General features: G+C 44.6%; 3 protein-coding genes across 3 annotated transcripts; 2 read left to right on the plus strand and 1 right to left on the minus strand.

The window, feature by feature from the left end:
* The first annotated feature begins 7,523 nt into the window (after positions 1 to 7,523).
* Positions 7,524 to 30,187, plus strand: LOC311243371 (choline/ethanolaminephosphotransferase 1-like). Its single transcript, XM_084332575.1, has 9 exons — positions 7,524 to 7,898; positions 8,271 to 8,801; positions 13,366 to 13,513; positions 15,018 to 15,159; positions 19,348 to 19,432; positions 23,367 to 23,498; positions 23,868 to 24,026; positions 24,398 to 24,523; positions 28,028 to 30,187. The coding sequence occupies exons 2-9, from the start codon at positions 8,379 to 8,381 to the stop codon at positions 28,163 to 28,165; spliced, it is 1,353 nt and encodes a 450-aa protein (XP_084188701.1). The 5' UTR covers positions 7,524 to 7,898; positions 8,271 to 8,378; the 3' UTR covers positions 28,166 to 30,187.
* Positions 30,188 to 33,584: 3,397 nt separating this feature from the next.
* Positions 33,585 to 41,935, plus strand: dram2a (DNA-damage regulated autophagy modulator 2a). Its single transcript, XM_084332949.1, has 8 exons — positions 33,585 to 33,682; positions 33,939 to 34,101; positions 34,454 to 34,521; positions 36,594 to 36,736; positions 38,629 to 38,806; positions 39,016 to 39,095; positions 39,905 to 39,997; positions 41,513 to 41,935. The coding sequence occupies exons 2-8, from the start codon at positions 33,971 to 33,973 to the stop codon at positions 41,633 to 41,635; spliced, it is 816 nt and encodes a 271-aa protein (XP_084189075.1). The 5' UTR covers positions 33,585 to 33,682; positions 33,939 to 33,970; the 3' UTR covers positions 41,636 to 41,935.
* A 107-nt stretch (positions 41,936 to 42,042) lies between these two features.
* Positions 42,043 to 94,800, minus strand: LOC311243706 (DENN domain-containing protein 2D-like). Its single transcript, XM_084333035.1, is given in 15 exon segments — positions 42,043 to 42,566; positions 43,069 to 43,314; positions 43,441 to 43,522; positions 43,702 to 43,752; positions 44,376 to 44,547; positions 61,788 to 61,936; positions 70,344 to 70,484; positions 73,482 to 73,559; positions 73,891 to 73,913; positions 73,916 to 73,959; positions 74,665 to 74,777; positions 75,262 to 75,422; positions 84,215 to 84,310; positions 89,084 to 89,131; positions 94,556 to 94,800. Coding segments are annotated over 15 exon segments (1,545 nt in total). The 5' UTR covers positions 94,623 to 94,800; the 3' UTR covers positions 42,043 to 42,492.
* Positions 94,801 to 144,179: the final 49,379 nt, after the last annotated feature.

Here is a 144,179-nt window from a genome sequence, read left to right on the forward strand (position 1 = left end):
ATACAGGCATGTTATGCAGCCTCAGACCAGTTTCGCTCAGTGGAATTTCTGCAACCCCTCCATTACAATATCCAACTACTGCCAGAGGAGATCACAGTTGCAAAGTGTTTCTTGGCCAGGACAGGCAGAGATGCAGTCCCTACTATCCAAAGTGTCTTTTCCCTCCTGGATGATAATAATAATAATAATGCATTTGATTTATAATGCGCCTTTCAAGACACAAAAAAAAAGTCCACAAATCGGTGAATGAAAAAATTATATAGGATCAAATGAAAACTACTACTTGCTAAAAATCGATGTTTAAAAGTACTAAAAACCAAAGAAAAATACCAAACACTAACAAACATTCAGCACAGACAATGGGGATGCTTCCACCAAAAAAATAAAAAAAAAAAATAAAAAAATTTAAACAATTTTAATTTTTTTTTAGATTCAGGGCTAGGAGAAAAACATCCGGGGCTAAAGCCCCGGAAGCCCAGGGCTAACGACGCCACTGTTGGTTATATACATAACCTTACGTTCTATTTCATTCTGGCTTCGCTCAGCGTCAGTCTGCACAAGAGGAGCTGAGCGGAAGCCAGAAGCTCGACAAATGTACCCCGCTGAGGCCCCCCACAACCATCAGACCGGGGAGGACCGAGCCCCCCAACCCTCCCTAATGGAGGATACCCTCCCTATTGGAGGACGGGAGGGAGACGGATCCGACCGTGCGAAGAGGAACTCAAGCAACTCAACGCACAGGGTGAGCAGATCGTGGCTTGACCCCACGACTACGCACACGCACAACCCGCATGCCACCAGGGAACGAACGGAAGGAACAACCCTCGTTACTGCCCCCAAAATCACGGGGGGTAAGAGCAAACTCAACCCTGTGGCAAGGCCGTAGCAGCGGAGCGCGAAGGAAGACCCATACCCACTGAAGGGACTGGATCCCCTGGAAAAAGGGGGGCCCGGAGAGGTCAATGACGCCAAGCATCAAGACCCCACCAGGCGGTCACTTAGTGACACCGCCCCCCACATCGCCAGCGTATTCGGACAGGGCCCCTCCAATAGCGGGCCCTTTCCCCCCATTAGTACACCGCCTGGCACACTGACCCTGCAACACAGGCAGTCAGCATGGCCATAAAGCTTTCAAAAAGTTAACCAACGGAAGCAGGCAGCACACCGGGGAAACCAGGCAGCAGGCTGTAGACCCGAGCCTGGAGCACTGCGGACGAGACAGGCGCCAAAGGGGTCAACTGAAAACAGCCCCCCCGGCGGAAGGGGCGTATGCTGGCGTTGTTGCGCACCATGACAAAGCCTCCATCAAAAACCCCCACCCAGAGGGGTCGAGGCAGAGAAGGCTGACACGATTGGCAGACGTCATGAACGTGCAGGGGCACACTCAACCGGGTAACCCGGGAGTTGACTCTGCTCCAACACACCAGGGAATCACCCACCTTCTTGGTACCACATACGGTGGTTGTTCCTATAACCCCTCAAGAAAAAAGGGTTATCCCAGGCCTACGGTTTCAACGAAACATTACTTCGGACCGGGCCCGGTGGCTCGGGAAGCACACAGGGTTACCAGAGGAGGTCCAGAAGACCACCCCAACAGCCCCCTCTTCGCCATGCGTGAGAGAGGAGCGAAAGAAAGGAGAACCAGCCCCTTATAATAGTGCCAGGTACAACGTGTACCCAACAAAGGGTCTCCATAACGCCTAACCCCGTGACACCCGGGCCGACCCGGCATTTTCCCCCCCGAAAAAAGCACAAGTCCCTCAGGGTACCAGAACAGCAGATCCGCATCCCCGGCGGACAACGGGTTAACTGACCTGGACCAGCGCGACCAGAACCAGTCCCGTGCCCTAACCACGCCGACATGCCCACTCCAGGAGAGGGGGCAGGTATGCGTGTTGATCTAAAACATGAAAAGAGGGCACCACCCAGACGGTCCTATTTATACCGCGCTCAGTGGCCCACCCCAAGGGCATGAGACCCCTCTACCTATGTTCTGATCTATTCCGTTAACATCCCCCAGATATGAACGACAATCTGTCGAGACCCAGTAACAGGCTCTCGGAAGAGGAAAAAATCCCCCATCCCAGTTGCCCTATAAAAACGCTGTTTTAATAACAAGCAACCAAGGCGTACTAGCCACCCGCATGATTCTTAACAGAAACACCCCGAGCCAGCACTATGTATGCGTCGGGACCCAAAACATATCAATGGACAGTCTAACCAGACCCCACATTGATCCTTCAAGGCGCCTGGGAGAACGACAAGAAGGTTGTCGTGCTTCATATTCTCCACTCTTTTTTATTAAAAAAGAAAGAAACACCGACTGACATGAATCCCACGTGACGCAGCCAAGGGTAATTTTTTTTTTACATTTTTACATCCCGCCACCCTCACCACAGAGGAGAGACGGAACTCCTCAGAGAGACTTTCCACGTGAGCCATAGATTGAAAAGTCACGGTAACATTGAGTCCACAGTAACATGTGACCAACCGACTCAAGTTACACGTATATCGACCGTAGTAGAACAGTAAGTTCCTACGCTCTGCCCCGACAATTTGACAACAAGACCCTACATACGGGTCTAAACTCACGGAAGCCGTCGTCCAATAGAAACGTGCCTAGTGATGTTTGCTATGACGGGGGGAAACCCAAGACTCAATCACCTGTGATAGGTGCAGAGTCTGGGAAACCCTCCCCCCCCCGTGCCAAGCTGCCTAAAAGCTTGACCCTGACAGAATGAAAAGAGAGTCCCAGAAACCCCCTGACCAATCAGAAGAGGGAAGGAGGGGTTTATCCGGTACCCCCTCGCAAGCCCAACCCTCGCATATGACAACAACAACAGCCATATGATACCTTCAGTAGCAATGCCAATGAATAGCGCAAGCTAATCCAATGCACGCTAGCCACAGACACATCTGTGAACAGGGTTTATAACAAGGCCAAGTTGTGTGTGTGTGAACCCGACACCCGTATCTATGTTGTAAGACACAGAAAAATCTGATAGAGAGAGAGAGCGGCTGAGCCGCGGTACGTTTTCATACGAGCATTACTGCAAACCAACACAATAGTGTTGCAGCTCAATATCACTGTTTAAGCAACAGAGCACACAACTAACCTCTACCTTTATGTGGAGATTCAGGTCGAGGCAGAAAAAAAATCTTTTTCAACCGAGTGTAGGCTGCAGGCCTTGCTTTTTTTTTTTTTTTACTTTTTTTTTTTAGCGTTTAGCGCTTTTCTGGTCAAGCATGACCGACAGAAACAGGTTGAAATGGGGTGTAGAGCAGGGGAAGACATTCTGAGAAATGACGGCGGGTCCGGGAATCGAACTTGTGTCCCCCAGATCCGCGACGAGCACGGTTTTTCCCCGACGCAGAAATAGCGCCGAGATATGCGGTGAGCTACGGGAGCTCCCCTGCAGGCCTTGCTTAAGCTCTAACATGAAAGTAACGTCTAGCCCTCCTATCAAACCCATACTAGCGAAAGATTCACACGTTGCATCCCCATCATATGTTTGGTGAATAAACACACAGTTTGTTAACAAAAAATACAGTCCCTCCTTAGGAGGGACTCTTTATTTTTCAACAAAATCATAGTGGGGCCGGGAAGGGAACAGGGGGGGACCACAGAGGGAAAAAGTCAATGAATTTAGCGACGCCTGCCACGAGCCGCTCGGGGATTTCCACCCCGTGGAGCCCCGGAGGGACGGTAAACGATCGGCGGCTGGTCTCGACGATCCCTACTGTCACCTCCGGGCGTAGATGGGCCGGCTGCAGTGGCGGAGGCGCCCTCTCTCCTCCTGGCCTTCTTCGCCGAAAAAGCACAGTGCAGGACACACTCAAAGGTTATCGCACCTCAGAGATGGCAGTGGACATGTATGACAGGACAAAGGCCATATGTAATGGCCTTGGGATTGAGGAACATACTACCAGCCAAAGGAGGAAGCAGAAAAGGATGGACGAGTAGTTGAGTCATCTTGTGGCACAAGCTCAGACCTCATGGAGATCAGCTGAGACAGAGACTGTTCTATCCAGTCCTCGACAAAATGCTGCAAGAGCTTGAGAGCAGGTTCTCATGAGTTGGAGAACAACGTATGAGAGGCATACAGGCATGTTATGCAGCCTCAGACCAGTTTCGCTCAGTGGAATTTCTGCAACCCCTCCATTACAATATCCAACTACTGCCAGAGGAGATCACAGTTGCAAAGTGTTTCTTGGCCAGGACAGGCAGAGATGCAGTCCCTACTATCCAAAGTGTCTTTTCCCTCCTGGATGATAATAATAATAATAATGCATTTGATTTATAATGCGCCTTTCAAGACACAAAAAAAAAGTCCACAAATCGGTGAATGAAAAAATTATATAGGATCAAATGAAAACTACTACTTGCTAAAAATCGATGTTTAAAAGTACTAAAAACCAAAGAAAAATACCAAACACTAACAAACATTCAGCACAGACAATGGGGATGCTTCCACCAAAAAAAAAAAAAAAAAAAAAAAAAAATTAAACAATTTAATTTTTTTTTTAGATTCAGGGCTAGGAGATTATCTCTCCTCCTGGCCTTCTTCGCCGAAGGTCCAGCAGTGGCGGTGGTAGCAGCGGCGGCCACGGCGGAGGAACCTCGACGATGCGGCGGCCGTCTGACTCCACCGGCAACATCGGGCGGGGGGAAATGAGGCTGGAGCACGGAGCGCTCCTCCTGCATCTCCCTGCAGGTTGAGGTCATCAGCTGCAGTGCCGACCCGAATAGTCCAGCCTCGGAGAGGGGTGCCATCAGAAGTGGAGTCCTCTTCTTCTCCGGCACACGCGCCTGCTCCAGCCAAAGGTGGCGCTGGATCAGAGTGGCCAGGGCGCGCACTTTCCCAGCGGCTATAGCCTGCGGCTGAATCAGATGCAGGATGGCTCCTGCCGACTGGGCGAGCTGATCATGCTATAAATCAGTCAGCTCCGTGCCGCCCGCCAATATCCCGGACATGAATCTCGCCAGCTGCGCGATGTTGGAAGTGGCAGCTAGAGATTGTGTCCCGGAGATAAATGACTGGTCGCTCTAAAACGCCAACCGCCTCGCCGATTTCCCTTGGGGAACCGGCTTCCGTAACGGCTCCCACACCACCTCAGGACAAAGGAGCACCGCCATCGGCCTATCAAGCCGTGGCACCCCCTCCTTCATGCCGTCTACCAAACCCACCACCCGCGTGACTTGCACGTAGGCAGGAGTAAGGCCCATGATGTGGGAGACCACCTGGCCCTGACGGACGTAGGCCGCCATTGAAGGGAAAAATGGGTAGACAACGTCCACCCCTCTCACCGGGCGACGTTGCCATAGATGACCTATGAGATCGTCAGGGACTGATAGCAGGGCATCCCGCCGCCGAGTCGGAGGTTCTAACCCAACATCTGCGGACAAGGAACCCCAAGGAGACATCTCACCCCCCTCCAGTGTTACCTGGACGGGCGGGAGACATGTCTCCACCGGGCCTTCAAACAAGAACCCGTCCGCCTCTATCATGTAGTCCTCTGTTTCCATCGGCCATGTAGAGACAGATGCATCCTCATCCGGCTCCAGCAACTCACCAAAACCAGGCCGTTCGCGTCTGCAAGCCACCATCTTGCGACGGGAGCGAGCTGACGCAAAAAGTTTGCGTCTCAAATCCCCCGCAACCAAAGGCGCCGGCCGCCCAACAGCGGACGACTCCCCGGAAGCAGAGGAACCAGAGCCGGAACGAGGCCATCGCACAGGAGACGGCACTGGTGCACCAGCTCCTTGGAGAGGCAAACTACCCATCGGACGCCTACCGGGCGTGGCTGCCGACCACGAGAGAGGCCTCAACCCCGCTCCAAGACGCACGACAGAGGCGGCGATGGAGAACCGCTGGTGAAGAGTGGCGTTGCGAGCGCGACCCTCCGAAGTAGACATTATGACTTAGCTTTTTTCTTTCGAAATATATGAGAGAAGAAAAAAACAAGAAAAAATGTAAACACGTCTCAACTTTCTTCAGCTAACAACCTCGTCAAGTGTGGGATCTACCGAAGGCACTTCCTTGTGGTGAAAGTGAAGAAGGAGGCAAGTAGGTGACCACACACCTGCTTATGAAGGTAAGCGGATAGGGGTGTGGCCAGACGAATGTTGGGATGTAAAGGTACATTGTGGAATTTTTTATTCAGTGCAGACTGACGCTGAGCGGAGCCAGAATGAAATAGAACCGTCGAAAGAACTTGCCTAACCTTAACCAACTTCGAAGATTGCCTAAGCTTAACCAGTGTAGAAACTGGCGTCGGCCAATCAGAGAGCGTCTGCCAGAAATGCGGCTACCTTTGGTAGAAATGCGGTAAAAGCAATCAGGCGGCCCGGCCGCGTGAATGCCTTCTACAACGCTGTTCCAGTTCCGCGTTGCCGTTTTGCGCTCCTCAGCCAGGCTCCGCTTAAGGCAATTTATACAAATGGAAGTATTGATTACGCCGTAACGAATCATTAAAAAAATATACCCTTAACTGGAATATGTTGTGCCTTTACACATAACAAACCAATAAAAAATCGCGAATTAACCGGTGGCTACAACAACACACAGTAACTACATGCATCATTGTTTACAACTGGACACGGACGCGTTAAACTAACCTAAAGTTAGTTGTTCACCAACAATCTACAGACACAAACAAACACAGAACCGGACTGTTATATTAAAATAATTGATTGCTGTTTAACGCGTCCGTCCGCATAGCTGTCAACACTGCCGTTTTTCCCGGGATTGTACTGTATTTCAACCTTCTTCACGCCCTGTTCACGGTTCACGGAATTGGCAAGTTTTTTTTTTTTTTTTATATAATTTTTTTTAACTCATAAAATATATTGGGTCACACCTAAATCGGCAGGGTCGGTCGGCAACCGGAAACAAACCATTATTTTTTTTAGGCCTAAATGGTTGCCTAGTGGAGATTTAGGATTCACTGACTGTACACTGTAAGAAAAAAAGCTGCAAGAAATCTAAATGTCTGGCCACCTGCATTTCACTATGTATGTGACAAATAAACCTCTTGATTATTCTTGAGTTGTAGTATTAATATGTAGCCTACAGTGATGAAGGTATAAAGACACTATGGTAATACATTGATTGATTGCTAACTTTAACAGATTGCAGAATGGGTACAATACAGTATGGCGCAATACACAATTGTTAAGGGGTGCAGACCAGAGAAGGACTTCTTCCCCCATTTTTTATTCATCATAACATTTATGTATGAATTGTAAGATTTCAATAAATATGAACATGTTAATGCTAACGGAACTGGAACAGCGTTGTAGAAGGCAGAATACGTTGTAGTATACTTTGGCGCTAAACCAATCAGAGAGGGTCTTCGCTGTACGCGGCTAGCCAATCAGAGAGCGTCTTTGCAAACATAGGCTACGGAAAAAAAGCACACACGCTGCGCGTATGCTAGATCTGACGGCCCGGAAGAAAATGTTTACATAGATTTAAATGTTTTAGGTAGTCGGAGTGGTTACGGTGTTGGGGACGGTTTTATAAAACAACATTACAACATTACGGTTAAAATGATGACGACTTGTGGCTTTGCAGCTTGGCCAAAAACTGACCAACCGTCAACAAAACGCCGTTAAACCGTTAAACCTGCCTAGACCGTGCGGCGGAAGTGGGCAAACCCCTGCGCCTGTAAACTCCTCTTCTCTCGAGTCTCGCTGTCGTGTTTTCCACCTGCTCCCGTCCTGTCCAGCTGAGACATCAGTCCACATACCAAAACACCCCAGCGGGTTGGTCGTCTGGAAACCGGAGTCTTGTTCCCAGATAGATTTAGCGCTTGTTTACTTGCCGACAGTGATATTACGAGGTTGACACCACATCGCTTCCGTAAAGAACCAGCAAGTCAAGAAGCAAAGCAAGGTAAGGAGATGTCGAAGGACAATGTCAACGCAGGTCAGTGTTGCCAGCTTGCTAGGTAGCCAGCAGTAAGGTTTCTATATAGCCAAGTTATTAGTGATGACTAGCAATGCAGACCTTACATGACTATATTAGCTAGCTTTAGTCACAGGGTTGAATCTAATTGATAAATAACACAAGCTAACGTTACACTAAATGCAGCTATTTTAAGCAAATACCAATTTCTTGTAAACCTCATATCTCTTAACACATCAGTCAATTCTGACACCTGATAAACATGCTTCCTCGTCCGAGGCTGTCAGCCATATATCAACTGCCACACACAAACACAACACAATGTTGAATTAACTTGTGTTTCTTTTTCTAACGGTACAGGGTACAGACCTATTTTCTTGTCCCATTCTGGATTCCCTGGCGTGGACCTGTGCGGAGGCAGTGCAAGGTAGAGCGAGTGCCAGGGGCCCCCAGGTTCAGCTTCCTCCAATGAGTAGCAGCGCCGGCCAACGCGTCCTGCGGTCCAGAGTGGTGAAAACGGGCCCTGGGACCACTGGAGCAGCAGCGCCATGGCCCCCGCAGGACCCAAACACTGACTCTTCATGCAGGCCATCTACCACGATGAGCCAAACCACTACTTGCACCAGCGGGGGTGTGAGCTGTCTCCTGAGCAAGTTAATTCAGATGCCCTCCCCTCCGCTGTCCCGGCACCAGCTGAAAAAGCTGGAGGAGCACACGTACAGCAGCGCAGGGCGCTCCTTGCTGGAACCTTTCATGCAGCACTATTGGGAGTGGCTGGTGGCACGTGTACCCACTTGGATGGCCCCCAACCTCATCACCATCGTAGGGTTGACCATCAACATATTCACCACCTTGGTGCTGGTCTACTATTGCCCCACTGCCACTGAGCAGGTAGGTCCAGGTGCCATTGAACAAAAACGCGAGGTACCACAATTGCTGTAAGAAATGTTGTTCCTTGCCACATAGTCTGATCGAAAAATATAGATTTGGGTTAATCCACTCAGTGAAATTCAGATAGTGTAAACCTATATGTATGGTGCAACACGGTCAGAACCTTAAGATATGGTTGGTTGGCTCTACTCTGACACTGTTGATAAGAATCCAGCACTAGCACAACTTGCAATGGGCCTGGTCTACAAGATGCACTACACGACCAAGGTACCCATGTACATGTCAAAATACTTCCCAAAGGTCAGTGAATACCACGATCACAACACCAGAGGGAGCTCCACAAATCATGTTAAACCCAGATTCGGCTCAAACAAGGGACTAAACACATTTTGCAATTATGCCACATCAATGTGGAACGCCCTACCAAAAGCTGTAAAGGAATGTGAATCACTACCCACTTTCAAAAACACTCTCAAAAAACACCTACGGGAGACTGCAATTCGAAACTGGCCCCGGCCTGTAAATGTCCTAACACAACCCCCTCCAATGTACAGTAAATGACCAAGTATGGTCTTGTCAATATTCCAATGTACAGTTTTGCTTGTACAGTGCCCCCCCCCACCCACCCAATCTCCTCCAATGTACAGTTTCTACGTCAAATGTATATACTCTCTTTTCTGGACTCTTTTCGTATCACAAACAGTACTGTATTTGCAAATCTGGTATGTCATAAATGTATAGATGTAGCAGTACTGTCTATCTGTATGTCATGCATGTCATATATGTTATGATGAATTGAAAATGGGGGACCCTGATGTAAACAAGACGAAAGTCTTTCTCTGGTCTGCATCCCAATTGTATGTATTGAGCTGTACTGTACTGTACCCATTCTGCAATCTGTTAATAAAGTTTTCAATCAATCAATCAAACTGTTGTTTCCCAGAAAGAAGGGGATGTTCCCAGCTAGCTAGCTTAAAGTAACTGCACCCTAAATATAGTCAGTGTCAAAATGCTGTGGTCCGGCCATGTGGTATTAAGTCCCAACTTTCGCCCTGAATCTTAATGAGTGGTGGTGGGTGTTTACAAACTTTACACGGACCTCTACCATGTACTTCTGACCCTTACATATACTCAGGAGTCTGAGGTCACCGTGACCCAGATGTTTTCAGCTAACCCTTGTTGTGTAAGAGCCAGGTGTGAGGTGTTAGTGATATGTTTATGGAATCTCCCGTTCCTGCTCTGGACCCGAGCCACTGCACTGTACATTGGAATACTGACAAAGCCATACTTGGTCATTTACTGTACTGTACTGGCCCGGGTTAGGACATTTGTGGGGGCCAGTTTCGAATTGCAGTCTCCCTTAGGTGTTCTTTGAGTGTTTTTGAAAGTGGGTAGTGATTCACATTCCTTTACAGCTTTGGGTAGGGCGTTCCACATTGATGTGGCATAATTGCGAAACGTGTTTAGTCCCTTGTTTGAGCCGAATCTGGGTTTAACATGATTTGTGGAGCTCCCTCTGGTGTTGTGATCGTGGTATTCACTGACCTTTGGGAAGTATTTTGACATGTACATTGTACATGGGTACCTTAGTCGTATAGTGTATCTTGTAGACCAGGCCCATTGCAAGTTGCTGTACTCTGTCGTCTACTCTAAGCCATCCTAGGTTGTCAAAGTGGGCAGGGGTGAGGTGGGTTCTAGGAGTCAGGTCAAGCAGTAGTCTGACTAGTTTGTTTTGAGATGTTTGTAATTTGGTTTTTAGTGCCTTTTGAGGTGCTTTGGTACCATGAGGTGCAAGCATAGTCGTAGTACCCTTGAATGAGTCAGGTTTATACTGTAAGTTGTTTTGCGAGAGGTCCCCACTCTGCAGGGTCTTTTGGCGACAGGCACCTTAATGACCTTATGCCTCCTGTAGTATCAGTTTACACGTTGGCCTTGCCAGACACGTCCATCACCCTGGACTCCCAGCACATGCATGTCCAGTTATATGGGCACCATCTCCGTTTCATTCAACTGGACGTCTTTGAAATTAAGCCAGTTACCTTTGTCGTAAAAGTGGTATAAGTCATCGTTTTTGGTTTGGATGACGTAGGTCTAGTTAGGGGGGTAGGTAATTGTAGCGGAAAAATATCACTATATATGTTTTTTATGTTTTTTGAACTTTTTTCTAATTCCACTGATCTTTTTGATTGTGTTGATTTGTAACAAATTTTCAAAAACTGTTTCATTCGGTTTCATTCAAAACGGTCTACTCTCATCCAGTTCCCGTTGTAAGAGTTTTTATATATTTATTGGATAAAAGAAACCGTATCAACAGAAATGTAAAAAACCCATACCTTTCTGTGGAGTTTGTAGCATGTGCCTACCAACTGTGGTGGAACACGGACTCCTCAATTATGATGAATGAATGAATGAGAACTTTATTTAACAGATTGCAGAATGGGTACAATACAGTACGGCTCAATACACACAATTGTTAAGGGGATGCAGACCAAAGAAAGACGTTTGTCTTGTTTACATCAGGGTCCCCCATTTTCAATTCATGATCGTAGACGGATCTTCATGATCAATATAGGTTTAATAGAGAAACACAAAGTACAGTAGGTTACATGAGCTGGCTGAGAGGAGTGCTCCCACTGGCCACCTGGGAGAACACTCGCACGAAGGGGTCCAGCTCTCGTGGATAGAGAAGGGTGGGGGTTGGGGATATTGGCTCTCTAGGTGAGAGATTCAAGCTATTGTTAGGACAAACGAAGGGATTCCTCCACACAACTCCTGTGTCTTATGTAACTGGCATAGGCAACTGTCTGTTGATATTGTTCATGTTTCGGCTGTGTGTAGGTCCCCATTAGCTTTAAACTGCCTATTGCAGTTTCTAATCTCTGCATAATGTTCAGCCTAATTGGCAAGAAGTTATTTTATTAATCCCTTTGGGGAAATTTGTCCTCCGCATTTAGGAGCAGTGAGGCAGCCACACAGTGTGGCGCCCGGGGAACAACTCCAGTTGTAATGCCAGTACCTTGGTCAAGGACAACGGCAGCAGTGTAGCATGCTTTTTTATGTTGTGGGGGAAACCGGACTACCTGGAGGAAAGCCATGCAAACACGGAGAGAACATGCAAACTCCACACAGAAAGGCCCCCAGCTGGGATTTTAACCCAGGACCTTGTTTTGAGGCAACAGTGCCGACCACTGCATCATCCAGCACTTATTATCACCATGGAGTGGGTATTATGCCTGTATCTATATCACCAATAAATAATGCTCTCCACCACCATTAGCTGGTTGACTGTGAGATGATTTATATAGGTATATACTCTATATTAAAGAAAATAATAAGAATACTCCTTCAATCTGATTTTGTGTCTGGCTCTCAAGGTCATCATCACTGATGGTGTGCATGAATATAACACTGACACTATGAGCCAGCAGAGAGGTTGTTGCTAGCGTTATCTCATCAACATAACTCTTGGTAAATAGTGGTATGTTGCCAGTGGCGTCATTTCAGTTAAAGCCAAGGTATGGCAAGGGGGAAGGGTGGGGGGGTGAACGGGGGGTTTCCCCCCTTGGTGGATTTTTTTTGTCAAATCAGTTGTGCAATAGTCACTTTTGGTGAGTTGTTTCTATACAATTCACTTATATGACATTTAGGTATGACACAGGACTACAAAAGCATTTAGTATAGAAATGTGTCAACAGACTAAAGCAGGGAACCACAATATTTTGCATACAAATTATGCTGAGCAGAATGTAATATCATAACTGTCTATTATTTTTCTTGCAATTGAGCCAATTTTCCTTGGGTACGGTTTTCAGGTGTGTGTTCAACAGAATGTAGTATCAAAAACACGTTCACAAAAAGTATGGGTTACTGAATGCTGAACTGCACTGTTATAATCACCAAGCCATTGTAAGATCTTACCTGTGTGTCCCTGTATCACTTGTCTCTGCTGCCCTTTGACAAAAAAAAATCCGTAGGTCCATCTTCCTTTTTTCCCCTGGCAGCATATTTGAGTTAGTCACCTATAGTAAAAGTCATCTAGTTAAAGTGAGATAATTGATGCTAGGGCTGTACCGAATAGTTTGAAGCTTCGATCATAATGTTGACATTCAAATTCTAAATCAACATTAAAAATTTTCATATTAAAATTATTATCATTATTTCTTTTAAATATGAATTTGCCAAGGTATGGCGAGTGCCATACCTTGCCATACCAAAACGACGCTCCTGTATGTTGCCTCTCTTTTACAGTATCAGATAAGCTTCTGCAACTGAAACACATTATTTCTCATTGATGAAGGACATGTACTGTTCAAAATGTTGCTGTCATTTCTACAATGGTTCTTGACATTTGGTTACATTTCATCTTAATCTCAGTTCAATAAGGAGGCTAATAGTATCCCTCACAAATTATTTGACTACTTGTGTGCACATAACTTCTTGCTCTTCCATGTCAATTTACTTAGACTGTATTTATATTTTGTAGAATGACCATATCATGCTTACTGTGAAGGGAATACTGAGAATTGTGTTGGGGGATTGATGCATATCCACTCTATTCTCTCAGGCACCTCTGTGGGCGTATATGTCTTGTGCACTGGGCCTGTTCCTCTACCAATCCCTGGACGCCATAGACGGGAAGCAGGCCCGGCGAACCAATAGCAGCACTCCACTGGGGGAGCTCTTTGATCACGGATGTGACTCTGTTTCAACAGGTGTGAGAACACAATAATGAAATACTTAGATCAAAAGTGGGGTCTGGATGAAACACACTTAACACTTTGATTGCCCAAGCTTAATTCCTTTTTACCTCCTTGAATGCCCAGGGCCACTTCAATGTTAACGTTAATATCGCCTAATCTATGTTTTAAATTATGGCTATGTGTCTAATCTGCCCGTCGCTTATCAAAGACTCATTTTCCAGTCAACATTGTCGTAGCAGATTGTTTTTTTATCGCTTAATTTCCGTTTTCTAGCATTTTGAAAATCACTCGTTTTCACGGAAAAAATAAGACATTCTATGATAATCGCCTTTTACTGGAATATTCTAGAACGTTGTCATTGTTCGCCCTATTTATGAATCGTTTTCAAATAAACGCTAGATTATCGATAGTATATGTGTGCGCATGCACGCTCGTGCCGCGAGTTGAAAATCGATTCTCCTAGTTACTGACCGCTCGCACAGCCAAACAGCAATATCACATAATCACATAAAAGCTTATATCTCTGTGAAAACGAGTCTGATTATCCTAATACTGGTAACATAGATTCCTTACCTGAGATCAGATGGTATCCAAATGGATTATTCCAATTCCTGATCGCCATTCGAAAAAATCGATCTTTTTATTGATCCACCAAGTATAGTGTAAAAACACATAATCCCCGCTGCTCTGAAACTCCAGAGTGAAACTGGTCGACGGCGGTTGCATGAGTGAGAAGTAAAACGTGGATTCGTTTTTTTTTTTCTCATTCATTTTCATTGAGTTCAATCCAAAAGGGTGAATTACCATCTGGGAGACGATAAGGGGTGCTTTTTTTCACATCTGAGCGCCTGGAGTGGGTGATTTTCCAACGGTAGACTTGGTTGATGAAATATGATTTCAGATCGCTAAAAAAAAACGAGAAAATACGAGAATTCTCGTGAGTGGGCATTCAACCCGCGGGGGGTAAACCCGAGAAAACTCGGGTTCGGCAATCAAAGTTTTAAGAGGCAAACAAAACACACTCATTCTAGACACAACATACTTGGATCTGGTGTACTTGAAATTATATACCATTCATCAGATGAAAGTGTTTAATAGCGTTTCTCACCTGGAGGTAGTTATAATGGACAGTTTCATCATTAGTGCCCCGAATGTTGCTTTTAGCTTGTTTGGCTGGTGATAAAACACGAATAAACTCAAAGAAAGCTTAAAGCAACATGGCAACATTATGGGAAATGTGTTTACCGTCTACTCCGGCAGTTTTAAGCTAGGCTAGCCGGTCCATTACGCTTCCATTCATTTGTGCTAAGCTAGGCTAGCTTGCAGCCAGATAGCCTTCTACTGAACGCACAGAGAGGAAATTGGTATCTATCTTCTTGTCTTGACTATGGAGAAGATGTTGGCATGTTCCTTTAAAATGACCTGGCCTGGAAAAACAGCCATAGTTTTACACAGCATATAGTTGTAGAAACTATCAATGCCTCCATTAAACTTGTCTTCTTGTTTCTCCCTGTAGTGTTTGTGGTCCTGGGCACGTGTATAGCCGTGCAGCTTGGCACTAACCCAGACTGGATGTTCTTCTGCTGCTTCGCTGGCATGTTCATGTTCTACTGTGCCCACTGGCAGACCTACGTCTCTGGCACCCTGCGCTTTGGCATGTGAGTCGGTTTGTCTCTACACTGATCTTCATAATGCTGGGACTTTGAAGTAAATTGTCTAAAACTTAAAATGTTCCATGAAGATTTTAGACTTTTAAGTCTTTCCTGTTTATGCAAAAGGTGCACACAGTGTTGTATTTTCAGTCGGACAACCTGGCTGACTTCAAAATATTGGGCCATAAGATGATTGTCCTGAAATCTTTGCCTGAAAAATTACACTGGTCTTATTAATCATAGACTAATTAAATATCACTTGGAAAATTATGTGACACAACATTAGATGGTGTAATTTACCAGTATAGTAGTAGAGTAGAGGCCTATGTAGTAGACTCAGTATGGGGAAAGAACTGAAGAAACCTATCGATTGCCTCAAGAGAAGTGGTACAGGTCATGATGACAAATTCATTTGAAATGATGGTAACCGATGAAGTAGAGTCATCTTAACAGTTCCCATGCTGCCAAGAAACATGGTGTCCCTAAAGATGTGTGATGACGGCGAGGATGAAAAGACAAGGCAAGCAGTCGGAGATGAGCCTTGTGTGGAGGACCCAAAGGTGTCTGCTTGTAAGAGCTTGACAGGAGAATTTACAAATACGTCGTTGAGAAACAACATAAAAGCGTGGTCAGGTCATTACTCTTAAGTTGATGATAACATAGTTTAGAGTGGAAAGACAGTATTTGAAGAGGGAGGTCACCTTAGGTCTTAGATCAGGACCGCCCTTATATTCAGGTCAATACGGTGTCCGTGAGCACAGTGGCTTTAGAAGAGGAATAGCATTTGGAGCCCTATTTAAAGTAACATTGACTGGCATGATGTTGACTAGTACAGACCATCATTTCACTGATCGCTTTAGTATTGAAAAACATATATAACTTCAAACATATGAGTTTCATAGGCCTTGTGCTACAGTATCTAAGTTGCCCAATTACATGTGTAACTGACATGAAACGCATGATGTTTGATACCATGTATGGTTTGCAACCATTTCCTGAGTAGAACATGTGACGACGCAGCTGATTATACTGTGAGCTTCCTGTTTTGTAAAATGACTTGACTGTTTCTCTATACTAAAGCCATGAGTGAAATTATGGCCTGTACTAGTCAACATGATGACAGACAATGTTTCACTGGTCCTTTAACTAGTCTGTATCTGTAGTGTAGATTAGCAATAGGGATGTCTCAATCAAGTTATTTTCCCCCTGATCCGAGTCATTTTAATATTGAGTGTCTGCCGATACTTGATCCTGATCTGTATGATTTGTATTTTCCCTAGATAATATAGCTGCACAGTGCACACTTCAAGTATATGCTCTTTTAACTGGTCTCCATAAAAAAAATCTATAGAGAAACTACAGTTATTCCAAAACTCTGCTAGACTTTTAACAAAAACAAGAAAGAGAGGGCATATTACACCTGTTTTAGCTACATTGCATTGGCTTCCTGTATCCTTTAGAATTTATTTTTAAAGTTCTTTTACTTGTATACAAATCTATAAATGGTTTAGCACCTTCATACATTACTGACTTCCTGTCATTTTATGTGCCAACTCAAGCTCTTAGATTGACCACAGCCGACCTCCTTAATGTACCCATTGTAAAAAACAAAAAAACGTTGAGTGCTTTCAGCTATTACGCCCGGATTCTGCAGACGGGTGGCGGGTCGTGTGCTCCATGGCCTATGGCTTCGGCTGGGCCTATCCCAGACCTTTCCTGGAGTTGGGTGCTGGTCTCTTGTGTGTGCTTGATGGATTTTGGTTGGTTTTCATCGTTAGGCTTCCTCGGTTCGTTGGTGTTTTGGGGATTCCTTGCGTGGGGGGCTCGCTACGGCTTCTGCGGTGTTTCCCGGGGTCCTGTGTCGTCTCTGACAGTACGTGGTGCTGCAAGTCTTCTCATTTGACCGCTGTTGTGTCTGTCTGCTTGAGTGTTTGGAGTCATTGCCTTGCTGCGTGGCTCCTTTGGCGTGGCTGCAGGTCCTGGGGTGTGTGACGTGTCATTCCTCCGTGGAGTTTGTGGGTGGGAGCGTGGAGTTCGCTGGTTTCCTCGTGGTGGCAAGGTCGGCGGGACCGGGGGAGATGGGGCGGCCCGCGGGTGTGGCACTCCCGTTGCGTGCATGGCGTTGAGTGGCGTGCGGGCTGTTAGTGTTTTCCTTCGGTCATGGTGTGCTTTATCAGGGGGTGTTTCTACATTGCACTACTTTTATTGTCTTTTATACCTATTATGTATTTTATTCTGTCAACTGTATGCTAATTCTATGCCTATGTTCATTTCATGCTATTAGCTGTGTGTGAAGCACTTTGAGCTGCAATCCATGTATGAAAGGTGCTATATAAATAAAGTTATTATTATATTAAAGTTAGTAAAACCAATCTAATGTAGGTAACATATGCTTGATAATTGAATAGTTCTGCTTAAAGAAAATAATTAGACTACATCACAGCTTTCTCTTAATGGTTTTCATTTATTTTCATTTAACATTAGCTAATACCGATCAATACAGATGAATTAAAAAATAAAATATGCCTTGATTGGTTGCCTGATCCAATCGGAACATCCCTACTTAGCAATAACGTTACTTGTCTCCTCTCTAGCTGGTAGATGTGACAGAGTTACAGATCTGTCTAGCGCTCTTACAGATGTGCATGGCGGCATTTGGCCCTGGGTTCTGGAGCCTGATGGTAAAACGGTGCATAAGATGTGATATCCCTGATAAACTAACATAATAAGTGTGGTCTTAGCCAGTTAGAGTACTTGTAATTGTTCTTTTCTTGGTGTCATTGAAGCAATCAAAGTATTGTGGACTGTAACCAATTAATTTAATTATTTAACAACACATTCATGATTGGACTTGTTTCTTTTTCACCACTCTTTTTTTTTGTGCTATTTTTAGTCCTATTTTAGCTATTTTTATCCCTGTGTACTTGTCCATCTTGTTTTAACACATGTATGTTATGTATAAACTGTTTTTTAATTGCTGTTTTTAAATTGCTGTTACGCTGATTATGCTGTAAAGGACATCTTAATCTCCCCTCGGGGATAAATAAAGGTTTTCAATTCAATTCAATCAGCTGCATTTTACTATTAAAATGTAGATTTCGTTCCGGTGATGTGGAGTTGATAAATAGGGGAAGGGTTGCTATTGCTGGACACACATTAGGCTCTGCCAAGAGTTCTGGAGAAAGTTGCTGTATAATAGTTACTATGTATAGCTAATACTATACATACATATACCATATTATAACTGTATAGTAGTAACTTACTATACTGTGAGTTTCTACAGACAATCTCATGGCGGAACCTGAATAGCAACCCCTACACTATCCCCACTCTACTCCAACCCACACACACAAAAAGGTAAACAAAGTGCAATACAAAGTGCACTTTTACCTAGAGGTCGCTGTTTGACGGCATTACAGATTCTACCTTTAAAGGCCTCTGATAGCACATCTGTTTGACCGTGCTCTGTGAATACCGGTTCTGACGTTATGAGACCACATTTGACTTGAAGATGTCTGTTATGCCATCTCCCATTGCTGCATTTAGTAAAAATCTGTACCTTTTTAATAAATCTTTCTAGCTGCTCCTCCCAGTCTATTCACGCTCTGTGTGTGTGTCAAGAGTTTGTAGAAGTGTGTGAACCTGACCACACCTGTACAGGTTCTGGAACATGGCAGTGTGAGCAGCTTCTGGTCAGTCACTTATTATGACCTGGAGTGATCAGAGGATAAAAGTTGCACCCAAGTGTCCCAGAGGCTTGAAGCCTTTTTACAACGCATCCGCGTTTCCGGGTTCCCGTTTTGCGCTCTGATTAGCCAGGTCATGTGACATGAGCGCCAATCGTGGGACGGCAAGTTTCTACACTGGTTAAGCTTAGGCACTCTTTCGAAGTTGGTTAAGGTTAGAGTTTGTCTTAGAGCATGGCGATAGAAGGCCAGGTAGTTTGCAGGCTGTTCAACGCGGAAATGGGCAAACACGCTATTGGGCGCACATGTCACATGACCTGGCCAATCAGAGCGCCGGAAACGCGGATGCATTGTAAAAAGGCTACACGCGTCCCAGAGTCCTACATTAGAAAAACTATAAAGTGCAGTTCACACATGAACCAATAGGGGGTGCAGTGTGTGTTTTGCTCCGGATCCATAACGTTCTAACTGTTGCTCCTGGTTTCTTCTGCTCTCTCTGCCCATTCAGTATTGATGTGACTGAAGTGCAAATCTTCATAATAACCATGTATATGTTGGCTGCCATTGGAGGAACCGCTTTCTGGCAGTCCTCGGTAATGTATTTACTCAGTCATGATTCATCACCAGACATCATGGGCTGTTCAATGAAATCAGTCATTAATGCTCTATAGTAGTTAAAAGGGAATATCATCCATTTAAAGAAAGAACGTATGCTGTTTCATATTTGTTGTGAATATGCGCCACTTTAATAGAACTAGTGATTAATGCTCTATAGTAGTTAAAAGGGAATATCATCCATTTAAAGAAAGCACCTATGCTGTTTCATATTTGTTGTGAATATGCACCACTCATAGAGCTAGAAATCGGTGAAAGAACCTTCAATTTGTGATGTTACCTGGATGTAAACCCTTGGGATGCTCCATAAACATGGGGCGCCAACTTTGTGGCTCCATGAAATGTTTCTACTACACCCAAAGGAGGTTTCTATTTGGGTTCAGACCTTTCGGCAATACTAGAATATTAACCTCTTTTGGGTGTTAGAGCTCAACTTGCCATTCTATGGTTCAACAAAATTACTAGTCCTGATGATTTCACATCCTGGTGACTTGACACATTCAGTTCTCTCTCTTCTTACGAATATTGACTGAATTGTCAAAACACTAGGGTCCTCATTTATCAATAATGCGTAGAAAGTGTTCTATTTTCGTTCCTAAGCACGGAATTTAGAATGTCTCTACGCACAGAAAAATCGGGATTTATCAACCATGCGTGCATAGGTCGTACGCACACTCAGTGTTGATAAATACCATTATTCTTACCGTCTATGCTCATGCATGATTGTAAGCATTTGCATACAGAACCGCTCCTATTTACCCATATATGGTAATGAAACACCCCCATTGAATGTGAAATAATGGACTAAGCCGAGCGAACTATGAGAAACTTCACTGAGGGCGAGATTGATCACGGAGGTCTAACCAAAATATTGGACGTATACAGCATTTTTCGTTATGTTGGAAACATGACACACAGAATAATAGTATTTAGCCTTTTATTTTAAACAATATTTAATCGTATGATTATAGATCTTTTTAGAGAATAAATAAATCCAATGAAGTTGTCAATTTCACAGACAACTCCGCTGAGGAGGAGGGAGCGTGCGCCGGGAGCCAAGGGTGTTGACTGACCCAGTCCTACAGAACCAGCACATTGACAGAAATAAATTACGAGCTGACCCGACATTTTGCACTGTAATGCCTGAAATGAACGAGTCGCTGAAGCACATTGCTATACCTGTGCAACCCAATGGAGAATACAAACTCGTAACCACTATTTTGCGCTTGTGTTTGCCATCAATCAATCAATCGGATTTATTTATATAGCACATTTAACATGACACATGTCAACCAAAGTGCTGTACAGAGGGTAGATGCATATAGATACATCTAGACAACAATCGCATCTCCGTTTTACGGGAGGGCATTCAGGCAAACACACAGGAAAACAGGGCATGAGTCGGTGAACATCGGGAAAAGCTAATGGGTAGAAGTGGGTTTTGAGTCTAGATTTGAAGGCATCTATCATAACATATACTGCAAAATAAAAGCCTTTTTCGTTGAGTTAATTTTTTTTGTCCACTTTTTCTCCTTATTTTCATCTCCCATCCCAATTTCGTGTTTCCAATTCTCCCCTGTCTTGAACGTTGCTCGCATATGCCCCCCACTGGTCGGTTGTAGGGAGGATAGAAGCCTTGCATCACGTGTCCCCTCCGGTACACGAGGAGGCAGTCTGTCGCATCTTTTCACCTGCCAGCGCGGACTCTCATTGGCGAGGTGTAACGTGTGGGAGGCTCACACTACCCTTGCCATTTCCTGTCTCTGCTGTCCAGGCGTCCCCCAACCGACCTGTAGGAGTCGCTGTCCACAACGTCCAGATTACCGCCCATCGACTTCCACCCGCTGACTCTGCCAATTGAGCCAGTATGACGGCCGGCCCAAGCCGGAGGCAATGCTGACACCCGGATTCGAGACCGGAGTCTCTTGCATTGGTGACGAGCGCAATCTCCACTGCGCCACCCAGCCGCTCCCTTCGTTGAGTTTTTTTCAAGTTAGATTAAGACCTTGCAAGGGTAGACTTACTTAAAACTTAATTTTAAAACTTAGCGTTTATCGCTTTTTACTACTGGGCAGTCCAGTAGAGAGAGAGAGAGGAGGAACGGGAGACTGAGTGGGGGGAAGACATTCGGCAAATAACGACGGGTCCGGGAATCAAACCCGGGTCGGCCGTGCCGCGACTCATCGCGTTATGTGGTTCGCCACTGGGGCGCCCCTCTTTTTTTGTATCCACTTTTTCTCCTTATTTTTCTATTTTTCTCCATCCCAATTTCGCCTCGCCAATTCTCCCTTCAATTCTCCCCTCCCCTGTCTCGAACGTTGTTAGACTATGCCTCCCACTGGTCGGCTGCAGTGAGGACCAAACCTTGCATCACGTGTCCCCTCCGGTACACGAGGAGGCAGCTGAACAGCGCGATCTCTCAGTGGCGACGAGTAACGCGTGGGAGGCTCACGCTGCCCCCGATACTTCCTGATTCTGCTGTACAGGCACACCAACCGACCTGTAGGAGCCAATTGTGTTAGTATGAAAGACCAGCCAAGCCGGTAGCAACGCAGAGAGCTGGGCTCCATCCCAGCATCTCCTGCGTTAGTGGCGAGCGCCTTGCCCACTGCGCCACTTAGCCGCCCATGTATGATCCTCTTGACTGTGCGCTCTACAATGCCTATTGTGCACACGTGAGCCCGTTGGTTTTGGTCAGAGTAATTATGGCTTCAGTGGATAACCCAGATCACCTGCATTTAAGTGATATTTCTAATTACAGATACCCCAATAATAACATTACAATTTAATTAAATAAAATTAGGCCTGGGTCGTGCGTTCCTCCCGGCCGCCGGCAATGACTTATCAGCCAAATGCAACGATAAACCATGGTGCATTAATTCGGAAAGACCTATTCCAAATGCTATTTATAGGGTTTGACAATAATTACACTAATGTCGCTATTTTACAATTAACTATAATGAATTACAGGTCATACAGAATTAGTGTTGAAACTAATGCATGAAACTGAAGCTTATTCCGTCCGTCTGCAGTTTTCTTATTCTACCGCTTGGCGCCATGTACGCACGGTCTGAGCTGTGCGTAGATATACGCACAATCTCAAGCACACCTTCATTTTGATAAATCCCACACTTTGCTTAGAAATGATTGTACGCAGGCGGTCAGGTGGCGTAGCGGAGATTGCGTTCGTCACCAACACCGGAGACGCTGGATCTGCTTGTTCGAATCCAACTCACAGCTCCGGCGTTGTCACCAGCTTGGCTGGCCGTTCACACTAATACAATTGGCTGTATTAGAGGGTGGGAAAGCTGGCGGGGTGGGTCCGGGTCGTTGTAAACAGCGACTCCTACAGTTCGGTCGGGGCGCCTGCTCAGCGCGGATAGGATCTAAGTGGGGTAGTGTGATCCTTCCACACGTTACACCCTCTCAGTGAGAGTCCGCGCTGCCAGGTGAAAAGAAGCGGTTGATTGGCTAGACGTGTGTCGGAGGAAGCACGTGATAGCCTCCACTCTCCCAGACCGACTGTGGGGGGTAAGTGCGCAGCGACCAGGAAGGGGATTGTGAATTGGCATAACGACTAACATTGGGATGGGAGAAAATCGGAGGAAAAAGGAGGGGGAAAAAAAATCAAAAAAATGATTGTACGCACAATTTACTCGCATATCTGTGTGTACGCACCATTGATAAATGAGGACACAGGAATAATGTGTGCATTCCTTTTAAAATGCTTCAAAGGATCTTTGTTGTTTTGTTTTTTTGAATGCATTTTGCATTATTATGATACCAATATTGAATATAACATACTGTAAGAAACATAAGTTTGTTGTGGCAATGGTTGTAACTTCATGCATGTTGGTTGAAATATTTTAATGAACTTAATACATTAAATGATAAATGACTTTCCCCTTTTAGATTCCTCTGCTCAACATCCAGGTGAAAATCATTCCAGCTATCCTCACGGTGGCAGGAGCCATCTTCTCATGTTCAAACTACTTCCGGGTCATTTTCACAGGCGGAGTGGGAAAGAATGGATCAACCATAGCAGTAAGAGGACTTGCATCATTATCATTTAAAAGTCAATCCAGCCATTTTTTTTACAAGGACACTTAAGAGGTCATACATTTACGGTAGATATTTCACTACCAGTATAGTTGTGTATTATGGAAGCTGAACGATGGCAACATTGACATACTGTATATCTTTTCAATGTTTTCCACTACTTAATGGCTAATATTGACCTATTTCAAACCCTGCCCCTTTTTCTGGATCGTCCAACCACGCCGAGGGTGGCAACCGTTGTGATCAGAGGATCAAGAAAAGAGGGAAGGGTTTAAATGGATCAATTGATATTTTTATCAAATGGAATATGTTAAAATAGCACATGCTGAAGTGGACTGTGTCTTCTTCCCTTAGGGGACCAGTGTCCTGGGGCCATTCTTCCACATAGGAACTGTAATAACCCTGGCTGTCATGATCTACAAGAAGTCTTCTGTGGAGTTGTTTGAAAAACACCCCTGTCTCTACATCCTAGCCTTTGGCTTTGTGTCGGCCAAGATCACCAACAAACTTGTGGTGAGCAGGGGCTGCGAGGCCTCACTTGTAGTATGATCCTATGAGAAGAACCTCATCACAGTAATGGCCAGTATTTGGGGTTAAATCCCTTTCAGATCTGTCAATGGACCTATCTCAAGCCCTACCCTCTTTTCTTGATCCTCCAATCACTGATTGGCGGATCAAGAAAAGAGGGCAGGGCTTGGGGTAGGTTGAAATACAGTTAATTAGCTAATTGTACAGTGTTCATTCTCAATTGTTTTTAATAGGTTTGATATTACATTATCAAAACCTTTTCAGTATTTGAGTTCTAGGGAGAGGTGAGTAAATACAATGTGAGATTGCGCCAAGCATTCTGATATGCTTTTCAAAACCTGTGTATTTGTTTTCAGGTGGCTCATATGACGAAGAGTGAGATGCATGTCTATGACCTGGCCTTCCTGGGCCCAGGCCTCCTCTTCCTCAACCAGTACTTCAACAGCTTCATCGACGAGTACCTGGTTCTCTGGGTGGCACTAGTAAGTCCACATTGAGTTGTATTCACCGCTGTTAAAATCAATCAATCAATCAAACTTTATTTGTATATCACAGAATTATTGCAAAGAATAATTTATAAGTCAAGATAGACTGCGCTCACAAAATATAACACTGGGTGCTGTAATCCCGTGGAGTATAATATAAAAAGAAAGCAATACGCTTGGACCAGCACTCACAGATTTTGGTTATTTAATGGCAGCCTGAAACAAACATGTTTCGGAACAATTATGTTCCTTCCTCAGTGTTGATGGCTAGCAAATGTTCTCACCGACAATATTGTTTATATACCAAGCAAAGCAGGAAGTGACATCATCCACAGGTGTGTTGAGAGTTGCTATAAGGTCGAATTTGACCCAGGAAGTACTTTGATGCCAAGAGTCCATTCTTAAGTCGAAATTATTCAAAAGAATAATTTATAAAAATGCAAGAAACAAACGAATAATAATAATACAAAGATTATGCAAATCCATGCAAAAAAACCTAGGTAAAAAAACCTGTAGATCCTTTACAGCTATGTAAGGGATAATGTATAGCCTATACTCAGTCATTGTCGCAAAATAATTGACCGACACAGAGTTTAGAACGTCAGTGAAGGTAAATTATTTTGCGACAATGACTGAGTATAGGCTATACATTATCCCGCTTATTACATGGCTAACTTACTAAAAATATACCTAATTCATCGACAAGACGAGATCAAATGCAGACGCAATTGTTCTGTGGCTCTGTCAGCCCAAATAAAGTGATTATTATTATCGGCAGCCGGCAGGTCTGTGGTTTTTGATTGATTGATTGAAAAGTTTATTAACAGATTGCAGAATGGGTACAGTACAGTACAGCTCAATACATACAATTGTTAAGGGGATGCAGACCAGAGAAAGACTTTCGACTTGTTTACATCAGGGTCCCCCATTTTCAATTCATCATAACATATATGACATACATGACATACAGATAGACAGTACTGCTACATCTATACATTTATGACATATCAGATTTGCAAATACAGTACTGTTTGTGGCAAATACAGTCTGGTCTGATTGCATGACTGAGTGCAGCTGTGCATATGCTGAGCAGCACTGATACAGTGTGTGTAGTGGGCTTGATTGGTCCAGCTGTGCACAGCGGTCATTATTGTTCGGCAGAGGTCCGTTATCGAGTAATATCGGACCTCTGACGAGCGCTATTGACCAATCACAAGCAAGCATTTCGGCAAATGTGAAAACGCCATGTAATAAAGGACCATAATTGCAAAAATCTGCTTCTCCAGGCCTTGTTGTTCTAGCCTGTGTACATTTAGTAGAGATGATTTGATTATCTTCCAAAGTGCAACAGTAGATGGGGCTGAAGTAACAAAAGTCCTGAGCGGCAAATCAATAGTCCCCAGTAATTAACCTCAGAATAAGTAGCTAAAAAGACAATAGCCTACAAATGAAGTACTACTAAGGACAACCCACATCCCATATATCTTTCCATAATGAAAGTAAATTATTAGTATAATAAGTGTGTTAAAGGTATATTTCTACCCATATTTGGTAACATATGTGCTTTCATGTACTAATTCAAAGCACATGTTTAGTATAATTCGAAGCACATGTTTAGTATAATAGTCATTAGTCAGTATAATAGTCATTAGTCATTAATATGCTGTAAGTGTAATCTAAGTACACAAAAAACAGATGTTTACCAAACTTACATTGTAATTTAAATGTGTACTATTTTGGTAAGCAAAAGTAACCAAAAATACATCAAGTATAATTTCAATATATTTAAGCATATCTTAACTTTTAACACACCAAGTACAACTTATGTGGTTTCAATTAATACAACTTCTGAAGAATACCAAGTGTACTTTTTTTGTATTTTATTTTTTTATTATTTTTTAAACAAACATATAAACAAACATGACAACACACGATAAGATATACAAGCATTAATTGTCAGGGCACATCCAATGAGATCACATTTTAGTTAGTTGTCTTATATAAGATATACCCCTAATACCTGTTATCTAAAAAAAAACCTACACACATATGCTCAGCTCGAACCCCCCCCTCCCGGACCCCACCTTGAGAAGTACCTCCACTATCCCTCGCACCTAACCAGACACTACCATTATAAGCTAGCTTTTATTCTCTCCACCACTTCTAACCACATTGACATTTTGGATTCATTGAGACCCAGAATTCTTGCTGTAGATATTTCATGGTAAATTACATCGAGATATGCAAGAAACCAAACTTTACGGCAAATTTTTTCCGGTTGAAACCAGCGTGATGCGATCAGCTTCTTGGCTACTGTGATACCCGATAAAACCAATCTCTTTAGCTGTGGATTCACTGCAAACTCAAAAACATCATTCAATAATAATACCGAGGGGTGTACAGGTATATTCCAAGATACGAGTTTTGATATTTGTTGGGTCACATCTTTCCAGAATGCCTTAACTGGTGAGCAGTCCCAATACATGTGCATAAATGTCCCTTCGTCCCCATTTGCACATTGGGTGCATTTGGAATCTTGTTTAAGCCCCATTCGGCACAGTCTTATAGGAGTCAAGTATGTCCTGTGAATATAGTTAAGATTGATTTGTTGATGATCCGGGTTCCTTGATGTAAGTCGGACGTTTGCCCAGGCTCCTTGCCAATCAAAGTCATTTTCCAGGTCTGGTATATCCCTCCTCCAGACAGAGTCAAGTTGGAGGGTTTCATACGAGGACGTTAGTAATTGATGATAAAATTCTGAAACAAAACCTCTCGATGTCTCTCTTGCGTAGAAGAATTTGTGGTATCTGTGGTGTTCAATTGGTCTGTCTAATGGAACACCGTGAGACTTCAAACATAGCTCTAACTGTTTGTGAAAAAGCCATGTGGACTTGGTGAGATTACATTTTTTGCGTATTTCTTTATCACTACAAAAACCCTGTTTGTTAAAAACATCCCCTAATGAGTGTATGCCTTGCTCTTCCCATATAGGGAATCTTATAGGTCGTTTTCCAATTAAGAGTGCATTGTTATTGAATAAGGGAGTATGATTGTGCCATTTTTGTGTGTTAGGATTTTTTTTTTGTGATTCACGCCATATCCGGATCGCATGAGTAATTATGGGGCCAAATTTTCGTTCACAGTGCTTGATTGGTAGTTTAGTGTATGCTATGTCCTTCAGTCTTTGTGGGGCTACTATGTTTTCTTCTATTTTTCTCCAGGATGCTAATGCTTGGGAGTCAAACCATGTTGTCAATGGACTTAATGTGTACGCCTTAAAATATAGGAAAAAATCTGGAAATGCCATGCCACCATCTGCTTTATTTCTCTGTGCGGTGGATCTTTTTATACGTGGTGGTTTGTTATTCCAAATAAGTGTACTTTTTTTATGACTTTGGGAAAGAACAACCTAATTCCAAAATGAAGTCTTCCCTCAAGTCAAACACAAGTCTATTATCATTTAAGTGAACTCTCATGAAAGCTTTATTCTCCCTGGTCCAGGTCCTGTCCATCGTGGACCTGGTGCGCTACAGTGTCAGCGTCTGCAACCAGATCGCCGGCCACCTCCACATCTTCGTCTTTAAACTCAAACCTCCAGCCCTGCAGCCCGTCTCCCAGTCCATCAAACCCCACTGCTGACCCCAGTGCCCCCCCCCCTCCCGTCCAGGAGGTGCTCCACACCGCGGGGACATGAGAAGCGGTGGTGGTGGTGTACCTCAACCCCCTTGTCCCGACAGGCTTCCTGTTGGACGAGACCATAACAAGGCGGACTCTCGATGAATGTATTTAGCCAATGATATGGATACATTGAGGGCAGGAAAAAAAGGAGGTATGGAATGGGAACTAATTTATTTTGAGTCTCTGTGGTGTGTGCATCTGTGCAATAATGCTCCTTGTTCTCAGTCTCTTTTGGTGAATGCTTTGTAACCAAAGAGGAGAAAAGAGAAGGGTTTTGGCGTTTTCATGTTTTTTTGGTGTCATAAAATGTAACCACTCAGCAGCTAAATGTGAACGAGACTTCTAACCAAAATGACCGATTAGGGGTCAATGTTATTAATTATATAGCAAACAATAACCATACCACTAGTCGGGTGTATATTAGCTTCATTTTGGACTGGAAAGGCGCTAAACGCAACATTTCTGTTGGTAGGAAGGGTGAATTATTACCTAACCAAATAACTGTATAAGTGTGTAAGTTCTACGTGTCTAAGCAGTATGAATGTTAACTAACTGTGCATCTGTTCCGTCAGTGTTGATACATATTTAGGTTTTTAACTCTTTGACTGCCATGCTGTTTTTCCATCTTTACTCCCTGGAGCCAGCTTTTTTGACAATTTTCACGATGTTTGCAGAGCCATCGTATATTCTACATTATAGCTATGGAGACAATAGTATGGCTCATTTGACAGGCACTATTTATACTCCAACAGGGGAAAAAACCTTTATTTCTACATACCTTCGTTCGTGCGCTATCCCATGCAAAAAAGCATCCCGTTTCAAAAGAATCCAGTCTCGTTTTCTGGAACGCAAGATATGACGTGTTTTGTGCAGCATGCGCATTTTCGTGCGGGTTGCTCGCCTGAAACCTATATTATTTCCAGGTCAAAAGTAAACATGACCATATATGGAATGTTTCTATTCACAAAGCCACCAAGGGGGGGTGGGGTCGTTTTCCGACACTGGGATAATTACAAAGGCATGTTTTATGATTGGGTTCGGTAAAATAGACGTTACCTTTGTCAGCTCTTGTTCCAAGTGTCTTAGGTCAGAACAGGATAAAAAAATCTAACGTTAGTTGGCCCGTTAGCAGCGCCAGGGTAATATTACATCCAGGAACGTACATCCAAACAGCCTGTTTGAAAATACTAGAATCCAACATAGTCTGGTGAAAACGCACCTTATGTTATGGATGGATCGTCACCGTTTGTCCTCTTCATAATAATCTCCAATAGTTCGCTCTAGGCGATCGCCATTGCCGAACGTTAGTTGGCTGTAGTGCTCTCAACTCTGTGACAGATAATGTTACCTCCTCGGCCGGTTTGACTATAGTATTTTTATGATTTACCAGAAGTGCTGAGTCCAATGTAGTCTGGTGAAAACGCACGTTATCATCCATAAGTGTGATCGTTTTGTCCTCTTCATAATAATCTCAAAGTCGCGATCGCCATTGATACCTTTCTACTCACTGCTGATCTCTCTAGTGCTCTCAACTGCGGCGTGGGGGGGCCCCACACTAAACTAGCCCAGTTCAAAAGGTAGGCGATACTGCCACCTATCAGGATTCGATCGTAATTTCAATTCTAACTTACTCAGTGGTCCCAGGAACACACACCAAGGTCTGTGTGACTGTTTAGAATAATAATAATCAAAAAGAAAAAAAGAAAATAAATCTCTCACCCGCTGGCTTTGAAAATCGAGGAATCTCGTTTTTGGCGCTCAATGAGTTAAGACACAAACGGCCACCATTTTCACTCCAGTTGGATTATAACTGTAGGTCAAGGCAAGGTGTTAGTTGATATAAGGACGGTCGAAGACAGTGGGGTTATGTTCACAATACATGGTCAGTGAACCTAACTATGTCTGAAGACCGCCTCTTATTGACGTTGTCCCTCATACACATGATGACGGTGTGTATGGCGATGTGGATTAATTTGGATGATCTCGGAACAAAGCAAGGTTTTCTTGTGTTTTATGTTACAGGAAAATGGCTGCTTTTGTTTTTATTATTATATATATATATATATATATATATATATATATATATATATATTATAAAAAAAAATCAGTTTCCATTCAAAAATTTCAAATGCTTGTGTAAAACTGCTCCACTGGTTCCCCTATGATATTTTGTAGCCGTGGTGTGAAGTAATTTCGGCTGTGGGTCTTGTGTTTTGGGCCCTGTTTTGGTTCTAGTAAAGTTTGCAGCACAAAATGTGGATAATTTATTGTGAGAAAACCTGTAATTCCAAACATTGAGACTTTTTTTTATTTATTTTTTGAATGAGACTTATTAGTCTAAATTCTAATATATTTTCTTTATTTTCCATTTTCTCCAGCGGTGGTGGTCGTGTTGTTGCCATGGTGACACACCACTGTTGAATGAATACAGAGGAAACCCTTATTTTTGTGTCATTAGGGGTCATGTGAGAAAAGGACAAGTTCTTAAAGAACTGTTAATTTAAATGTTATAACTTATAAGCCCGACCAATTGTTTGTCTGACTGTTTCACTCACCATTTCTCCATTTTAGGAAGTGTTTTATTTTTCACGCTTTTTGCACTGGGTTGTATGAAAAAATGCTTCAGTGTTTGTTTTTCTTCACAGACAGACACTAGAAAGTCACTCCACGCTTGCACTTCTTACTGTTGATTCATTTGCTTTATAGCTGCGTTTAACGTTGGCCTACCTCTTCTCCAGTTAGTTTCTTTTTTTAAATAGGACCTTTCGACAGTGTAACATCCAAGCGATTGGTCCATGTCACACAGCACAGTATCCACACCTGTAGGTATCGTCAGCCAGTTTACATCTGTGAATGTTCACATTGAAGAGGCCAAGTGGTTTTCACTAGTATTTACCGTCCACAGTCGGAAACGACCAACTTTGTTATGGAATGTTTATTGCTATTTGGAGTTCAGTTCATAGGAGGCCGTTGGGATTTATCTTTTTTATACCGTGTCTGAAGCGTTACCCATGTCAAAAAAGTAGCAGTTTCTGCTGAGTAATACTTGACCTTTTTATCTTAAATGGATAGTTCACAATTCTAGAACCCTAGCCCTAGCTGTTCTTCATACTGGATATTGGAACTAGGGTTCCAAAATTGTGGTCTATCCCTTTTTTCTTTTTAATTATTATTATTATTTTTTAATAGGCCTAATCCATACTCTTTTTAGGTGTAAAGGTGACAGACTTCAATATGTAGATGGTGTAAATATACTACATACATACTATTTAACTATTCAAACCCCACTTTTTTTTTTTTTAAACAAACATAGTAAGAATTCTTTATTCCTCCTTGGCTTTCTAGTCACATGGAAAACTCCAGAGACGTTGTCGATGACTCGTCTAAAGGGAACCAAGGAGACAGGAAACGCCTCACTTTCCTCTTTCGGTTTTAATAATCAATTATTTTGGTGGTTTTTAATTTAATACCAGTTCAATGTTACTTTCCGTTAAAAAAAAACTAAAAAACAATGATGATGCATTCATTTAGGAACAAACAAGCTTATGTATAATAAAGATTGCTCTATTTATGGTAACAGGTGCGTTGTCTCTTTTTGTCTTTCACTCATGTCCTTTTCTATTGTGCAACGGCATACAGTCATGACCCTAGTATGACTGCTCAGCACGACCAGTAAGGAGCAGATTTCCTCGTGAAGTTTTCTTTTTCTTTTATTATTGTAGAGGGGCCAAAGCTATATATTTAGGTTATTGTATTCTATGAATGTTTATATGTTTATTTTTATAACCTTACATTGAAACGGCATTAGGAATATTGATTGGATTTAGATAAAGTCATTGAACCGTCTTATTTGTCATAATAGAACCTTCTAGAACATTTGTGATGTCACAGTATGATGTCATAATCAAACATTCTAGACCATTTGTGATGTCATAACCAAACATTCTAGAACATTTGTGATGTCATTATTTATATAAAGTAGATAATTATTACTACTTTATATTCTCATAAAAAGCTTATAATATATATTGGGAAATCTTAGTCTTGTATGATGTCATAACCAAACATTCTAGAACATTTGTCTATAAGAGAATTGTTGAATATATTATAATATTCAACAATTCTCTCAGAACAGTCAGTGTGCATCTTGAAACAGTGCTGAGCAGTACTGAACAGATAGACTAAACAAAATACCGTAATTCCTCTAATAGTAACCCCGGCTTGTATTTGTTTCAACTGTAGCGGGTACCAGGCTTGTATTAGGAGGAGGCCTGTATAAGAGGGAGGCCTATATTTCAAATTTTCAAACGGATCATAATGAATAAATCAACATTTTGTGTCAGTTTGAACCCAGTAAAATGTACTGGGTTAATTTATTGAAACCAAGTACTGTATGAAATAGTAAACAGTGCAATTACAGGTGGTCACTGGTCATTTCAACGTTTTCAAAGTGAAATCAAGTAACTAGCTCAGTATGCAGCTCAGTATATTAGTAACCCGGCTTGTATTAGGAGGCCGGCTTATAATTGCTTAGCTCAAGAGCGCACCCGGCCATTAATAGAGACCCGGCTTGTATTTGAGACCCGGTTACTATTAGAGGAATTACGGTAGATTGAAGCCTGCATTTCTAGACCAGGGTGCCTTGCCTACCGTTTTGCTGTGGAAAGCCGGCAAGTTGATTTATGGCTTTCCAGTGGAGGATTTTTCATGTGTGGGGTCGTTTGTGATTTTGGAGACTGGGAAAATACAGTTTTCTTACCTTGTAGTAGTGACGTGAATATTTCGTGGCAGTAAACAGCCAAAAAGTTTTAGTTTAGGAAAATAGCTTTAGGATCACTTCTGTAAAGAAAGACTTCGCTGTGGAAGAGAAATAAACCATTTGGATCTCTTTGTTTTACACCGGAGCGGCTGTGGACATTATTTTTCTTTATCAATGAACGTACTACTCACGAGTAAGCAACTTTAACCAGTAGAGTGGACCGTCGGCCCTCATAATTATTACTACTTTATATTCTCATAAAAAGCTTATAATATATATTGGGAAATCTTAGTCTTGTGTGTGCAGCGTGCCAATACTCAACTTGACAGGCTTCTTAAATGAAAGTGAAATCATGCTGAAGGGGAGTCAGCTGACTCCAGATCCAAGCTAAGCAGCAGACCAGAGTCACAAGGCCTTGGCTTAAGACGGAGGGAAACCCAAGTTCCTTCTCTCTTGAACTCATTCACAGTATTTACACACACACACACACACACACTGGCGGTCCTCAGATCTGCAACACTTCCTGCCATCACAGGGTTGTTTTCCAGCCCTTGCGGGAGACTCATTCTGAGCTGAGACACATTCACACTTTCAGGCTCCCAACTCCTGTACTTTTCTACCGTTTTGGAATTAACTTGATTTGGAGGAATGCTGTTCCTGTGGCTGAACTGAATGGAGACCTGACGCCCCCACCACCACCCCACCCTGGGCTTCTAACTGTGAGTTATTATATTATCCCTTTTCCTCTCAAGCGTGTGTGGCCTACAGACTAAAACTGAAGACTACTTTTTGAACTGGAGTGATTTATCTCTTTAATTTTTTGTAACTACAAGCAAGCATGATTTTGTTTCATGATCACCTGTGATACTACTTGCTCCATTGGAGGGTGAGTGTGTGGGATGTTGAGCTGTTAGAACGACAACAATCGTGATTGTGTGTTTGTTAATGACATGTGCCTGCCTGTCTACTTTATAGGGACCTCTTCCTCACCCTTTCCTAGGAGAAGAATGTGGTGGTTCCAGAGAGGGGTGTGTGCCCTCCCTACCACACTTGTTGTCTGGTCCTCCACCACCTTCATCGTCAACTATGTCATCGCTGTGGTGTTGGGCCACATCGACGCACTGGTACCCTATGTCAGGTACTTACCCTCACTCTTAAAATGGTGTCGTTTTCAATACATCTGTGTTTTTAGGTAACAACCACATAACTTGTCTTACAAAACACATTAATGTTGAAAATAACGTTTTCCAGAAGGTTTCCAGAACATTATCCCCACAGTGTATAGTAATCTCCTTAAGATTAGACCCTTGCAATGTTCCCCAGTCCAGAATGTGAATGTTCTGCACTTTCAAAACCGTCAACAGGGTTTGTCAACATTTCCTGTCAATTGAGAAAATATTACATGCCGGTGGTTTCAACAGATGTCCATTTACTCTGTGTGTGACTCAATTGCTCTTTTGTTGTGTGTGTGTGTGTGTGTGTGTTTACAGCGACATCAGCTCCGAGATTCCTGAGCGCTGTCTCTTTGGGCTTATGCTGACCGTATCTTCCATTTTAGGTAAATACATAAAAAAAAAAGTTTCCTACACCCTCTTTGACACAGGTTTCTGTGTTTCCGTCGCAGCTACCGCACATCAGTTGCTTCTGAAACAAAGGGCTTGAGCAGTAGCTGTTGTGAGCGAGTGTTGTGTGGGCCATATATGACACAGCAACTTTAATAAGTTCCCAGTTAAAACCCAGCTCACATTCTGATGGAGTATTCTGTGTGACCTAGCAAGTGACACAATCGTTGTATGCAGACTTGACTTTGTCACTAGTTCAATACTAACAGACATTTTAGTCATGGATGGAATAGTATAACATATTTAAATGCCTAAATGTCATTACTAAGGCTCATGAAAATGTACCTTCATGGGTGGTGTGTCTGCACTGAGCACAAGCATTTGGGCTTTAGGATGACACCATTGGATTCCTCAAACCTCTCCCCTGACTTTGATTTTCTATCCTAGGCTTGAAAAAACATTGGTCCATATTCACAAAGCCTCTCAAACTGTAAACTTACTTGTACTGATCTGGAGCGGCTTCCGTCTGTTAAGTTTGAATGAGGACACGAGGGCAAGTGTTCCCGGTCACTGATCCAGGAGCAGCACTCTTGCTTTGTGAATATGGGCCATTGTTCTCCTGTTTCTCTGTCCCTCGGCCTCCGTACATCAGTGATGGAATACGTTGTTTTAAGACTTCCTCACTCGTTTCTCTGTATGACATTTAATTTACGATTGACTTTTAGGTTTAACCCTTTCACTACCACACTTCAAATGGTTAACCCTTTCACTGCCACACTACGGTAGGTTAACCTTTCACTTCTGTAATGTGGCAGTGAAAGGGTTAACGTGCAAATGTAGACCTTTTCCAGAGAAATTCTCAAGATGCATCTTTGCTGTTTTTATGAGTCTGAGTTCTAAACTCTCAAATCAAGTAAAATGCAGACCCATACAAGACTGAATTGCATTGCCAGAGAAGAATGGCGGAGAGATTTGTGTCCAGTGATTTTTCCAAACCTTATATGAAATGTCTAGTGACATCTAGTCACATGAAAACATGACTGCCCATAAAGTTTTCCATCTAAGCCTTGAAGTCCATTTTAAAGGAACTTCCCTTTAATCCGAGAGCTCATACCTCGATTTCTGTTTCAAAATAAGACCAACACAGTCCTAACACTGAGCAGCCCTAGTGTGTTAGCCTGGCTCTGAACAGCCCTAGTGTGTTAGCCTGGCTCTGAACAGCCCTAGTGTGTTAGCCTGGCTCTGAACAGCCCTAGTATGTTAGCCTGGTCCTGAACAGCCCTAGTGTGTTAGCCTGGTCCTGAACAGCCCTAGTGTGTTAGCCTGGTCCTGAACAGCCCTAGTGTGTTAGCCTGGTCCTGAACAGCCCTAGTGTGTTAGCCTGGCTCTGAACAGCCCTAGTGTGTTAGCCTGGTCCTGAACAGCCCTAGTATGTTAGCCTGGTCCTGAACAGCCCTAGTATGTTAGCCTGGCTCTGAACAGCCCTAGTGTGTTAGCCTGGTCCTGAACAGCCCTAGTGTGTTAGCCTGGTCCTGAACAGCCCTAGTGTGTTAGCCTGGTCCTGAACACCAGCCCTGTAGACGTTCTCTGCTGAGTATGTCCCCCCCTATCCACTCAGCAAGTTGAGTGAAGTTTCCTCACTCGTTTCTCTGTGTGACATTTCATTACAATTGACTTTTAGGTTTAACCCTTTCACTACCATACTTCAAAGAGTTAACCCTTTCACCGCCACACTACAGAAGGTTAACCTTTCACTACCACTGTACGGAAGGTTAACCTTTCACTACAGCGTGGTAGGGAAAGGTTAACCTTCTGTAGTGTGGCAGTGAAAGGTTAACCTTCTGTAGTGTGGCAGTGAAAAGGTTAACCTTCTGTAGTGTGGCAGTGAAAGGTTAACCTTATGTAGTGTGGCAGTGAAAAGGTTAACGTCCATTTTATAGGAACTTCCCTTTAATCCGAGAGCTCATACCTCGAATTCTGTAATACATATTTTTTTTTAATTATTTTTCATCACTTTTTGTCATAATCTGAAGTCATAATTATGTACAGTATGTGGCTTGCCTTGCAGGTGTAGCGACTGTCTATGTGCGCTACAAGCAGGTGGAGGCCCTGACTGTGGAAGGCGAAAACAGACTACATCGTCTCAACTTAACGGGCCTGGTGCTGGGCATCCTCAGCTCACTGGGTCTGGCTGTCATCGCCAACTTCCAGGTAAAGAATGGACGCAACAAGGGAAGCAACAGTAGCGATTGGAGGATCAAGAAAAGAGGGTGGGGTTTGAGATGGGACAATTACATGACATGACCAAAAGTCACCTAATGGTCTGGGGCTGTTTTACATGGTTTTGGTCCGTTGGTTCCAGTGAAGGGAAATCTGAACACTACAGATCATACAATGGTTATAGATGATTCTGTGTTTCCAACTTTGTGGAAACAGTCTGGGTCTGGGACTCCTTCCCTGGTTTCAGCATGACAATACCCCCACGCACAAAGCCAGGCCTGTAAAGAAATGGTTCATCGACATCTGTGTGGAAGAACTGGCCTCTACACAGAACCCTGATCTCAACGGCAGACTAGGAGAGGGGCCTAATCACCCTACATCACTGCCTGACCTCACTAATGCTCTTGTGGCTGAATGGAAGCAAATCCCCACAGCAATGTTCCAACATCTAGCGGAAAGCCTCCCCAGAAGAGTGGAGGCTGTTATATAAAGGGGGGGGGGGGGACCAACTACATATTAACGTCCACGATTTTGGAACGAGATGTTAGATGAACAGGTGTCCACATACTTTTGGTCATGTAGTGTATTTATGTCATATAGCTTTTCCTTTGATGTTATTACTCAAGAATTTCAACAGTTTTCGAGTTGTATGTGTAACCATTGTACATTACGTTTACCAGGCTAAGCTCTAATCCTCATAATGAGCTGGGAATATGTCAGTATTCACTCACAGAGTAACACTTTACCCCGTTTACGGTCACTCCGTGTTAGCCTGGCCCTGAACAGCCCTAGTGTGTTAGCCTGGTCCTGAACAGCCCTAGTGTGTTAGCCTGGCCCTGAACAGCCCTAGTGTGTTAGCCTGGTCCTGAACAGCCCTAGTATGTTAGCCTGGCCCTGAACAGCCCTAGTGTGTTAGCCTGGTCCTGAACAGCCCTAGTGTGTTAGCCTGGCCCTGAACAGCCCTAGTGTGTTAGCCTGGTCCTGAACAGCCCTAGTGTGTTAGCCTGGCCCTGAACAGCCCTAGTGTGTTAGCCTGGCCCTGAACAGCCCTAGTGTGTTAGCCTGGTCCTGAACAGCCCTAGTGTGTTAGCCTGGCCCTGAACAGCCCTAGTGTGTTAGCCTGGCTCTGAACAGCCCTAGTGTGTTAGCCTGGTCCTGAACAGCCCTAGTGTGTTAGCTTGGTCCTGAACAGCCCTAGTGTGTTAGCCTGGTCCTGAACAGCCCTAGTGTGTTAGCCTGGTCCTGAACAGCCCAACAGAAAGGGTGGAGTCTTTTTTTCTTTTTGTAATTGAGCAAACCTGTAGACGTTCTCTGCTGAGTATGTCTCCCTCCCTATCCACTCGGCAAGCTGAGTGAAGTTTCTGCAAGTCAATCAATCACAACACTCAGATTTATGGTCTGTGCCAGTTCTGTTTCCCTGATAATACTCTGAATACCCTGTTGACTCTGTTGCTGTCACACACAGTATTTGTGTTAATTGTGATCTTGTGCCGCGTGAAGGTTAGACCATTCAGGGTCATTTGTGATGGAAATATCAAGTTGTATACACAGATTATCCAGAATAAGATTTGAATCAGGATATGAGCTCGTAATTGAAAGATTGTGTTTGTTTAATCTGACATTAACACACACACACACACGCACATTAACACACACGCACATTAACACACACGTTATTTATTTCAAAGGGCTCAATGCAGCGTTATTTTATCAGCTCATTAAAGGTGGAGTCTGCCTTTTATTATACATTTATACATGCATCATAAAAATGTTATATCTGCAGTTCTGCACATGTCCTTTAGTCTTTCTTAACCTGTAATCGTCGACAGTGGGTTTTGTTTAAGAACAAGTGTTGAGCGGTTCATACATTTGTCACTCCTTAGAAAACATCCATCATCTCTGTGCACCTGTTCGGGACGGTGTTGACCTTCGGTGCGGGGGCCTTCTACATCCTGGTCCAGAACGGCCTCTCCTTTCACATGCAACCCCGGTTTCACGGCAAGGACATCCTGTGGGCGCGCATCGGTGTGTTGATCTGGGCAGTGACCAGTATGATCATTGGTGAGCAGTGCACCACCGTCTGTCTGGATTTAGGGATACTGCATATAGTCAAGCTAAGGCTTTATCCAGTGCTTCCATGTAAAATGTGGTGAACAAAATGTTTCAAGTACAGTATGTCTGCTGTGTGAGTCACTGTGGATCTCTCTCCCTCCCTCCCTCCCTCCCTCCCTCCCTCCCTCCCTCCCTCCCTCTCTCTCTCACACACACAGTATTTGTGTCATCGGCGGTCTTGTATGATGACTTGGGTATAGGGATCGCCCCTAAACTACACTGGACACCTGGAGAACCGGTGAGCTATTGCAACAACATATCAGCTTTTGATCCTCCTTAAAGCAACACCCCAACATTATGGGAAATGAGCTTACCGTCTTCTCCAGAGTCAGACAGGAAGATGGTTACCAATGTCCTCTGTGAGTTGAGTAGAAAGTTATTCGGCTGCAAGCTAGCCTAGCTTAGCACAAATGAATGGAAGCTGAAACGGACCTCTAGCCTAGCATACAACTCCGGGAGAGGTGTTTTTGGCTAACAGCTAGGCTAACTGGTCCGTATCCGCTTCCATTCATTTGTGCTTTTGCTTGCAGCCAGATAGCTTTCTACTGAACGTACAGAGAAAATGGGTATATCTTCTTGTTTGACTCTGAAGAAGACGGTAAGTGCTTTTCCCATAATGTTGGTGTGTTGCTTTAAAGGGGCACAAAAAGCTGATTTATTTTGCTTCATAATCTCACACAAGGATTCAGTGGCCTCCAATGACGTCACTGGAGGACCTAATTCAAACTCATTAATCCTCACTAAACTCCTAAAATCATAAACTGTCAAACTAAATGAATGTGTGCAAAAGTTTACAGTTTTGGGATATGTGCGAGATTATGTGCAAAATAAATCTTTTTCTTTTTGGTGAAGTGATCATTCAACTATGCCTTATTCTCCTCTAGGGTTATCTCCTAGAACTTACATACACAACTACAAAAACAAGAAGTGTTGCTTGGATCTGTACTTCTCTGTAGGCAAAACGGGTGCTCATTATACAGCGGTTAACGTATAGCAGATGAACACTAGAGACCTTTCTTGTTTTTAAAGTGTTTCCATGTCTTCCAGGGTTACGCAGCCCATATAGTCAGTACAACATCGGAGTGGTCGCTAGCCTTCTCCTTCATCTTCTACTTCCTCACATACATCAGAGACTTTCAGGTGAGCGCTGCATCTCCACTAGCTTCAATCAATACACCAAGACTTAAGAAGTGTAGTAGTTGACAGGAGGAGCCTTCGTGAGTGACTTACACCCATGGTTTTAGGCTAGTGCCTCAGGGGTTCAGAAAAAAAGACTGGGTAGGTTTCTCTGTAAAAAATTCAGGTTTTGATTACTATTCAGTGGCCCTAGTGTGTTAGCCTGGCCCTCAACAGCCCTAGTGTGTTAGCCTGGCCCTGAACAGCCCTAGTGTGTTAGCCTGGCCCTGAACAGCCCTAGTGTGTTATCCTGGCCCTGAACAGCCCTAGTGTGTTAACCTGGCCCTGAACAGCCCTAGTGTGTTAGCCTGGCCCTGAACAGCCCTAGTGTGTTATCCTGGCCCTGAACAGCCCTAGTGTGTTAGCCTGGCCCTGAACAGCCCTAGTGTGTTAGCCTGGCTCTGAACAGCCCTAGTGTGTTAGCCTGGCCCTGAACAGCCCTAATGTGTTATCCTGGCCCTGAACAGCCCTAGTGTGTTAACCTGGCCCTGAACAGCCCTAGTGTGTTAGCCTGGCTCTGAACAGCCCTAGTGTGTTAGCCTGTCCCTCAACAGCCCTAGTGTGTTAGCCTGGCCCTGAACAGCCCTAGTGTGTTAGCCTGGCTCTGAACAGCCCTAGTGTGTTAGCCTGGCCCTGAACAGCCCTAATGTGTTATCCTGGCCCTGAACAGCCCTAGTGTGTTAACCTGGCCCTGAACAGCCCTAGTGTGTTAGCCTGGCCCTGAACAGCCCTAGTGTGTTAGCCTGGCTCTGAACAGCCCTAGTGTGTTAACCTGGCCCTGAACAGCCCTAGTGTGTTAACCTGGCCCTGAACAGCCCTAGTGTGTTAGCCTGGCTCTGAACAGCCCTAGTGTGTTAGCCTGGCCCTGAACAGCCCTAGTGTGTTAGCCTGGCTCTGAACAGCCCTATTGTGTTAGCCTGTCCCTCAACAGCCCTAGTGTGTTAGCCTGGCCCTGAACAGCCCTAGTGTGTTAGCCTGGCCCTGAACAGCCCTAGTGTGTTAGCCTGGCCCTGAACAGCCCTAGTGTGTTAGCCTGGCTCTGAACAGCCCTAGTGTGTTAGCCTGGCCCTGAACAGCCCTAGTGTGTTAGCCTGTCCCTGAACAGCCCTAGTGTGTTAGCCTGGCTCTGAACAGCCCTAGTGTGTTAGCCTGGCCCTGAACAGCCCTAGTGTGTTAGCCTGGCTCTGAACAGCCCTAGTGTGTTAGCCTGGCCCTGAACAGCCCTAGTGTGTTAGCCTGGCCCTGAACAGCCCTAGTGTGTTAGCCTGTCCCTCAACAGCCCTAGTGTGTTAGCCTGGCCCTGAACAGCCCTAGTGTGTTAGCCTGTCCCTCAACAGCCCTAGTGTGTTAGCCTGGCCCTGAACAGCCCTAGTATGTTAGCCTGTCTCTGGACAGATAAAAAATATATATATATCTATAGCACCTTTTAATAATAATAAATAAATAAATAAAATAAAAACACGTTCCATTGTTCCACAGAAAATCCGTTTTCAGGTGCAAACTGTGTTGCAGAGTAACCACCTGTATGACTACACCCACTATGACGTACGAGTCCACGTCCACCATGGAGAAAACTCCCCCCTGCTGTCTGGGAGCCTCTAGCGGCTTACTTTTCCCTTGGCATTGTCTTCAGGGCTGTGGTGCGAACACTGTGTAAAGTTTGTATATGTTTTTATGTCTTTTCAGGTCAAAAGCTTATGATAAAAGAACATGTGATACTGCTTTGTTCACAAACATTATGTTAAAGACTATTGTTGTTTTTGATTATAATTTTTTGATAATGATGCCATTTTCTGCGATACTGTTACTACAGTTACTATGTTGCTAATGTCGATTTATAGTATTTGGTCTCTTAGAGATTACATTTTATGTTTACTGTACAGTTTTCTTGCAAAATGCATTGTTTATATTACACTTTTTACAATTAAATTTTTTCAGTATTACTTGGTATAATATACTTTGTCACAAATATCTATTTCAATTTTAAACAGAAAAAAATAAAAACTGTATGTGGACATAGAAAAACGAGTCTTTATTTGAAATGTATTTTCTGCTCAATCATATTCAGTAGCACTTTCAGACTTTGGTCACAGGATGAGAACCAACATGTGAAATAAAAAGAAACAAAAAGCCTCTCGACTTTGGTTGCAAGAATTATCTTTCATACAGTAGCAGCCACATTCAAAATACCCACTAAACTTGTTCACCAAAGAAAAGAAAATGAAAACCCACTAAACATAATTCACACTTTCACAAACACAATTATTTAAAAGAAACAAACTATACATGAAATAATTAATGCAAACAAATACACTATTTACATCTAAGATCAGTAAAGTCTACACCTTAAATTGACATCTAAATCCCTTACGGTATATACAAACATGGCCTCTTGTACAGTGAATTTATTGACTGCATTCACACGGCTGCCGTTTGAATACGGTCAATGGACACGATTGTTAGTGTTTCTTTTTAGTCTTCTTCTCCCTCTTCCTCTTTTCCTGGTATTCCACAATCTTCTTGTGAAATATTCCTGGGAGAATGAGAAAGGACAGTGGGTTTAGTGAAGTCTACATAGTCACAGTCCAATAGTCCAATACATCATCTACATGACGAGTACTCTTAAGTAGGCCTATGTGTCTTTAGGTTATCTGGTTAAGAGCTCTAAGGTATATCTCACTCGTGTTTCACCTGGAAACCATATCAACTCCACTTTTGGTGAGTTTCATGGTTTAACTTGAAAGTTACTGAATAAATAAGGAAATGCACTCTAGCCTGATCAACTCGACCTTGAATGGTTCTGGTGTTTGAGCAAGTTCCCAGATGCTGAGGTCCATGACACCTATTCAACTCAATGTAAAGCGTCTGAAATTAATTGGGAGTCCATCAGAAAATAAGGCTTTTAATTTAATTTAACACCTGAAAGTTGGGTGACTTTTTGGGAGATGTGAGGTTTCCATGCATCACAGCAACAATATGTAACAACGGTATAGACTGGCTGAAGTGTTATGGAGGTTGTCCTGAGCGGTCCTCACCTTGCTGCGGTCCCGGCTGTTGCTGCTCCACCTCCTGTATGAACAGGTCGAACATCTGGGTCTGGATGAACTTCTTGACGAAGTGCCGCGTGGTCTTGGACTCAATGGCCTTGTAGAAGCTCCTGCTCTCGAACACCCCGCTCTCGCCGGTCTTGTTGTACGTCACGTACGAGGCGTAGTGGCCGACCGTCTTCACGAAGAAAGGCAGGAAGGCCTCCGAGACCACCTTGTTCAGCTCCTCCACGGCTGGAAGACATCACATGTGCTTGTGTTTACGCTCGTTTGTAGTTCAACAACACAGATATCTGTTCAAACTATTATGGGATGGTTTGGTGTGGACTGGTGTTTGGCCTGTGGTCTCGGTTTACTCACTTGCTTTCTCCTTTCTGTCTCTTAATGCCTGTAGTATCTCATCTTGGAGCTTAGGGGGCAGTATAGACTTCTCATCGCCAATCTTTAAACGGTGGGATAATTTCACATTAGGCTTGATAAAGGGTGTTGTCATTTAACTTCACTTTGAAATGACAGCAAATGCTTAATATTAGTATCCATACTACTACTATTTTTATTATTAAGAGCTGTATATGGTAATCCATAAAAAATCCAGACAACACAATATATCCATCCACTTACTGAAGCAAGGAATGTCTCCTTTTTGTCCTCTGACAAGTCCACCACCAACAACTGTGTTAAGAGAGAAAACAATGACCAGTGTAATTAGCCTCCTTTGTCATTAATACAACTGTCATTCTGCCCTGAATCCACGACACAAGCAGTCCGATAAAAGAGTATCCTGATGTTTTCATTTCCTCCTAAGCTCTATGGATGAACCACAGTTCTATCATGTTTTAGGAGCTCACTTGGTATAGTGGTTAATACTACAACAGTGGTCACCTCACAGCAAGAAGGCCCTGGGTTCAATTCCTGCTTGGGGACCGGGTTGCCAGGTACCCAGGTGGAGTATCTCCCAGGCCTTTCTGTGTGGAGTTTGCATGTTCTCCCCGTGCTCGCAAGGGTTTCCCCCCCAAAAAGAGATAAACCCAGTGGAAAAACATGCAGAACAGATCGCTAACAGTCACATTCCTGAAAAAGACAGACGGGAGCACTTGGATTGGTCCCCGGGCGCGGCCCACGGAGCTGTCTGCTCCCAGCTGCCCTTGGGGGGAAGGGCGACCGGGTGGGTCAATCGCAGAAAGGCATTTCATCTGTGACCCAATGCACGTGTGTGTGTGTGTGTGTTCCTGTGTGTCGCCCATCTTACATTTGTGTGTTGCTGCATGACAAATAAAGACTTCTTCTTCACTTACATCACTCTGATCTGTGACCAGATCCAGGAGGCGTTTCTGCACCCCCAGCAGATAGGGGGTGGGCGCCATGACGACATCGATGAGGATCTCCGGGACGATGGAGATGAAGGTGTGCTGCCAGGTGAACGGGTAGAGCAGTGCCGTCACGGCATGGATGACCTGGGAGAGGGTGCTGAGGAGGAAGACACAGCATGAATGACCTGGGAGAGGGTGCTGAGTCTGCAGTCTGCCTTCTATCAGTGAGCATTTTATTTACATTTATTTAACCAGGCAGGTCAATTAAGAACAAATTCTTATTTACAAGGACAAAGGGGAATAGGGAAAAGAGGACAGAAAAGAAAGAACTTATAGAACTTTTCTAACTCGACGGCATACTGTAAACATTTTAAATAGGCCCCATTGTATTTCCTGTTGCAATGTTTGTTGACAGCTGCTGACGGGAAATAAACAGGGGCCAAAGCTGGCCAAAGTTGTATTTTTATATAATAATATTTCTGAAAAGGTCTATAAACCGCTTGCAAATTCGCCCCATAGAGGGGGGAAAGAAATCATTAGCAGCTGAATAAGTGCCAACTATGTAATTTCCTTGGTCTTAGCGTATGAGACAGGATACCAATGGTAACATTAAGATGGACACCTGGAAAGAGAACACCTGGTGTAGAATAGTTGAAGGAGCTGAGAGAAATGAATCTAACATGAGGCAAGAAGACACAGAGGGTAGCTAAAGACCAGGCTGAATGGCGTCATGACGTCAAAGCCTTATTTCACAACCAGGAAGAAGTAACCAGGAAGAAGTAAATAAGTAGTGTTAAGGGTGAGAGTGTTATGGGTGACAGTGTATAGGTGACAGTGTTATTATATTAGATTAGATTATACTTTATTGTCATTATATTTGCATACAACGAGATTTGGGACTCAAACTTAGGCCATGTCCAGACGAAACCGATTTCGGTCATATCAGTCAAAGTATTCTATCGTATGCACCTTTGATCCACATGGAACTGCGTTCTGAGAGCCTGAAAACGTTATTTTCTGAGACCGGGTCCCAGAGTGGGAAAATCTGAAGATGCCCCCCTTGCGTCGCCGTCTTTACAAGCCTATATGCACATTTTCCTGAACCGATGACACGATGCCCACCTCTCCCTTAACCCGCGTGTGCAAACTCAGCCAACATCAGTAGTTGCGTTCGTGTTACAGAAGCTATTGAGCTTGATCTGGCTTTTACAGCTAAATGTACTGCGCCTACGACAACAGATTGACATCTCCCTTAATCCGCATGCGCAAACCCAGCCAACAAAAAATAAACATGATACATATATGTCTTATATGTCCAGATATGTCCTGGCTAGAAGTGTTTATTAAACACCGGGAGGCTACTGTGATGAAATACACGATACTAGCTAGAGATTAGCGTCACATAGCGGGCCTTTTTCTGAAAACCCAAGTAGTAGCCAAGCACATACTGTTCCATAGCATACGCCTTCAGTTGATCATGACAAATCCTCTCTTACCTTGATGATTAAAAAGCCTCCATAATTTAGTAAATAGTATTCCCATGGCTGGTGTTGAGCTGTAGCCAGCCAGCTAGCGTTGATGCTATTCAATGCTATCAACATTAGCTAAATAGCTAACCAACTAAATACAATAGACAGTGGTATCCTGAGGTAACATTAAATACAGACAACTTTTGCTACAATAAGACAGTGGTATCCTGAGGTAACGTTAAATACAGACAATGTTTGCTAGTCGAAAGGACTGGACACAGGGACAAGTTAAACATCAATCAATTAATTTAATACAACAGGTTGTTTGAGCTGCGCGCACCATATTATATATGGCTTTGACACGTTCTCTCTCCTGCCGATTAAAGTCCTCCTCATCATCGATTGCCTGTAGGCTGTAGCTGCATTTTGCGCATGTGAGCCGCGGTCTCTCTCTCTCATCTCCTTTGGAAACTAGCGTTACGTTAGCTCAAAAACACAGAACCGGTCAACACAAGTTATTCTGCTAGCAACGAACAGCGATAACACTTCCGGTCGGGGGGTTTCAAAATAAAAGAGCGACATCTAAAACAGGAAAGACATTTATTTTGTACATTTGTGGCATGCACTTATTTCTTGAGACGATTTGGTTTTTACGAAAAACTTTTAAAAAATTAAAACGAAATGAAAATGAAAAAGATCAAAATCGTTTTCGTCTGGAAATGGCCTTAAGGTGCAGTGTATGGGTGAGAGTGTTATGGGCGAGAGTGTTATGGGTGTCAGTGTTATGGGTGAGAGTGTTAGGGGTGAGAGTATTATGGGTAAGAGTGTTATGGGTGACAGTGTATGGGTGAGAGTGTTATATTTCTACTGGCTACACTTTCCGCTTCGCCTATGGGATATCCTCTGCGCACGCGTGCATCTACTTGAAACTTCTCACATGTACCTTCTCATCTGTCTGATCACACCCACCTCCGGCCAGCATATAGCCCAGGTGAGGTGATCAGCTCCCCCTTCCTCATAATTTCAAAACGAAACGTTGTGCTCACAGGCCTTCGGCAGTTCGGAAATATAGAGTTTAGTTAGTTAGCTAGGTAAGAGATGTAAGGATATTCCACCGAAGTCCTTTTTTCAGGACTCCCCCAGCGCGTTCGGAAAGGGAAGCGCTTGGGGTACCGCTGCTCGTTATGGAGTTTTCCTAGCAGAACGGCAATTCCTCGCCGGGGGACTGCTGGTATGCTATGGCGTGGTCGTGGAAGGCTTTCGAGCCAGGGGAAAGACTTGTTTATCTTTCCTGGCATGCTCCCCTCCGGTTAGATTGGGGACCCCAAATGTTTTTTACCCCCGCTCGGCGTGCTAGGGTTAATTGCAGGCTGGGTGTGGCGGAGCGTGTCTTCAAGAGAGATGCGTCAGAGGGAATCCCGGACAGTGGGGTTCCCTGAGCCCCCCCTCGCCAGGTATGGAGAGAGCATGCGACATAGAGACAGAAACGGAGGTGGCTGGGACCGGGTTGAAGAAAGGCACCTGTCCCCCACCCTGTCTCTTGGGAGAATGGACCGCCCCGTAATTTCCTGCTGTGTCTTCTTAGCCATTGCATAGAGAGAGAAAGGGCACATAATGTTGCTAGGTGCTCTGTTTTGGATGTGCGTGTCCTTTCTCTCTCCCGGGAGAGTGGACCGCCCCATCATTTCTACTGTCTTTGGTGCTCTGTTGTTTTTCCTTGTGACCGCTGACCGCACTTCTTAACACTTTCAGTGCCAGGCCGTGTTTTCCTTTTTACCCCGTTGATTCCACGGCCCATATAACGTTAATATCGCCTAATCTATGTTTTAAATTATGCTATGTGTCTAATCTGCCCATCGCTTATCAAATAATCATTTTCCAGTCAACATTGGCAAAGCAGATTGTGTTTTTATCGCTTCATTTCCTTTTTATAGCATTTTTAAAACCACTCTGTTTCGAAGAAAAAACAACACATTCCCTGATAAACGCCTTTTACTGGAATATTCCAGGATGTTATCATTTGTCTGTCTATTTATGAATCGTTTTCAAATAAACGCTAGATGGTTGATAGTATGTGTGCGCACGCACGCTCGTGCCGTGCGCTGATAATCGCTGCTATTATTTCCTCATGGCTTTTACAGTCAAATCAAAACCATATTCACATATAGTGCTTATATCTACATGAAAACGAGTCTGATTATCCTAACACTGATAACATAGATTCCTTACCTGACATCAGATGGTATCCAAATGGTATATTCCAATTCCTGATCACCATTTGAAAAAAATCGATAAGTATATTATCATTATTATTATTATTATCATTACCAACGTGTGTACAGTATAACCCATGCTCGCCGCGGCTCAGAGGCTCCAGAATTAACTCTGGTAACTCCGGCTGCATCAGTGGACTGGAAAATGTGGACTGGAATATTTTTTTTCCCCCATCCATTTTCATTGAGTCCATTCCAAAAGGGTGATTTACCATCTGGGAGACGATAGGGGGCGCTTTTTTCACATCTGATCGCCGGCGGCCCCTGGATCTCCAACGGTAGGCTCGCGTGATGCAATATGATTTCAGATCGCAAAAAAAATAAATAATAAAAAATCCCGAGAAAAGCCGTGACGTGGCTTTCAACGGGGGCTGAACGCACGACAACAGGGAATTATCTATTTAGACATATATATATATATTAAGGCTGTCAAAGTTAACACGGTATTAACGCGTTATCGCCCGATTCTATTAACGCCACTTGTTGTGAAGGGCCAGATTAAACCGAATATATATATTTATTTATATATATATATTTAATTGTATTTGTATATTCTCTAATATTCCCTGATATCCCTTGTATATTCCTTGTACAATATGCATTGAATATCTATTCTAGCCTACTGAACATCCCATAATAGTCTCCATTCTACTATTGGTCGAGACCTTGGTGCCAGGCTGCCATACCCCTCAGACCCAGTTCAAACGTACCGCTCCACATGTATGAACAAGTCCTAGTTCCGCGTAGGAATCTGGCTACCGCACCACTAATGGGACTATTTGTTCATAGTGCGTATATATACTGCGCTACTAAAGTAGGACTTTCTTTTCAGTCCAGTTTCTTACCCTCCAATAGAGTCACAGACGTAAAGCCTCCCCGCGACGCCACGTGTGGGAGTAAGGCCAAGTTCGCCTACCATCGGTATTGAGACATCGTGTATATTAATATTTGAATAGTCATATTTGGCACTATATCGTCGAGTTGGACGTAGTCTATTAAGCTAATAATAGTCTGTTAATATATAGTGCTTCGTGCGGTGAGAATACTACCGTAGTCAGTACCCCATCGTTTCGGGCAGAGAACTGGCTGCTTACCCAGGGTGGTTGACCCCATGTGAAGCTGCACCCGAGGAGCCCCAGAGCCGACGAGCGAGTGGACCTGTATACCGGATTATTCTACCGACGACAGCCCGCCTTCCCAGGCACGGATTATGCTTTGTATACTTTGATTATTCCATGGATAAAGACCCCCGACACTGCCGTGTGTTGGAACCCCCCCCCCTGGAGAGGACGCAAGGTGAGGAGACGCTCTGCAAGACGAGGTCGCTTCACGTCTCTCCCCCGTGGACCGGAGAGAGCCGGCCCACAAAGAGTCCACCTGCTTTCATCTGTGGTCCAAGGATCGCCGGCGCATTGAACGGCACTACAGTGGGTTCACCTGGGATACCCTTGGCCGGACGAGGCAGCCGGATTCTACCCCCCCCCCCTCCTACTCCTGTCGGCTTACAAGCGACCGGATTAACCCCCTCTAGTGTATCTAGTATATAATCATTAAAGTATCATTGCTGTTATTCCTTAACTATTCCAGGTCGTATATTTACCACCTGCGCCTTCAGAGATTGGACATTCTCTATTGATATACCGACGAATACTCTTTGCCATAAAAGTGCATACTATTTCAATTCATAAATGTAATTAAGTGATTAAGTGCTTGTTCTACACACCATCGCTGTGTAGAAATAAAGACCTGTTTCGACTTCGTACATTTGTGTTGGATCCGTTTCATCTACGTGAGAGTGTTTATGATAATATATTTATGCCGTGTACTGGGTGGCCGAATATTAAGTACAAAGGTAGTGGTAGTAAGTATCATATCTAGTAATACAGTCAGGGAATTGTACCCCTCAGTTACAATTGGTCCTTCGAGCCGGAGGGTAATTAGTGTAATATTAATATAGTGTTATTAATATTGAAATGGCCTATGATGAACACTCCACGAAACGATCCTCCTAACCAACGCCCGCAGCGCGAACGACGGCTCCCTCAGTACTTAGAGGCTTACGCTGTCAGTCAACAACCTAGTCTTCTACTAACAGTAAACGCGGTAAAACTAGAAAGTAAAAGTATGTCTAACCCCAACGCCCAGACTACCCCGACCATAGAGGCCCCTACGGGCTCTAATGTAACTGACCAAGTTCACGGTGGGGACCAGTGGGAACCAGACATGACTTCCCACCCCGCCAGTACTGAAGAAGTAGTCCCCGATGAGTCCCGGGAGGAATACAACGCTACCGAGAGAGAACTCGGCACGGAAGAAGACGGGGAGAGCACCGTGGAGATAGAGCTCCAAGGCTCCGCAAGGAGTACCCCGAGGGAAGGCTCCCCTATACAACCGCCTTCTCCCAGCGAGGCAGAGAGGACCCTACAGCAGGCCTTCCTCATCAGCCTGAACGCCGCTGCTGAACGCGACCGACTGCAGATCCAGCAGCGAAGCGAACACGAGCAGATACGTCTAGAAATAAGACGCATTCAGATGGAAGAGAATGTGGCCCGAGAACGAGCCGGTGCTCAACGGGACGCAGCGCGCGACAGACAGCAGTCGCAACTAATAGAACAGCTGATCAGACGGACAACACCCTCTCCCTCCGCCAGAGGCTCCAGGAACTCGTCTAGACACACCTCCAGGGCGGCATCCCCTAGCCGAGTAAACAACCCTGAACTTGACCAACAGACGAGGTCTATACCCCCCACAGACCACCTCCCCCCACCGGTCCAAGCGAGACCTAGCAACCGGGAAGGAGCAGCATATCCTGTGGAGAGGCTAAACCAGAGACTACAAGCACTGGATGACCTAACTGAAGACGAAGAGGAAGAGGAGGAGAACCACGCCCGAAGACAGCACAGTACTCTACCGGACCAGGAGGCCCGGTACAGCCCAGGCTATACTCCCGCGGAGCTGCGCTACAGACCCCCGACTCTATACCCGGGTGAGCACGACGCACGACCCGCACCGAGGAACAGCACCTGGACAAGCGGGCCATGGTACACTGCCGGTACCAGCCCATACCAAGGAGCGGGAGGAGACTCGCCTAGGAGGCCTCTCCCCCAACGCTCGCCGATGTATCCACAGTCAGCGTCATACATTGGCACGCCTATGGTACCCGACTTCACCCAAGAGAACCGGGCCCAGTATACAGAACTCCGCATGTGTCTGGAGACCATGTTGGTGGATGTATTGGATGAACGCCACAAATACGCCATCCTACTGAAGCACTTAAAGGTACCCCGCGCACATAATATAGCGCTCGCCTACGCGACTTCCACCACCCCATACACAGCAGCGCTGGTAGCATTGGACCAGAGGTATGGGCGCATATGGGATTACGTGATCCAGGAGATCCGACACATCGACCGCTTACCCCCAGCAATAGACAATCGAGCACTGGACGACCTGTCCATCAGAGTGCAGTCCCTGGTAGGGATGTTGGGAGCGCAAAGAGAGAAGGGGAGGCATGAACTTTACGCCAACTCAAATGTGGAAAGGATCCTGGAGAAGCTGCCGCCCGCTCGTCAGGAGCGCTTTAGGCGGCAGAGGGACCACAGAGACCCGAATGGCCCCGAACCAAACCTCCTCGATCTAGCAGACTTCCTGGCGAGAGAAGTCAGCAGCCTACGGCTAGATACATTCGGACGGAGCACCCCTGGCTCCAGAGAAGGAACCAGACGACTAAATGATGGAAGAAGATCGGTGACTGTGATGCACCAATCGGAGTCAGTACCGAGCAGCAGGAGCCACAGTACCCCCTCCAGAACGGAGAAGTGGAAGATAGTGTGCCCCTACTGTGAGAAAGAACACTGACTAGCGCAATGTGACTCCTTCCCCAAGCTGAACGCGGAGGAAGCAGGTCAATGGATAAAGTCCAACAAGCGCTGTTTTCGCTGTGCGCGCTCACACATGGCAGCCGAATGCCGCTTAAAGAAAAGGTGCACCAAGTGCGATGGAGCCCATCTGGACATACTTCACGACAGTAACAGACGGCGCCCTTCACCTGCACCATCCAGCCGCAAAGCGAGCGTCATGTACATTGATCCCGCCAGCAGCAGTGGAGCCCGAGTACTCCTAAAAGTAGTGCGTGTGACACTAAGCTACCAGAATAAAGTCCTGGACACTTACGCCGTCCTCGATGACGGGTCAGAGAAGACCCTGCTGCTCGCCTCCGCTGCGGCCCAGCTAGGGCTGCGGGGAAGCGAAACCCAAATGACAATTCGGACAATAAGACGAGATTTGAAGACGATAAAGGGCGAGAATGTCTCATTCTCTATCGCAGCAAGCGGCCAGCCTGAGCGACGGTACCAGATTGCAGACGCTTTCACCAGCCAAGAAATAGGACTGTCGCGGTACACATACCCCGTCGCCAAGCTGATGGAGAAATATGCACATCTGCGCAAGTTACCGATCCCGCTCATAGACAATGCTATGCCGACCCTGTTGATAGGCTCCGACCATGCAGACCTCATTGTCCCGATAGACCGGGTTCATACCGGACCCCGAGGCTGTCCTGCAGCAGTCGAGACCCGTTTGGGATGGACTCTCCAAGGCCCGCTCGCCAAATCTCTCAACCGAAGTACAGCCACTAGATGTCTCCACTCCCGAGTCACAGAGGGAGAAACCGCACTCCTGCAACACGTAGAGCGGCTATGGACCTTGGAACAAATGCCCTTTAAGAACGGAAAGAAAGACATTCGCTCTAAAGATGACATTTACGCAATTCACCTCCTCGAGACAGGGACCAAGAGAGTCCCGGTCAACGGCGTGTTGAGATACGCCACGCCACTCCTGCGGCGAGAAGGAATGCCTACTTTCCACGCCAAGACAGACGCCACAGAACGGTACCTGCTGAACACGGAGCGGCGCTTAGCCAAGAACCCCGCCCAAGAGAGTGTATACCGCGCTGAGATTGAGAAGCTCATCACAGCGGGACACGTCACAAAGATGGACATTAAAGAGGCTGACCAGACCACTGAATCGTGGTACGTGCCCCACCACAAGGTCCATCACAACGGTAAAGACCGCATAGTATTTAACTGCAGCTACCAGATCGGATCCCAAAATCTGAATAAAGAGTTACTGCCCGGTCCCACACTCAGCCCCTCCCTACTCGGCGTTCTACTCCGCTTCCGCCAGGAAAAGGTGGCCATCAGCGGGGACATTAAAGGAATGTTCCTGCAGGTGAGATTAGTAGAGGCGGACAAGCCCCTGTTACGGTTCCTATGGAGAGAGAAGCCAGGAGATGAGCACCCAGCCATCTACCAATGGGAAGTCCTCCCCTTCGGAACGACGTGCAGCCCCTGCTGTGCGACATTTGCACTACAGAAACATGTAGCAGAGGACCCAGCAGCGGACGAAGAGGTCCGACACAGCGTAAAGAACAGCTTCTACGTAGACAACTGTCTACAAAGCCTTTCAACCCAGGAAGAAGCCGAGGCTCTCCTGATTAAACTCCGCGCCTCATTGATCAAAGGCGGCTTTGATCTCAGGCAGTGGGCCAGCAGCGATCCGCAAGTACTGCGCAGCCTCTCCTCCGAGGACAAGGCAGCCAGCAGCGAGACCTGGATGGCTACAATCCCGGGAGAAGCCCAGGAGATGACCCTGGGATTGGTGTGGCGATTCAAAACAGATTCGCTTCACTACAGACACAAGCCCCTGACTACGGAGCAGGGAAGGCCGGCGGCGGCGCCGACCACCAGACGGAGTGTGTACACAACACTCGCCCGACAATATGACCCGCTAGGATGTATTCTACCGTACACCACCAGGGCAAAAATGATTGTACGAGCATTGTGGGACAAGGACCAGGGCTGGGACGACCCCATTCCCGCACACCTTGCATCCACCTGGAGAGAGTGGGAGATGGAGCTCCACTCACTCCCAGGCGTTAATATGCGCCGAAGCTACTTCCCACCCACGGTGAGGCCAGAGACATGTAAAATGGACTTACACGTCTTCAGTGACGCCTCAGAGGTCGCATACGGATCAGTAGCCTACTTGCGGGCCCAAGAGAAGGGGGGAGAGATCTACACAGCATTTGTCCTCGCCCGCTCGAGAATAGCCCCACGCAAGCAACAATCTATCCCACGTCTAGAGCTCTGCGCAGCCCTAGCCCGAGCGCACCTAGCCACGCTCATCCAACGTGAGCTCACCATACCGGTGTCTAGAACAATCCTGTGGTCAGATTCCACGACGGTACTCGCCTGGATCAAATCGGACTCATGCAAGTACAAAGTCTTCGTGGGAGTCAGAGTCACCGAGATTCAAGACTTAACCGAAGAGTTAACCGGAGAAACAGAGTGGCGCTACGTTGATACAAAACAGAACCCAGCTGACGTCATCACCCGGGGGATGCCCCTGGATGACCTCACCCGTCGCAATGTCTACAGTGACGGCCCCGCATTCCTAAGACTCCCGGAAGGACAGTGGCCCATGCCTATCCCGAGGGAAGCAAGTCCAGAGGAGGTGGAAAATAAGAAGTCTGTGTTCTGTGGATTGAGCACCGTAGCCTCCACCGACCCTAACATAGACGATTGCACGTCCATAGAGAGTGCACAACAAAGAACATTCCTGCGGTACCACCCGGAGTGCAAGTCCCCCGCTGATATGTCAGCAGCTAACTACGAGGAAGCAGAATTGCTTCTACTGCAGCGAGCCCAGAGAGACTCGTTCCCCGATGAATTGGCCTGTCTACAGGGAGGAAAGCCCGTCCCATCCGACAGCAGATTAATTCACCTGGCCCCCGAGAGCGACGCTCATACCCTCATCAGAGTGGGTGGTCGCCTACGCAGAGCCCCCAATCTACCGGATGACATTAAATACCCGATCGTATTGAACAGCCGACACAAGGTCACAGAGCTGATTATAAAGAAATACGATGAGGATGTACATCACGCAGGAGCAGAAACAGTCCTCACGGAGATTGAGGGAGTACTTAACTCGAAGCCCCTCGGATATGTCTCCAGTGATGTGGCGGATATCGACCCAGTTACCCCCAACACACTCCTGATGGGGCGGCTAGATCCTGCATTACCACAGACAATGTACCGGCCTGAAGAAGCGAACGGCCGACGAATATGGAGGTACAGCCAAGTATTAGCCGACAAGTTTTGGAACAATTTCCTACTGCACTACCTACCGTCTCTACAGACCCGCCAGAAGTGGGTAAAGGAGAGAGACAATTTGACAGAAGGAACAGTCGTCATGATTATCGATCAATCACTGCCCAGAGCTATGTGGCCGTCCGGCCGCGTAAGCAAAGTGATCACCGGTGCCGACGGCAAGGTCCGAGCAGCTGAAGTGCTCGTCCAGGGTCGCACTTACACCCGTCCCGTGGCAAGGCTCATAGAACTGCCTCGACTCCCAGACACAATCGATGATGACCATGACCCTACAACCCTATGACTTTGTGAAGTTGACTGACCCCTACAGCAAACCCTTATGTGTAAATAGACAACGCGATTAATCTGTCTCTGTTTAACTGATTAGGTCTGGGACCTATTCAGGGGGTGGCTGTTGTGAAGGGCCAGATTAAACCGAATATATATATTTATTTATATATATATATTTAATTGTATTTGTATATTCTCTAATATTCCCTGATATCCCTTGTATATTCCTTGTACAATATGCATTGAATATCTATTCTAGCCTACTGAACATCCCATAATAGTCTCCATTCTACTATTGGTCGAGACCTTGGTGCCAGGCTGCCATACCCCTCAGACCCAGTTCAAACGTACCGCTCCACATGTACGAACAAGTCCTAGTTCCGCGTAGGAATCTGGCTACCGCACCACTAATGGGACTATTTGTTCATAGTGCGTATATATACTGCGCTACTAAAGTAGGACTTTCTTTTCAGTCCAGTTTCTTACCCTCCAATAGAGTCACAGACGTAAAGCCTCCCCGCGACGCCACGTGTGGGAGTAAGGCCAAGTTCGCCTACCATCGGTATTGAGACATCGTGTATATTAATATTTGAATAGTCATATTTGGCACTATATCGTCGAGTTGGACGTAGTCTATTAAGCTAATAATAGTCTGTTAATATATAGTGCTTCGTGCGGTGAGAATACTACCGTAGTCAGTACCCCATCGTTTCGGGCAGAGAACTGGCTGCTTACCCAGGGTGGTTGACCCCATGTGAAGCTGCACCCGAGGAGCCCCAGAGCCGACGAGCGAGTGGACCTGTATACCGGATTATTCTACCGACGACAGCCCGCCTTCCCAGGCACGGATTATGCTTTGTATACTTTGATTATTCCATGGATAAAGACCCCCGACACTGCCGTGTGTTGGAACCCCCCCCCCTGGAGAGGACGCAAGGTGAGGAGACGCTCTGCAAGACGAGGTCGCTTCACGTCTCTCCCCCGTGGACCGGAGAGAGCCGGCCCACAAAGAGTCCACCTGCTTTCATCTGTGGTCCAAGGATCGCCGGCGCATTGAACGGCACTACAGTGGGTTCACCTGGGATACCCTTGGCCGGACGAGGCAGCCGGATTCTACCCCCCCCCCCCCTCCTACTCCTGTCGGCTTACAAGCGACCGGATTAACCCCCTCTAGTGTATCTAGTATATAATCATTAAAGTATCATTGCTGTTATTCCTTAACTATTCCAGGTCGTATATTTACCACCTGCGCCTTCAGAGATTGGACATTCTCTATTGATATACCGACGAATACTCTTTGCCATAAAAGTGCATACTATTTCAATTCATAAATGTAATTAAGTGATTAAGTGCTTGTTCTACACACCATCGCTGTGTAGAAATAAAGACCTGTTTCGACTTCGTACATTTGTGTTGGATCCGTTTCATCTACGTGAGAGTGTTTATGATAATATATTTATGCCGTGTACTGGGTGGCCGAATATTAAGTACAAAGGTAGTGGTAGTAAGTATCATATCTAGTAATACAGTCAGGGAATTGTACCCCTCAGTTACACCACTATTTTTTTTAACTCACGATTAACTTTTAAGATTTTTTTTTTTTTTTTTTACTAGACTTCACTCGGGTGTATTATTGATGCTCTCATTGATACTATGTTTGTTTCTGAAGTGTGTGTGTGTGTGTGTGTGTGTGTGTGTGTGTGTGTGTGTGTGTGTGTGTGTGTGTGTGTGTGTGTGTGTGTGTGTGTGTGTGTGTGTGTGTGTGTGTGTGTGTGTGTGTGTGTGTGTGTGTGTGTGAGATAGAGAGAGAGAGGGGTGAGAGAGATGAGGAAGGGGCAAGAGAGAAAGAGATCTGGGAGAGTGTGTGTGAGAGAGAGGGGGGGCGGGGGTGTCCTCAGCCCTTGTGTGGGTGAATGTAACAAGTTCCTACCGTTTTATTTCCCCTATTATTTCATGCACACTTTATTCATTGTTTTAAATTATTATTTTCTTTTAAGTTATTTTGTGCATCACTCTGTTTTGAATTGATGCAAATTTGCAATGCATGAGGGTCATCCTTTTGTGTTAAATCGCTGCATAAAGCAAGCATTTGTTGACTCGCATGTTGATAAGAGTATTAAAACTTGGAACTTGAATTTTTGCGATTAATCGCGAGTTAACTATGGACAATCATGCGATTAATCGAGTTAAATATTTTAATCGATTGACAGCACTAATATATATATATATATATGGTCAATTGAAAATGGGGTACCCTGATGTAAACAAGACGGAGGTCTTTCTCTGGTCTGCATCCCCCTAACAATTGTGTGTATTGAGCGGTACTGTATTTGACCCATTCTGCAATCTGTTACAAAATATACAATTTTCAATCAATGTGTCATACTGGCTCACGTCTTGCTTCGCCTGTTTTGAATAAGGTGAAGCGTTGCAGAGCCATGCAGTGGGTCCACACTCCCCACTCTGTTGAGGGCGAGGCTCAGTACACAGGAGGAGGTGAGTTTGTCGGAACCAAGCGTTACGCTTACGCTCCCCCTCGCCCCGTTATGTACATATTTGTTGTGTTGGTGTTGGTTGTTGGACCGCCATACGTTCCCCCCCTCGCCATTATGTACTGTTGTAAATTCCCCACTATTTTGCCATACTGTGTATTATTATTTCTATTCAGGCATTACTTTGGACAGCCCAGGGGGTATTCTTGTTCCTAGTCAGGCATCTCTCCAGACAGCCCAAGGGTCCTTAGTCTGGTAATTAAATACAGGTGGTGAATTGCCGGCACCTGTGTTTCCATTTGCAGACTGAGAGTGCGTCCTTGAGGAAGTAAGTTATCACCAGCCTCCAAAATGTAATGCATGTGGTTTATGCTAGGTAAATGTCATATGTAGCCTGCATTGTGTGTTGTTGGGGCGCTGTGATTTATGTGTATGATTATGGCTTGGGGTTTGCTGCTTTGTGTTGTGTTTGGTCTGTGCCGCTAATTGAGCTAATGCTAGCCAGCTGGCTATGCTATATGGCATATTTCCATTGGCATGTCAGCACTGGCACTGGCTCGGTTGGCCGCATGGGCCGGGCATGGCACAGGGTAGCGACTAGCCGTGGTCATGCATATGGGTCACCTAGCGGCCTAATGCAGGCAGTGGATAGTGCATGATGCATATGACCTTTACCTCTGCTAATTATGTATTATGTATTATAATTCCTTGTTTCTGCTTATGTGTTACAGAAACACTCTGAAACGCCACCATTTTGAGAGATCTCATTCAACAACAGAATCCTAAATAAAAATACAAAAGGACTGTTCTCTCGACTCTTGTGTCCGCTCTCTGACCGGAGTACGCTGTTGTGGATGAAGTGGCTTTAGCAAATAACATTACCACACGTTATATCATCAATATGTATGTAATTTTATGTTTGGAGTTGGGTGGTGTTGGAAAATGAAAAGTCTGCTCTGAAGCCAGACCGGCAGTTTTCTGTTCAACAAACGTGCCACTATGTAAGTAACTTTGTTACGCTGTATATATTGTTTGGCTGACGTTGATGTTGATGGTTCGAAATAAAAATGTCCGGCTAGAACCGGCAGTTGTCTGTTCAACAACCGTGTAATCATTTCCTCCATAAATATGTCTAGGATATGGTGCCTAACGGCGAGTACACCACGTTACCATTCCTGGTTTGGGAAGGTAGGTGGTAGACATTTTGTATATGTCTATCAGCAGGATTTTTAACTGACTGATGTGTTTTTTCTACTTTTTCTCCCATTTTCAATTTTTCTCCCTTCCCCAATTTCGTATTGTCCAATTCTACCCTCCCCTGTCTCGAACGCTGTTAGGCCATGCCTCCCACAAGTCGGCTGCAATGTGGACGAAGCCTTGCATCACGTGTCCCCTCCGGTACTCGAGGAGGCAGCCGTCGCATCTTTTCACCTGCACAGCGCGATCTCTCAGCGGCGGGGGTCTGCGTGGGAGGGACACGCCGCCCCCGTCGCTTCCTGATTCTCCTGCGCAGGCCCACCAACCGACCTGTAGGAGTCGCTGTCCACAACGTCCGATCACCACCCACCAGCTTCCCACCCCCTAATACTGCCAATTGTATTAGTATGAACAACCAGCCAAGCTGGTAGCAACGCCGAGAGCTGGGCTCGAACCCAGTTGCATTGTTCATTTCAATACCTGTAATAGTACAGTAGTCCACACACACACATGGAATATGACTGTAATACAAACAGTTCAGTTTGTCAGGTACATGCAACACAGATTAGTGTTTACATCTGTCTGCTTGAGAAAATACCATGTTCTGCAATAAAAATTATTGAAGTGAGATGAACAGATTGAACTTTATTTTAATAGATAAAACATGTTGACAAAGTTTTACTTTGCAGTTGAAAAAAGGTAATAAATTAAATTTGAGCAAAAAATAAATAAATAAATATCGCAATATTTTCAGCGTATCGCGATATATTTAGTATCGCGATACTATCGTATCGTATCGTGAGGTCTCTGGCGATTCCCACCCCTAGGGCCCACCCAGTGGGTGGGCCAGTGGGGTGCTGCTCTCGGGCAGTCAGTCCCTCTAGTGCCCCTGTGACTTACGACCAAACGTACGCCCCCTGTCTGGTGCTCCAGTTTTACGGAGGGGCAGCTACGTTGGGGGACACGGGTCTCGTCCTGGCCGCGCCGGGCGGGATCAGTCTTAGCCTAGTGTCCAGTCGTGCTCTGCTTTGCTAGTCACCTGAAGGCCCCCGGCATTCCTAGGAAGCTCGTTATGCGGCTGCCTCGTCAGACCTAGCCCGGAGCTTCCAGTATGGGAATGGGTGGGGCAGACCTTCCGTCACGGGGGGGCTCACCCAGCGGGTGGGCCACGGCGGAGCTGCTTCAAGCAGCTGGCCCCCATGGCACCCTCTGTGACTCACGGTCAAGCGTGTGCGCACTCCCTCTCTCGGCGCTCGGTAAGTAGCGCGGTGGCCCTGAGAGGGGTAGAGCACTGTCATAATCCGGCGGGAGGACCTTGGTCCTCATTGGAACCTTTTGGGGGTTCTATCTCGTGACCTTAGCCGGGGGCCCCACCTCTCGTGCGGCCCTTAGAGCTGGAACCCCTTCTGCATCCCGCTGCTAGGCAGTGATGTACCTGAACGCGTTCAATGAACGATCGTTCGTGAACGCGTTCGTATTTTGGGCGAACGTGAACTGAACGTACTGTATTTCCGCTAGATGAACGTAATTCTCAGCGCTGTATAACGGCGTTCAAAAGTGCGTTCATTCTCAGCACTGAGTTATAATAACGGCGTTCAAAAGTGTGCCAGATTTCATATGCCTTTCAGCCGAAAAACCAGTTAAAACACACCGTAAACAGGCTTCAAAATTATGCGGAAAGCCACCCAATCTGGCAACCGCTCTGGGCGGAGCTTCGGGGAGTCTGGTAGTAGAGCAGCAGCACTCGCACTTTCAGAAGGCTCTGCACTCGCTCAGAGTCAGCAAAGCGTTATGGAAATGCCAGTATTCTGTGGTTCTATGGGTTGTGGCAATAAATCTGACGAATAATAGCTCGCAGCAACGTATTGAAAAAAGAACTATAAACTATAAATTAGTTCATTTTTGAAACCATGAACTTTAGTTAAAAATTTTAAATGATGAACTATGAACTGAACTAGTTCATTTAAAAATGTGTGAACTGAACTAGTTCATGTAGAAAGTGAACTTTCCCAACACTGCTGCTAGGCAACTGGCGGGGTGCATGGTGGGGTGGACGGCGGTTTTCCGCTTGATCCACTCACCTTGTGCGTTTTTGGGGTAACTGCGCATGGTCGGAGTCCTACCCTCCGCTCCTCGTTAGGACGCTCCTGGTTGTCCCATAGGCGAAGCGGAAAGCATAGCCAGTAGAAATATAACGAAGGTTATCCGATAACCCTAGTTATATGATACTGGCTATGCTTTCCGCTTTTACCAGCCCTGAGAACCCCTGGCTGTGTTTTGTTTGAAATTCAGACTCGGAAGGGGGAGCTGATCACCTCACCTGGGCTATATGCTGGCCGGAGGTGGGCATGACCAGACGGATGAGAAGGTACATGTGAGAAGTTTCAAGTAGGTGCGCGCGTGCGCAGAGGATATCCCATAGGCGAAGCGGAAAGCTACGCCAGTATCATATAACTAGGGTTATCGGATAACCTTCATTATGGGTGAGAGTGTTAGGGGTGAGAGTGTATGGGTGACAGTGTAGTACCCCAATTCCTCGGCGATGAAGACGATTCGTCGTTCCATGACAGCAGCACCGAACACAACCAGCACCTCGTCATCCGTCAGGCAGTGGAAGAGTGTACCAAAGTCTATGTGCTCCAGGTAGGAGTCCAATGGCCGCGTCAGCCTGATGATCTATGGCAGAGAGTCACCACAGTCACCAATACAGTAAGCTCTTCACGTATTTGGATAGCGACATAAGATTGGTATGCTTTTTTCCCCTCATAGCTAATACACTGGAAAGGATTATCATGGCGGCACATCTGTGTGGCTCCTCTGTAATCCTGCCTTTATGCAACCGGCCTCATCCTTGGCCTCGCAACTAGACTAGACTTTGTTCTGGTTTAAACACACTTTTAAAGGCTGAATTGGCTGTATGACTCCGTCGTATATATTTCAACAAAGATAAACATTTGCAGACGCGTCTTGGTATCAGATTGATTAATGAATGTATCATTTAAGAAATACGGATCCAAAATGTATGTTGTTGTTTACATGTTGCGTGCATGCATCCCCTCCCTACTTCCCATTTCCCCACGTGGAAGTGGAACGCACCCGATTCGATAAATTACATGCTGGTGCTCTAGTGCAACATCTAGTGGCTGAATGTTATCTATAGCGCCTTTAACTTCCTAGTCACAGTGCCATTTGCATCCAAAGTAATAGAAGTATGGAGTCAAAATGTCAATCAATACATCTCTGTCCAAATAGTTATGGAGCAACAATGTACGTCAATGCTGTCACCAGCATGTCATGGCTATAACGGACATGTCACTGATGTATCAACGGTGAGTCACAACACGCTTACATCAGGTCAACATACTGTACCTAACATCCATCTCCTAGTTTCTCATCGCTGTGTGTGCCCGGTGTTTGCTCTCTATCGTAGCCGTTAAGAAGTATTTTGCTCGTCCTTTTGCCCGAGGCCTCGTCAATCAGCTTCTCCGACATAAAATAACGTGCAACATAACCGGGAATGTGCTCTAGTGTGCAGGTCGGTTGTGCAAGAGTGTGAAAAGATGGAATACTGAAGGATGTGAGAGGGATTTTAACCCCAGGGAAGGGTTGGGTAACACTAGGCAGGTTCAGACACAACGCCACACAAACACACCTGCATTGGAACACATCAGGTTTCAGTAGAACACAGTAGTAGTCGTATTGAGTCTTGACCCATTTCCTCCAACCAGTCATACAAGACTGTTCATTACTGCCAGAGCACCAGTCATACAAGACTGTTCATTACTGCCAGAGCACCAGTCATACAAGACTGTTCATTACTGCCAGAGCACCAGTCATACAAGACTGTTCATTACTGCCAGAGCACCAGGCATACAAGACTGTTCATTACTGCCAGAGCACCAGGCATACAAGACTGTTCATTACTGCCAGAGCACCAGTCATACAAGACTGTTCATTACTGCCAGAGCACCAGTCATACAAGACTGTTCATTACTGCCAGAGCACCAGTCATACAAGACTGTTCATTACTGCCAGAGCACCAGTCATACAAGACTGTTCATTACTGCCAGAGCACCAGTCATACAAGACTGTTCATTACTGCCAGAGCACCAGGCATACAAGACTGTTCATTACTGCCAGAGCACCAGGCATACAAGACTGTTCATTACTGCCAGAGCACCAGTCATACAAGACTGTTCATTACTGCCAGAGCACCAGTCATACAAGACTGTTCATTACTGCCAGAGCACCAGTCACACAAGACTGTTCATTACTGCCAGAGCACTTCCCCCCGAGGCAACTGTAAATCAATGAACATCCTGGTTCATGTCTTATTACAATATTGTCTCATCTCTTGAGTGGTTGTCAGGTTCAATTTACAGTTTACAATTTAGTCATTTAGCTGATGCTTTTATCCAAAGCGACTTACAGATTTTGAACATAGGAGGGGTAAATCTTTGGCAGCTAAGGGTCAGTGGCATTGTTCTCAAGATAGTATCGAGCTTGAGTGTTACACTCTGAGTGCATAGTAGTATAGACATATTAGCAAGATGGGTAGTAGTATAAGAATAGTAGCATAGTAATAGTAATAGGGTACATAATGGTAAAAAGACAGTACGTAAGTACGTTTTTTAAATTTTTTATTATTTCAGATATTGTTTGAAGGGTGTGTTTTTAGTCAACTTAGACTGTGGGGAACTCATTCCACCATTGTGGTTGATCTTTATGCAGATGACACTATTTGCAGGGGTTCCCAAACCTTTTCAGCTTGAGACCCAAAAGAGAGATTTAGTGTCTCCACCATGAAGGCATATTAGCAGACAGTACAATGATGTTTTAATGCTTATTTTGGAGTGTTTTAGGTCACCCCCTCTGAGCACAGCCAACTCTCAGTAGACTGAGGCGTGGCCTTCTGTTCACTAGACATACTCCTCCTCGGCTGCTGAGTGACTGCAGCTACATGTGACAGATGGGCCAATCAGAGCAGCTGGATGTGACTTATGGGCCAATCAGAGCAGCTGGATGTGACTTATGGGCCAATCAGAGCAGCTGGATGTGACTTATGGGCCCAATCAGAGCAGCTGGATGTGACTGATGGGCCAATCAGAGCAGCTAGATGTGACTGTTGGGCCAATCAGAGCAGCTAGTGGTAAATGGACAACTTATGCCACACATTCACACACCGATTTCAGAGGCAACCATGCAAGATGCTCATCAGGAGCTGTTAGGGGTTAAGTGTCTTGCTCAAGGACACTTCCGAGTGGAATTGAACCAGGAACCTTCCGAATATCAGACGAGCGCTCTACCTCTTGAGCTACTGTTGCCAGCTAGATGTGACTGGCAGAGACCTGATTTGCACTGGCATCTGTTTCTATATAAAGCCCTTGTTGGAGTCCTTCCCCCTTATATCACTTCATTATTAGACCAACCTCTGGACCTTATCATACTGAATATTATCTATAGCAACTTTAACTTCCTTGTCACACAGTACAGTTTATTTTGCATCTAAAGTAATAGAAGTATGGAACCTAGACTCCGTGGGCAATCTGCGCATGCAGAGTTCGGGAGTAGATGCGGAAAAGTGACTATAGCTTGGCTGAGAAAGTGCCGATAGACTTGGGATTGGTCGCTCCATGTTCAGGAGACTCAGGCGTATAAATATCTATTGGATCATGTCTCCAGCACCCCCACAGCCGTAGCCACAACCACTTAATGTCAAGGCTCTCATCCACATACATTCATTTTCTCCCCCCGCTCTCTCTCCCATGATTTCAGAATACCGGAAGTGTTGCATGGTAGTTCCCATAGCCAAGGGCCTAGTTGTTGCGTGATATTTTGTTTGTAGGAGAAGTTGAATAGTTTTGTATGTTTGTACTTATTTAATTATTGTAATTAGTTGTGCTGAAGCCTGTTTTTTCCACTGGGGAACAAAAGAAACGAGAAAATTAAAACAAACCACCGGGTGATGACAAACTGTCTCAGACAAAAAATGTCCTCCGCTTGGCCACATCCTAACACATAGCTTGATAAAAATACAATAAAGTAATTTGACTTTTGCTTAGAAGATAAGTATCCTACTATATCACACTTCCTATTGTATGTCTCTGGCTAAGATTTCTCAAGAATTCTACAAGATTGTTTACTTGTTGGAAAAAGCACAATCAGATGCAACAATGGCAACATCCTCTTTGCAACAGAAAGCAACAGATTTCAATTACCGGTATTATTATTATTATTAAAAAAATACGTTTTTTGCTCCTCTTTTTCTATTTTTCTCCCATCCCAATTCCATCATGCCAATTCTTCCCTCCCCTGTCTTGAATGTTGCTCGCATATGCCCCCCACTGGCCGGTTGTAGGGAGGATAGAAGCCTTGCATCACGTGTCCCCTCCGGTACACGAGGAGGCAGCCTGTCACATCTTTTCACCTGCCAGCGCGGACTCTCATTGGCGAGGTGTAACGTGTGGGAGGCTCACACTACCCCCGCCATTTCCTGTCTCTGCTGTGCAGGCGTCCCCAACCGACCTGTAGGAGTCGCTGTCCACAACGTCCAGATTACCACCCATCGACTTCCACCCTCTAACTCTGCCAATTGAGTTAGTATGACGGCTGGCCCAAGCCGGAGGCAACGCCGACAGCCGGAGTCGAACCCGGTGTCTCTTGCGTTGGTGACGAGCACAATGTCCGCTGCGCCACCCAGCCGCCCTTGAGTAATACAATTTATTAATGAATGGATGAGTGAGTTAGTGCCATTACCAGACATAAAGGTGCTTTGCATCTAAAAACATGACCACTTACAATAATGCAATCACTATTCATAGTATTCCATTACATACATCTTGGTCAGCAAACTACAGGTGATTGTAATCAACTAGCAGCAGGTGATTATCATTACAACCATGTAATACTATGAATACATTCTGTTATAGGGGTTAAGGAATCTAATATCGCAATTTGGTTGGCTGCAGTGGCAAAGTTAAAAGAACGCATATAAGTTTGGAAATTTTGTTTTGATTTTTGTTTTTGATTACTGAATAATGTATTGTGAGTGTGACTCACGTTGAGGTCCTTGGGTGAGCGGGGGGGGGGGGGGGGGGGGGCGGGGGAGAACGAGCGAGTGTCCATGTAGGATGATCACTGTACAGTCTGTCTCAGGCCCCGTTTAGACGGAAACGCTAGCAGGTGAATCCGCAAAAATATTTTTTCGGATGTGCCTTTCGTTTATACAGAGACAGCGTTTTTACGGGGTGAAACCGCAAAAAAGTGAGACTACCTTCCAGGGTGGAATTCCTAGAAACGATAAACCTTTGCGCTCTCATCTAAACTGTCAAACCGCATAAAACGATGACGAAAGGGTTGTCAAGGCTCTCGTCGCGTGTACTGCTTACATCACAGGCATGCGCCAGTAGCCTAGAAGCGTAAACAAAGCATGTCTGATTCTATCCATGGCGATCACCTGAAGGCTACATTGGCAGTACTTTTAAATACACAAGAATCTGTCCCGCGGCGTGACTGGACCCACTGTCTGTGAGTGACTCTGCTTTGGTCCAATCACATTCCCCACCCACAGTCTGCCAATCAGAGGCAGAGTAGGGCGGGTCTTCACAGCACGCCATGTGACATATGCGCCAATCGTGTGACAGCGGGGCTCAGTTGTCTCGAGTCGTTACAGCCTCGTCTGCACGGAGAATTCCATCCCAAAACGCTCGTCTAAACGCAAAATTAAAAGTGAAACCGCAAGACGACTTTTGCGGTTTCTGTTCAGACTCTCTCCGTCTAAACGTAGCCTCAGTTATTGTCTTGTCATGTGGTGTTAAGTTATTGTCCTGGGAAGTCTTTTTATGTATTATTATTATTATTGTATTGTGATATGTTTAGTTTCATGTGAAAAAAAAGAAGAAAAAAAATTTGATAAAAAAAAAAAAAAAACACATTCTGAACCATGTTTATACTGTAGCTACGTTAGCTAAGTATTTAACTTACTGACATTCTGAACCGTGTTTATACTGTAGCTACGTTAGCTAAGTATTTAACTTTTTTTACTATTTGCTATTGCCCATTTGATGATTCGGAGGAGAGGGAGAGAAAGGGCTTTGCCTCTCGCTCACCCCTGGGGAATGTTGTGTAACGTTAATCTATGTGAGACTGCTTTGCATCTATGGCACTGTCCTTGCTTTGCTTTGTTTATATTATCATTTTATAGCATTTCTAAGATATTTAAGAGAGTGGAAAACATGTAACAGAGGTCAAGAGCCAGAGGTCAGGAGCCAGACCCAAACTCACAACATTGTATCCAGACCACAATGTTCCTATGTGTAAACCCACACCCACACACACAAACATTTCGCACAGAACTTTTATCCTGGTTGTGTCCATCACCTCTGTGTTTTGTGTGTCTGGGAACCCTTCCCTCTAGCTCCACATGGTTCTTTTCTACCAAACAGAATGGCTGTGTTGTCTTTTCATCTTAACCTGCTGCCATTGTGTCCCCGTCTTTGTCAAGTCCTCTCTCTTGTTCCATGTAAGTCTAGCAGCTCTATGAATCTTTCCTGTCCTTTTCCTGCTCTCCCCTAGTGCGTCTCATTCTTTCACAGCTTGGCCCACGTCCCAACGAACACCCTGCTCCAACTCCCTCCTGCCTCCCAGAGGATGACACTTGATAGATGGAGGGAGCCTGCTTAGGATTTGGCTTCTCAGCGTACAGTAAATTCCTTTGGTGAACTGTCTCTCGTTGTTTTAGGTGCTGCACAAACCAATCTCGTTGTACTGTATTGTGCAATGACAATAAAGCTTTCAAATTCTACTTCTACAGCTCTCTCTCTCTCTCTCTCTCTCTCTCTCTCTCTCTCTCTCTCTCTCTCTCTCTCTCCACTCAGCTGGTGGAAAAGGAAACGCAACATAATAGAGTACACATGATATGACATACACGTAAACATATAATATATGACATAGACGTAAACATATAATATGATATGACATACACGTAAACATATAATATGATATGACATACACATAAACATATGATATGACATACACGTAAACATATAATATGATATGACATACACACATACATAGACGCCTGGCCATAAGAGCATTCGGAGCATCTGCTCTCCCACTATTGAACTTGGGGGAGCAAAGGTATGCTCTTGCTCCACCACTTTTTGATCATATGAAAAATATGATATACCCCCCCCCCCCCCAATATATAAATCTAACCATAACTACGTAATTTCAATCAAATTAATAATACGCAATGACACTTAATAGCGAGTTTTTAAGTTTCCAAAGATTCTCTACCCCCCTGCCCTCCACATTTGAATGGTTTGATCCAGTGCATACCACGGTCCCTCCCCCAGCAGTCAGTAGCGCGCATGCTGCTGTAGCCAGTACAGGCTGAGTGCGTGTGTGTGTCACAGAGTCTCTTATCGGTGGCAGGATTTTCCAGTAAGTTGTAAAAGATTATGTTAGACATGTCTTTACTATTGAGTGGTAGAACTTCTACCACGCAATACAATAAAAGTGTTTCACGTCCCGAAATGCCATCTGGTCATACCGTAAATCCTCTAATAATAATAATAATAAATAATAACAACGTTTCCCCCTGGTTGGCGTTAGCTTTAGTGCTAGCCGCTAGCTAACGTTGTCATATTATCTAGATATGTGGTGTCAGCTGGATGACATGACTTCGTTTGCAAAATACGTTCGCTATCTATATGGCAGACGAGCAGGGCCGGATTAACGACGGCCGCGGCCCGTGGGCCTCTAGTGACGAGGGGCCTCAAAAAAAATTTACTTTTTTTTTGGAGATCGATGTCATGACTGTGCATTGCAGACTCAGGGAGGAGGCAGAGAAGGAGAGAAAGAGACACAAGAGTTACAGGTATCACAGTAGCTAAAAAACTGATCGCATCACGTTGGTTTCAACCGGAAAAAATTTGCCGGAAAGTGTGGTTTCTTACATATCTCGATGTGATATATCAAGAAATATCTACAGCAAGAATTCTGGGGCTCAATGAATCCAAAATGTCAATGTGGTTAGAAGTGGTGGAGAGAATAAAAGCTAGCCTATAATGGTAGTGTCTGGTTAGGAGTGAGGGATAATGGAGGTACTATCCAAGAGGGGGTCCGGGAGGGGGGGGTTTGAGCTGGAGCATATGTGTGTAGGGTTTTAGAAAATAGGTATTAGGGGTATATTATATACTAACATTTATATAATTGTAACTTCGCTGGATATACACTGTATACGGTTAAAATGTTATTATTGACTATTTTTGTTTTATCCTGTTTCTGTACTTGCATATATTTTAACCACCTTTACTGAAAGTTTCATTATACATTGTGTGTTGAGTACTGACTTTTAATAAGTTTTGTTTTGCAATAATAAAAAAAATTAAAAAAAAAAAAAAAAGTTACAGGTAATGGAAATATATCTTTTTTCTCTTTCTTATTAAAAACTTGGCCTATTTGAAAGGAGATTGATTTAATAAAGATAAATGAGCGAAAAATCAATATACAGTATATATACAGTATATATATATATATTAATATATTATTATTATAGTAATTGGCTATCATACTGCAATATAAACTGAGTTTTATAGTGAAAAGAGCAGCTTTATTGGTCAAGATTGAAGGCTCTATATTGCAGGAAATTGCACGTACAGGTTCATTAAATTCAAAAGAAATCTGCCGTGGAGGGGGTCGTGCCTGACACCCTCCAAACCACCCCTTGCCTGTCCCAAAAAAAAAAAAAAAAATATATATATATATATATATATATATATATATATATATATATATATATATATATATATATATATATATATATAAAAATTAAAAAAAGATTGCACCCCCACTTTCAACTATAACTAGGCGGCCATGCACACATAAACATATATGATATGACATACACGTAAACATAATATGATATGACATACACATAAACATATAATATGATATGACATACACATGAACATATAATATGATATGAAATACTACAGATAAACATATAATATGACATACTACACGTAAACATATAATATGATATGACATACACGTAAACATATAATATGATATGACTCACCTCAGTACCAGACTCAGGGATGAAGCTCTTGATCTCCACAGTGTTTCCTGGGGCAGGAAACGGAGACTCCCTGAGCTTCTGCATGAACGGGTAGATCATCGCCATGGAGATCTGCCGCCGTTTCTCCACCTCGTCAAAGATCTGCATGGACCACGAATGGTAAATGGAGTGCATTTATATAATGCTTTTATTTAGTTGCACGTTGCAACTTATGCCTCACATTCACCCATTCACTCGCACACAGATGCCGTTTGTGTCAATATATGCTCCCGCAGTATTTTGATAAAAACTTCCCCCTGAACTTACCAAAGAATTATTGTCCCTGTCAGAATATGAGTTGATTATAGGAGGAGATATGAACACAGTATGCAACCTTAATATGGACAGATCCTCCCTGTCAGTGTCTTTTGCTCAACGATCAGCATCAGTTGCTCTGAACACCATAATAAGAAATCTAAACCTACTTGATGTGTGGTGCATTCAAATGGTAAATGGTGCATTTATATAGCACTTTTATCCAAAGCACTTTACAATATTTGTCCCTCACATTTTGCCCATTCACTGACACATTCACACACCGATGGCAGACCAGTGCCAATTTAGGGGTTCTTAACTTCGACATGCTGCCTTAGCAGGAATCTAACCGGGAACCTTCTGACTACCAGATGACCGCTCTACCTCCTGAGCCACTGTCGCCCCCATTCAGAACCCGGGCATTAAGGACTACACGTGTTTTTCAGTTTTTCATAATTCCCATTCCAGAATAGATTATCTGTTGATTTCTCGTAATCTGAAGGAATGCCCAGACCCCATTCAGACATTACCAGCAATACTATCCGATCATAACCTAAACCCATTGATAATGAACATTTATTTAAGTAAAACATTTTTACAAAACACCTAGACAGCATTTTAATTCAACACAATTTAAGGAAAAGGTCATTTAATTTATAGATAACAATAAAGACTCAGTGGAGGATGACATGTTTACATGGATGGCCACTAAAGGTTTTATTAGAGATTTTAACGATAATGCTGGTAATTATTAAGTGCCACCACCAGAACAAACTTTCCATAATCAAACAAGTGTGTCTTCTGACTCACTTTAATCGCAGAGTCACACAATGTATACCCAGAGACACGTCTCCTCGTGGACAACACATTTACCACGAGGCCGACAGTGGGGCAATGCACGCAACGACCAGGAAGGGAATTGGCATAACGACTAAATTGGGATGGGTGAAAATACAGAAAGCCCAAAAACACCCGGGTCTGTTGAGACTGGCAATATTGGCAACTCTTGTTTGTGTCATTTATCATGGTCAAATGTTGCTGGCTTTGCTTACTTCATATCACTGCCGGGCAAATTAACATAAACTGAAACAAACTTTAGATCTCCTGGGTGACAATATGTCATGTCATTTTATTTGACTTACTCATTAAAATGTTTAGGCATTTTATATGACCTAAACATAAAATCCGGTCCATTTATTTGTCAAGCACTTACCCAGAAGTTGTTGAAATGGTTTACTGGGTGCTGCCATGATGTGACTTGGAGTGAAAATAAAAAGATTAAGTTCTAATCAAGATGTCAAACTCTCCATTGAAATTTTGAGAAGATGGACCATCAACAACTTCAGGGTAAGTTTTTGACAAATAAGTTGGCTGGATTTTATGTTTAGGTAATATAAAATGCTTCTGAGCAATGCATTGTTGGTTGACATGTTCAAAAGATTGTGTCGATTTGATTGCATAGTCTATTTGAACAACATCTCCATAAGACTGTTTTCCATCCAAGGGAGCTCCCGTAGCTCACCGCATATCTCGGCGCTATTTCTGCGTCGGGGAAAACCGTGCTCGTCACGGATCTGGGGTACACGAGTTCGATTCCCGGACCCGCCGTATTTTCTCAGTGTCTTCCCCTGCTCTACATCCCATTTCAACCTGTCTCTGTCGGTCATGCTTGACCAGAAAAAGCGATAAACGCTAAAAAATTAAGTTAAAAAAAAAAAAGACTGTTTTCCATATATTGTTATACTTCTGCTAGTGATGGCAATAATGTACACATAATATCTCAGTCAACAACTACTAATCAATTAAAACAAAAAGGCTTAATCAACTAAGAGTCTAAGAAGAGATTAGTTGACTAATCAACTGACTGAGAGCAGGCAGCCCTGATGTACAGTATGTTATCTACATTTACTATAGTGCTGTTTGTTGTGTCTCAGCTTCTTAGTCCTTTCTACAGATTTACGCCAGAGTTGCACATCAGAAAGACAGCTAACCTTTACCCAATTGGAAAAGTACCAGGTCGGTCACTTAATCAAAAGAGTCAGCTTTGTGAAGGGGTTCCAACATAAATGGCCATTGGACTCTATAATGAATAGCTTTCAAAGCTTTACAATCCAGAATTAATTTGCGTATGTTCATCTATGTTTTTGAAAATAAGCTTTTTAGAGGCTCATAACTCATAATACAGGTATTTTGTTACTCCAGCGTTTACAATGATTACTAATGTATCACACCTTTTATAGCCTCATAAATCTTGTAGATTTGGAGTTTAAGCTGTCACATGCTTTAAATCCACGCATTAAAGACTCAGAAAATACCTTTCACGGTGAAAAAATATTTTTAATTCAATAAATTATTATGGAAAGAAAGCCAGTAATGGGGTGACAGTGGTGCGCCGTGCTGTAACCACGGAATGCGCTTTTAAATTTAAGGTTGGGGCTTTGTTTGAAATATTTGGGAGCAGACTGTAATTGTCAAGAGTGTAGACCATTACATAGACCATTAAAATGGATATATATATTTGTATACCAATCTAATTGCAGAATCGGTGTTATAAGTTCACCTATTCCAGTTATTTAGATTATTTTGCCAGCAGTAGAATTTATTTATTTGTATCGTAATCTTTGCCTCAATTCCATCCTCAATTATAGACGTTTCAAAGTGACAACAATAACATTGTAAAAAGGAAGTTAACTTCCTGTTGCAATAACTGACATTTGGGTCCAAATTGTTCCCTAGCAACAGAATTCCAATGAAAGCAGCTATATGTAAATTGGATTTGTCTTGAGGATCCTTGGAAGAACACCCTGACTAGAGCCTAAAACACATCCTAAACAAACGTCTCACCTTGGAGAACAGGCCAAAACAAGCCAGTGTACTGATGATGCAGTAAGCCTCCGGCGGACGTGCTCCGTTACCATGGGGCTGAGGGAGGGGGGGGGGGGGGAAGAGAGAGAGAGAGAGAGAGAGAGAGAGAGAGAGAGAGAGAGAGAGAGAGAGATGAGAGAGAAGAGAGAGAGAGAGAGAGAGATGAGAGAGAGAGAGAGAGAGAGAGAGAAGAGAGAGAGAGAGAGAGAGAGAGAGAGAGAGGAGAGAGAGAGAGAGAGAGAGAGAGAGAGAGAGAGAGAGGAGAGAGAGAGAGAGAGAGAGAGAGAGAGAGAGAGAGAGAGAGAGAGAGAGAGAGAGAGAGAGAGAGATTAATACTGAATCATAAATGATTGCCCAATTGTGATTGCCCGTTGTGAGTACAACTTACCAGTAACCTCCTGCAGTAACCATCCTTCTGCTGCCATCAATCTCAGTCAGAACAAATGAGAAGGTCTCACTGAAACAGATGACAAATACAGCGAAACAAACTAAAATTGAATCGATGATCATGGATGATGTACAGAATACAGTATGGTATACTATAGTAGAATCAACTTAATTTTAGTTACATGAAAAGTGGGTCTTTCGAGAAAATAAAACAAATAATATTGGTTGTTGTATGCCTTATTAGATTAGATTATATCTAAATGTATTGCCATCATACAGCACAACAGTACAGTACAACAAAAATAAGTTGGCATCTAACCAGAGTGCAAGGTGACAGTAAAGTGCATTAACAATATGCTGTGTACAAGTGGTTATATGGAATATATATATATAACGAAGCTACTGAGTAAATATGCTAATCTCTATAAATACACTACTGTCACCGTGGTGCAGAGTTCAGTGAGATGACAGCTGAGGGTAAGATGCTGTTCCTGAGCCTGCTTGACTCGGAGTAGAGATTTATATAGTGCCTCCCAGAGGGAAGGAGGGCAAACAGTCTGTGATTGGGGAGAGAGGTGTCCTTGACAATACTGCACGCCGTCCTCAGACACCGCCTGCGTTGAATAGTCTCCACAGCCGAAAGTGATGTACTAGTTTATTATCCTAATCAACTGGAGTAAAATGTGTAATAATTAAACACCTTCTATGGCGAACTGTTGTGTGCGAAGGACGAGGCTAAAAGCACAGTACAGTTTTTATCCTGGGCATGAGATACCTGTGGTATTCTGTCAAGGGAGCCCAGTTGATGCCCTCAGGAAAACAAAACAGAGTGATGGCCCTGAGAGTCTTCTCCTCCTCCTCTCTCTGAAACCTCACCATGCCATCCCTCTGAGACACACACACACACACACACACACACAGAGAGAGAGATATGGACCATTATTAAAAAGCTATACATCTTTTCTAAACAACCAGTAAGGCTTTGACATGTTTCAGAAGTAATTATAGCTCATAAGCCTCTGGTGTGTAATAAGGATTAGCCACAAGTATTTTACTGTGCAACACAGAAACCACACATTTTCCCAGATCATAAAGCTTTTGTATTATATTAACAGTTGTAAAGGTTTAAGCTTTTTTTTCTTTTTTTTTCACTGTTTGTAATGGTTGTTTCCAGGTTACAACAAGCACAGATAAATACCGTACGGTATATGGAACCCTTTTATACAATCTCGGAAAACCAGAGGCCTTTTTATTGCACTTGTGGACAGTCTTAATTCTGGCTAAATTATACGAGCAGGACACATTTGAGCTCTAGAAGAAAGAAAAACCTCACTTCACTCCATGTGTGGCTTTATCCCACGCTCATAACTAACCTTGGGAACTGGTAGGTGATTTGAGGTTCGTAGTTGCCCTCCTTTGATTTCTTGAGGCTGACCACCACCAGGTACTCAAAGAAATACTGGCCACTGACGTAGCGTGGCTCCCTCTCTGCCACTTGGCCCCGAGGCTCTGGAGGCGTGGCATCCTTCACTCCTACATAGATGGACAGTAATACATTGTTATATACAGTATACAGACTTGCAGGATGGGGAAAATGTTATACATATATGTCAAATCTAACTAAGACACAATTCAGATTTCTTGCAGATTATTAAAAGTAGTGATGTATGCACTAGCTAAAACGTAAAGACTATAGTACAATTTTAAAGCGAAAACGTATCCAGATATCCAGATAAAGTGTTGTGGAACTCACACTGTGAGCAATAGACAGGAAACATAAGAGTTTGTTTGCACTCACAAAAGAAGAAGTGACCCATATACTGACTATATGAGATATAAGATAATAAAGTGAAAAGTGCTAATGTAGGCTACAGTAGCTCAGGATAATACCCCAGAACAAATATAGAGCTAGCTCAGGATAATAGCCCAGCACAAATATAGAGCTAGCTCAGGATAATAGCACAAATATAGAGCTAGCTCAGGATAATAGCCCAGCACAAATATAGAGCTAGCTCAGGATAATAACCCAACACAAATATAGAGCTAGCTCAGGATAATAACCCAACACAAATATAGAGCTAGCTCAGGATAATACCCCAACACAAATATAGAACTAGCTCAGCATAATACCCCAACACAAATATAGAACTAGCTCAGGATAATAGCCCAACAAAAATATAGAGCAAGCTCAGGATAATAGCCTAGGGCTGGGCGATATGGCCTAAAAATAAAATCTCAGATTTTTTCACACCACATCCGATTACGATTTTAATCGATTTTTTTCTGTTAAAAACTAGAAACGCCAAGGAAATCATTCAAATAAGCTTTGTTTTTATTTGACACAAACATTTTCAAACCAAGATGAATTTCCCTAGTGCAAACCTAACTTTCACCAATTTTCACTTAAAAAAAAAATATATATATATAATATATATATATAAAAGGTTACTCTTGATCAAACAAGGATGAATGTCCCTATTGGGATTAATAGTGCAATAACTTGCTTTTTTACCAAACTTCACTTAAAACAAATAAAAAGTGGGCGAGCTCCCGTAGCTCACCGCGTATCTCGGCGCTATTTCGGCGTCGGGGACAATCGTGCTCGTCACGGATCTGGGGTACACGAGTTCGACTCCCGGACTCGCCGTATTTTCTCAGAGTGTCTTCCCCTGATATATATCCCATTCAACCTGTTTCTGTCGGTCATGCTTGACCAGAAAAAGCGATAAATGCTAAAAAATGAAGTTAAAAAAAAAAAAAAAATGCCTCTTGATCATCAAACAAGAATGAATTTCCATATTTGGATTAATAAAGTGCAAATCTAACTTTAACCAAACATCACTTTTTGTCAATATTTTTTTTTTGTATTTATTTATTTATTTATTTTTCGTCCTAAATCATGATAAAATCGATGAATCGCCCAGCCCTATAATAGCCCAACACAAATATAGAGCTAGCTCAGGATAATAGCACAAATATAGAGCTAGCTCAGGATAATAGTCCAGCACAAATATAGAGCTAGGAAGGAAAAGCTACCTGTTCTCATATCAGAGTTCTGTACCAAAGGCCTCATACAGAAACATTCTCTTAAATGTCTCTTATATTTCTCCTAACTGCTCTTAACCCCCCAAAATTGTTCTCACACATGTGGTATGAATGTACCACCAGTCTTTAAATTGAATGTGCGTGGCCAAATTGGCCATGCATGGCCAATTATCATAAAAGGCCTTGCACTGAATGTTTGTGTAGTTCTCTTTCTTCCAGTTGGTTACTTACCATTTGTAACCAATTTGTAACCAATCTGGCTTCAGAACATCCCACTCCACTGACACATGCCTTCTCTATTTGAACGACCACCCGTTTTACCTCCCCCGAGAATTCACCGCCATTATCATGACGGCAGTGTACATCCCACCACAAGCAGATACCACCAGGGCCCTGGCGGATCTACAGGGACATCTAAACAAGCAACAGATCAAGCACCCAGACGCAGCAATGATCATAGCCGGCGACTTCAATCAGGCGAATCTGAAGAAGGTGATGCCAAACTCTTTCAGCACATCGCTTGCACCACCAGGGGAGGAAATATGCTTGATCATTGTTACACCCCGTTTAGAACCGGTTACAAGGCAATAATACCAGCCCCCCCATTAGCTGGTTCAACAAGCACATCGGATCACGACGCCATCTTGCTTCTACTCCGGAGCTGTAGAGATCATCTTGACTGGAAACATCACTGCCTGGTATGGAAACAGCAAGGCACAGGACAAGAAGGCCCTACAGAGAGTGGTGCGCTCAGCTGAGCGTACTACAGGTATTGCACTACCACCCCTACAGGTCCTATACAACAAGAGGTGCAAATCCAGAGCCTGCAGAATAATGAAAGACCCGGGCCTCACCACCCCAACAACAGCCTGTTCAAGCTGTTGCGGTCAGGCAAACGCCTGCGCACACCAGCAACTAGGACAGAGAGACTTCAGCTCAGTTTCTTCCCCCAGACCATCAGAGTCTTGAACACTGAACTCTCCACACACAAGCACACATGAGCACACACAACACACATACTGTATACGCTCACACACTAACAGTCAATTTAGCATGAACACACACACACACACATGCTGCACACGCTCACACTCAACGGTCACTTTACACAATGAAAAGGTCACTTAAAAAAAATAATAAAGAACGGGAGTGGTTCTTGTATAGTAAATAGATGGATATAGCAAGATAGCATAAGGATATATAGTATAACTGTAGATTGTATAGTATTGTATAGTAGTGTACAATACATAAGACCCAGTGCCTCATCCGTAGCTAACATTGTATTGCACTATCGCAGGACCTTAGCATGTCTTTTACCATGCTTTTTGTAAACTTTATGTACATTATACCTGTTATGTCTTACTCTTATTACTTGTATTATTGCACAAATGTCTTATTCTTATTACTTGTATTATTGCACAATCGCTGCGGGCATGACCACCTGCATTTCACAGTATGCCGTGACAAATAAAACTCTTGACTCTTGACCACATCAAACAAGAGGTGGACGCGGGCAAATACTGCGGCATGGTCATGCTGGACCTACAAAAGGCATTCGACACTGTCAATCACTCCATTCTGATTGACAAGCTAAAAGCAATTGGTTTTGATAGTCTATCAGTGAGCTGGATGCAATCCTACCTGGAGGGGAGAGAACAGATGGTGGAGGTAAACGGTACTCTATCCCCCCCCCCCCCTCACAGTGAGCTGTGGTGTTCCACAAGGAAGCATACTAGGACCGTTACTGTTCCTAATTTATGCAAATGACATGTCGTCAGCTTGTGACTGCAACTTGTTCCTGTTCGCGGACGACTCAGCCCTGCTGGTCTCTGACAGGAACAAGTTACAGGTTGAAAAAACCCTCAGCTCGGAACTCGGCAGAATCTGCACCTGGCTCGCTGATAACAAACTATCATTACACCTGGGTAAAACAGAGTCCATTCTCTTCGGTTCAAAAAACAAACTCAGCAAGACCGACGGCTTCTCAGTTACAGTGGGTGACAATATTGTCACAAGGAAAGATGAAATTACATACCTGGGTTCCATCCTAGAGGCAAATCTTTCCTGTGACAAAATGGCATCCAATGTAAAAAGGTCAACCAGCGAACTAGATTCTTGTACCGGATCTCCTCTCTGGTAAACAAGAATACCCTGAAGACTCTAGCAGGAGCACTCATTCAAGGATACTACGACTATGCTTGCACCTCATGGTACCAAAGCACCAGGTGGCAGGCGCTAAAAACAAAATTACAAACATCACAAAACAAACTGGTCAGACTACTGCTTGACCTTACTACTAGAACCCACCTCACCCCTGCCCAATTTGACAACCTAGGATGGCTTAGAGTAGATGACAGAGTACAGCAACTTGCAATGGGCCTGGTCTACAAGATACACTACACCACTAAGGTACCCATGTACATGTCAAAATACTTCCCAAAGGTCAGTGAATACCACGACCACAACACCAGAGGGAGCTCCACAAATCATGTTAAACCCAGATTCGGCTCAAACAAGGGACTAAACACGTTTCGCAATTATGCAACAATGTGGAATGCCCTACCCACAGCTGTAAAGGAATGTAAATCACTACCCACCTTCAAAACCTCCCTAAAAGAGCAGCTATGGGAGACTGCAATTCGAAACTGGCCCCTGTAAATGTCCAAACCCAACCCCCTTCAATGTACAGTTCCCCAAGCACCCCACCCCGCCCCGCCTACCCGCATGCACATCCGTGCATGTGCATGCGCGTGCTTCTGCTCACATAGCTGCTTGCACGGCGTGCAACCCCGTCCCATGAGCAATATATGTTATAATATATATGTTATGTTATGATGTTATGATGTTATGATGAATGGAAAATGGGGGACCCTGATTTAAACAAGACGAAAGTCTTTCTCTGGTCTGCATCCCCTTAACAATTGTGTGTATTGAGCTGTACTGTATTGTACCCATTCTGCAATCTGTTAATAAAATGTTCAATCAATCAATCAATCAAACCACATTCAAAGGAAAATGGCAAATCATTTCTGTGTTGTGGTAGAGTAGGTAAAACACTGGAAAAGCACAATATTGCTGTCTGTTCTATTGTGACTTGTTTACAAGATCAAGTAATAAAACACTGAAATATTATGTTTTTGTTGATATATTTCTTAAATGTTTACAACTAGGGATGTCCCGATCGCCTTTTTTTGCCCCCGATCCGATCCCGATCATGTGATTTTAAATATCTACCGATTCCGATCGTTCCCGATCCGATCTTTCACATTAGTAATCAATTTTGACGCATTTGTGTCAGAAACTGGCGGAGCAAGAAGCCCCTCTGTTGCCTATAGTCCGGGGCGCGAGCGCGGCGGCTCTTGTTATTACATTCATATGTGCTTCATATGAGAAATATTAAAAGTTTCAATATATGTTTGCACATTATACATTCAGTGTTCGACTTACGTAATGATTAGCTCCATTCTGGTCTGAAACGCAGACGATAATCCTCAGTCACACAGCAAATAATTGCCGTTATCTGAAAAGTTAGTCTGAAAACTCCGCCTCCTGCTGCTTCATGAGTTTTTCCTCCACGCGAAATGTCCTCCTTGCAAACATTGCAATTGCTGTTGGACTGGCTTGACTTTCTATTTTAAAATGCTTAGTTACAAACCTCTAGCAGCTGCTCAAGTCAGTGGATAACATTTCGGGGAGCAACGTGTTGTTGTGATGTGAGCGTCTAAAATTAAAGGGAAAGTGTTTGTTGCAACGGTGTAAATTAAAGGGGATGTGTTTGTTGTGGACAATTATTCTGCTCCGTGTGACAATAAATACATTAATGATATATTATATGTAATTTAAAACCAAAACTAAGGCCTCCGTATGAGTTTGTTGAAAATAAATAAATAATAAAAAAAAAGATTTTACTGCCGATTTTTATTAAAAAAGATTCCCGATCCCGATCCTCTGAAAAGCACGTGATCGGCGCCGATCCCGATCACGTGATCGGATCGGGACATCCCTATTTACAACCATACCATCAGGCATCAGCAATACCAACTGAGTCAAGTTGCCCCCTATCTGCGTGACACACACACCATAGAGATGCAGTAGATTGTGCACTCCCTACACCATTCAGTGAAGTCTGACGCCACGTATATACATGTCCGGGGGTCAAACACTCCACTTCAGACAGCAGGAGATACTAGGAGCACAGCACTGAGGCGTGTTGAAAAGACGAGAGCCTCAGCCAACGCAGGAAGCTTGGCCACGGAAACTGTTTATCGGAAGGTCGATACGCCACGACTTAACAACCAAATACAACCAAAGTGTTCCCACTGCTACCATGCCATTAAAGGCAAATTCAGAAAACTCCCACCTATATTCTACCCAGAAGACGACACTGCATCTTCCTTCTTTGAGATGCAGTGGTGGTTGGAACACTTGACCTTTCCACAGTGATTGAGAACTGTAACCTCACTACAGAATAAATCAGAGCCTCTAGGTGGCGGTATACACGTGAGAACAGTCAATCGACCCCGTAGAAAAAGATCTGTCCCACATGACGTTGGGCCATGAGGAATGTGCACACTCTTTCTATGCCGTATTCATGTTCTCGCATGACGCCCACTCTTCTTGAGAAGTTGTCTAGAATGGGAACTCGGGTGCCACTTCTAGTCAGTTCAAGGGACTCTGCCAGAGATCTTTTAGTGTTGTTCCTCTGTTGACTAAGCCAGAAGGCATGTGTGCTAGTTCCCGGTCTGTCAGTGATCACTGGACCAGCATTTCAATGAATCATAATACTTGCTTCCCCTACATTTCCACTAAACAACAACACTGGAGAACGGGGATGGAAAGACCTATTTTCCACTGCATCTCTTATCTCTTTCATCAATTACAATAAAGAAAAAAAGAAAAAAGAAGATCGGTCATTCCCTCTCTGGGAACATCTAAAGAATCTTTCCAAAACAAGAGTACTTCCAAGTTTGCTGCGTGCAAGGAGTGCAGTGCTAAACTCTCGACTATTGATACACTGACAGTTTGAAGCTGAACACACCTAACGTGGAAACAAATCAAATGCTGTTACACCACTGTGGCCATATAAGGGTTTGTGAGTGTGAAGAGTCTGGCTATCATATAGTCCGCTGTCACCTCTACTCAAAACAACAGACTAAACATCATGACGCGTCTCAGTGCAAGTGAGTGGTCTGACTTGGGCTGTTTGAATAGAATCTCCTAATACAATGACATTTGGTCACTAACAAGTAACAACAGCCGTAGTTAGTGATTGCTGTGGCACTTTAAGACCTTCTGAACTGCAAACAACACCATAGACAAACACTGGGCTGTCTTTAGTTACAGGCTGCCCTGCGCTTGTCCTGAGGGGCTTTTGTGGAGGACGTTATGGCTCTCTCTCTCTCTCTCTCTCTCTCTCTCTCTCTCTCTCTCTCTCTCTCTCTCTCTCTCTCTCTCTCTCTCTCTCTCTCTCTCTCTTACACACAGACACACACACACGATCGCTCACAGACACGTGCACGGCACGCACGCACGCACACACACACGCTCACACAGACACATGGACGCACACGCACACACACACACACACACACACACACACACACACACACGTCTCTGCGATTCAGTCTTCTGTGACAGGTTTTAGTCCCAACTGTGGTGCCATGGTAACACTCCTTGTGTCGGGCAACGTGAAGAGGCCATTACAGTTAATGTTCACCACAGCTCTCTGCTGCACAGCTGCTGTTGTTCCAAAAACAGTCTTGATTATGTTCAGTGGCTTGAGAATAACCGTAGGAAAAACACATCCATTACTGGACGTATGCTAACTTAATTCACACGCTAACTGGCAAAATAAGTCGCTCTTAACCGCCCTTCAGCGCCAAATAAACTGTATTTATTTAAGTAAACAAAAGAAACACTAAAATAGAAGTAAACAGCTTATTGGCCCTTATTAAAGGAATACTTTGCCCGGGATTCCTGATTCCTTTTACTCGCCTGCTTGTCATAAATGCTATCTATCCAGACCCAGATCGTTTGATAGCTATGTTTGGTAGCAGGAGATAAGAATGATAAGTCTCTCTGGAATTAAACTGCAGTAACAGAATGTGTCACGTTGCTACAGTAACAAGGATATTCGTCCTTCTCCACTGGACTCTGGACTCGGCGGGTAGGAGAGGTGATGCAACATCTCACACTTAATGTTACAATGCGAGTACGTTTGAATATGTTTGAATACATTTGGACTACATTACAGTTCGATTGGACCCCCCCCCACGCACGCATACACACACAAATGTTCACACAGACACATGGACGCACACGCACACACCTTCCTGAATGTTATGCCAAAGGTACTGTAGTATTACATTTATTTAATGTCTTGTGTTTGTTTATGTATTAATAGCCTTGGGCCTTTAATCAAATGCACACAGCACACACACCCACACGCACACACTCACTTAAACAAACAACACACTGCAGCACCCACTCTCCACACTTTAGATCACCTAAACACACTTTACACTTTATATTTATTGGTAAAGGATTTGCACTACAACTCGTACACCTTACTGTAAATTGTACCTAAATTGTACCTCATCCCATTTCTGCTTTGCACTATATAGTATTGTATATTAGTACATTGCATAGTATATTGTATATTGTATGGTAACTCAGTTACTTCTATTCTGCATCGAACATTGAACATATTATGTCTATACTGAACACTGTGACCTCTATTTTTACTTCTATTTTACATGCTATACTATTTTATTTCATACTTATCTTGTCTAGCACAGTCTCTGGAGCGTAACAGTAAGAAGCATTTTGTATAAAAGTATTCTGTACTTCTGTATGACAACTATTAAAGAAACTTGAACTTGAAACTTACTTTTATTGTCCTTCTTTTTCAATGTTTTTGTTGTCTTTTTTTTATATTGTTATAAGGCTGTTCTGTAGGTAATAATTGAGAAAAGCTAGTAAGAAATGGTATCCATTTCTGATGCAGTAAAGTTAAATGGAGAGTCTTTTTAACAACAGCAAAGCAAGCCTGGGGAGTTATTGACAGAAAATGTATCATTTTTGGGTGAAGCTTTCTTTCAAAGGTTTCTCTTTGGGCTGCAGTGTGAAATGTGAGGTCAAGCGGAGAAAGAAACAGTTCAGGCTGATTGTCGACCGACGAGAGGAAACGAGAGCAAGGCGCTTCCTGTGAAGCAGGAAGTACTTGTAGAATAGGAAGTGATCCTGATGTAACAGAGGGTGTTGGAGACACTACTACTCACGGTCTCTCTTGCCGCGCCGGAAGGACGACCACATGGCACTGATCCTCTTGAGGGCTCCTCTACCTCCGTCTCCATCCTCGCTGGACTGGATGGTGCCTGGAGAAAGACGATGGCAGGCAGTTGTCAATGACTCAAGCCTTCGGTACAGAAAGCGCCACATTAACAGTTGGCTTTAGGTTTTGAGACGAGGAATGTTTTCTATTCTTAAGATGTTTTCTATTCTTCTTGTTTTCTATTCTTTGTTCCTCACATTTTTTACCCATTCACTCACACATTCACACACCGACGGCGGAGGCAACCATGCAAGATGCCAACCTGCTCATCGGGAGCAATTAGGGGTTAAGTGTCTTGCTCAAGAACACTTCGACATGCTTTTTTTTTATTTAATTTTTTTTTAATGCTGCTGTGACCCACTGTGTAGGCTATAGCATTCACAAATCCAAAAGTATATTTGGATTTATTATACAGCAGATTTTAGTAGAAGCGTATTGACTTTTAAAATAAGTTGAACATGGTCCTATATGCCATTTAATTTAATTTAATATACTTCATCAATCACTTCAGCAATTATCATAGGGAGTTGTATCACTTGAATCCAGCTATCTCTATACTTTCTACAATGTACCTAGACCACCATCCAAAAGGCCACCAAGAAGATTATATTACCAATGTCCAATTTCTGGAGAGGAAATTAGTATATGACTATAAATAAACTTTAATCCGTTCTGCATATCCTGAGCTCAAGACTTTATTCTTGGACGCTCTCCTTTGCAATATGACCTAAGCTCTAGACTCTACCTTGTCCAAAAAGCAAGCTTCCGATTAACTTCATAATCACTACTACCAATTTTGAACCCTTTATTTGGATAACCAACCAACGTTGTTCTTTGAGCCTTGTTTTGAGAAACAGTGAATTACACTATAAGCCTCCATGTTGAATCAGGTGCACCAATATGATGTTCCTAAGGCTGTTGATACCTAGGGAACATTTTGAGGCAGCAGAAAGGCAATATTGCAGATAAAATCATTGTGGATTACATAATGTGAACTATATAAGTAACAGAATTTTGGCATATTTCCCTCCCCTCCCTCTACATTGCCATACCACCATGCCATACTTAATACATGTCAGAGTATTAGTGTTAATGTAGTGTAGTGTGTAATGTAAAAGACGAAACACTGAAAATGCAAGAAGAATAACTAGTCTAAAATGTTTTGTAACATTTTTCAACTACAAAACTAGACTACTGAGAGACTAATTGACATTCAGTTTACTAAACCAAGTTGTCACTAATTTGTTGTTGAATGTCAAATTACGTTTGTTTCTTTTTTGTTTTCTTGCCTTTATAGAGATGTAAGCACACAGTGTAGCATCTGACTCCTCTCTCTCCAATGAAATGATGTAAGAGTTTGTATTGATCACAACTATATAAAAACTAAATTAGTTTGGCTAATTAGTTAGCCAAAATGAAGACTGGTATTAATATTATATTATAATAATATTATATCCCATATGAGGCGGTATATACTCATATCTCATATCCCGACTGTGAAAGAAAAAATATATAGAATCACTGGGATTTCACCTATTAGCTGGGACCAGGGCTTGACATTAACTTCTTGGCTCACCAGCCACTGTGGCTAGTGGTTTTCCAAAGTCACTAGCCACTCAGCATTTTCACCAGCCAAAAATCTCACACACACACACACACACACACACACACACACACACACACACACACACACACACACACACACACACACACACACACACACACACACACACACACACACACACACACACACACACACACACACACACACACACACACACTCACACACACATATTCACTCACTCACTCACTCACTCACTCACTCTCTATCCAAATATCCAGTTAATTGTTATAGTGTAAAGTTTGGCTACTTGAGACAGAGAGATATAGACTCGTTACTACGCACGACGCAAGTAAGCGCGCACTGCGTTCCGCGCCCGCGCGCGAGAGAGAGAGAGAGAGAGAGAGAGAGAGAGAGAGAGAGAGAGAGAGAGAGAGAGAGAGAGAGAGAGAGAGAGAGAGAGAGAGAGAGAGAGAGAGAGAGAGAGAGAGAGAGAGAGAGAGAGAGAGAGAGAGAGAGAGAGATTCATTAATACTGAATCATAAAATGATTGCCCAATTGTGATTGCCAGTAACCTCCTGCAGTAACCATTCCTTCTGAGAGAGAGACTCTAAAACGGTGACGCTGCACGGTCTGGCTGGGACACTGAGGCATGTAAACACCTCACATTTACTGTTGGGTTTTGTGTTATATGTGTGTTCTGTTTCATTTACTGTTGGGTTTTGTGGTCTTTATATGTTCTGTTTTCATGCTAAAGCATGCAGTATTCACTCAGTTTACTGGAAATATTGGTAATCTCAGGATATGAAAACACATATAGCCATCTTATCTTGTTTATGACTTTAACCAGGATGTAAGCTGGTATCCAGACTATTAAACGTGATATTTTCTTTTTTAGCTGTCTAGAGCTGACTTTGATCTGATTGTTTCTTTCATTTCATTTGTTGTTTTATTAATTTGTATTGTATTATCTTTATCTCCTTTCATGTAGCACTTTGAGATTTGTTACAAATATAAAGTGTGTTACAAATAAAATGTGTTATTATTATTATTATTATTATTATTAATAAACATGCATCTAAATACAACCAGGACGTTAGCTGGTATTCAGATTATTAAACATGCATGTAAATACACTCTAACCAGGACGTTAGCTGGTATTCAGATTATTAAACATGCATGTAAATACACTCTAACCAGGATGTTAGCTGGTATCCAGACTATTAAACATGCATGTACACTCTAACCAGGATGTTAGCTGGTATTCAGATTCATGTAAATACACTCTAACCAGGACGTTAGCTGGTATCCAGACTATTAAACATGCATGTACACTCTAACCAGGACATTAGCTGGTATCCAGACTATTAAACATGCATGTAAATACACTCTAACCAGGACATTAGCTGGTATCCACACTATTAACACATTGGGTGCCAACGACAAGAAATCTCGTTGTTGGCCGCCATGCGTTGAGTGCCAATGACGAGAAATCTCGTTATTTAATCGTTATTTCTTTTATTAGCGATATCCATACATTTTTCATCCATCCAGCCTCACATTATCATTGGGACTGGCTCTGAGCTCGAAAAGGACAAATACCGCCCCCTATCGTCTCCCGGATGGTATTGCACCCATTGGAATGGAGTCAATAAAAATGCATGAGAAAAGAAAACTCCAGGCTCCACATTTGACTTCTGAGGTATTTAACCTGAGACTATTGCATCCACTGAGGGAACTGGAAGAAGCGTCGACTATGTGTTTTGAGGTATAACGTTGGATCAATAAACGCGATCGATATTTGGAATGGCGATCAGGAATTGGATTAATATTTTTGCAGAACATCTGATCTGAGGTAAGGAATCTATTTTACCAGTTTTGGGGTAATCAGATGTTTTTCACAGATGTCACAACGTGTGTGTGTGTGTGTGTGTGTGTATTGTTGTTTATTGTTTAAAAGGATCCCCATTAGCTGTCACCTAAGTGGCGAGCTAGTCTTCCTGGGGTCCACATAGAAAGACAACAGAAAACACAAAACATAACAACATGAGATACATATGACAATCACAATTAACAATGATAATCTAAAAACAGTAAAACATTGTAGACATCATTATCAACATCAGAATATTTTGCTCACATATTTAAGTAGTGCATTCTCAGGTGGTATTTGAAAGACACTTTACTATTCAATTTACTTATGTTCAGTGGGCAGTTATTCCAATGATTGATGGCACGATAAACAACAGTCCTCTTTAAAGCATTTGATTTTGGACGTGGTAACATAATCTGTCCATCATCAGCTGACCTAGTAAAATAAGAATGAACCTGACTGCATCTGACAATTTGTTTGTATAAGAAAACAGGTTGAGACGAAAAGACAGTGTTCCTGAAAAATTTAACTGTGTTGAAAACCAGCCTATTCTCTACCGTTAACCATGAGAGTTGCCGGTGCATAGTGATGGTGTTTGTTCTCATGGAACAATGTAAAACTAACCTTGCAGCTCTGTTCTGGGCAGTTTGCAATTTATTTAGTTGACCTTTGGATGCAGAGGACCATACTGGTGCACAATAATCTAGGTGACATAAAATTTAAGATTTCGCCACCTGTCCCACAATATATGTAGGGACATAAGTGTATGTGTGTGCGTGTATGACGTTAGCGCTGACCAGGTCATGGATAATCGATTTTTCAGCCCGCTTCTCTAGCGTGCATAAGTATACATATACTATCGATAATCTAGCGTTTATTTGAAAACTATTCATAAATAGGCCGAAAAATGACAACATGTTTTGTGTATTCCACTAAAGAGCTATTTTTTCGCAGATTTTTCTGGAATCACTAGAAATCTTCAAAACTATACTCGTATTCAAAACGGTATAAAACAGAAATGTACTGATGAAAAAACAATCCGTTTCGTACATGTTGACTGCAAGCAAGTCATTGATAAGCGACGGGTGTATTAGACACATAGCCATAATTTAAGATATAGTTTATGCATTCGCAAATGTGTTCGTCCTCTCATTGACTAAAGCACTGGCACTCAAGCGATAAATCGTGCACCCTCTGGCCTCTGCTGGCAACCAATGTGTTAAACATGCATGTAAATACACTCTAACCAGAACATTAGCTGGTATCCACACTATTAAACGAATAAACGTGCATGTAAATACACTCTAACCAGGACGTTAGCTGGTATCCAGGCTATTAAACATGCATGTAAATACACTCCACAGTCTAGTACAGCTACTCACCCTCTTTTCCATTAACATCAGTGAGGACGTCCTTCTTGGGCTGCTCACCTTTACAGAAACCGAAACATTTAGGTAAATAAGCTTTAAACAGCAGATACTTAAGAAGAATGAGCCGCAACAGAGTCCTAACAGCTGGAACGCTGTTGTGGCTAAAGGAAGAATGAGACTCCTCAACATAAACTATGTTTCTTTCTATGCAGCCATTCATTAATAATAATTACATGTTAATATCAGGCTAAAGTGGATAGTAGATTTCAACTATAGAGGCCCATCTATTTTCTAGTGAATTCTGACTTTTAGTTTGGCTGTTCAGAATATGTTTAGCTGGAGAGAAAACAAAACCAGCCCATTGTTTCTCAATTATGAACTGATAAGCCTACAAACCAAACTAAGTGTACTGTATTAAGGCCTAATCTAAGCTATGACAATGAACACTGCTGTATAATAACCAACAATACATAGCAAACTGATAAAAGTAAACAAAGACCAAATAATTAATTATTCATATAATACAGACACATAATCAACACAAGAATCTGGAGTTGTACACATCCCTATATTCATAGTATTTGATCGCAGACTTCTTGGTTGGCGATTGTAATCAAATAACAGGTGATTATCATTAAATGACAACCATGAGCTGTGGCATGAAAAGTCACAAGGATACTATAAATACATTAACCATAATCCATCAAGCAAGTTCCATCAACTTTTCCCCTCAACTGTTAATGTGTTCTATTCCTTCATTAGCTGAGCAGTTAACTGCCTACAATGCAGGTGCCTAATTTATGCAACAACGGTATTTTCTATCAAAGGTCTGTGTTTCAGATTCTGGGTAAAAAATACAACAAACAAACAAAGAAAAAAACACTATGAGCAACTGACTGTCTGTGGATAACTTTCAGCTGGTGTTGACACAAGTTTCACTGACATCCAATCTTGCTCACTTTAGTGGTTCACTATAGCAGACATAATTACCCACTGCACTACACTTTGTACTGATTTACTGACTGTTGTGTGGCTGGGACTATTATCTGTTGTTACTGGGAAATACTAAAAAATACTTTTTGGGGATTGTTTCTTGTTGACTGTTGTTGCTCTGTGTCACTCACCCATACATATACACACACTACTGATTAACTAATTGTTTGAACAGTGTAGTTGTTGTGCATTTAAAAGACATGCATCCTTTGTAGGGTTTGACATTGACAACACTAAAAGTGTCAGGCCCCAATCCGACTGGGACCCCGGCAACTTTAAGTTAAACCATTACAGAGGGTGAGGTTGCACTACTGCAATTCTACAGGCAATAACCAGCGTTCTTGAAATTTTGCAGGCCAAAGTAACAACTCTCTCCTTGCAGTGTCACAGGACATGTTATTTTGTATACATTATTTGTCCATCTTGTTTGCCTTTACGCACCATGAAAATAACCCATAGCCACCCCACCTCCTCCACTGTACAGTTTCTTCCCCCTCAAATGTATACTCTCTTTTTAGACTCCTTTTGTACACATAAACAGTAGCCTACTGTATATTTGTAGATCTGGTATGTCATGAATGTCTAGATGCAACAGTACCGTCTACGGTCTACCTGTATCATGTCATGTATGTCATAATATGTTATGATGAATTGAAAATGGGGGACCCTGATGTAAACAAGACGAAAATCTTTCTCTGGTCTGCATCCCCTTAACAATTGTGTGTGTATTGATTGTACTGTATTGTACCCATTCTGCAATATGTTCATAACATTTTAAATCAACCAATCACACAACAGCAACAACACACTAACTCGGCCAACACTGCAATACATTTTGAGTTCCGCTCAGTTCAGTATCGCGTTCAGCATTCTCTAACCTCAGAACAGGAAATTTGCTTTTTTACCAGGCGTAAAGTTTTATAGCTTGTTAGGTTTGACTGAGACCACGAGATGTTGTTACTGTGCCTCAAAGCAAATGATCAGCAAAGGCCTACCTGCTGTTACTGTAGGCTAGTATCGCTGCACAGATTGATTGATTGATTGAAAAGTTTATTAACAGATTGCAGAATGGGTACAGTACAGTACATCTCAATACATACAATTGTTAAGGGGATGCAGACCAGAGAAAGACTTTCGTCTTGTTTCCACCAGGGTCCCCCATTTTCAATTCATCATAACATATATGACATACATGACATACAGATAGACAGTACTGCTACATCTATACATTTATGACATATCAGATTTGCAAATACAGTACTGTTTGTGATACAAAAGTGTCCAGAAAAGGAGTGTATATACATTTGGCGTAGAAACTGTACATTGGAGGAGGTTGGTGGGGTGGGGTTGGGTGGGTTGGGTGAGGGCTGTACATTGGAGGTGGGGGGGGGGGGGGGGTTGGGTAGGGGACACACACACATTTTACACTGTACATTGGAATATTGACAAAGCCTTACTTGGTCATTTACTGTACAACTAGGTTAGGACATTTGTAGGGGCCAGTTTCGAATTGCAGTCTCACGTAGGTGTTTTTTGAGAGTGTTTTTGAAGGTGGGTAGTGATTCACATTCCTTTACAGCTTTAGGCAGGGCGTTCCACATTGATGTGGCATAATTGCGAAACGTGTTTAGTCCCTTGTTTGAGCCGAATCTGGGTTTTACATGATTTGTGGAGCTCCCTCTGGTGTTGTGATCGTGGTATTCACTGACCTTTGGGAAGTATTTTGACATGTACATGGGTACCTTGGTCGCGTAGTGTATCTTGTAGACCAGGCCCATTGCAAGTTGCTGTACTCTGTCGTCTACTCTAAGCCATCCTAGGTTGTCAAAGTGGGCAGGGGTGAGGTGGGTTCTAGGAGTCAGGTCAAGTAGTAGTCTGACTAGCTTGTTTTGAGATGTTTGTAATTTGTTTTTTAGTGCCTTTGAGGTGCTTTGGTACCATGAGGTGCAAGCATAGTCGTAGTACCCTTGAATGAGTGCTCCTGCTAGAGTCTTCAGGGTATTCTTGTTTACCAGAGAGGAGATCCGGTACAAGAATCGCGTTCGTTGGTTGACTTTTTTTATTACATTGGATGCCATTTTGTCACAGGAAAGATTAGCCTCTAGGATGGAACCCAGGTAGGTAATTTCATCTTTCCTTGTGATAATATTGTCACCCACTGTAACCGAGAAGCCGTCGGTCTTGCTGAGTTTGTTATTTGAACCGAAGAGAATGGACTCTGTTTTGCCCATGTGTAATGATAGTTTGTTGTCGGCGAGCCATATGCAGATTTTGCCTAGTTCCGAGCTGAGGGCTTTTTCAACCTGTAACTTGTTCTTGTCAGAGACCAGCAGGGCTGAGTCGTCCGCAAACAGGAACAAGTTGCAGTCACAAGCTGACGACATGTCATTTGCATAAATTAGGAATAGTAGCGGTCCTAGTATGCTTCCTTGTGGAACACCACAGCTCACTGTGAGGGGGGGGGATAGGGTACCGTTTACTTCCACCATCTGTTCCCTCCCCTCCAGGTAGGATTGTATCCAGCTCACTGATAAACTATCAAAACCAATTGCTTTTAGCTTGTCAATCAGAATGGTGTGATTGACAGTGTCGAAGGCCTTTTGTAGGTCCAGCATGACCATGCCGCAGTATTTGCCCGCGTCCACCTCTTGTTTGATGTGGTCGTTCAAGTAGAGAAGGCATGTGTCAGTGGAGTGGGATGTTCTGAAGCCAGATTGGAATTCATAGATTAGATTTTTTTCCGCGAGGTACTTTTCGATCTGTTCGTATACTATTTTTTCCATGACTTTCGAGATGGATGTAAGGATAGAAACAGGGCGGTAGTTACCCGGGTCTAATTTGCTGCCCTTTTTGTGCAGGGGTGTTACTCTCGCAATTTTGAAGTCCTTGGGGACGTGTCCCTGTTTTATGGAGAGGTTTATTATGTGTGTGATGACTGGGGTGATGGCTGCTGCTGAGTCTCTGAGGAATTTGGAGGGGATGTTGTCATGGCCAGTGGCCTTGTTTGGTTGGAGGGCGCTCAGTTTTTTGAGTACCTCATCTGTAGTTACTATTTCCAGTTTGAAGTCGTCTTTGTGGACGCCTAGGTTCATGTAGTATGCTACTATGTGTTCTACCCCATACTGCCCTGAGTGGGAGGGTAGTTTGTTTACCAGTGTTGTGGCTATGTTTGTGAAGAAAGTGTTTAAGTAATTGGCTACATCCAGCTTGTCTGTGATGAGCGTGTTGTCCGTCTTTATGTTTATGTTTGAGAACCTGGTTTTGAGTTTTTTACTGCAGCCTAGTTGATTGTTGAGTAATTTCCAAAGTTCACGTGGTTTATTTTTGTTTTCCTCGGTTTTGTCATTGATGAAATTTTTTTTAGCAGTTTTGATCATGGAGTTTACGTCATTTCTTAGTCTGTTTCTTTCTAGTTTGAGTTCAGTCACGTGGTCTTGGAGTTCACTGCTCGTGCTTTTGGTAAGCTTTGACTGACTTTTACGAAACTCAGAGCATTTTTTGTCTCTGGCTTTCATAGCGGTCAGTATTTCAGTGTGCATCCATGGCTCAGCGCGATTTTTTTTTTTATTATGTGTAAGTAAGAGGGAGCGCTTGCACGGCATGCCCCTGAGGCTATTAACGTGTTACAACACCATCTCTGGCAGAACACTAGGCTATGAACTCCATCCAAATGGGCTTTTGAACTGAGTTCATATTAAACTCATTCCTCCTACTTTCTCCGTCTAAAATGAAATCCCCAATATAGCCATAATAACCCTCGCAACACAGTACTATTCTGGCTTCGAAGAGATAGTCACTTGATTTCTAACACAGACCGAGCAGTTTCAGCACAGTCCCTAATTCATTTCTATGTCAACAACAGCCGCATTCCAGCCCCTATTATGTGCAGTGAGTCGTTAAAGGCCAGCGGCAATTACACTGAAAGGTGCTGGACTTCAAAGGGGGAAGGGAGGCTTATATAGGTGCTATAGGTAAGGTAACCCTACACACAACAAATAATGACTGCGAACAAAAGAACGTTTCAAACTGAATACATTTTTAATAAATAGATTGATATCAACCAAAGCCAAATGTCACTCTAATCGGCCTTTACCACCCACAGTCCCACATATCATGGCTTAGTTAAAATGACCAAAAACTCTGGATAATAATGTCTGTCTGGATTACATAGTTATATGATGGGTTTCAGATTGACACATACAGGCTATTTGAGGCTACAACATGTCTCAGAGCAGCAGCACGGTGACACTGTATAGGCCCAGGCTCGGCAGACTAGAACACAAGTCAAGTCAACACACTGTGTGCACTTGTCGCAGGACGGGACTCGCAGCGGCACTGAGTCTGACCCTATGACTTTTTAAAGCGTTTGTCCGCGGAGGGGGATGTAGCCCGTTCATATGTCCGCGCGCAGACAGCAAAGTATCGGACTGTAATTAATCCGTATTGTGCCAAACGAGGCGAACAGAATGATTAAAACTGTCTAATACTCACTCCATCTGCTCTTGAGGTGAGTCAACCCGTGTCCTTTTCGAACCCTCCTCGTCACCCCTCCGCTCATTGTTCCAAAACTTTATAAACACTCGGCTGCTTTCCCTTTTTTGATTTTGTTTTCTTTTATCAACAAAAGCAGCGGTTTGTCGGCTCCATGCTTCGTGTTGGTCGCTCCAGAGGGGTCTCGGCGCAGCGCTGCATGCTGACTGTGGTTCCCCGTCACCCTGTCTGTCGGCGGCGGTTTGTTTCCCGAATCCCAACTCAGGGCTGGGAGCTCGTGCACTGTGCATGCGCGCGCGCGCCTATTCGGCCCCCGCTGTGAACTCCTCGCCTATTGCGCGCGAGAGAGGATGCGCTAAATCAAAGAATGTCCTACTTGGTTTGTCTGTCAAAGAGCTGGATCTCGATATCGTGGACAAGGGTTTTAAAGGAAAACAACAAGGTCCAGCGTTGCTTCATCCACAGTCACAGAAAAAGAACGTTTCGCATGTATACCCACAGCCGTAAAATAATGTGAATCCCTGCTATACCCTCCTTCAAAACCGCTCTCAAAGAGCACCTACGGAGGCTGCAATTCGAAACTTGCCCCTCCCCCCACCCACCCACCCAACCCCCTCCAATGTACAGTTTCTTCCCAAAGGTCACTGGTCAGTGAATACCACAACCACTACACCACAACATTCAAAACCGCTCTTAAAGAGCACCTACGGGAGGCTGCAATTCGAAACTGGCCACCGTAAATGCCCAAAACCCCCACCACCTCCTAATAGACAGTCTCCTCCCCACCTGTATATATTCCCTCCCCACCGTATGTATATCTCTCTCCCACCCACCCACCCACCCCCTCCTAATGTACAGTCCCCTCCCCATATACTCTGTCAGGATCTAGGGGTAACAGTACTGTATATTTGAATACCGTTTATGTCACAAATGTATCAGTACTAAATACCTATATGTCCCTATGCCATAAATGTCATGTATGTTGTGTATGTCATAAATGTCTATATGAGTTGAAAATGGGGGACCCTGATGGAAACAAGACAAACGTCTTTCTCAGGTCTGCATCCCCTTAACAATTGTGTGTATTGAGCCGTACTGTATTGTACCCATTCTGCAATCTGTTAAATAAAGTTTTCATTCATTCATTCATTCATTCATTCATTCATTCATTCATTCATTCATTCATTCATTCATTCATTCATTCATTCTTCCCCCTCAAATGTATATATTTTTTATGATCTCTTTCTCTTAAACAGTATTGTAAATTTGTATATCTTGTATGTCATAAATGTCAGGATGTAACAGGACTGTAGCTGTGGCATTATATGGTTTCATAATTTATGTTATTTAAGTTTGTAAGTCTAGTGTAATATTTGAGAATGTATTTATGTTGCTATTTAATTTGTTATTTAATTTGCTACAATTTATAGTATATTCATTTAGACGTCTGGTTATATATGGTGTCCCGTTGGGCTGCTCTCACGTTTTACTTTTGGGACTGATTACGGCACCTGCGAGCAAGCAGCAGGTATGGTCGGAGTTGTACAGGTTCTACCAAGACTGTTGACAAGAACAGAAGAATGAAAACCCCTTTTTTGTAGCATGCAGCCAACGAGTTTTCACGGTGGATTGGAGGACCAAGATTTCAATAAACCCGTAGAAAGAAACCACTTGTGTCTGCTGTGACATGCCCCATTGGTGCCCCTCCAATGGTTAAACTTGACCATGTGTCCCCACAGTTGAAAAACGTCAGCCTAAAGTGCCCTTTTGAGTGTCAAAAACGAGAGGACGTGCCGGGTCGTGCCCATTGGTGCCCTTTCAATGGTCTAAACTTGACCATGTGCCCCCACGGTTGAAAACATTGCGCTAAAGTGCCCTTTTGAGTGGTGAAAATGAGAGGATGTGCCCTTCCAATGGTATAAACTTGACCATGTGCCCCCACGGTTGAAAAACGTCATGTTAAAGTGCCCTATTGAGTGGCGAAAATGAGAGGACGTGGCCTATTGGCTGCCCTTCATATGGGAAAACATAGCAAGAAAATTAATTCATTAAGAAAACATGTCTTGGGCGGCCGGGTAGTGCAGCGGACTAAGCGTCTGTCTACCACCACAGAGACAGTGGGATCGAATCCTCCGGGTTGGCCAACCGTCCATACTAACACGATTGGCAGTGTTAGCGGGTGGGAAACCCGGCGACGGTGGGTCCTGGTCGTTGTAAACAGCGACTCCTACAGTTCGGTCGGGGCACCTGCACAGCAAGGGAAGGATCTAAGAGAGGTAGTGTGACCTTCCACACGTTACACTCTCCCAGTGAGAGTCCGCGCTGCCAGGTGAAAAAAGCGGTGGGCTCTGGGCTGGGTACACATGTATCTGAGGAAGCATGTGATAGTCTCCGCTCTCCCGGACCGACGGTAGGGGGTAGAGTGCGCAACGGCCAGGAAGGGGATTGGGAATTGGCATAACGACTAACATTGGGATGGGAGAAAATCGGAAAAAAAGGAGGATTTTTTTTTTTTTTTTTTTAAACGTGTCTTAACGTGTGAGTGCTCTGTTAGTGGATAAAATGTGATGCAGCTTACTAGGGCAGGCTTTCCCAAAGTGGGTGCCATGATGGCGACAGTCTAGGGGTGTTGCCAAATAGTTAAACCCTGTTTATTTTCAAAACACATTATATGGCCATTAGCAGTTTTTGCAAGAGACCGATGAGCTAATATATAGCTAACGTTTCTCGATCTGCACTGTCCCTATTTTTTTTAGTGCAGTTAGTTTAACTGTATTTGAAAGTAAAAGACAAAATAAATTGTTGCCAATGATGAAACAATAATGTTTAAAATACTCATTCCCAATCCCATTGTTGAAAACATACTGTGGCGATCGGTGAAGAAGAGGCAGTTCGACTTCTCTTCAAGCACTTTATTGACCGCCTGGACTTATTCTCAACAGAAAGTTACCACTGGGTTTTCATTGATTGGAATACATTCGAATACTGACATACATTTGACATAGAAACTGTACATTGGAGGAGGTTGGGTAGGTGGGGTGGGGTTGGGTGGGGCTGTACATTGGAATACTGACAAAGCCATGCTTGGTCTTTATTGTACAACTGGGTTATGACATTTGTAGGGGCCAGTTTTGAATTGCAGTCTCCCGTAGGTGTTCTTTGAGAGTGTTTTTGAAGGTGGGTAGTGATTCACATTCCTTTACAGCTTTGGGTAGGGCGTTCCACATTGTTGTGGCATAATTGCGAAACGTGTTTAGTCCCTTGTTTGAGCCGAATCTGGGTTTTACATGATTTGTGGAGCTCCCTCTGGTGTTGTGATCGTGGTATTCACTGACCTTTGGGAAGTATTTTGACATGTACATGGGTACCTTGGTCGTGTAGTGTATCTTGTAGACCAGGCCCATTGCAAGATGCTGTACTCTGTCGTCTACTCTAAGCCATCCTAGGTTGGCAAAGTGTGCAGGGGTGAGGTGGGTTCTAGGAGTCAGGTCAAGCAGTAGTCTGACTAGTTTGTTTTGAGATGTTTGTAATTTGGTTTTTAGTGCCTTTGAGGTGCTTTGGTACCATGAGGTGCAAGCATAGTCGTAGTACCCTTGAATGAGTGCTCCTGCCAGAGTCTTCAGGGTATTCTTGTTTACCAGGGAGGAGATCCGGTACAAGAATCGAGTTCGTTGATTGACTTTTTTTATTACATTGGATGCCATTTTGTCACAGGAAAGATTAGCCTCTAGGATGGAACCCAGGTAGGTAATTTCATCTTTCCTTGTGACAATATTGTCACCCACTGTAACTGAGAAGCCGTCGGTCTTGCTGAGTTTGTTATTTGAACCGAAGAGAATGGACTCTGTTTTGCCCATGTGTAATGATAGTTTGTTGTCGGCGAGCCATATGCAGATTTTGCCTAGTTCCGAGCTGAGGGTTTTTTCAACCTGTAACTTGTTCTTGTCAGAGACCAGCAGGGCTGAGTCGTCCGCAAACAGGAACAAGTTGCAGTCACAAGCTGACGACATGTCATTTGCATAAATTAGGAACAGTAGTGGTCCTATATGCTTCCTTGTGGAACACCACAGTTCACTGTGAGGGGCGGGGTTACAATAAAAACAACAACAAACCGCTGGCTAACACTAACACTCACTTTGTATGGCAAGTTAACTACTACTGAATTCACACATTAGCTACCCTAAGTAACTAGCTAGTTCTCTTTCATTAACGTATAGTCCCCAGGTCACACTATCACTATGAATTGAAAATGGGGGACCCTGATGTAAACAAGACAAACGTCTTTCTCTGGTCTGCATCCCCTTAACAATTGTGTGTATTGAGCCATACTGTATTGTACCCATTCTGCAATCTGTTAAATAAAGTTATATTATCATACTGGCCAATCGCGTCTCGCTCTTCGCCATTATGAGATATCTCTTATCTCCTAGCACATAATGTGCTCACGAAACAACAAATGCACTCACATGCACGTGACCAGGCCACGCCCCTGCGTCCCACTATATGACACCGGACATGGTCACACTCTACCTTCCTCTTTTTGTTTCCAACACGGAAGTAGCAGTGCACTCCGTGAACTAGCTGTTATGAAACGCAGGGAGAAATTACACAATGTTGGGTATTCGCCAGAGGTTCACCAGCCCCTGGAATCTTCTCGGCACATCCTAACAGCGCATCGGGCCTGTCCTGGGGTTTCCTCATCATGGCCCTCGCGCAGGTAAGGCACTGTCGAAGCAGCGCCTGTCACATTGGTTGTGCAAGGGCATTGCCCTTTGCTACACGTTGGCTGGACAGGTCCCCCCTGGGGGAGTCAGGGCGCACTCCACTCGTGGAGTGGCGGCTTTTGCCGCCCTGTTAGGGGGGGCCCTCGGTGGAGGACATCTGTGCTGCGGCCTCCTGGTCCTCCCCACGTCCCTTCGTTAAGTTTACCTCGTGGACATGACTGGGGGTTCTGTCTCCCAGGCGGTTCTGAGGTCTGGGACCTCTCCTGCGTCCCACCATTTGGTGGGCTAGCAGGGGTGTGTGCCACGGGGTGCTGTGTCACAAGTGGTCCCGCCTGTGCTGTGCGTTTTCAGGGGTGTCTGGTCCCCCCTTTTTTTGCACTTTGGTGGAGTTGACTGCCTCCCCCCCTTCGTTAGGACGGGCGGGTGGACGGGACTCCCCTCCTCCCTGGTTGGGGCTTACGGGCCCTCAGGGGGTACACTTGTCGGGCCACACGTCTGCTCTGCCCCATATCTCATAATGGCAAAGAGCGAGACGCGATTGGCCAGTATGATAATATAACGAAGGGTTATCCTATAACCTAGTTATATGAATACTGGCTGAGCGTCTCGCTCTTAGCGCCCTGAGGTCCCTTGGATGGGTTTTCAGTGTTGTAAATCTTTCTGAGGAAGGTAGAGTGTGACCATGTCCGGCGTCATATAGTGGGACGCAGGGGCGTGGCCTGGTCACGTGCATGTGAGTGCATTTGTTGTTTCGTGAGCGAGACGCTCAGCCAGTATTCATATAACTAGGTTATAGGATAACCTTTCGTTTTCATTCATTCAGGTCCTAAACTAAACACACAACAACCAATATGTGCCTTTAATGAACATGCATGTTATTTTCAAATGAGAACACTTTTCAGTTACAGTAATCTAATGTTGGGTCTTAAAATAAAAAATTTACATATAGCATGGAAATAACCAACATATTTTCATCTGAGTTGTTTGTGAAATAAACACTTTAAATGTGTATTGTTCCCTGTGTGTTTTTATCATAGAGGTGTGGTTATACTTTTAATCTAGATTGCCTAGACTACATGTTAATCTAATGTTAATCTTAAACAATGATGAGGACTATTTCACCATACATGATGCATCATAGCTTTTTGCTCGCTGATGGGGTCCCATGTTGTGCAGTAGGGCCCTTTTTTCTTTTCGCCCCTGACCTTCAAACAGCCTGAGTCTGCTGGCACTATTCTATTTGGTGCCATGGTATTTTCACCATTTTGGTCACTAAAATGATGCCATTTACCATCAGTATTGTGGTTTAAAGTGGACTATACCACGGTATTATTTAAAGACAAACTTAACATGGTGTCACCATGACTTTTACCATAAAAAATTATTTATAATACCATCAAAATAAATACCATCAAACTACCATGATACTGTACAGTAGCATGGGTAGAAATCCAGCCTATTGCCAGTGAGTTTACTAGGCAAAGTTAATGTGTTCCTCTTGGCTCCCAGACACAGACCTGATATATATCTCTCTTCAGTTCAAGGCGAGGCCTACATTCACCAGTGTCTCAGGTTCTGGGTCAGACAAAGAAGCTACCAGGCCTGCTCAGACAACAAATGTGTTTGTGGACATTGTTTTGTTTTATAGACAGTAAAGGACATTTATTTTGAAATTGAGAGACTTTTCTTTAGTTCAGTTATGGACATCTGAAAAGTAAACTGGACAGTTCAATGCTCAGTAATCACAGGATTATCATGTTTAGAATGATGTATTGAGTTAATTAATGTGGTTGTAATTGCGTATTTGTTATGGTTTGTAACCGACCCCAATCGCACAACACAAGACAGGTATGATGGTTTGCCAAGAAACAGATATTTATTGAACAACAGGGAAATACAGGGAAAAGGGCACTGTCCCTTTAAGGGAGAATCACAAATACAGGAATATAATATGAGGGGAAGGAAAGGTGCCTTTAAGAGGCGGGCAGGAAAAGGGAACACTAAGGGAAAGTAAGGGAACGCCTAAGGGAAGGTTAAGGGAACGCCTTGGGACAGAGGAACTAGAGACTAGGTAAACCAGGGACAAGGAGAACTAGGGAGAGAGGACTAGGGACTAGGAGAGCTAGGGAACAGGAGAAACGGGGACAAGGGGAACTAGGGACAAGGAACTAGGTGGAACTAGAAGGGGAGAACTTGGGACCAGGAACTAGGTGGAACTAGAAAGGGGAGAACTAGGGAACAGGAACTAGGTGGAACTAGAAGGGGAGAACTTGGGACCAGGAACTAGGTGGAACTAGAAAGGGGAGAACTAGGGAACAGGAACTAGGTGGAACTAGAAGGGGAGAACTTGGGACCAGGAACTAGGTGGAACTAGAAAGGGGAGAACTAGGGAACAGGAGGGGACTGAGGCCCGCGGAGGCGGGCTGGGGAACAGGGAGGAACTGGGAGGACTGGTGGAAATCATCTGGGCCGCTCCAGGCGTATGCGTAAAGGTACAGGGACAGCAGCGGGAACGGGGGCAAGGGCACTACGCTGAGTGAGTGACATCACAATCAAAACTCACCCAGGCGTATGCGTAAAGGTACAGGGACAGCAACGGGGCGAGGGCATCGCCACCGGGTGGCTGGCTGTCCGAGCCGAGGACAGAGTGGTGCAGGAACAGGCAGCGGGGCGAGAGCGTCGCCACCGGGGCGCCGGCTGTCCGAGCCGAGGACAAAGTGGTGCTGGAACAGGCGGCGGTGGCGATGGCGGTGGCGAGGGTATCGCCACCGGGGAGCCGGCAGTCCGAGCCGAGGACAGAGTGGTGCTGGAACAGGCGGCGGTGGCGAAGGTGTCGTCACCGGGTAGCCGACTGTCGGAGCCGAGGACAGAGTGGTGCGCCACTGCTTGAGTGCGCACCGGAACCGAGAGACGCGTCGGGGTGCGTCTGCGAGGAGGAGTGTGCCAAGCACGAAGGTCTAGAAGATGCGCGTTGCGCGCTGGTCTGGAGAGCGTGCCAAGCTCGAGGGTTCTTGGAAGATGCGCGTTGCGCGCTGGTCTGGAGAGCGTGCCAAGCTCGAGCGTCCTTGGAAGATGCGCGTTGGTCTGGAGAGCGTGCCAAGCTCGAGGGTTCTTGGAAGATGCGCGTTGCGCGCTGGTCTGGAGAGCGTGCCAAGCTCGAGCGTCCTTGGAAGATGCGCGTTGCGCGCTGGTCTGGAGAGCGTGCCAAGCTCGAGGGTTCTTGGAAGATGCGCGTTGCGCGCTGGTCTGGAGAGCGTGCCAAGCTCGAGCGTCCTTGGAAGATGCGCGTTGCGCGCTGAGGACTGGAGAGCGTCTGCGCTGGTCTGGATGTGCGTCAGGACGAACAGCTGCGCGGGGGTCTGCAGTGGAACGCTGGGGTGCCTCCCGTGGAAGTACAGGGAGCGCAGACCAGTCTCCCCCACAGGCAACGGCGACAGCTGGCGAAGGCTGGAGCAAACATCTCGACGCCGGAGAATGGAACAGCATAGGCAGACAGAGGATCTCCCGAAAGAGTCTAGATGTTTAGAGAATATGACTCGGCAAGTATACAACACGACCCCACGCCAAAACGAGGGGAAGCGCCCTGGTATTTAAAGCCCACAGGGGGACTAATTAGCCTGCCACCACAGGTGCGAGAGATAATAGAATATCGAACAGGTGTGGCCACTAAGGGTAAGGAACGAGAGGGTGGGGGCTAGAGAGAGTGAGTGAGAAGGGAAAATAAACAGTATAGAAGGGAAATAAACAGTATAGGCTTAAAGAAACAGAGAAAAGGTAGTGAGCAGCGGGCAAAACCTCACAGTATCCCCCCCTCCAACGGGAGCCACCCGGCGACCCAAAACAAATACAGACAGAGTGGCAGGGGGCAAAACAAGAGGTACTGGCCAAGCCAGCAGGGGAAGCCACCACAAGAGTGGGGCTAGCAAAAGAAACAGGGTCGCCGAGGGGTAACTGGGGGAACTGGTCTAGAGGAACTGGTCTAGAGGAACTGGGTCTAGAGAACTAGTCTAGAGGAACTGGTCTAGAGAACTGGTCTAGAGGAACTGGTCTAGAGGAACTGGGTCTAGAGAACTGGTCTAGAGCAACTGGTCTAGAGGAACTGAGGGGCAAGCAGGGTAGCAAAGGGGTAACCATGGTAGCACCGGGAAAGGGCTAGCAGAGGGAAGGTTGCTGCCAGGGCACTGATAGCTACAGGGCCTATGCTAGCTGTACTGCTACATCAACATAGAGGCTGCGCTAGCTGCCGAGCTAGGCTAGCAGAGGGAAAGGGTAGCTGCCAAGGCACTGATAGCTACAGGGCCTATGCTAGCTGTACTGCTACATCTACATAGAGGCTGCGCTAGCTGCCGGAGCTAGGCTGGCAGACAGGGCTGGACCAGCATGAGAGAACAAGCTAGCTGGAAGGACAGTCCTAGCTGTGGGAATACTGACCTTGCTAGCTGAAGGGCAGTCCTAGCAGTGGGAGAAACTACACAAAAAAGTGGAGGCCATGCAGAGGGACCGGGTTAGCTGCTTGGGCCTGGCTAGCTACAGGGCCTATGCCAGCTGCAAGGCTGCATTAACATAGAGGCTGTGCTAACAGCCGGGGCCAAGCTAGCAGACCGGGGCCATGCAGAGGGAAACTGGGTTAGCTGCCAGGGCATGGCTAGCTACAGGGCCCATGCCAGCAGCAAGGGCTGCATAAACATAGAGGCTGTGCTAGCAGCCGGGGCAAGACTAGCAGACAGGGGCTCTGCTGAGGGACTGGGTTAGCCGCCAGGGCATGGCTAGCTACAGGGGGGTCAAACAGGGCAAAACGGGAAGCAAACAGGGGAGCTAACCGGGGAGACTAACAAGCTAAACAGGGAAGCTAAACTGGGCTAAACAGGGGAGTAACAGGCTAACAAGGGAGCTAAACAGGACTAACAAGGAAGCTAAACTGGGCTAACAGGGAAGCTAACAGGGCTAACAGGGGAGCTAGAGGGGACAAGAAAAAAAAGGCAAACTCAACATACACAGTCTGTGCTGGCTGGGGTCGTAGACTTGGTGGGGTCGTACTGTTATGGTTTGTAACCGACCCCAATCGCACAACACAAGACAGGTATGATGGTTTGCCAAGAAACAGATATTTATTGAACAACAGGGAAATACAGGGAAAAGGGCACTGTCCCTTTAAGGGAGAATCACAAATACAGGAATATAATATGAGGGGAAGGAAAGGTGCCTTTAAGAGGCGGGCAGGAAAAGGGAACACTAAGGGAAAGTAAGGGAACGCCTAAGGGAAGGTTAAGGGAACGCCTTGGGACAGAGGAACTAGAGACTAGGTAAACCAGGGACAAGGAGAACTAGGGAGAGAGGACTAGGGACTAGGAGAGCTAGGGAACAGGAGAAACGGGGACAAGGGGAACTAGGGACAAGGAACTAGGTGGAACTAGAAGGGGAGAACTTGGGACCAGGAACTAGGTGGAACTAGAAAGGGGAGAACTAGGGAACAGGAACTAGGTGGAACTAGAAGGGGAGAACTTGGGACCAGGAACTAGGTGGAACTAGAAAGGGGAGAACTAGGGAACAGGAACTAGGTGGAACTAGAAGGGGAGAACTTGGGACCAGGAACTAGGTGGAACTAGAAAGGGGAGAACTAGGGAACAGGAGGGGACTGAGGCCCGCGGAGGCGGGCTGGGGAACAGGGAGGAACTGGGAGGACTGGTGGAAATCATCTGGGCCGCTCCAGGCGTATGCGTAAAGGTACAGGGACAGCAGCGGGAACGGGGGCAAGGGCACTACGCTGAGTGAGTGACATCACAATCAAAACTCACCCAGGCGTATGCGTAAAGGTACAGGGACAGCAACGGGGCGAGGGCATCGCCACCGGGTGGCTGGCTGTCCGAGCCGAGGACAGAGTGGTGCAGGAACAGGCAGCGGGGCGAGAGCGTCGCCACCGGGGCGCCGGCTGTCCGAGCCGAGGACAAAGTGGTGCTGGAACAGGCGGCGGTGGCGATGGCGGTGGCGAGGGTATCGCCACCGGGGAGCCGGCAGTCCGAGCCGAGGACAGAGTGGTGCTGGAACAGGCGGCGGTGGCGAAGGTGTCGTCACCGGGTAGCCGACTGTCGGAGCCGAGGACAGAGTGGTGCGCCACTGCTTGAGTGCGCACCGGAACCGAGAGACGCGTCGGGGTGCGTCTGCGAGGAGGAGTGTGCCAAGCACGAAGGTCTAGAAGATGCGCGTTGCGCGCTGGTCTGGAGAGCGTGCCAAGCTCGAGGGTTCTTGGAAGATGTGCGTTGCGCGCTGGTCTGGAGAGCGTGCCAAGCTCGAGCGTCCTTGGAAGATGCGCGTTGGTCTGGAGAGCGTGCCAAGCTCGAGGGTTCTTGGAAGATGCGCGTTGCGCGCTGGTCTGGAGAGCGTGCCAAGCTCGAGCGTCCTTGGAAGATGCGCGTTGCGCGCTGGTCTGGAGAGCGTGCCAAGCTCGAGGGTTCTTGGAAGATGCGCGTTGCGCGCTGGTCTGGAGAGCGTGCCAAGCTCGAGCGTCCTTGGAAGATGCGCGTTGCGCGCTGAGGACTGGAGAGCGTCTGCGCTGGTCTGGATGTGCGTCAGGACGAACAGCTGCGCGGGGGTCTGCAGTGGAACGCTGGGGTGCCTCCCGTGGAAGTACAGGGAGCGCAGACCAGTCTCCCCCACAGGCAACGGCGACAGCTGGCGAAGGCTGGAGCAAACATCTCGACGCCGGAGAATGGAACAGCATAGGCAGACAGAGGATCTCCCGAAAGAGTCTAGATGTTTAGAGAATATGACTCGGCAAGTATACAACACGACCCCACGCCAAAACGAGGGGAAGCGCCCTGGTATTTAAAGCCCACAGGGGGACTAATTAGCCTGCCACCACAGGTGCGAGAGATAATAGAATATCGAACAGGTGTGGCCACTAAGGGTAAGGAACGAGAGGGTGGGGGCTAGAGAGAGTGAGTGAGAAGGGAAAATAAACAGTATAGAAGGGAAATAAACAGTATAGGCTTAAAGAAACAGAGAAAAGGTAGTGAGCAGCGGGCAAAACCTCACAGTATTAGTCAATTCAGTCCTTGAAGTGCTGAAGGGATTAAGCTGTCTGAAGGTGGGGGGATTGAGTGTAGCATGGGTAGAAATTCAGCCTATTGTCATTGAGTTTACTAGGCAAAGTTAATGTGTTCCTCTTGATCTCAGGTACAGCAGAGACCCAATATATCTCTGTTTGGCCGCCACCCCTTAGTTAATTGTCTTCCGCCCCCCAAAGTTTATGGATGTTTGAGTGAACCCTCCATCTTGACCACCTGACCTTATTGCAAGTTGTTATGTAGTTATTGAAGACATACCTGTATTGCTCTTCATTGTCCAAGTGTTTTGTGAGTGCTGTATCATGCAGTTCCTACAGTAAACTCCTTGAAGAGGCTTATCATTGTCGTGGCATCTCTTTACTCACACACCTCCATCGCACACAAGTGTAATGATATACTGCAGTTAAGACCACAACAATACTTGTTCCTAAGGGCTTCCAGTACTAGCCCAACCATTCCATTGACCATATTCACATGGCGGCCATTTTGCTCTTACAGTATGTCATTGATTGATTGAAAACTTTATTAACAGATTGCAGAATTGGTACAATACAGTCTTGTTCGTCTTGTTTACATCAGGGTCCCCCATTTTCCATTCATCCAGACATTTATGACATACAAGATATACAAATATACAGTACTGTTTGAGAGAAATAATTTGTTTGAGATCATAAAAAAATATATATACATTCGAGGGGGAAGAAACTGTACATTGGAGGGGGTTGGGTGGGGGGGGGGGGAGGGGTTGGACATTTACCTGGGCCAGTTTAGAATTGCAGCCACCCGTAGGTGCTCTTTGAGAGTGGTTTTGAAGGAGGGTAGGGATTCACATTATTTTACGGCTGTGGGTACGGCGTTCCACATTGTTGTGGCATAATTGCGAAACGTGTTTAGTCCCTTGTTAGAGCCGAATCTGGGTTGAACATGATTTGTACCCATATACATGTCGAAATACTTCCCAAAAGACAGTGAATACCACGACCACAACACCAGAGGGAGTTCCACAAATCATGTTCAACCCAGATTCGGCACAAACAAGGGACTAAACATGTTTCGCAATTATGCCACATAAATGTGGAACGCCCTACCCACAGCCGTAAAATAATGTGAATCCCTACCCTCCTTCAAAACCGCTCTCAAAGAGCACCTACGGGAGGCTGCAATTCAAAACTGGCCCCCGTAAATGTCCAACCTCCCCCTCCCACCCACCCACCCCATGTGTGAATATGGTCAATTAAGCTACCTCCAAGGACATGAGAGCTTTACCTTCTAACCTTCTGGTCGGCCTCAGCTGGACCAAGCGAGTGTGTATCCCTGGCTCAGAAGCACATGTCACAGGGGCGAGGGTATTTTCTTCTGGAATAATCTCTGGGTGGAAAGAAAAAACAATAAACAAATACAGGGGTTTGTGAGGTTTGAACCAGTGCTCCTCAGAAGGGAAAATAAGATAAGTTTATTATCACCTTAATGGACATAGAAATTAGACGAGTGATAATGGCGGTATAGTCACCCTTTCTCAAGGAGGTCTCTCGGGTTGATGAGAAAGATCTACACTCTCTCCGTTTCACAAATCCGGTCCCCTCATAGCTGTTTTGCCGGTGAGCTGAAAAGTCATATGGACACAATTGGAGAGTTCAATCTATAAAGTAGAGTCAAAAAGTTATCATGAATGGTAACACAGAGGCAGTGCTGATTAGCTGTTCAATCTAACAATAGCATAAAGTTATCATGAATGGTGAGACAGAGGCAGTGCTGATTAGCTGTTCAATCTAACAATAGCATAAAGTTATCATGAATGGTGAGACAGAGGCAGGTACGTAACGTGTGTGAACGGATGGCACACACTTCTCAAACGGCGGAACGACGAAAAGCTGAAACTCCTTCTCTTTGGCCCATTTGGATATGGCTCTCCCTCCATCCTCTGTTTTTGCCTGCGATGAAAAAATATAAAGAAAGACGACAAGTTTAAAAGGCCCATGATGAAATGATTATCAAAGGAAACCATACTGGGAATAGGATTATTTTCTTTCTGTTGTCACTGCTGAATGTTGTTCATGTTTCAGCATGTGATCTATAGAGTGAGTTTCTAAAGATCCCCTATTTGATCAGTCTGTATTTGTGTGTGTGTGTGCATAGGCTCCGATTTCAAATTCCCTCATGGCCTTGTATTTCCATGGCTATATCAGTTATTGTTTGTTGACCCTATTGCAGACCATGAAACTGCATATATTTAAACAGTGGGACACGCCCTCTCTGTTGGATTAACAATGATGTCTTGAGGTCATGAGTCATCAGAAAAAAGGAACAGCCTTCGGCTTGTTCATCCAGCCCTCACCACTGTGTAATTTACTGATACCAGCTGGGGTTTTAAAGTGTGCTTGCAATAATTCTTAGCATACCACTGACACTGACTGTGTACGCTGGTGGTGACCGGCTTTGAAGTTGTCGTGCAACCCGTAGCCCTGCTTGTGTTTTGCTGTTGTATTTTGCTCTAAATGTGTTAGTTTCCAGTGGTGCAGGGATACTTGAATAGGTAGGTTAACTGTGATCCAAATCCTCTGACCTACTTCAGTAGGTATTAGTATCAGCTTTATAGTAAAATCTCAATCAAAACATGAAAAAGATCATTTAAAAGTCTTATGATTTCCTGCAAGGATTTAAAGGTACACTGTCAAATAAATAAAGCAGATTTGTTGTGCCCATAATCTCACACATAATAACACACTCAAAACTACAAACTGTATTGTACAAACTCAACTGGATTGAGAGTAGGAAGGTGTGATGTCATTATATGATGTCACATATTCCAGGAATGATTAAATACAGCCAAGTGAAAATGAAAAATTTATTAAATAATACATATAAATAAAAATTAAGGTCTTGATATGTTTTCATTTTCATCGTTTCATTGAGCTCTATTTAATATTCCTATATATAATATATATATATATATATATATATATATATATATATATATATATATATATATATATATATATATATATATATATATATATATATATATATATATATATATATATATATATATATATATATATATATATATATATATAATATGGGACTCTCAAGCCCAATGAATTTATACAAAACAGTTTTGAGATATTTGTGAGAATATGGGCAGAGATTCTTGGGTGGAGTATTCCTTTAAAGGCCATTTCATTATAAGGCTAATTCATTGATAAGATGCAGGCTACCAAGGAATTATATTTACTCTATTAATGTATGTATTTAATGATCTGTTCATCTAGTAATTAGTTATTAATTCAATGAGTCTATATTGACCCATTTGTCACTGTTGCAAATCAGCTTGAGTCTAAGTAGCCAAGTCTCAAGTCAAGTTATTATTTTATAAACATGCAAATCTCAAATCTACATTTCTCTTCATATAGTCTCAAGTCCCTGGCTCTGCTTTGTATTATGTGTGCAACTGCATGGTTCCCCACAAATCAGGCCGGACACATGTGGTGCTACGCAGAGATAAACAAGCAACTACTAAATGCCAGGCCCCTTGTGAGTCACTCTCTCAAAGAGCCCTCCTGCAACAAGCCTCTCCACTGTGTCCCTCTCCGGCACAGCAAGCCTGTTGCTCTCTCTCACAGTGTTTGTTTCCCAACCGTACTGGAGGCACAGTGCCGTATGGATACAAGCATCACTGGTCACTGGTGGGAAGACATGGCCGCTATTTATAGCTGACCAAAATGACAGGACATGGGGATGCCCCATGGGAAATCTCCCCGGCAATATAAACCCACAGCATTATAAGTAGGGGAAGGCGTCGGAATGGTGAAGATACTATAGTCCAGCCAGGGACTTGAATGGCAACGTTATAGTTTAGCTTCCGATGTCACTTCTTGTAACTGAAGGGGATGTTGCGTCATGGGGTGTTGGTGATATGTTTGTTTCTCAATGTATTTGTTAAATCAAGAAGACAGAACGACATGACTGAAATCATGGCCTGTGTTTAAATATTAAATAAGTAACGCTACATCCATCGGTTTTATATACAAACTAAATAACTAACACACACATCCATTCTACAATACATTTGTGTTCCTGCGTGCATAAGGAGATGGCTAATACAGTGAGTGTCTCTTTCTAGATTGGGGTCATGATATTCCCTGGGGATCCCCTGTCCTGCGAAATGCAACTGTGTGTACAGTCGGGTCCAACCCCTTGCCACAGAGCAAACACACAGGGGGTATTTTAAGCCTCTGGGAACTCGGGGGTGGATGGTGGTGTGTGTGTGTGTGTGTGTGTGTGTGTGTGTGTGTGTGTGTGTGTGTGTGTGTGTGTGTGTGTGTGTGTGTGTGTGTGTGTGTGTGTGTGTGTGTGTGCGCGTGCGTGCGTGCGCGTGCATGCGTGTGTGTGTGTGTGTGTGTGTGTGACAGGCTAGACCAGTACACACTCAACCACCCTCAGGCTACATGGTGCATGGGGGAGTGCAGATAGTGGTAGGTAGTTATTGACCAGGACTTGTAAAAAGCTTTGTCCATTTGGGTGCTTTTTATCTGACTGCATCACCACACAGTGTGACACAAAATAATGCACTGAGCTGCCATGGCTTGTTATGTCAACGTCAGTGAATTAGCTATAGGCAGCACTTAACTCTGAACAGCAGTCTGTCTTTACAAACAAGGTCATTTTCAGGACATTGATTTTTGTATTTTTTTTTTATTTTTTATACAACTACCTTCCTTAACCGTTAGTTTTCTTTTCAGGCATAATTTGCTCATTTTAAAATAAATGTTTTGAGGTCCTTTGACCTACTTTTATTAACTCAACAAAAGTCAAAGAAATAATGTCTTTCATTTAGAATGAGCTGTGTGGATGAGCTTTAAATAAGCAACAGCTTTCTTCTGTGCCAGATCCTCAAGTGCCGCTAACAAGTCTCCACTTGCCCTCTGACATCACTGGCACCATAACATGTTATTCACCACCATAAACACTTGCTCTTTCAGCTACAAGGCTACATTAGCAATGTGAAAATGGTTGGTTTGGCTTCCTCTTTCCTTGTCATTTTCTCATACTCTCTTTTTATCTTACATCCATGTAAAATCATGTGGCCAATGACAACGGTGGAAGGCTTTTTTTTTCTTTTTTTTTTTAGAAACAAACACTTCTGGTTGGTGTCACTTCTGACCGCAATGATACGATATGGACAGCAGATTAAAGGCCTTTACAGTTACATTGCATTACAGTGGGCTGCCCTCGCAAAGGACAACATAGAAGGCCTGTGCTGTCCTAAAATACTTAACTTTAAATACTATAGTTTGTAGGGCAGTACTCGTATAGTAGTATTAGTGCATACACATGTAGAGGGATACAGATGTAGTGGTATTCATACACATGTAGAGGGATACAGATGTAATGGTATTCATACAGTACACATGTAAAGGGATACAGATGTAGTGGTATTCATACACATGTAGAGGTTTACAGATGTAGTGGTATTCATACAGTACACATGTAGAGGGATACAGATGTAGTGGTATTCATACAGTACACATGTAAAGGGATACAGATGTAGTGGTATTCATACACATGTAGAGGTTTACAGATGTAGTGGTGTGGTATTCATACAGTACACATGTAAAGGGATACAGATGTAGTGGTATTCATACAGTACACATGTAAAGGGATACAGATGTAGTGGTATTCATACACATGTAGAGGTTTGCAGATGTAGTGGTATTTATACAGTACACATGTAAAGGGATACAGATGTAGTGGTATTCATACACATGTAGAGGTTTACAGATGTAGTGGTATTCATACAGTACACATGTAAAGGGATACAGATGTAGTGGTATTCATACACATGTAGAGGGTTACAGATTTAGTGGTACACATGTAGAGGGATACAGATGTAGTGGTATTCATATGTAGCCACCTGAATATGTCTGACTATTATTCAGGGTGTCTAACGCTAATCTTTTGCATTCCCTGTGTTCACGAGGACGTTGTAACCGGTTGACCGCTCTTGATCATCCCTACCCCGACATTGACTCTTAACTTGCTGCTCTCTTTGATTCTCCCTATCCTAAACATTGACACTTCATAGTGGGACAGGATACAGGTGCCGCCAGGGGCGCTGGTGGGCACGGGGGGGGGGGCAGGGAGCCCCAGGTCAAGAAGAATGGGTTCAGAGCACGGTGCAGCAGGGAGGGGCTTCCTCTTCAGCGTTTTCCACGGAGGAAGAAGGACGTCTGGAACGAGAGCTCCGGAGATTCAGCACGCGAGGAATAAACTCAGTTACAAAACGGGTTATCCTAGAAGTATGCGGTAGTTTAGCGTTTGGTTAATGCGCCAGATAAACTCAGTTACACAACGGGTTATCCTAGAAGTATGCGGTAGCTTAGCGTTTGGTTAATGTGCCAGAGACACTGTGAATGAACCAACAGGCGAGCATCGCCGAAGACCAGGTGGTAGATATTGTCCACCTTGCGTTAGCTGTGTATAGGCGTCATAGCAGGGGGGTTCACCACGACCCACAGCTTAGCTTTGTTTAGGCGAGCACCACAGTTTAGCCCGCGTGTCGGCCCACCTCTTCAGCCCAGCAGAGGACGCCACTACACTGCACGCTCCTCCAGCCCCTCCAAGCCGTTGCCCAAGCAGCTCACCTGCCCCAGCGTCTACCCCGCCCCGCTGCCTGTTATCGCGGGATCTCCCGACGGCCATCTTAACACCCGGACTAGTGATGGTGAGAGTAGGCCCGCCATCTTGGATACGTACAGCGGCGCTCCGAGTGCTGAAACGTTATCGGTAGCCAATTCACTGTGTGGCGCAGGCTCTCTAAGGGCGAAGATAAACGGTGCTTTGAACGAACACTGGCAGCAGTGTCTAGGGGCGCCCCAACCATTTATTGTTTTGGGGAAAAAGCCGGCTTTAGATAGGACTTTTATTTGCTAATGTGGGCCCACTGTTAATTTCTTTTGAGTGTAATAATAACATGTGGTTCTTTATAAAATTCCCATTGAACTCATTTACTATTTACCTTGTGCTCACCTACCGCGAAGCGGAGCAGTAGATAACTCTTAAAGGGAAGTTCAAGGTTCTTACTGTGTCTGTAATATAGGGTGAGAGCACTAGGTGCCCAGTGTGGGAATAACTTTCCTCCATGTGTATTGTAGAGCGAGCGCACTAGGTGCCCAGTGTGGGAATAACTTTCCTCCATGTGTATTGTAGAGCGAGAGCACTAGGTGCCCAGTGTGGGAATAACTTTCCTCCATGTGTATTGTAGAGCGAGAGCACTAGGTGCCCAGTGTGGGAATAACTTTCCTAATGGAGTAATATAATTGTATATTGAACCAGACTCTATATAAAGGAGACGTAAATGGGAACACTGTGTATGAGTCTTTAATATGCATTTTGTCTAACCCTTTTCCTCTCCGGGTAATGCTCATTATGGTTTAACCCTTTCTGTCACACTCCCAGGTCAGATCAAGCCTGGGAGAGTCAACACCACAGACATGATGTGAACAATAGTGTCCTACCACCCTCTAGTGGTCATCCGCAGACGGTGCAGGCCAGCACAGTAAACATGTTGACTAATGTATTAACTATAATTAATGGTATGATTAATGTGGTGTCATGGTGTGTACTGTTGTTGACCTTCCCTTACCTTGTGTGATGTGGTTCCCCTGTTTTGGTTTTGTGTTTATGAGATTGCTTTGGTGTTTAGTTGGTGTTAATTGTTTCTCTGTTTTAGACTGGCCTGCCAGGTGTTTTCAATCATGATTAGTCTAGGTATTTAAGTGTGTGTCTTTCTCTCCTCGTCGTGGCATCATTTCCTCCAGTTCCTCTGTGTTCCCCTGCTCGTCGTGTCTCCTGTCTTCTCCCTTGCCTTGCTGTTTTTGTATTGAGAGTTTGTAAGTAGATTTAGTATTTTGTTTCGTTGAGTTTTATTTTCCGTGTTCACAGTTCAGTTCTATGTTATTAGCGCCAGCTCGGCTGAGCCGTTTATGTTTCTTTTTGTAACGTGCCGTCGTCATCTAGTAAAGTCTGTATATACACGTTATCCTGCCGTCTCTGCCTCCTCCATTCCTGTCCGCAAACTGAGTTCTCATCGCCTTCCCTCACTACCCCACCAATCGTAACAGAATGACGCCACCACTCAAGAACTCAGCGGACAAAGTCCAGGAGACATTGGCCATCGTGCGTGGCATGATAGACGGGGATCTGGTAAACTATACTCCTGCTAAGTGGGTCTTCTGGCTAAAGTTGATAGACAACGTAGCGAAGGAGAGTCCGACACAGGTGCCTCAGATGAGGGTTATGGCTGACTAGGTCTGTGCCCTCATGGAGACAGCTAGGCAAGCCTCGTCTTTTAGCCTAGCTCCTGCAGTTAGCCAGGCTCTCCCAGCTAGCATAAGACTCACGGTCAGCCTAGCTCCTGAAGCTAACCAGACGTCCACAGTTAGCACAACCCCGTCTGCTAGCTTAGCCTCTGCAGCTAACCAGGCATCTACTGTTAGCTTAGCCTCTGCAGCTAGCCAGCTAGCCTAGCCCCTACAGCTAGCCTAGTCCCTACAGCTAGCCCAGTCCCTACAGCTAGCATTACCCCGACAGCTAGCCTAGCCCCTACAGCTAGCCTAGCCCCTACAGCTAGCCTAGCCCCTACAGCTAGCTCAGGGCCCACAGTTGGCCTAGTCCCGACAGCTAGCCTAGCCCCTACAGCTAGCCTAGCCCCTACAGCTAGCTCAGGGCCCACGGTTGGCCTAGCCCCCGCAGCTCGCAGGCCTCAGAGTTCTGGCAAGACTCTGAGGGCGGGCGGGGCTAGTGCCGCCGACAAGGCTTCCACAGCTGATCCGGTCGTCACTGCCAGCCTGATTCCGATCGGCGTAGTCCCGGCTGTCACCGCTCCTCCTCCGGCTTCCACGCCCTGCCCAGCCTCTATGCCTGGTGCAGCCTCTACACTGGGTCCAGACTCCTCATCCCCGGATCCTACACCACGCCTCGCCGCCGAGACCAGTCCGGTCTCCGCGCCCTGCCCGGCCTCTACACCTGGTCCGGCTGCTGTGCCGGCTCCCGGCTCCTCGACTGATCCTGGCTCCCCGTCTGGTCCAGCTCTGCGCCGTGATCGGCGTCCTGGTCCTCGCCGTGGTCTTCGCCGTGTCTTCGCCGTGGTCTGCGTGGGATCCTGCTCCGGGGGTCGTCGCCGCCGCACCTCCGTTCCGGCTCTCCTGAACCGGTCCCTAGTCCGGCGGCTGGAGGGTCTCTCGTCCGGGATCCTGCTCCGGGGTCCAGCTCCCCTTCCCGGGCTTCTGCACCTGTCCCCACCCCCCCTCGTCGGGCCTCTGTTCCCAGGTCCAGCCCCCCTCCCCGGGTCTCGGTGCCCATCCCCACCCCCCCTCGTCGGGCCTCTGTTCCCAGGTCCTGCCCCCCTCCCCGGGTCTCGGCGCCCGTCCCCACCCCCCCTCGTCGGGCCTCTGCTCCCAGCTCCGGCTTCCCTTTCCAGCTCCCTGTTTCTTTCCCCGCCTCCCCTCTCCGGGCCTCTGTTCCCTTCCCCGCTCCTCCTCTCCGGGCCTCTGTTCCCGTCCCCACCCCCCCTCTCCGGGCATCTGCGCCCGTTTTCAACCCCCCTGGCTGCTATGCCCCTCCTGGGTTTTTTCCTCGGCCTTCCGGCCCCAGTTCTCCGGGTCCTCGCCCTGGGTTTTTTCCGGGGTCCCGGCCTCCTGCTTCGCCCGTGGGCGGACGATATTCTCGGGGGTCTGGAAGCCCCCCGTTCGGGTGGTGGGTACTGTCACACTCCCAGGTCAGATCAAGCCTGGGAGAGTCAACACCACAGACATGATGTGAACAATGGTCTCCTACCACCCTCTAGTGGTCATCCGCAGACGGTGCAGGCCAGCACAGTAAACATGTTGACTAATTTATTAACTATAATTAATGGTATGATTAATGTGGTGTCATGGTGTGTACTGTTGTTGACCTTCCCTTACCTTGTGTGATGTGGTTCCCCTGTTTTGGTTTTGTGTTTATGAGATTGCTTTGGTGTTTAGTTGGTGTTAATTGTTTCTCTGTTTTAGACTGGCCTGCCAGGTGTTTTCAATCATGATTAGTCTAGGTATTTAAGTGTGTGTCTTTCTCTCCTCGTCGTGGCGTCATTTCCTCCAGTTCCTCGGTGTTCCCCTGCTCGTCGTGTCTCCTGTCTTCTCCCTTGCCTTGCTGTTTTTGTATTGAGAGTTTGTAAGTAGATTTAGTATTTTGTTACGTTGAGTTTTATTTTCCGTGTTCACAGTTCAGTTCTATGTTATTAGCGCCAGCTCGGCTGAGCCGTTTATGTTTCTTTTTGTAACGTGCCGTCGTCATCTAGTAAATTCTGTATATATACGTTATCCTGCCGTCTCTGCCTCCTCTATTCCTGTCCGCAAACTGAGTTCTCATCGCCTTCCCTCACTACCCCACCAATCGTAACACCTTTCCCCACCCCCTGCCTATAGTTTATTGTGAAAGGTCTTCACTCATCATTAAGGAAGAGTACTGCTTTGGGGAGCGAATATTCATCCATCTTGCTGCCATCAGGTGTGGGAGGGCTCAGGAAGTATTGGGGGAAGTGTGAGTGTGTGGGGAGCTACTGCTGATCGCCCTGGAGGGCCAGAAGGACCAGAGTACCATCCCTAGGTCAGTGAATCCTAGGCCCCATCCACTCCTGCTGCTCGACCTCCACTTCAACATTCCTGGTCTACAGTCGGGGATCCAGCTGGACTCAGCTCTGCTGCATTCTCGCTACCAGGTGGCCGTGTACAACCACTCCCATAAAGCAGAGATAATCCACCCTGCTACACATACACAGATATAGTGGTAAAAATATACATGTAGAGGGGTACTGTACAAAGGCAAATGGCAGTAACGAGAGGATGCTCGCTGTACAAGAGAAAGTGAAACGCATACTGTGGGCAGAATCATGCTGCTGCCTTCAAGTCACAGGAAGTAAACATGAAATTGTGTTAGTTGATAGCAATCTGTCACGATCCCACAGTAGTCTATTCTTCCTGTCATGTGACGTTTATTGACAAGAAATGGAGAGATGTCAAAGTATTTGAAATGCGCAACTTCTGTATGTAGTTCTATTCTTCCCTGATCCCTGAAGTAGAATTATAATTACTTTTGATACAAAATAAAACAGGTATTGATATTGACTAGGACTTTCCACATCCCAGTTCTTGTTTTCTGCCCCACCAAACAAGTATTTCACCATTCATCATCACTATTTCTTCCCACGGTTCAACGGTAAATAGTTTAAATTGTCCTGAGTTTCAGTTATATTCACGACACATCCAAATGGACATTCAAACAAGCCCCTGCATGACCTTCAATCTTAAAGCTGCACCCGGTGGTTTTTTTACGACGACTAACTTCTGAAAAGTCTAAATAGGATGACCTTTGGTTCACTTTGTTTCAAAGGGTAATTTTTGGGATTTGACGATTATAAACAATATTAAAGCATTTGTAACTAGTATTATTATTGAGGGAATTGTTTTCTTCTCAAAACTACCCAGTGCAGCTTTAAATTACAATAAGGCATGATTTCTCAGAGGTGTAACACCTGCTTTTCAGACTCACCAATTGCTATTGATGTCCTCCAATGAGAGTATTCCTGACTGAGAGAATAAGTCACGCTGTATCCACACGGGTGAGTCACTCGATCCACCTTCTCCCAGTGTGAACCAAGCCACCACAGCCCATGTCAAAATGATCCTAGCCTGTTGAATGCTGCCTGTGTATCTACTGTAGGCTACTTAGTTCATCAGTGGTGACAATGAGGCTGCAAGTGTGCTTATATGAGGAAGTGTATGTGGTTTTACGTGCACGCCTCAGTGACAGTAGGAGCGGACTTTGCTCTTTAACCCATGGCCTGAGGGATTTCCTCTTTCAGTGTGAGCCTGGACGACAGCATACATTGTGGGGACAGATAGTATACATTATTGGGGGGGGGGGGGAGGGGTGCGTGAGAGAGAGAGGTAAGAGCATTTGCCAAATGCCTAAAATGTAAATGTTTGAGCATGTATGTGTGTTACGACCAAGCCTATGTGACTTGCCCTAAGACCTCAATTGTCACAGGAATATGGCTCGTTTACCCCCCAGGAAAACAGGAATCGGACAAGTTTTACCAAAAATAACTATATTTATTTGAACAACTATCTAAATGACAAAAAAGAATGGAGAGCTGGGTGCCCCAGCTTCCATGGTTTGGGATATAAGTAACAAAATAGCACATGGACAAAAATATAACAAAGAGCAAAATGGCCAAAATGGTGAGAGCACAAGGTGAGAGCTGGTAAGGCCAGGGGTTCTCAACCTTTCTGCTGCCAAGGCACCCCTGTGTTCAATAAAATATTCCAGAGCACCCCTACATACGATAAAGACTTTTCCGGTCCTGTCTTCTGCTACAACGATGACAAAAGTGCTTGCTTTCAAAATAATGTTTATTTAAGAAACCGGGAAACACATTTGTGTGTATATGCAGGCTATATAATGCATTATTAACAGGTGTTTCAGGTCTAAATGGCTTAGTACTGTTGACATTACACTGCTTGTAGTAGTAAATCAAATAGCATATTTCTTTAAATAAAATTACAGAAAATTATCACTAAAGTGCTATCTGTTGCAGCTGCACTCTTTTCCATAAAAATAGCATATTTGGATAAGTGTGACCATTTCTCAAAAACTGAAAATCATGTATTTTTTTTTATAAATACAGAAAAGGATCACTAAAGTGCTATCTGTTGCAGCTCCACTGTTCTCCATAGAAATAGCATATTTGGATAAGTGTGACCATTTCACAGAAAAGGATCACCAAGTTACCATTTCTCAAAAAATATAAATAAATACAGAAAATAAGCACTCGTTCACTCAGTGGACATTTCTAGCTCAATGCAAGGTCTGCTGCTGCTGGCTAATAATACGGTCAATACGTGGGGAGATCTTTGACAAGGCAACACGCATGTCAAGCCTCAAGGCTCAACTTGGCCCTATATTTTGTTTTCAGCACTGTCATGGATGAAAAGCCAGCTTCACACAGATATGTGGTGCTGAATGGTATCAACACCTTAACTGCTACATCATGAGATACTTGGTACTCAGCACCACACTCTGAAACGAGCTCTCCAGGTGGTATCAGATGAGATTTCAATGAGTTCTTCCAAGAGTTTGGATGGAGATGTGTCAGGAAGCTTTGTCTCAATGGGTCTCATTCCCGAAATTTTTTCAAAGAGTTATTCTGGAAGACTTATCTTGGAACCACTGAGACAGAATCAATGACAAGTTCACTCTGAGTCCTGAACGTGCTGGTAATATGTCTTAAGTGGTTGAAACGGTTGCACAAATGATATGATTTGATATCTGCTTGGAAAATGGCATTCTGTCTTAAACTCGAAACGCGCGTTCCCGTTCAGGTCATTTGCATACAAAACAACGCCTCCAGAAGTGGAAGTGCTTTGCGAGTCTTGCGAGCCATCAAAAGTCAAAACTAGATTAGATTAATGTATTGGCATCATATACAGCTCGTGGTACACCTGCCGCAGCGCGCGCACACACACACGCGCGCGCGCGCAGTACTGTATATGAATGAATGAATGAAATATAATATATTGTAGTGATTGTTAATGGTACATAATTCACCCACGGAACTATTGTTAGGAACAAGAGTTCCGCCCGAACATTATATGAGGTGGCACTGCCTGCCACCACACACGAGTCGTTCTGCACGCAACGGAGCAGTAGCTTGTTGTATTTTGTGTATTGAATAAAAGCTGTTCGCTCTACCGAGCTACCGTCTCCGACTCCCATCTCTCGGCACTACACTGGTGACCCTGACGTTGGTCTCGCTGAAGTATCAGGGACCGAACCGAACATGGCAAACGATGCCGTTATTATTCGATTGCCGGAGTTTTGGGAGCATTCTGCGGCGGCGTGGTTCGCGCAAGCGGAGGCGCAGTTCGCCCTACGAGGGGTTGACGACGACGCCGCGCGATATTACCACGTCGTCTCGAGCCTCGGGAGCACTACAGCGGCGAGGACGGTAGGCTTCATAACAGCTCCGCCTGCACGGAATAAATATGAGGCGTTTAAGACGCACCTACTCAGAATATTCGAGTTGTCGCCGTCTGAGCGGGCCCGACGCTTGTTGGATATACGTGGCTTGGGAGACAGCAAGCCGTCGGCGCATATGGAGATGATGCTGAACCTGCTGGGCGCCGAGCAGCCGAACTTTTTATTTAAAGAGCTGTTCCTCAGACACATGCCGCCACGGGTGCAGACGGCACTAGCCAATACAAACATTGTGGATCCCCGTGCTCTGGCAGAGGAGGCAGATCGGTTCTACCTGGCCACTCGACACTTTACCCCGGGGCTAATAGCCTCGACTCGCGGTTACACGCCGCAGGGGGGTGGGGCGAGGAAGAACAGGAGCAGCGCTGCCGCAGGCCTGTGTTTTTACCACGCACGTTTCGGCGCCAGGGCGACAAGATGCCGTTCCCCTTGCACTTTCGGCATAACGCAGAAACGCAGACACCTGCGCCCAGTAGCAGCGGTGAGCGCAGGTATGTCGGACCGGCTGCTTTTCATTAGAGACACACTCTCCGGTTGCAAATTCCTCTGCGACACCGGAGCTCAGAGGAGCGTCCTGCCAGCTACGAAAGAGGACACCGCCGGCGATAATAGAGGTCCACGCCTGACGACCGCCAACGATACCCCTATCCGCACCTACGGTACAAGGACCGTGGAACTGTGTTTTGGGGGCCAGCGGTTCACGTGGGACTGCATCACGGCCGACATTTCGTTCCCACTACTGGGGGCAGATTTCCTGGGTGCACACGGTCTCCTCGTGGACATTAGACATGGCCGCCTAATAAACGCACAGACACGGGCTTCGTTGGCATGTGTCCGCGATGAGGCGACATACGGCGGCCTTCTTACAGCTTTCACCGACCACAAACCCCTCACGACGTCTGAGTCAAAGGTAGCGGAGCCGTGGTCGGCACGACAACAGCTCACGTACGATTCCGAGTGCGCCGCGAGACACGTCGCCGAGAAGCCCAACGTCGTCGTCGGAGCTGTACAGCCGGACCTCGACTACGTCAACAGGGGCTCGGAGCAGGCCTCCGACCACGACATCCAGGCCCTCGGGACTGCAGATTCCAGTCTACGCCGGGAGGACGTCGCGATTGGTCACTCGGGTCCGACGCTGCTGAATGACCTATCCACCGGACACCCTAGCCCACAGGCCCCTGAGGACTGGCGAAGGCTCGCCTTTGAGGTGGGGTACAACCACCACAAGATGGAACCCGCCCACGTAGACATTTCCCAGCCCTTAGAGCTGGCCCTCTCCCCCCGCCGAGGCCGTGCGCCGCTACCCCGGGACCCGCCAACGACGGAGCCGCCGTTGGCCTCGTCGACGTCTGTGCCCCCGGGTGTCGGGGAGGACACGGGCGCTTGCGCCGCCCCTACCTCCCCGCCCCTGGCTTTCCGCACTCACCGTGGCCGGTTCATGCCCCCGGGCGCCGTGGAGGGCGCGATCGCTTGCACCGCGCCCCGGGTTGTCCGCTCACGCCGCGGCCGGGTCGTGGTCTCTCCCCGCCGTGGAGATTTTGACCATGGTTGAATTCTGGGGGGGCTTGTGTAGTGATTGTTAATGGTACATAATTCACCCACGGAACTATTGTTAGGAACAAGAGTTCCGCCCGAACATTATATGAGGTGGCACTGCCTGCCACCACACACGAGTCGTTCTGCACGCAACGGAGCAGTAGCTTGTTGTATTTTGTGTATTGAATAAAAGCTGTTCGCTCTACCGAGCTACCGTCTCCGACTCCCATCTCTCGGCACTACAATATATAGCCTACAGCGGCCGTAATGAATGAACGCAGTATGGCTTATTATTCCATAATTAAGCCTATACTGTTCATTCGTAGGCGCACACAAGACTTGTTATGGAATATTAATGCAGTCTATTTCCACCGATTAGCTTTAGTTCTTATTTATTTATCCACTGTCATTTCAGTGTTGGTGTATAGGCTATATAGTGTATTTCAATATAAGTTTAATTGATTAATGATATATTCGAAGGAATGCAGGTTTATAGCTATATCAACCCCCTCCCATGTACAGTAAATGACCAAGTATGGTTTTGTCAATATTCCAATGTACAGTTTTGCTTGTACAGTGTAAGTCTATCCCCCACCCACCCCTCCTACCCAACCTCCTCCAACAGTTTCTACGTCAAATGTACTCTCTTTTCTGGACTCTTTTTGTATCACAAACAGTACTGTATTTGCAAATCTGGTATGTCATAAATGTATAGATGTAGCAGTACTATCTATCTGTGTCGTGTGTGTCATATATGTTATGATGAATTTAAAATGGGGGACCCTGATGTAAACAAGACGAAAGTCTTTCTCTGGTCTGCATCCCCTTAACAATTGTATGTAATTGAGCTGTACTGTACTGTACCCATTCTGCAATCTGTTAATAAAGTTTTCAATCAATCAATCAATCAAACAAACAAATGTCTGTCCCATTGTATACCAATCAATGGGATACATTGCATGTTGACCTGCATTCTTTCAAATGTATATAATTAATCATTAAAACAGATGTGTAACAAATAAGAAATACAAATTCCACAGAAGGCATTAAATAATTATTATTTTCAATCATTTCACAATAATTGCATAATTGTGTTTGAATATCTGAGTAATTAAAGTACTAATTATACATTTGTCCAAAATAGCTGGTTCAGATATGGTTAAGCAGCTGCCCTGTGATCAGATGAATCCATATTATTAATTTTTCCGACATAAAATGCGTAATTTCTTATCGTACAAATATTGTCATATTTATTTTAATTATGATTAAGTAATTAATTCCAAGGAGGCCTGTAGCGTTGACATGAAGGAATCACTATGAGAACACAGTCTATCAAGTTAAGTTAAAGTTAAAATTTTAAATTAGTCAATCAATCATAAGACTGCTCCTCAGCACCGATCAAATCTGATCTAAGGAGGACTCCCGCTCCCAGCCCTAATGTCTTAAATGGGCCGAAATCTGGCTAAGACGAAAATTTTGGTCGTAAATTCGTTCGAGAATGAGACCCAATGTTGTCTGTAAAGTTTTTTTTTATCAAGAGTAACTTGGTGATCCTTTTCTGTGTTTTAAATAATGATTTTCAGATTTTGAGAAATGGTCAAACTTATCCAAATATGGTATTTTCATGGAAAACAGTGCAGCTGCAACAGATAGCACTTTAGTGATAATTTTCTGTAATCCAAAAAGAATAAAAATTCTCTCTGAGGCACCCTGAATGCCGCGGCACCCATGTTGAGAACCGCTGTGGCGACTCTGGAGAGACAAGCGACAACTGCAGACTGCACTCTGGTCTGCTTAGTAGGGTGTGGAGCCTCATCACCACACCTGTGATCAATTAGGGAAAGCAGCCATTTTAATTACAAGAAAAAACAACAGAAAGAAACAGTGTGTCAATCACAAAACCACCTATTAGTGACACAACACTTAAACCACAATGTGAATATACACCACAGACAGTAAGTATTCCCTCCTCTCTGGTAAACAAGAACACCCTGAAGACTCTGGCAGGAGCACTCATACAAGGGTACTACGACTATGCTTGCATGGTACCAAAGCACCTCAAAGGCGCTAAAAACAGAATTACAAACATCTCAAAACGAACTGGTCAGACCAGGGACGTGCACAGGACTTTAGAGGGGCAGGTGCTCAAAGGCTGAAAAGGGCACTGGGCCTGTGCTATTTTTGGGGGCGCTTTTTGGGCGGGGAGGGGCCTTTTTATGCTTTTTGGGGGGTTTTGGTGATCAAATATTGAATATTGAACTATAATAATCAGTGCAGGAGCTCACTTATCCTCGAAAGACACTTTTATCACTGACTTAAAAGGCCCATACATCTCCATAAATGTTCAGGGCGGAGGGAATAAGTGCTTACCCTACAGACCGCAAGTCTGTTAGGACAGCAGACTCGGTTGGCACTGCTCAAAACTTACCTTTTTAAAATAGCTTTTAAATGAATTATTATCTTTATTTCATTGTCTTATTTTTCTTTATTTCTATAAATTTCACTTAAATATTTTATTATAATTTGTATCATTGTTTTATGTAGTTTTTTTTATATCATTTTATTTGTTCTTTTTTAATGTCAACATATTATTTAAATTATTCAAATGGAACTCAAACATGTTCCGTTGTGATGTCACCAGTGTTGGGCAAGTTACTTTTAAAAAGATAGAAAAAAAATATATAAGAATCTAATCTAATCATCTAAACTAATCTAATCATGACATTTAAGACATGCATGACATACAGATATATATATATATATTTCTGAGCACCTGAAGACTGTGCTATTAAACCAGGAAGTGCAGCACTGTTGATAAGGCTGTAGCCTCCACTACTGTAGTGTCCTGCGCTGCAACACAACTAACACAAGAGTGAAAAAAAATTGCTCGCTTCTGTTGTTCGTTGGATTCATTTTGGATTATTTGGGCTCGCATACACGGAACCGCGGTCTGTCATTGACTGAGTCGCTTGTGTTGTCGCTGTGTGTCAGACTCTGGATTATTTCGAACACCCGCCCACCTCTACCTCTGATTGGCTTACCATGACATTTTACTCAACCTCAGCCAATCGCGCACTGCCCACTAACCAAGGAAAAAAAGTATTGCTTCTAGGCACAGAAATCTGTCTGATAAAAAAAACAGCTTCAATCATAGTAACGCGCCGCATTTTTTGGCAGTAACAGTAACGGTGTTATTAAGATTGGAAGAGTAATCCGTTAGATTACTTGTTACTGAAAAAACGAACGCCGTTATTTATAACGCCATTATTCCCATCACTGGATGTGTCATAATCAAACATTCTAGAACATTTGTGATGTCACAGTATGATGTCATAATCAAACATTCTAGAATATTTGTGATGTCACAGTATGATGTCATAATTAGTGCTGTCAGGCGATTAAAAAAATGTATCTAATTAATTACAGGATTTGTAATTAATTAATCTAATTAATCGTATTTTAATCGCATAACCATTTTATGCCTGATATTCTATATTCTATAATCATATTTCAAATTGCATGTGTCCGGATGGCAGAATTCAGTACTGTATCTACAAAACCTTCTGTTTAATCATCTTCCATCTATTAATTTGCTTAGATTTTTCAGGTCTGGTCAATTTGAGCATAGTGTTATTCACAGTCAAAGATAAAAAAATTTTTTATTGATATTCTCATTTGGTTCATTACAATTTACTCAAGCCTAGTAACAGACACAGTATTTCTGACACTGGGAATACATTCCCTGAGATCCATAGATGTCCCTAGAATCAGATACCAAGAACATGCAAATGGACAATATAAAAAAAGTCTGTAATGTGTATTCTACGTTCTTATGGAATGAATGAGATAAAAAAAATTATAAAAAAAATAAAATAAAGAAAGAAAAGAAAAAATTGTAATTAATTTTTAGTTGATTTTCATAACGCGATAATTTGCTGTGTAATTAATTAATCTAATTAACGCGATAAACTGACAGCCCTAGTCATAATATAACATTCTAGAACATTTGTGATGTCACAGTATGATGTCATAATAGAACATTCTAGGACATTTGTGATGTCACAGTATGATGTCATAATAGCACATTCTAGAACATTTGTGTACAATTCTCTCAGAAGATCTCAGATCTCAGAAGACCAAGTGAAGATATCTCTTGTTGTTTCCGGCTACTTGTCTGTAAGCTTGAATATATTCTGTAGATACAATTTAAAATCCCCACATGGAAAAGGAAACAATGTCCTGTACAATCCTTAATGAGCTGCGTCTGGAGGGAAGGTTCTGTGATGTGGTTAATAAAGTCAACAGCACTGAGTTGAATGCCCACAATGCCCTCCTGTGTGACTGCAGTGACTATTTCAGGTAAGTTTAGCTTGGTTCAGGTTAGCTTGGTTAGTAAACAGATACCATACTGTACTTTTACTGTAAACAGATACTATACTGTACTTCTACTGTAAACAGATAATATACTGTACGTCTACTGTAAAAAAGATAATATACTGTACTTCTACTGTATAAAGATACTATACTGTACTTCTACTGTAAACAGATACTATACTGTACTTCTACTGTAAATAGATACTATATTGTGCTTCTACTGTAAACAGATACTATACTGTACTTCTAATGTAAAAATATACTATACTGTACTTCTACTGTAAACAGATACTGTACTTCTACTGTAAACTGATACTATACTGTACTTCTACTGTAAATAGATACTAAACTGTACTTCTACTGTAAACAGATACTATACTTATACTGTGCTAAGACCCTATACTTCTACAGTGAAAATATATTACTACACAGGACAGAATGTTGCTTACTGTTTACTCATCAGATATCTCTATACTCTGCGTCCCACAGAGCCCTCTTCACTCGCTGGAGCGACTCAGAGAAAGCAGTCTACACTATCCCTGGGGTGTCCCCGGGTATGATGCAGCTCATCATAGAGTACGCCTACACACGCTTTGTGCTGGTGACAGCAGAGAACGTGGAAGAGCTTCTGGTGGCTGCAGACTAGCTTCGCGTCATAGTAGGAGCGTGCTCTGACTTCCTAGAAGGCCAGCTGTCTCTGGAAAACTGTGTCGGCATCTGGAGGTTTGCGGACATCTACTGCTGCCCTGACCTGAGGCGCAAGGCCCATCTCTGCATCGTGTGCCACTTTGAGGAGATGTTGCACGTCTCACAGGAGCTTGTGGAGCTGTCCCCGCAGCAACTGGTGGACATCATCGAGAGGGATGATCTGAACGTGAAGAGCGAGGAGACGGTGTTCGAGGCCGTCCTCCGTTGGATCGACCACTTCCGTGAGGAGCGTAAAACACACATCCCTTTGCTGCTGCCCAAGGTAACTAATTGTATTACGGATACACAAACATGGTTGCTAGTGCCTGAGCCACATTTATTTTTTATTTTATTTTTATTATTTTACTTTTTCTTGTTTGTCTGTCTCTTGTCAAGGTCATTATGATTCATGTTACTGTTATTATTGTTGTCGTCGCTGTTGTCATTGTTATTATTATTATTGTACTGTTATGTTCTGTTTTATGTATGAAAATAAAATAAAATAAAAACATTTATAAAAAAAAAAAAAAAAATTGTATTACTGTGCATTACATTAAAACAACACTAGGTTCCCTAGTACAGTGGTTCTCAAACATTTGGGTCCAAACTGTTCCCTAGCAACAGAAACCGTCTACAACCGAAGTTGTACCCGCTGTCGCTTGTCTCTTCCCAGGTTCGCATGGGCTTGATGAGGCCTGACTACTTGCTGAACAACGTCCAGAACAACCCTGTGGTGAGGGACAGCCACGACTGCAGGCCCCTCATCCTCAGCGTCCTGAACCCCTCTGGCTCCGACAGGCTCCCAAACCCCCTGATGCGTCCACGCCTGCCCCAGGAGGTCCTATTGGCCATCGGAGGCCGGTTACTCGGCAGCACGACCATGGAGGCTTACGATATCCGAGCCGGTGGATGGATGGACGTGAGTGTTGAGGGGGAGAGTCCCCGGTGGCGCCACGGCACCGCTTATCTCCACTGTCTGGTCTACTGCATCGGCGGCTGGGACGGTCTACTGCGTCTCAACAGTGTGCGCAGGTTCAACCCCGTCACTCGCAGCTGGCTGCAGGCGGCTCCCATGCACTCACGCCGTAGTAGACTCAGCGTGGTCGCGTTGGACGGCTGTATCTACGCCATGGGAGGGTCCAATGGATACGTGGTACTGAACACCGCCGAGCGCTACGAGCCTGAAACCAACCAGTGGACAGTGATCTCACCCATATCTGTTTTTAGTATGTGTAATGTAATGTAATATCTGTTTTTAGTTTGTGTAATGTAATGTAATATCTGTTTTTAGTTTGTGTAATGTAATGGAATATCTGTTTTTAGTTTGTGTAAAGCACATAATATGGGAACTTTTATCCATATGGTTGAGCCTGTTAGGAATTGCACCCCCAACCCAAGCAGATTGCAGATCACTCTCTCTATATGGAGGTAAAAAAGAAAATATGGTAAAAATAATTGGCATAAAAAGGGCACTTTTTTATGAGGCACAAAAGGCCTGGTGCTTGTGCACTCGTTGGGCTCTATGTGTGCACATGCCTGCTCGCTGTGCCCTTGAGCAAGGCACCTCAGCTTTAACCGCTACAGTGTTAGCTGCTCAGGGGCCAGTAGTAGAGTGCCTGACCATAGTGTCTTTATACCTGTATCACTGGACATATAAATGCATATTAAATCAAATCAAATTGATTTGTAAAGCCCGAAATCACAAGTTAATGTCCCCATGGGCCGGACAAGTCTTCTTTAAACTATTCAAGAAGAAACATCCCAATAAATCAAGAACAAAAAACCCACCATGAAATCCAAAATAAATGTAAAATAATAAATTTTGGAACAGGCTGTCATCCCCACCTGTCTGAAGAAGTCCACCATCATCCCTGTACCCAAAAAATCTACGCCCGCTTGCCTCAACGACTACCGCCCTGTAGCCCTCACCTCCATAGCCATGAAGTGCTTTGAGAAGCTAGTGAAGGGCTACATCTGTTCCTCCCTCCCCATCAACCTGGACCCTCTGCAATTTGCATATCGCCCCAACAGGTCCACAGAGGACGCCATAGCCCATGTGCTGCACACAGCAGTATCACACCTGGACAAGAGGCAGGGGAACTATGTGAGAATGCTGTTCATCGACTACAGCTCAGCATTCAATACCATAGTCCCCTCCAAACTCATAGCCAAGCTCAGGGACCTGGGCTTGAACTATGACCTCTGCCAGTGGGTCTTGGACTTCCTGACGGGCAGACCCCAGGTGGTAAGAGCCGGCAACTGCACCTCCTCATCCATCACGCTCAACATAGGGGCCCCCCAGGGCTGTGTTCTGAGCCCCCTCCTCTACTCCCTGTACACACATGACTGCGTAGCACAGCGGAACAACAACACCATCATCAAATTTGCTGATGACACAGTAGTGGTGGGCCTGATCTCTGCCAACGACGAAAGGGCCTACCTGGAAGAGGTAGAGAACCTGTCACAGTGGTGTCAGGAGAACCGCCTCTCCCTGAACGTCAGCAAAACAAAAGAGATGATTGTGGACTTCAGGAGGTCGGGGGTCAAGGACTACAGCCCCCTCAGCATCGACGGGGCACCGGTTGAGAGAGTGAACAGTTTCAAGTACCTCGGAGCCCACATATCCGAGGACTTGACATGGACCACACACATTGACAGTGTTGTGAAGAAGGCACGACAACGCCTCTACTTCCTCAGGCGCCTAAGGAAGTTCCAAGTCAGTCAGAAGATCCTTAGGAACTTCTACTCATGTACAATAGAGAGCATCCTGACCGGCAACATCACCTCCTGGTTTGGGAATAGCACTGCACAAGACCGTAGCAGACTACAAAGAGTGACACGTTCAGCCGAACGCACAATTGGAGGGGGGCTTCCCACCCTCCAGAACATTTACAACAAGAGAATTATTAAGGACTCGAGCCACCCGAACAACTGCCTCTTTGAACTGCTGCGGTCAGGCAAGCGATACCGGAGTCTTAAGGCGAGCACAGAAAGACTCAGAAGAAGCTTCTATCCCCAGGCCATCAGGCTGCTAAACGAACAATAATCACTATGCAACAACCATCAAATGCACACAGCACACACACCCACACGCACACACTCACTCAAACAAACAACACACTGCAGCACCCACTCTCCACACTTTAGATCACACAAACACACTTACACTTTATATTTATTGATAAAGGATTTGCACTACAACTCGTACACCTACTGTGAATTGTACCTAAATTGCACCTCGTCCCATTTCTCCATTTCTGCCTTGCACTATATAGTATTGTATATTAGTACACTGCACAGTATTGTATATTGTATGGTAACTACGTCTATTCTGCATCGAACATTGTACATATGTCTAAACTGAACACTGTGACCTCATTTTTTTTACTTCTAATTTTACTATGTTATTTTATTTCATACTTATCTTGTCTTGCACAGTCTCTGGAGCGCAACAGTAAGAAGCATTTTGTATAAAAGTATTCTGTACTTCTGTATGACAACTATTAAAGAAACTTGAAACTTGAAACTTGAAACCCAGACATACCCCAGCGAAGGTAAGGAAAAACCTATAGCAATAGGAAAAAAGCACCACAGGCGATGTGGAAGAGAGAAACCTTAGAAGGGCCGTTCAAGGGGGGATCCCCCTTCTTGGATATCGGTGATAATAGTGTTGCTATGGATTGGTGGAGAATAAAACAGGCGAATAGTTGGTATGTATGTACATATACGTGTAATAAAACACAAATATGTGCATGCAATAGCAACTGGGGTAAATTTTTGAAACATTTAAATATATTACAACTCTGTACATACATGTGATTAGAATTATACTCAGTAGGGCAAATGTATATATCTTATACCCAGCTTAATCACTATATTAATATTACTATTGCACTTTACTGTTACATTTGCACTCGGGTTGGATGCCCCACTTATTTTCATTGTAATGTACTTATGCTGTATGATGACAATACATTTCAATGTAATCTAATCTAACTGGTACTATGACCTGAATGATGGTCCTAGAGGTCAGTGATTTGATGCTCTTTTGGTGTTTTGGCGATGGTGGCGTAAGATAGTGCTGTCTTAACGTAAGAGAGTGCCGTTTTAACAGGTCGTGGGAAATCTCCCATATAGGCATTGGATTGGGTGGAGAGCTGGTGACTGCATGTGAATGCCCTCGTATGCCCTGTGTATGGGGACATGTCACCCATATAGAAACACACCTCTTCAATCAATATCTGAGATGCAAATAATGTGGAGGAGCAGGAGGAGTGGGTATAGTAGTAGTGGGTTCTATAGAGACATAATTCCCCATGGTATTGTTTTGATGTGTTGATGGGGCACTGTCACTTTAAGAAGGTTGGTTTTGGGTTGGGCTGAGAGGAGACGCCCTGTATGGGGTGTCATTGATAAAGGTTTGATTACTACGAGCTGTCAGAAGCTAGCCCGGCATAGTTCTGACAGCTGTCACTTGGGCTACTGCGAAATAAATGACACACGGCTTTGTGTTGTCAACTGATAGAAATTGTGCGTTACATATGCACTCAGGGTGTAACACTCAAGTTCAACACTATTTGACGAACAATGCCACTGACCATAAGCTGCCAGAGATGCACATCTGCTGACCAGAAAACCACACACTTTTCTGATAGTGGGGTGCCTGGACACTCAGTCATTTAAAATGTATATGCGAAAGTTTCGTTTTCACTTCTAATTTGAAGATAAGGATCTATAGAACAATTTTGGCTTGAGTGTCAAGGAACCAGTTGAATTTAATAAAAATGTATCCAAAATGGCCCAAATCGAAATCATGAATTCTTAAAAAATGTCTTAATGTTCACACAATTGCTGTGTAATATAATTTTGTATTGCTATTTTAAGTTATACTGTGTGAGGAATCAACTGGAGTTCAAATATTGATGTTTTGTCAAAGATGGCTGCAATTTCTGTATTTATTTCGAATTACGCTTCATAACTTTTATTCTATTAAACCTAGAATGGTGATGTTGGTGCCTGTACCTAGGTTTTCATGAATGAGTAATTGAATAAAAATTAAATAAACATGATTGGAGCATACAGTATCTTATATGATATTTCACACAATGAGACAATAAATATGTGGAGAACTAGAGTTAGATATGAGAACTGTAAACAACAGTTGATTGTGAAGAACAAACGATGATTGTGAAGAACGTCCTCATCAAAAGAAAGGATCTGCATCTCAGCACCAATGTCAACGCCATGCCAAAGACCTGATGGAGGTGTTGCTGAGCAATGGGAATCCCGTTGAGGAGGGCAGTAAAGACCTGGTTAGTTACATTAGACAATAAGGTGTGTGAGTCTGCGGCTGCTGCCGTATCTGTCCATCAACTCGAGTCTACGGGACAAGAGCAGTACAACAATTTCAGGAAGAGTGCTTGAATCAAATGACAGACTTCTGACAGCACCGATCAAGCGAAATAACTTACTGTTGTTCCATGAGAAGAAAACACAGAAGAAGACAGCAAATAAGCTGAGAATGCAGCACTTCAAACATCATGCAGAGCTCTATGGGAAAGCTTTTATTGTGCTAGACACAATACACGTCAAGTAGAGATATTTCTGTTGGACTTCAAAATTGCGAGAGTGACCCCTCTGCACAAAAAGGGCAGCAAATTAGACCCAGGCAACTACCGCCCTGTTTCTATTCTTACCTCCATCTCGAAAGTCATGGAGAAAATAGTCTACGAACAGGTCGAAAAGTACCTGGCGAAAAAAAAAAAACTAATCTACGAATTCCAATCTGGCTTCAGAACGTCCCACTCCACTGACACATGCCTCCTCTATTTGAACGACCACATCAAACAAGAGGTGGACGCGGGCAAATACTGCGGCATGGTCATGCTGGACCTACAAAAGGCCTTCGACACTGTCAATCACTCCATTCTGATTGACAAGCTAAAAGCAATTGGTTTTGATAGTTTATCAGTGAGCTGGATGCAATCCTACCTGGAGGGGAGAGAACAGATGGTAGAGGTAAACGGTACTCTATCCCCCCCCCTCACAGTGAGCTGTGGTGTTCCACAAGGAAGCATACTAGGACCGCTACTGTTCCTAATTTATGCAAATGACATGTCGTCAGCCTGTGACTGCAACTTGTTCCTGTTTGCGGACGACTCAGCCCTGCTGGTCTCTGACAAGAACAAGTTGCAGGTTGAAAAAACCCTCAGCTCGGAACTAGGCAAAATCTGCATATGGCTCGCTGATAACAAACTATCATTACACATGGGCAAAACAGAGTCCATTCTCTTCGGTTCAAATAACAAACTCAGCAAGACCGATGGCTTCTCAGTTACAGTGGGTGACAATATTGTCACAAGGAAAGACGAAATTACCTACCTGGGCAAATCTTTCCTGTGACAAAATGGCATCCAATGTAATAAAAAAAGTCAACCAACGAACTAGATTCTTGTACCGGATCTCCTCTCTGGTAAACAAGAATACCCTGAAGACTCTGGCAGGAGCACTCATTCAAGGGTACTATGACTATGCGTGCACCTCATGGTACCAAAGCACCTCAAAGGCGCTAAAAACAAGATTACAAACATCACAAAACAAACTGGTCAGACTACTACTTGACCTTACCCCCAGAACCCACCTCACCCCTGCCCACTTTGACAACCTAGGATGGCTTAGAGTAGACAACAGAGTACAGCAACTTGCAATGGGCCTGGTCTACAAGATACACTACACGACCAAGGTACCCATGTACATGTCAAAATACTTCCCAAAGGTCAGTGAATACCACGATCACAACACCAGAGGGAGCTCCACAAATCATGTTAAACCCAGATTCGGCTCAAACAAGGGACTAAACACGTTTCGCAATTATGCCACATCAATGTGGAACGCCCTACCCAAAGCTGTAAAGGAATGTGAATCACTACCCACTTTCAAAAACACTCTCAAAGAACACCTACGGGAGACTGCAATTCGAAACTGGCCCATAAATGTCCTAACTCAACCCCCTCCAATGTACAGTAAATGATCAAGTATGGTTGTCAATATTCCAATGTACAGTTTTGCTTGTACAGTTGTACAGTGCCCCCCCCCCCTCCTGCCCAACCCCCCCCCCCCCCCCCCACTCCACCCACCAAACCACCTCCAATGTACAGCCCTGTACTGAGCTGTACTGTATTGTACCCATTCTGCAATCTGTTAATAAAGTTTTCAATCAATCAATCAATCAATCAATCAATCATGTGAAAGTACACATAACAATGTGTCTGTGCATGTGTTTGTGCATTTTGGTGTGTCTAAGTTGTTCTAAATAAGAGTATCTGCTATACATGTAATGTAAATGTATGATCGTGTGGGTGTGTGTATGCAGCGCGTGTATGTGTGTGTGTGTGTGTGTGTGCGTGTGTGTGTGTGTGTGTGTGTGTGTGTGTGTGTGTGTGTGTGTGTGTGAGTGTGTGTGTGTGTGCAATGCATGTGTGTTTCAGTTGTTTATAAGACATAGTCCTTTATATCTTTATAATCTTTCTTCACCCATTGCTCCTCCCCCTTCCTTTTTATGTATCATAATTATATGGCAACAAAGCTCCATCCACAACCAGTGTATTGATTAGGCTGTGTGGTTCTGTATCGTTAGTGGCTTAGCTTGGCATCACACTGCACTATCTCGCGTACGTGCACGCGTACTGAATAAACCACAAATGTACCTCTAATACCAGTATTAGTCTGACCACACCCCTCATCAGCTTACCTTCATAAGCAGGTGTGTGGTCACCTGCTCTCCTCCTTCTCGCTTTCACCACAAGGAAGAAGTGCCTCGGTAGATCCCCACACTTGACACCATGATGGAAGAAATTGGATTAGGAACAGCTTGGGAAACAAGGATACGTTGACATCATATCTTTATTTTCTCTCTCACTATTTTCGAGAAAATACGGCGATATTGTCTTCGTACTGGAGTGTCTAGAAGATGATGATCATTCTAAAAACCCTCCACCGGTTTTCGTATTGGGAGCACGCCGCTGCATGCTTCTCAACTGCAGTTCCTTGCTGTGTTTGTTGGGGTGAAACCTGTCAGGCCACAGCTGAACTGTCGGACATGCCGCTGTTGTGAGAAGCGGTGCGTTCCAGGTTGGGTGAGTAGTGTTTGCTGGCGGGCTCCACTTGTCTGTTAGTGCTATGGGGGCTACTTGACAAAGTTTATGGAAACCGGCCCCAGGCTAGGGTCCTTTGTTTAGCCGCCTAGGCGACAGAAGGCCTTGGTCTGGAGACCATTATAGTTTTAACTAGTGGGCCGCGACCATTGACACTGGTGATCCCTGTGTGTTCTGGACGAGTGGATTCTCTCTGTCACCGTGTTAAGGCCCCATCTTTCATATCCAAATGAGAGTATTCCTTCACGAGGGGATATGTGCATGTAATGTGCGATAGCGGCAGATTCATGTTCAAAGTCAGCTACACAGGCCAGTTGGTACTGTGCTGATTCCGCCGGATGTGGTAAAGTCACCGTTGTGAAGCGGTGTTGACATCTTGTTTTCTCTTTTCTCTTAAAAAGTGAGGAGAGGTTCAGAACGGCGGCCTGTCTGGGTGAGTGTTATGTCATTGTTTACATGTTCATAGCTTACGGTTAGCCAGTCAGCTGTTAACTGCTGCGTTAGCCTGCTGGATCGCTGCATGGCCTGCTTAAGGCCTACTATTAGCCAGTCAGCTGTTAGCTGCGGGGCTAGCATGTCGTGGTCGCTAGGTAACGTTAGCTTGCTGCTATGGCCATGGCTGGCGCGGGGTAGCTTAGCTTCTCGCGCGCCGCCGGGAGCTCGCTTCTGATCGCCGTTAGCTTGATGCTATTCTGTTGAACGTGCTTTGATTTTAACATGTTTTACACTCTTGACCGCAACGTCATCCTTGACAGGGGATGTTTCGTCGACCCTGCCCTGAGCCTGGACGGGGATTGCGTCAACAAAGAGGACTGTAGCGACTGGTTGGAGCGGCGACGCTGCCCGGATCGAACAACACAGGACGGCTGTGTTCTACGGTGTCTTGTGACTGCACTTCGCTGATCTGCGTTCCGGGTAGGAACGGGGTTGACCAGACCTCATAACACGTCTTCTGGTTTTACTTTGCTAAATGTATTGTGAATAACGGTGTTTTTTCCCAAAACGTGTGTTGTTGCAATGCATTTAGGATACGTTGCGGGTTATGTGTGAGCTGTTTTTGTCACTGGCAGTTAGCTTCTCCGTGCAGATCGTGATGTATTGATCTGGTTGTTGTGTGAGAAACATCATGGTGTTTATGTGTACCGTGTACTCACTACTAAGGCAACTAACCTATGAAGCTATGCTTGGTGACAAGTGAGTAAAAGAATGTTCTTTCTCAGACTGTAATGACAATGAACAGTGTGTTCACACATTAACAGGTTTTCCTGTTTTAACTGGCCGTATTGAGGGTAAAATAGGAGGATTGTGTTTTCCCCCCCGGTTCCCTGGGGACTTTATCACCTCCTATCAGACATGTTGTGCATTAATTGTGTCTTTTGTGTGGTAGGGATACGATGTAACTCTTAGCTTGATTGCTGAGGTTGTGCTAAATCTGCTGGAGAAACTTATTTCCTAAAGGGAAATTGGTTTGGTTGCTGTCATGTGTGCTTAGCAAGGCCTGTGGTCGATACTAATCAAGAATGATGTATTCTCTCATTGTGAAAAAAACGGCGTTCCTCTGTTGAGTGTTTTTGCCATTTTTTGTAGGTGATGATGGGTTGTGTGTGTCATGTGACCTACAACTGGGTTGTACTGGCCACAGAAGCACATGTGTATGTTGGACCGGGGTTCTTAGAGCCCTCTCTATTCTGTGTTTTTCCTTAGTAAAAATCAGATAGCAGGTTAGCTCATGCGCTGTGTGGAGCTGTGAAACGCTTCATAGAGCTGACTATGACTGTGTCATATTCTCTTTTTGTCGTTACGTCGTATCATGGGTGTGGGGTCGTAAAGGGGTGAACTGGTAACCTTTCCTCTCCCCATTGTTCTGTCGGTCAGGGGTACACCCCCTGTCCTTCAAGGTTCCCGTCACGTGGCGGTTCAGCACGTTACGGGGGGGGGGGGGGGGAGGGAGTTCCTGGTCCCACGGCCTGGTATATTGGGCGTGTGCACCGCAGGAATTCCCCCGCCATAGAGTACGTCACCGTGCGCGTCTCTGTTGGTAGGACTTCCGTGTGCTGTTCAGGTCCATGTGATGGATCTGTTTTCAGGGGGGGTGGTCAGGGCTCCTCCTCACCAAGCGCCTATTCAGGCCTTCTGTGAGTTCGGACTCCTTCTTCCATGTGAGGAAGCCTCCATCAGAGTACAGAGCCTTCCTCCTCAGATTGTCAAAGTGAGTGGACCCTCTAGAAGGGTCCTTTTCTATTGTATGTATATTCGATTCAATTCGTTTATTGAGTGTGTATGGGTTCAGTGCCTCTTCCCCGGAGGCCCTAAAACCAGTTTTTTACATGGCTCAAGGTGCAATATATTCTTTTCAATCTGTACAGCTCGCGTGGGAAGTCTCTCTGGGGATCCCCGTCTCTTTCCTATGGGAGGGTGGTGGGATGTAAAAATGTGAACATTTTTTACCCCGGCTGTGTAGACTGGGATACATACTGTTGATGCTTCCTTCTTTCTATTCCAGAAGTGTTGGAGTTAGGGAGTGTCACACCCCTCTTGTCGTTCCCCTGGGCGCCTTGGGGATTCAATGACAGGTCTAAATAGCCTGTTCATTGATGGGGGTGTGTCCCGACGCACGTATAGTGCTAGCTCTACAACTGCACTACAACTCGTACACCTACTGTGAATTGTACCTAAACTGCACCTCGTCCATTTATGCCTTGCACTATATAGTATTGTATATTAGTACACTGCACAGTATTGTATATTGTATGGTAACTACGTCTACGAACATTGTACATATGTCTAAACTGAACACTGTGACCTCTTTTTTTTCTTCTAATTTTTACTATGTTTTTATTTCATACTTATCTTGTCATGCACAGTCTCTGGAGCGCAACAGTAAGAAGCATTTTGTACAAAAGTATTCTGTACTTCTGTATGACAACTATTAAAGAAACTTGAAACTTGAAACTTGAACTTGAGCTCGCTGTAAACAGGCGATTGACTGGCACGCCTTGGTTGCTTGTGGTTGAAACAGCGTTTTTATAAAGCAACTGAGATGGGGGTTTTTCCTCTTCCGACGACCACATCCCATGACCTGGGTGGGTTGTCGACGGATTCTCGTTCATGTCTGGGGGATGATGACGGGATGGATCTGAACATATGTAGTGGGGTCTCACGCCCTTGGGGTGGGCCACCAGGCGCGGTTCGTCCGAACGTCTGGGTGGCGCCTTCTTTTCATGTTAAGATCAACACGCATATCTGCCCTTCTCCTGGAGTAGGCATGTCGGCGTGGTTAGGGCACGGGACTGGTTCTGGTCACGCTGGTCCAGATCAGTTGAACCCGTTGTCCGCCGGGGATGCAGATCTGCTGTTCTGGTACCCTGAGGGACTTGGGCTTTTTTCAGGGGGAAAAATGCCAGGTCGGTCTGGGTGTCACAGGGTTAAGCGCTATGGAGACCCTGGTTGGGTATGTTTTTACTCAGCACTGTCGTCATGGCTTACAGCCATGCCATTCTGTACGCGCTCGATCTCGTCGGATCTCGGCCGCTACACAGGTTGGTCCTGGTTAGTACTTGGTTGGGAGACCGCCGGGGAATACCAGGTACGGTGTGCTTAGGGGCTGGTTCTCCATTATTTTTCGCTCCTCTCTCACGCATGGCGAAGAGGGGCCTGTGGGGGTGGTTTTTTGACCTCCTCTGGTGACCCTGTGCTTCCCGTACCGCCAGGCCCGGTCCGAAGTGATGTTTGCGACCCGTAGGCCTGGGTTAACCCTTTTTGGAAACTGAAACACTTGTACTGCGGTATAGCCGGTGTATACCCGCAGGTGTGTTTTGGAGTTTTTTCTTGAGGGGTTATAGGAACAACCACCGCATTGGGTAACACCGAGGTGGTTGATTCCCTGGTGTGTTGGAGCAGTGTCAACTCCCGGGTTCACCGTTTGAGGGTGCCCCTGCACGTTCATGACGTCTGCCAATCGTGTCAGCCTTCTCTGCCTCGACCCCTCTGGGTGGGGGTTGTTAAATGGAGGCTTGGTCATGCAACACCGCCAGCTTACGCTCCTTCCGCCGGGGCGGCTGTGTTCAGCTGTCCCCTCTGGCGCCTGTCTCGTCCGCAGTCTCCAGGCTAGGGTTAACAGCCTGTTGCCTGGTTTTTCCCCGGTGCGCTGCCTGCTTCCGTTGGTTAACCTTTTTTGTGTGCTTACGGCCATGCTGACTGCCTGTTCTGCAGGGTCAGTGTGCCAGGCGGTGTACTATTGGGGGGACGGGGCCCGCTCGGCTTACGGCCATACCGACCTGAACACGCCCGATCTCGTCCGATCTCGGAAGCTAAGCAGGTTCTGGCCTGGTTAGTACTTGGATGGGATTCCGCCTGGGAATACCAGGTGCAGTAACTGAGGGGCCTTTGTCCGAATACGCTGGCGATGTGGGGGGCGGGGCACTACGTGCCCACCTGGTGGGGTCTTGATGCTGGCATCATGGACTTCTCCGGGCCCCCATTCTGGGGAGTCCAGTCCTTTTGGTGGGTCTGGGTCTTCCTTCGTGCTCCGCTGCTACGGCCTTGCCACGGGGTTGGGTTTGCCCTTGACCCCGTGATTCTGGGGGCAGTAACGAGGTTGTTCCTCCGTTCGTTCCCGGGTGGCATGCGGGTTGTGCGTGTGTGTAGTCGTGGGGTCAAGCCACGGTCTGCTCACCCTGTGCGTTGAGTTGCTTGAGTGCCTCTTCGCACGGTCGGGTCCGTCGCCCTCCCGTGACGTCCCTAATAGGGGGGCTACCCGCCATTAGGGGGGGTCGGGGGGGCTCGGCCCTCCCTGTTCTGATGGTTGTGGGGGGGCTGTCAGCGGGGTGTATTTGTCAGCCAGTGGCTCCGCTTGGCCTCCCTTGTGCAGTGTGATGCCAAGCTAAGCCACTAACGATACAGAACGATAGGTTATGACTATAACCAAGTTCTGTTAGTTAGGGGCGATGCTTGGCATCAGACGGCCGCTGCAGCCCTTGTCCTCACCTTGTGGTGAAAGCTTGGGAAGGAGGAGAGCAGGTGACCACACACCTGCTTATGAAGGTAAGCTGATGAGGGGTGTGGTCAGACTAATACTGGTATTAGAGGTACATTTGTGGTTTATTCAGTACGCGTGCACGTACGCGAGATAGTGCAGTGTGATGCCAAGCATCGCCCCTAACTAACAGAACTTGGTTATAGTCATAACCTATCGGTAACAGGCTGTGTAATGGGCTGTGTGGGTAACAGCAGGCTGTGTGGGTGGGTGTAGCCATGCTTCTTAAACCAGTGAAGGTCAATTTAGTGAAATGGCTTATTGTGAATAAATTACCATTTGTGCTATAACCTATAACCTTCAGTCCATTAGTGTTAGTGTAAGAGTTACAAAATATTTGGAATTAATAAGAAGAATGTATTGTCTATACCATGTCTCTTTTATTGTATTTTCACAGATTGATTTTATTCTGAAAAAATTAAATTCCTTTGATATTTGACATTTACGTTTGATTGTTCTAGCTAGCCTGTTTGCTCTACTACTCAGCTATCTAGTCATTAGCTATCTGTTAGTATTGGGAGGAGTTTATTCTTGGACACAAGGTAGACGGGAGAGCAGGGAGAAGTGATTGCGGTGATGATCTGTACCTTTGGGAACATCACTAAAGTTATGAGAACAAACCCAGCAGTTTCCTTGGTGGTTATTTCTGCAGTACAATTCACACCCACGACTATCACTATCATTAGTGTTAAACCATGGGTGGCTGTTAGAAAGCAACCTACGTCCTTGTTCTCATGAGAGTTATCACTTCAAATCAGTTGAGATCAATGTTCATTCAACTAACAGGCTAATGTCATATAATCCACTTTTGAGATCAGGCCAAAGGGAAATAATTTATATTTCTCTATTTAAAAATAAAAGTAGGAATACAAATAGTGAGATTACTTTGCATCTTTCTGACGTTGTCCTTTACTAGGTTTCTCAGGATGCGAGATGTTGAAGTTGAAGTGCAAATTATTACTGGCACGCGCCACTCTGCTCATTCACACGCTGCCTCAGTCAGGAAATGAGGACACACACACACACACACACACACACACACACACACACACACACACACACACACACACACACACACACACACACACACACACACACACACACACACACACACTCACTTCACTCACACACGCTAGTGTAGAAAGTAAAAGCTTCCACAAAAACAGGAAGAAGCAAGAAAATCTGTTTTATTTTCCTTTTAGAATGGATCAATCATCAATTTTATTTGCTCAGCATAATTCATACATCATATGCCAAGTGCTAACAATAAAACAAGTAAATTCTGAAACAATGATTAAAATATGTTTAAAGAAATCAAAGAATGTAAAAATATATATATATATATATATATAATTTGATCAATCAAAAGAATGAAGAAACGTTAATCAGGGCAGGAGGCTCTGTAATACTCAACAAATAAATCTGTAAATATTCCAAACAATGATGCAACAACATTCTGTAGGCAGGTACTGACACTCGTTCTACTGTACGAGCAGGAAGGCAAAACATCCCCATCTGGTGGACATTAGGTGTAATTTCCTTTGAGATCAGACCATGTCATACTCAAGTTCAAGTTTCTTTATTAGTTGTCATACAGAAGTACAGAATACTTTTATACAAAATGCTTCTTTCTGTTACGCTCCAGAGACTGTGCTAGACAAAAATAGATAAGTATAAAATAAGTATAGCAAGTATAAAATAGAAGTCAAGTACGTAGACACAAGTGTTCAGTATGTACATATATACAATGTTCAATGCAGAGTAGAAGTAACTGAGTTACCATACAATACAATATAATAATATACAATATACTATACAGTGCAAAACAGAAATGGGATGAGGTACAATTTACAGTGTGTGTGTGCCACTCCCATTGCATGTCCCAGTTCATTGCATGCCGAATAAAGACCTCTAAATTATAATTATAATGCAGTATGGTTGCAGCGGAGGAGGCGAGTGAAGTGTCCAGCAGTGTGTTTAAAGGGGAATGCCACCCATTTTAAGAATTCACAGATGTTCCACCGACACACCAGAGTGCCTTTTCACATTCTTCCCCTGGAGCGGGAGAGCTTCTCTGTACTTCCCTGAGTGGCATGTGTGATGTCGCTAATAGCTGAAACCTATCATGGTCCAATATGTGGTAACTTGACCTCTGTAGCTTCGGCTACCCATAAAGCTGAGCCGATATTGACATGTCTTGAAAGAAAGCTGGCAACATGGAATTCCTGGTGAATATCAATGGGTGCTTGTTTTCAATCTGCATATTCATAGATCCTTGCGTTCTCTGTGAGGGTGAAGTTGTAGAGATGCTGCTAAGCCATTTTCAGTAGTTTACTGAACAATTTGGTGAGAAAAAAATGTATACAAATTGTTAGTCAATATTAAACATTTCGAAGGGTTTAAAATACCAAAAGAGAATGGAAAACCTTTTTAGATTCATTACCTAATTTGTTATTTACTAATCAGGCTATAAATATCTTTCCCTCACCTGGATGAACATATGACCCTCAAGGAAGGCATTATGTGTCAGCTGGTAGAGCACTGGGTTCAAACAGAACAAAGCCTGTAAGGAACTAGGATTCCATACTTATACACAATTATTATTATTATTATTATTATTATTATTATTATTATATTATTATTATTATTATTATTATTATTATTATTATTATTATTATTATTATTATTATTATTATACACAATTGTACAAAAGTCTTGTGTGTGTCCTGTTTCAGATTATGCTTCTGGTGTCTGGGGTTCACATGAATAGAGTCATCTGGTATTTTTGGGGGGGGGGGGGGGCTTGTAAACATGCCTGAGCACATTGATTGATTGATTGAAAAGTTTATTAACAGATTGCAGAATGGGTACAGTACAGTACAGCTCAATACATACAATTGTTAAGGGGATGCAGACCAGAGAAAGACTTTTGTCTTGTTTACATCAGGGTCCCCCATTTTCAATTCATCATATGACACACACAACATACAGATAGACAGTACTGCTACATCTATACATTTATGACATACCAGATTTGCAAATACAGTACTGTTTGTGATACAAAAAGTGTCCAGAAAAAGAGTGTATATACATTTGACATAGAAACTGTACATTGGAGGAGGTTGGGTAGGTGGGGTGGGGTTGGGTGGGTGGGGCTGTACATTGGAGGTGGGGGGGGGTCTAGACTCACTAGAATGGTATTCATTGGGAATCCTCTATACCAGGGGTTCTCAAACCTTTTTATACCACGACCCCGTTTTATTTAGTTTTTTTTTTGGCAACCCCACACTTAGTATCGCGTAATTTCAACGTGGAATTAAGGAATATAAAATAAAAGCACACGTTGTTGTATATTTATTAGAACATTTAATTACAGCACTATGTTATCAATACACATTTATAAAACGAGGCATATTTAGCCAAAATATGTTGCCAGAACATAAAAAAAATATGTATATTGATATTTTATTTATTTACACTGTCACCTACCCACTACCCCACTTTGGGTCGCGACCCGTAGTTTGAGAACCACTGCTCTATGGTCACCCCTGGGCCAGCAAAGTCAAATAATTATTTTCTCATAAATTATTATGATTTTACAACAATTTATCATCTATTTTTCAAAATAGCTTATGGCGTGATATTCAGGACATTAGGAGTAGGAGGCATAAAGTATTCCTTGTGTAAGAAATATGGTCGGTTGACGTAGGGTATAAACCAAAATCAAGAACATATTGTCTCATTAAGAATAAAAAACTATGGGCGGCTACGTGGCGTAGTGGGCAAGGCGCTCGCCACGAATGCAGAGACGCTGGGCTCGCCTGTTCGAGCCCAGCGCTCCACATTGCTTTCAGTTTAGCTGGTCGTTCATACTAATACACATTGCGGCATAGCGGCACGGTGGTGTAGTGGTTAACACTGTCGCCTCACAGCAAGAAGGCCCAGGGTTCGATTCCCGCTTGGGGACCAGGTTTCCAT

Source organism: Notolepis coatsorum (genome assembly GCF_963971535.1).
Source record: "Notolepis coatsorum genome assembly, chromosome: 17".
Lineage (NCBI taxonomy): Eukaryota > Metazoa > Chordata > Actinopteri > Aulopiformes > Paralepididae > Notolepis > Notolepis coatsorum.

Excerpts from the sequence above, each read along its gene's own strand:
- LOC311243371 (XM_084332575.1), top strand. The coding sequence starts at position 8,379 with ATGAGTAGCAGCGCCGGCCAACGCGTCCTGCGGTCCAGAGTGGTGAAA. Across the intron at positions 8,802-13,365 it reads GCCCCACTGCCACTGAGCAG|GCACCTCTGTGGGCGTATAT; the intron begins GTAGGTCCAGGT and ends CTATTCTCTCAG. Across the intron at positions 23,499-23,867 it reads AGAATGGATCAACCATAGCA|GGGACCAGTGTCCTGGGGCC; the intron begins GTAAGAGGACTT and ends TTCTTCCCTTAG.
- dram2a (XM_084332949.1), top strand. The coding sequence starts at position 33,971 with ATGTGGTGGTTCCAGAGAGGGGTGTGTGCCCTCCCTACCACACTTGTT. Across the intron at positions 34,102-34,453 it reads GCACTGGTACCCTATGTCAG|CGACATCAGCTCCGAGATTC; the intron begins GTACTTACCCTC and ends GTGTGTTTACAG. Across the intron at positions 36,737-38,628 it reads CTGTCATCGCCAACTTCCAG|AAAACATCCATCATCTCTGT; the intron begins GTAAAGAATGGA and ends GTCACTCCTTAG.